Below are 126,622 nucleotides of genomic sequence, written 5' to 3' on the forward strand. Positions count from 1 at the left end.
CCCGCCCCAAATCCCGCAGCTGCTGGAGCCGGGCCCGGCCTTCCTCCCCATCCTCCTCCTCCTCCTCCTCCTCCTCGTCCCCAGCTCGGGGCTCTTTGTCACCAGCCTGGCAGCTCCGTGCCACGCCAGTGCCACCTGCTGCCACCCTGGGGCGCGACACTGCCCCGAGCCACCCCTGGGGTGTGACACTGCCCCCGGGGTGTGACACTGCCCCCGGCCACCCCCGGGGTGTGACACTGTTCCCGGGGTGTGACAGTGTCCCCTGGACTTCGACACTGCCCCTGGGCCACCCCTGGACTGTGACACTGTCCCCAGTCACCCCCGGGGTGTGACACTGCCCCAGGGGTGTGACACTGTCCCCGGCCACCCCCGGGGTGCCACCCGGCTCCGGGCTCTGCCCTTCCCCCGAGCAGCGGGGACAGTCCCGCGCCCCCGGCGCTGTCCCCTCCCCGGGGGTGGCGCTGTCCCCTCCCCGGGGGTGGCGCTGTCCCCTCCGCCCGGCAGGTGGCCCCCGTGCCCCGCCAGTGCCCTCCCGTGTCCCCGCGGCCGCTCCGGCCCCACTGTCCCCTCCGTGCCACCCGCTGTCCCCCCCGGCCGCGGCTGCGGTTGGGGGTCACGTTGGGGTGACACAGGGGACAGGGACACGGAGCTGGTGGCGGGTGCTGCTGCCGCTCCCGGCGGTGCCACCCTGCCCTGGGGACACTCGGCGGTGCCACCCTGCCCTGGGGACACTCGGCGGTGCCACCCTGCCCTGGGGACACTCGGCGGTGCCACCCTGCCCTGGGGACACTCGGCGGTGCCACCCTGCCCTGGGGACACTCGGCGGTGCCACCCTGCCCTGGGGACACTCGGCGGTGCCACCCTGCCCTGGGGACACCCGGAGGTGCCACCCTGCCCTGGGGACACCAACAGGTGCCACCCTGCCCTGGGGGCACCAGGAGGTGTCACCTGCCCGGTCTGTGACGGGTCAAAGGACAAAGCCCCGAGCCTGGGGCTCCGGGGATGCGGTGGCACCTCAGGGGCGCTGGGAGCCACCACTGTGGGGTGACATTGCCATGGGACTGCAGGTGACATTGCCATGGGGCTCCAGGTGACATTCCCATGGGGATCCAGGTGACATTCCCATGGGACTCGGGTGACATTCCCATGGGACTCGGGTGACATTCCCATGGGGATCCAGGTGACATTCCCATGACAATCCAGGTGACATTCCCATGGGGATCCAGGTGACATTCCCATGACAATCCAGGTGACATTCCCATGGGCTCTGGGTGACATTCCCATGGGGCTCCAGGTGACATTCCCATGGGACTCGGGTGACATTCCCATGACAATCCAGGTGACATTCCCATGGGACTCTGTCTTTCACCACCGCAGGGCTTTGGGTGCTGTCCCCAAGGAGCTTTGGGTGCCGTTCCCGTGGGACTTTTGGTGTCACTCCCATGGGGCTCTGGGGACACTGCCACTGGGTGCCATCCCCAGGGGTTTGGGTGCCATCCCCAGAGGGTTTGGGTGCCATCCCCAGGGGTTTGGGTGCCATCCCCAGGGGTTTGGGTGCCATCCCCAGAGGGTTTGGGTGCCATCCCCAAGGGGTTTGGGTGCCATCCCCAGGGGTTTGGGTGCCATCCCCAGAGGGTTTGGGTGCCATCCCCAAGGGGTTTGGGTGCCATCCCCAGGGGTTTGGGTGCCATCCCCAGGGGGTTTGGGTGCCATCCCAAGGGGTTTGGGTGCCATCTGGCTCTGCCTGGTGCCATCCCTGTGGGGACCTGGGTGCCACCCCCATGAAGATCTGGGTGCCATCACCGTCAGCCTTTGGTTGTGACGTCCCCAGGGGTCTGTGGGTGCCATCCCCAGGGGTCTGTGGGTGCCACCCCCAGGTCCCCACAGCCCGTGTGACAGACAGGGACACCCAGTGCTGGCAGCTGCTGGGGGCTCTGCTCCCGGTGGCAGTGGGACATTCCCAGCCCTCCAGGCTTTGTCCCTGTCCCTGCCCAGGACCTTCCACCCTGGGAGCCGCTCCCATCCCCCCGGGGACCCAGAGGCGCCCTTGGATCCTGCCCTGCCCGGCAGGTGCTGTGTGTCCATCCCTGTGTCCATCCGTGTGTCCATCCATGAGTCCATCTGCGTGTTCATCTGCGTGTGACCACCCGTGTGTCCACCTGCATGTCCATCCCCGTGTCCATCCCTGTGTCCATCCATCCATCCATCCATCCATCCATCCATCCATCCATCCATCATCCATCATCCATCCATCCATCCATCCCCGTGTCCATCCCCGTGTCCATCCCCGTGTCCGTCCATCCATCCATCCATCCATCCATCCATCCATCCATCCCCGTGTCCATCCCCGTGCCCATCCCTGTGTCCATCTGTCCACCCGCGTGTTCACCCATGTGTCCATCCCCGTGTCCATCCCCGTGTCCGTCCGTGTGTCCATCCATCCATCCCTGTGTCCGTCCATGTGTCCATCCCCGTGTCCATCCCCGTGTCCGTCCGTGTGTCCATCCATCCATCCCCGTGTCCATCCCCGTGTCCATCCCCGTGTCCGTCCGTCCCTCCCCGTGTCCGTCCGTGTGTCCGTCCATCTCCAGGCGAGGCGGGCCGGTGTGACCCCGCGGTCCCCGGGGGACACCCGATCCTCGCCGCGGGCTCCGGTTTCGGCCCCGTTGTTCCTCGCGGCTGGAAGAAATGCCGTCAGCGCCGCGATCGCTGCCCATTACTAATGCATGGCACCCCGGGCCGCGGGCCGGTGCCACCCCCGCCCCGGGGAGGGGCAGGGCGGCGGGGGAGGGCTGGGCTCCCTCTCCCCCAGCCAGACCCCGAGCAGGGTCAGGATGTGCCGGTGCCAGGCTGGTCCCGGCCGGGATGGTGGGCTGGAGGCGGAACGGAGCTGCCCCGAGGGGTCCCTGTCACAGCCCCGCGGAGAACGCCCCCAGCGCAGGGGACATTTGGGGACAAATGTCTCAGTTTCCCCATAACCGGCGATTCTGAGCCTTTTGGGGCCGGGGTTTCTCCCTCCCTGCTTTGCTCATTCCCGACTTTCAGCTCTTTTCCCCCAGCTCCTCCCTTCATCCCGTTTTCCTCTCCCACCTGAGCGTGGCTTTTTAGCTCTTTTCCCCCAGCTCCTCCCTTCACCCCGTTTTCCTCTCCCCACCTGAGCGTGGCGATGCTGAACCCAACAGCTCCGGAGCAAAAGCCCCCATCCCACCGGGAGGGGACCCTCACCCCTGCTCACCCAGCTCGGGGTGACGCCCCCCAGGGTGACCCAGCTCCCCCCTCCCTGTCCCTGAGCTTCCACCCCATCCTCAAACCGGGATCTCACGGAACGGGGAGGATTTTACCACGGGAGGGCTCGGCTGCCCCCTCACCCCTCCATCGATATTCCATTATCCCCCCACCCCGGCCAGCCCGGCCCGGCTGGGCCCCCTCCCCTTTCCCGAGCCCCCTCCAGGTCCCTCCACCCAACACCGGGCACGGAACCCGAGAAGGAGCTGGGGATTTTTAAACAGGGCCAGTATTTGGTGGGACCCAAATACTGATGAGGAGGGGAGGGATGGGCTGAGGGCCCCGTCCCCTGCTCGGGCTGGCACCGTGGGATGTGCCAGCTTTGGGATCATCCCCTGGCATGGGCAGCGCCCCAGAGCCTCCCTGCTTGGGGACCGGGGCCACCCTGGGGCTCAGGGACCACCCCGGGCTCTTGGGGATCACTCCAGGTTCTTTCTGGCTTGGAGAGCATCCAAGGACCTTGGGGAGGGATCATCCTGGTTTTTGGGGTTTATCTGGGATGCTTTCCATGCTGGGGACACTTCTGGAGGGTCAGGAACCATCCTGGGGCTCAGAGACCACCCTGGGCTCTTGGGGATGGTTCCAGGTTCTTTCTGGCTTGGAGAGCATCCAAGGACCTTGGGGAGGGATCATCCTGGTTTCTGGGATCATCTGGGATCCTTTCCATGCTGGGGACACTTCTGGAGGGTCAGGAACCATCCTGGGGCTCAGAGACCACCCTGGGCTCTTGGGGATGGTTCCAGGTTCTTTCTGGCTTGGAGAGCATCCAAGGACCTTGGGGAGGGATCGCCCTGGTTTCTGGGGATCATCTGGGATGCTTTCCATGCTGGGGACACTTCTGGAGTGTCAGGAACTGTCCTGGGGTCTCAGGGACTGTCCCAAGTTCTTGGGGATCACTCCAGGTTCTTTCTGGCTTGGAGAACACCCATGGACCTTGCTTGGGGATCATTCTGGTTTCTGGGGGTTTTCTGGGATCCTTTCCATGCTGGGGACACTTCTGGAGTGTCAGGAACTGTCCTGGGGTCTCAGGGACTGTCCCAAGTTCTTGGGGATCACTCCAGGTTCTTTCTGGCTTGGAGAGCATCCAAGGACCTTGGGGAGGGATCATCCTGGTTTCTGGGATCATCTGGGATCCTTTCCATGCTGGGGACACTTCTGGAGTGTCAGGAACTGTCCTGGGGTCTCAGGGACTATCCCAAGTTCTTGGGGATAGTTCCAGGTTCTTTCTGGCTTGGAGAACACCCATGGACCTTGCTTGGGGATCATTCTGGTTTCTGGGGGTTATCTGGGATGCTTTCCACGCTGGAGACACTTCTGGAGGGTCAGGGACCACCCTGGGGTCTCAGGGACCACCCCGGGCTCTTGGCACCATCCTGGGCTGTTGAGGCTCATCCTGACTTCTGGGGAGCTCTGGGGTTCTTCTTTCCTTGGGGACAACCCTGGAGGCTCCAGAAGTGACTCGAGGTCCCCAGGACCCTCCTGGGGACCATCCTGGCACCTGAGGACCACCCCAGCTGCCTCCCTGCCTGAGGACCCTCCCGGAATCCTGGGAAGCATCTGAGGGGTGCAGGGGCCACCCCAGGTGCTCCCCACCCTTGGGGACCACCCTTGGCTCGTGGGGATCCCCAGAGGTGCCCCCAGGCTCCAGGACGGGCTTTGGGGACCCTGCCAGGACCCACAGAGCAGCATCCCGAGCTCATCCCAATCCCAGATCAGCCCTCACCCCTCCCAGCCCCTCCCCTCGCCCCCCATCTCTCCTGGGGGCTGCCCCCACCCCCTGCTGCACGCCCGGGGGGTTTAACCCCCCAAAACCCCCGGGAAGCACCGATGGCTTCCCCAGCCTCCGTCCCCGCGGCAACCCGAGCCCGCTGCCGGTCCCAGCGGGCAGCCCGGCCCCAAACTGGTCGGGCTGGTTTGGAGCCCGGCGCTGCTCGCGGCCCTGGGGCGGGGGGGCGGCGCTGACCCCCCCGGGAGGGTTAATTCTCATTGATTTCTATTTTTATTTATATTTTTATATGTTTATAGATATATTTATATATTTATATTTTTATAGATATATTTGTATATTTATATTTATATATAGGGCTGAGCCCCCCGTGCCGCACCCCCCCTCCCCAGCCCCCCATCCTGCCCGGGCCCCCCCAAACCTCTGCCGTCGGGGCGGGGTCGCAGCGGTCGCATCCCGGCGAGTGACAACGGGGTCGCGGTCCCCCGGCCCTGGGGGGCTCTTTGGGGGTCGGGGGGTGCCTCCCCCAGCCCCGGTGGCGGCTCCGCTGTCGCTCACAGCGGTAACCCGGCTGCGGGACCCCGCACACGGGGGCAGCTTTGGGGGGCTGCCCAAGCCCCCCAAGCGCCGGGGTGCGCCCCCCCTGCCCCGCCCGGTGCTGCGGAGCGGGAGGGCACCCCGGGGGGCTCAGGCGTGTCCCCAGCGCTGTCCGGGGACAGCAGACCTCAGTCGGGGTGGCGGGGGGGGGTCCTGCCCCGGGTGCTGGGGTGAGGGGGGGCATGGCCGGTGTCTCGGGCACTGCGGCACAAATCTACCCGGTTTAGCCCCAAAATGGGCTCCCGGCTGCTCCATCCCTGCCCCTGTCCTTGTCCCCATCTCAATCCACATCCCCGTCCTCGGCTCTGTCCCTGACCAAATTTCTGTCTCTCGCTCATGCCCGTCTTTATCTGTCCCCACCTCTGTCCCTGTCCCCATCCCCGTGCTCATCCCTGTCTCCTTCCCACCTCTCCTTGTCCTCTCTCCTTGTCCCACGCCTCATCCCCACCCCATCACCTCCATCCCATCCCCATCCCTGCCGCTGTCCCCATCCCCGTCTTGTCCTTGTCCCCATCCCCGTCTTGTCCTTGTCCTTGTCCCCATCCCCATCTTGTCCTTGTCCTTGTCCCCATCCCGTCCCCACCTGGGATTCCCATGGATTCCCACACGTGCCAGGCGTCGAGGCCGGCTGGGGCGCGCGCCCCCCGTGCCCCCCATGCCAGGGGAGCCAGCGGCCGTGTCCCCATCCCGGAGCCACCACGTCCCTGAGCCACCCGAGCCACCCGAGCACCATCTTGGTGCCGCCAGCGTCGCCGGCGACTGCGGCACCCTCTTGGCTTTGGGGATGGCGTTTGGCCCCCAGAACGCGGCCAGGGCACCCCGCTGTCCCCGTGCTGAGGGTCTCGGGGCAGAACCCCCGGAGCCTCGGCGGGGGCTGCGGGAGCGGGGCCGGGGGGGCCCCGGGGGGGCAACATCCGCAATGCGGCAGCTCCCAACGTCACGAGCGGGCGCGGCGGCTCCGCAGAGGGGCTGGCTCAGCCGGGCCTGGCTCAGCCGGGCCGGGCTCAGCCCTGGGCGAGGCCGGGCACGGGGACAGGGACAAAGGGGGCACCCCAAGGCCGTGCTGGGGCGGCCGGGCCGTGCCTGGCGCCTTGGGGCCAGCGGTGCCGGGGCCACGCGGATCCGGGCGGAGGCGTCGCCCTCAAAGTCACGCCAAGGATGGCCACGGGCTCGGCCTCGCCCGCGTCCCCCGGGACCGCTGTCCCCGAGCGCTGCAGTGCCAGGGCGGTGTCCCCCAGGTGAGGACGGAGCCGTGCTCACGGGGGCTTCTCTCCCTTTGGGCTCGCTTGGCCGAGCGCCGCGGGGTCTGGGGGCTTCTCCAGGAGTTCTGGGTGTTTCCTGGGGGGCGTTGGTGTTGGAGCCCCAGAGGTGGGCGCGGGTTGGGGACGGTTTTGTCCCTGCTGGCACTGACCCCTCCGCGTGTGACGCTCCCAAGCCGAGCCTGGCGAGCGCTGCCGCTCATCTCTGTCCCCAGATTTGAGGGGTGTGAGGGGTGGGGGGCTGCCTCCTCAGGGGGGTCAGCTCCCAGCAGCGGATCCGGGGACCCCGAGCTCATCCCCGGCCCTCTGGGCTCGCTGGGGCCTCGGCGTTGCCCACACAAAGGACACTTTGTGCTTCCTCCTCCTCCTCCTCCTCCGCCGCGGCCGCCGGGACGGTGTCTCTGCCAGCCGGGGGTCTGCAGCCATCGGGGGGGCTTTGCCACCCTCCGAGGGGGCTGCAGGTTTTTGGGGGGGTCTGTGGCCACCCAGGGGGTCTCAGCCGCTCGAGGGGATCTGCATCCTCTTGGGCGGGCTCTTGCTTTTGGAGGATCTTCAGCAACAAAGGGGGTTTGCAAGTTTTGGGGGGTTTGAAGCCATCTGGGGGGGTGGTTCAGCATTTTGGGGGGCTTGCAGCCATTTGGGGATTTGCAGCCATCCAGGAGGTCTGCATCTCTGTTGGGGTGTTGCAGTTTTGGAGGGTCCAAAGCCGTCAAGAGTCTTCTCAGATGTTTTTGGGGGTTCTGCCCCCGTTCAGGGGGTTTGTAACCTTTCAGGGGGGTTGCAGTAGGATTTTTGGAGGGGAATTCGGGTTATCTGCATGCTTCAAAACCATCCAGGGGAGGTTACAACCTTTTGGGGGTGTCTGTGACCATCCAGGGGGGGTTTAACCTTCTGGGGGCTTGCAGACATCCAGGGGAGCTGCAAATCTTGGGGGGCTTTCATTCATCCAGGGGGACTGAAACCTTTTGGGGGGGTGGAAGCATTTTAGGGGGGCTGCAGCCGCCTGGACAGTTTGGGATTAACTGCAGGGATTGCGGCGTTCTGGGGGGAGTGGAACCATCCAGAAGCTTTGCAACACTTTGAGATCTGGGACACTTTTGGGGCGCTTGCAGCCATCGGGGGAGCTTGCCACATTTAGGGGGTCTGGGACCATTTTGGGGGGTTTGCATCCCTCCCGGGGGGGTGGCAAACCTGGGGCTGGGATTCCTGGATAACCCTGGAAAGGCAGTGGCTGGGAAATGGCTTCCAGCATCCCCATCCCAAAAATTCCACCGGCTGAGCCAGGGACCGGACCCTCCCCACCCCTCCCGGAGAGGCGGCACCGGGGTGAGCATCCCCCTGCCTGGGCCATTCCCAAATCGTTTTCCCAATCAATAACAATCATCAATTCCCATTTTTCCTGTCGCCGCTCCGTGGCTGGACCGGGGGTGTGGGGCTCCTGCAGGGCGAGGATTTGGGTGGAAATCAGGGAGAAGGAGGCAGGAGCGAGCTCGCTACTCCTGTTCTGTGTATGGCACTGGTAGAATTCACTGTGCAACCCCGCGGTCAGTGAATTACCATAGGGCCATAAACAGAGCAGAGAAAGACCCGCGAGCCCCGCGGGGCCGTCGCCGACGCCGCCTGGCCCGTTTTGGCACTAGCACATTTTTGCTTTGATTTGTAGCTTTTGAGCAATTATGTGTAGTGCCAATATGGGAGAGGGCGGGGAGAGCAGCGCCGGGCCGGGCACGGAGCAGCAGCGTCGGGGTTTTGGTGGGGGATGCTGGCATGGGGTGCTGGAAACGCCTCTGGGATTGCTGGGGTCAGGGGGCATGTCCATCACAGCCACGCCGTGCTGGCATTGAGGGGGTGTCCACCCCAGCGGGGTGTCCCAGCCCACGGGGACACCTCGGCCAGGCCGTGTCCTCGTGGTGGCCACCAGGAGCAGGATGGACCCCACACCTCTTGTCCCCTGCACTGGTGACCCCCTGGGGTTGAGCCGAGCGTGCCCACGGGCGATCTGGAGCCACGTCTGGGTGAAATCATTCATTTTTGCAGTTTTTTGCAGCTTTGCAGGCGTGGCACCGTGGCTGGGTGTCCCTCGGTGTCCCCAGGCCGGGCCTGGCTGCCCCCGGGGCTGCCTTTGGCAATGGTAGAACTCACACTGGTGCGGTAGCAGGATCCGGTGGTTCTAGACTTGCCAACTACGGCCCTGGGGCACCGCCGCGGGCACGAGCGTCCCCCCGGTGTCCCTCGGTGTCCCCTGGTGTCCCCTGGCAACCCCCGGCCCCCAGGGCTCTGCTGCCGGGCTGGGAGGGCCCCGCGGGGTCCGGGCAGGGCCCCGCTCCACCCGCGTGGATTTGGGGGATGCTGTGGGTGCCCTGCACACGGGGTACGGGGGGATGGGGACACTGAGCTGCCCCCCAGCCCGAGAGGGGGGTCTGGCATCCCAGCCCGCCTCCATGGCAGGGGGAGAACGGGATCTGCGGGGTACCGGGCACGGGAGCAGCGTGGCCACGTGTCCCCGTGTGACTCCGGGTGTCACGGGCAGGGCCCTGCGGGGGTGGGAGTGGGAAACCTGCCCCTGCCCCTGCCCCATCCCCGGATCCAGCCTCAGATCCAGCCCCAGCCCCGGATCCAGCCCCAGCCCTGGATCCAGCCCCAGATCCAGCCCCAGCCCTAGACCCGGCCCCTGCTCCTGGATCCGGCCCCTGCTCCTGGATCCGGCCCCTGCTCCTGGATCCGGCCCCACTCCAGCCCCGTGCAGGGAGGAAACTGAGGCATGGATGAAGCCGCTGGCGGTGGCGGCTGCCCCATGTCCCCCCTGCCTGTCCCCGGTGTGGGAGCAGGGATGGTGCCAGCTTTTAGGGACAGGGAATGTGAGGGAGGGGCAGCTGCGGGCTGTGCGGGGGTGGGGGCCGTGCACGCCCCTTCCCCCACGGCCCGGCTGGGCTGGGATGTGCTGGGTATGTAGGGCAGCCCGGGGTGATTACGGAGCTTTGGCATAAGCCCGCGGAGATTGGATCACGCGGGATTAGGCTGCAGGCTCCAATCATCCTCCCTGTGCTGGGGGCAGGGAGGGACGGACAGACGGACGGATGGGGGTCCCCGTCGCCCTGCTGGGGCAGGTGGGGGCTGTGGGGGCACAGGTGTCCGTGTGTCTGTCTGGCTGTTCATCTGTCTGCTCGTCCAGGTAACAAACACCCAATATTCCCGCAGCCACGTCCATTGGCTGTACAGACAGCCATCCCTGTCTGTCTGTCTGTCCAGGTGTGGAATCATCCATCCATCCTCCTGCCTTCCCGAGCCTTTCCATCTGTCTGTCCACCCACCTGTCCGTCCGTCCATCCCCTGACCCATCTCCCAGTCTGTCCGTCTGTCCATCCCTCCCTCCCCCAGTGCTGGATTTAACCCCACCCCCACTCTGCTGGGGGGGATTTGGGGGGGTCAGGGGTGGAGCATCCCTGGCCACACCCCCAGGAGCCCCGCCCCTCCCGAGGCTCCACCCCAAAGTGGGCGGTGCCCCCAGGATCAGCATTCCCCAGGATCAGCGTTCCCAGGGATGAGCGTTCCCCAGGCTCAGCTCCCTGGGGGGAGCCCCCCAGGACCCCCCCTCTCTCCTGGCCCTTCCCAGCTGCCCACCCTGAGCACCCCCCTGCATTTTTGGGGTCAAATCCTGCATTTTGGGGCCTCCTTGTGCAGTTCAGGGCCCTCCCTGGGCACGGCAGTGCCGGGATGGGGGTGGAGGCAGAAAATCCACACAAAGACCCCCCCAGTGCCGGGGGGACCCCCTGTGACACCCGGGCTGGGGGAGGGAATGGTGCAGCCCCACCAGTCTGTCCCAGTATGGAATGGAGTTACTGGTGCAGGGTGCAGCCCCACCAGTCCCTCCCAGTGTGGGATGGAGGTTACTGGTGCAGCCCCACCAGTCCCTCCCAGTACAGGGTGCAGGTTACTGGTTCAGGCTCCATCCCACCAGTCCCTCCCAGTATGGGATGGAGGTTACTGGGGTGCAGGTTACTGATTCAGGCTCCAGCCCCACCAGTCCCTCCCAGTATGGGATGCAGGTTCCCAGTCTGTCCCAGTATGGGATGCAGGTACCAGTCCCTCCCAGTATGGGATGGAGGTTACTGGTGCAGCCCAAACAGTCTGTCCCAGTATGGGGTGCAGGTTACTGATTCAGGCTCCAGCCCCACCAGTCCCTCCCAGTATGGGATGCAGGTTCCCAGTCTGTCCCAGTATGGGATGCAGGTTACTGGTTCAGGCTCCAGCCCCACCAGTCTGTCCCAGTATGGGATGCAGGTTACTGGTTCAGGCTCCAGCCCCACCAGTCTCTCCCAGTATGGGATGCAGGTTCCCAGTCTGTCCCAGTATGGGATGCAGGTTACTGCTGCAGCCCCACCAGTCTGTCCCAGTATGGGATGGAGGTTACTGCTGCAGCCCCACCAGTCTGTCCCAGTATGGGATGGAGGTTACTGGTGCAGCCCCACCAGTCCCTCCCAGTATGGGTTCAGCCCCACCAGTCTGTCCCAGTATGGGATGCAGGTTACTGGTTCAGGCTCCAGCCCCACCAGTCTGTCCCAGTATGGGATGCAGGTTCCCAGTCTGTCCCAGTATGGGATGCAGGTTCCCAGTCTGTCCCAGTATGGGATGCAGGTCACCAGTCTGTCCCAGTAGGGTGCGGGCTGTGGGTGCTGGGCTGCAGGAGCTGCCCCAGCTGAGGCCCCTCTCTGCTCATTAAAGGCCGATTAACGAAGATTAAAACCCCCAGCAGCGTCTGCCGGGCCCAGCCCCCTCCCCCGGCCCTGCTGCCACACCCGGGGCCCCTTTGGGCCCCCCCAGCCTGGCCTGGGCTGTCCTGGGGTCCCCAGAGGTCCCCGGAGCCCAGGTGACCCCCGCAGTGCCCCAGCCGGTGGGAACACCTGGGAGCATCCCCGGGAAGCGGCCCCATGGCTCCCGTCCTCCCTCTCCGGCTCCTTCCAGCTTTTCCTGCTCCTCCTGTGCCCCAGGAGCCCCGCAGGACCCCCTGGATGCAGCCACCACCCTTCAATAAAGCTGCTGGAACCCAGCCCTGCGTTTCCTGCCTCCTCCTTTTTGGGTTTGCACTCCCCAAAAAAACCATCGGGGTGAGAAGGGGCTGGAAATGGAGGAATTCACCCCAAAAGGCAGCTCAGCCCCTGGGGGGGAGCGTGGGGGGATGCTCTGGCACCCCGGGGTTGGTGCTGGAAGGTGAAAATGAGATAAATTTCATCAAAAAAAGGATTAAACCCCAAAACCATCCTGGTGATGCTCAGCTTCTCCTCCCCAGCCCCAGCACGGGAGCGGGGAGGGACCAAAGCCCAAAACAGCCACAGGAAGGGATTGATGGCAAATATTCCCAAAAGTGCCCCCAAATGCCCCAAAACAGGAGAGCTGGACAGCCGGGTAGACACATTTGTAACAATTTATTGAATGAGGCAATAATAGACACCGGGAAAACAAGGGGGGGTCCATGCTCTGCTATTTGCCTGGTTTTTGTCTTTTTTTTTTGGGGGGGGGGGATTAAAAGAACCTCATTTCATCGCCAAAGAAACACTGACTTGGAAAGCCACCGACATCTTCACAACGACGATAAAAAAATAATCATTAGAAAACAAAAACAAACCCAAAAAACTTCGGAAATTGGAGAACCAGGACAGTTTCTATGGAAAGATCTCCCTCCCCTCGGAAAAAGGACCCAAGAACTGTATACAAAGAACGTTTGATAGGTTTGTTTTTGTGGGTTTTTCTTTTTTTTCCCCCATATAAAACAAGTAAATACAAGAATCTGAAAACTTCCTCGAAGGCAGAACTTGAACGGCCACCTGGAAATCATAATAAAAAACCCCCAAAATAACCCCAAAAATGAAATCCCACGGGAAGTGCTTGCGGGAAGGGTGGGTTTGGTTGGGCACGAGGGGATGCTGAATAAAATCTGCCCCCCCAAAAGCACCCCACCCCACCCCAAAGGCTTTTGGAACCCTCCTGGGAAGGATTTTGGGGTTAAAACCGTGCTGGGCAGGAGCAGGACGGGCAGGGGGGACGGGGCCCCCAAAGGGAAGGGTCTCGCTCGCATCCCCCCTGCAGGCAAAGCTTTTCCTGGAGGAGCTGCAGGAGGAGAGGTCGGGGTGGCAGCAGGAACGGGGGGAGCCCGAGCTGGCTCCTTTCAGGGGGAAATCCCAGGAATGTGCTGGGGAAAGGGGGACACACAGCCAGAGCCCCTTTAGAGGCAATTCCGCTCCGGTCTAGAGCCACGAAATAATAATAATAACAACAACAACAACAACAATAATAATAATAATAAAGGAAAAAAAACCTCAAACCAACCCCAAGGATCTAAAATGGCAGGTACGAGGGCAGAGGAGGAGGAACAGGTCTCCAGTGTGCACCAAGGGGAGCCGAGCGGGATCCTCCGGCAGCTCCTGGCAGGGCGGCGTCCCTCGGGAGCTCTGCACCCCCTGCAGTCACACATGCACTTTATTTTCTTTTTTTTCTTCCCAGGAGAGGAGTCTTTTTTTTTTTTTCCTTTTTTTTTTTTTTTTTTTGTGTTTTTGTTTTTCCAGGGCGGGTTTTTTTTTTTGGAATATAAAAGTCCATATTAAAATCTTTGATACCTAATTTGCTGTCGAGGTCGGTGCTGGCTGAGGGTGTCCGTGCTGCCCCCCAGCCTCCTCCTGCTCGATCCCACGTGGGGGAAAACGGGGCGTAAAGGGTTGCTTTATTTTCATTTTCGTTTTCTTTCCAACCTCCTCAGAATCAAAGTCCCGTCACAATTTGGCTTCTCGTTCCTCCGAGAGCAGAGTGGCGCTAGAAAAATGCACTTTACACACATCCTCTGCCAGGATCTGGTTGTTTTTCTGTTTGTGTTTTTTTTTTTTTCTATTTTTCTCGATTTAAAAAAAAAAAAAAAAAAGAAAAAAGGTCAAAAAAAACCTTTTTCATTTCCAAAGCCGGGAGACTCAAATGCCAACCTGATTGCATCTCTGGAGAGGCGTAGAACAAAAAAGAGTGGAGGAGAGCAGGCGAGGGGGCCGGGGTCACTGGTCCAGGGTCACCACCTCCACGGCCTGGCCGTCCATGGTGACGGCCGTGTCGGCGATGCGCGTGGTCACCGGCGCCATGGCCACCTGCACGGGGCCGTTGCCCTGCGCCAGGCTGGTCACCACCGTCTGGTACATGCTGACCGGGATCTGCACCAGCCCTGCGGGACACAAGGGACACCGGGGGTCACAGGCAGCGGGGACGGGGGCTGCTGTGGCACGGGGGGATTTGGGGTTACCCTCCTGGAGGAGGGTGGGAGCTGTGGTACAGGGGGATTTGGGGTTATCCCTCCTGGAGCAGGGTGGGATGCTGTGGTACAGGGGGGATTTGGGGTTCTCCCTCCTGGAGCAGGGGGGGATGCTGTGGGACAGGGGGGATTTGGGGTTCCCCTCCTGGAGGAGGGGGGGAGCTGTGGCGCGGGGGGGATTTGGGGTTCCCCTCCTGGAGGAGGGGGGGAGCTGTGGCGCGGGGGGGATTTGGGGTTCTCCCTCCTGGAGGAGGGTGGGAGCTGTGAGGAGCTGGAAAGGCTGGGGGGACCCAGAGGAGGCCCCGGAGCTGCTCCAGGGCTGAGCCGCTCTGCTCTGGATCCACTCTCCTGGATCCTTCCTGGAGAAGGGGAGGATGCAGGGAGAGCTTCCAGCACATTCCAGGCCTGCAGGGGCTCCAGGAGAGCTGCAGAGGGACTGGGGACAAGGGACAGGAGCCAGGGAATGGCTGCCAGTGCCAGAGGGCAGCCATGGATGGGATCTTGGCCATGAGCAATTCCTGCATCCCTGCAGTGCCCAAGGCTGGATGTGGTTTGGAGGAACCTGGGCTAACGTGAGGTGTCCTGCCCGTGGTTTGGGTTGGAACTGGATGATCTTTAAAGCTCCTTCCCAGCCAAACCATTCCAGGAGTGTGTCCATGAAAAGCAGGAGTCAGGGAGGGCAGGGCCCAGGCTGGGTGGGTGATCTGTCCTTGGTGCCCTCCCTGAGCTGGACCTGCCCTCCTGGAGCCAGCAGGATGGGATGGGGCTCAGAGGGGTGGCAGCACCTTGGGGCCCACACCCCGGGGCTGTGCGGCTGCAGGGAGGGAATGAGGATGAGGAGGAAAGAAATAACATCATTTTTGGGGGAGGAACCCAGCCCAGCCACGCTTTGGGGGGTACAGCAGGGAGCTGCTCAGCCAAACCCAGCAGGCCGAGTTTTCCTGGAGGCAGGGACTGCTCCCACCCACCCCACAGCCCACCAGGGATCCCCCACAGCCCACCAGGGATCCCCCACAGATGAGGAACACGCTCCCCACATGCATTTTCCACTTGATATGCCCAGAACTGGGACCTGTGGGGCTGAGGAGGGGATCAACTTGGCTTCTCCCATGCCCTGTAACTCTGCAGCTCACCCCAACACCTCCCCACTGGTGGCACGTGAGGGGATCCCACTGCTGTGCATCCATGAGCCCCTCAGAACCCCTCTCCACCACAACTCCCTTCGTCCTGCTCCCTCTCCGTCCCAGCCAGGTCCTTCTGCCCAACAAGCCCTGGCCAGGCCAGACCTGCTCCTGGCTCCTGGGTGAGCCCCCAGGCTCTCCACGGTGGATGTGACACACAGAACACAGAAAGGAAAGCAATCCCCCTTCCTCAGCCCTTCCCCAGTCGTGGATGGGGCCAGCTAAGCAGGAGCAGCTTTTCCCAAGGCTCAGGAATGGATCTGAGGATGCAGGCTGAGGATGGAGCTGGCAAAGGCTCAGGCTGCAGTGCCAAAGGGAGCCTGGTGAGCCAGGAAACACCAACCAAGGTGACACCAAAACAAGCAGGCCCCTCAGGGTCACTGTGGTGGGAAAGGTGGAAAGAGGTGGAAAAATAGCAAGGAGCACTCAACAGAGCTGGGCAGGGGAGGGGAATGGCAAATCCTGCAGGCTGGAGGAGGAACTCCATCGTTGTACTCCAGGGTTGTCCCTGCGCCCACCTCCACCTTTGCTTGGCCAAGAGAGATCATTTAGACATTTCAGAAACTACCCACACCTCTGCTGGGGGAAAAAACAGCTTTTTGAGGTCAACAAATCCTTCCAGCAGCAGCACAGGACGGATGGCCAGCCCTGCCAGGACACCAGGCTTTCCCAAAAAAGCAGCACAATCCCTGTGGGCTGAGGAGCAGCGAGCAGAGCTCTGCCCCAAGGACACGGGTTTGGTAACAGGGGCGGCTCTGTGTCCTGGGATAACTCTGTGTGCAGACAGGAAAGCTTAGGAGTTAATCGTGCTGGCAGGTGGGTGACCCCAGCATCCTCCCCCGGGGTCCCAGCGCGCTCCGTGGCTGGGAAGTGTCCTGGTCCCCCAGCCCGAGGGGTCGTGGCCACATTCCCCAGGCCCAAACAAGGAACTGGTTCCCTGCTTGGCTGCCATGAAAGGCACAGAGTCAGGAGTTCCTGGGCATTCAGGGAATTTCAAACAGAAGAAATAAGAGAGCAGAGCTCAGGCTCAGCCCTGCTGGAGAAAATCTCGCAGGGGGAGCACAGCACATCCCAGCTCAGGCAGGAGCCGGAGCTCTGGCCTGGCGTGCACCTCAAATCCCCGCTCCAGACCAAGAAGCCACCTAAGCCCTTTGGCTTTCTGGGGTTGTTAGCCCAGAGCAGATGAAGCATGGACAGCCCAGGCAGCAGAGCCACCACGCCGTGGGCACAGCCCACACGTCCCCCAGCCCGAGGGGTCGTGGCCACATTCCCCAGGCCCCTCAAGGAACTGGTTCCCTGCTTGGGTGTTCAGCAGTGGCTGCCACGAAAGGCACAGAGTCAGGAGGAGGCTCCCAGCTCCTGGGGCATTCGGGGAATTTCAGGCAACAGAAGAAACGAGAGAGCAGAGCTCAGGCTCAGCCCTGCTGGAGAAAATCTCCCAGGGGGAGCACAGCACATCCCAGCTCAGGCAGGAGCCGGAGCTCTGGCCTGGCGTGCACCTCAAATCCCCACTCCAGACCAAGAAGCCACCTAAGCCCTTTGGCTTTCTGGGGTTGTTAGCCCAGAGCAGATGAAGCATGGACAGCCCAGGCAGCAGAGCCACCACCAGCCCGCGCGGCGCCCGAGCCACCATCCCTCCGTGCTGCCCAAACTGCCCAAACCGGGGCTGGGGAGCCCTGGCAGCCAAGGGGGTGCTGGGGAAGGGGGAGTTGGTTCAGGCAGGGCTCGGCCATCTCTGGGAGAGCAGGGAGGTGTCCCTGAGAGGAGGATCCCGTTCTGCCTGCGATTAGCGCAAATCGCCTCAGCGGCTGACGTGGCGGCCCTTGCTGCCAGGGGTGGGAACAAACCACAGCAGCAGAGGCTCCGAGCCTGCTGGGCATTAGAGCAGGGCTGATCGCCCTTGGGAGAGAGACGATTAAAGCACTGAGATGCTGTAATCAGGTCTGGGATTGGCCCCGCGCTGCATCTGCTCAGGCCTGCGCCCTGATTAGCCCTAATCTAGCTGGCATATGTTAATCTAAAGCATGGATTTCAGACCCTTTCAATTGTATTAAAAACAGGAAATCCATTAGACAAAAAAAACCCCTCCAAACATCCAAACCAACTTCTCGAGTCTTTGGGAAATACGTTCCTGCAAAGAAAGTGGAGCAGAACAGGATCCCGCAGGAAGCCGTGGCTGCTCAGACCAGCTCCTGCCCGGCAGGGACAGCAGCAGAGGTGATGGACCACACACAGAGCAGCACAAACCGTGCCCACGGGCTCCCAGGAAGATGCAGCCAGGCTGTGCCTTTGCTTCCCCATTGTGAAGGCACCCACAATTCCCCTCCTCTCCTGGAGCCAGCTCCAGGCAGCTGGGAGATGGTGGGAAAACCTTCTCAGCACCCTCGTGCTTGAGGGAAGAACCCAAGAGTGGAGCTGTTCCCTGAGGGGACTTTATGGGTTGTGATGCCACAAGAAACACTGCTGGGCATGGAGGAGGAGGAGGGACACGAGTCAGGTCATGGAGCAGCACAGAACTATTGCTTTTGGGAGTTCTTTTATGGGACAAAATGGAAGATGCACAAGGACTTGAGCCATCACCTTGGAGCCCCTCAGAGAGCACAGGACATGGTCTGGTTTGGAGCAAGGCAGCATCACCTGGTGAACACCCAAACTTTGGCTGGTGCTGCTACTGGGGATCCAGTGGCTCCCGAGGCCAAGGCTGACTCCTTGCTCTGGTTTTTGGACACCAAAGGCCTGAGTGCTGCCAGCTGTGAGCACTGCAGAGTCATCCCAGTGATCCCACCAGCCCCTCAGCCCTGTTTCAGCACCAAAGGGAAAAGGCTGAAAAAAGTGGAATTTTCCACTGGAATTCCTTGGCTGTTGACGTCCAACTCCTTCAGAGGAGTTTGTTTCCATCAGCACTGGGGGGACACCAGCGCAAACTGTGCTGGACCATCCTGCTGAAGCCTTTCGTGGCAGACGCTCCTGCACCTTCTCCTTCCCCTCCCCTGGAGGCAGGCCTGAGGAATCCAGCAGCAATTCCTGTGCTCAGGAATGCTCCACAGGGCCCCAGCACACAGGGCAGCAGATGCCACCTCATCACCACGCTCCTCGCAGAGCCAAGGGTGACTTTGGAAGATGTGATGGAAGAGTTCTTGTCAATCATTCAGAACGAGTAGGTTTCAATACACACAAAAAAGAAAAAAGAAAAAAAATCAAGCCAGAAGACCTCCAGAAAATGAAATGTTTGCCCTTGGTGGGCAGCACAACACAGGGGCACTGGGCATGCTTTGGTCTGCATTCCCAGGTGTGAAAACATCAAGGCTGATGCAGGTGAGTAGAGAATAATCATCTTTTCTGACTGTCTTTCCCCCTGTAAGACAGGAATTGAAGTGCAGCATGGAAACCTGCACTTAGGGAGTGGAAAAAATCCCAGACAACAGCTGAACACAAGGCTGGTGAAGCTCTGGAGCAAAGTCTCTGTCACTGGAGGTGCTTTAGAGGAAGTAAGACCGAGGCTGGCTCAGGAAAGGGGCTGGTCCTACAGAATCCTGGAGCAAAACCATTTCTGTCCTCCCCAAATGCACTTTTGGACACCACCTGGAGTGTTACTGCCAACGCTGCTCAGCACAAACGTTAAAATGTCCCACAACTGATTTTTATCAGATGTTTCCTTTGACTGGGAATTGTGAAGATTTAAAAAAAATATCCTCTTGACCAGCTCCCTTCTGGAGAGCTGACTGGAGAGGCCCTCAAGAGGTGGAGGAGGGGGACAGTCAGCGGGCACCAGGGTGCATTTTCAGGGAGATAAACCAGTTTCTAACAAGGTGCAGCCACAGCAGCTGAAACGAGAGCTCTCAGAGTGAGCTGCTACCCTGACAAACCCTGAGGTGCCAAGGAAACGTGTCCCTCAAGGCATGACATGACACCACGGAAGGGATTTCACCCAGAGGCAGCCTCAGAAACAAAGCACTTCAGGAGTCCCACCACACTCAGCAGGGGCAGAGCAGCACAGGACATCTCTCAACGTGGGCACTTGGTTTAAGATAAGATGAACTGAAAGCTCAGCTCTCCATCTTTTACCACCTCAGCTGCAAGAGCATCAATGATTAACTGACATCTCTCAGGATGATAATTGGAAGGATTTTTCCCATCTGAAATGGCTCAGGAAGTGTCCAAGGCCAGCTGGGACGGGGCTTGGGGCAGCCTGGGACAGTGGGAGGTGTGGCTGGGACAGGATGATCTTTGGTCCCTCCCAACCCAAGCTGCTCTGGATTCTGTGACACTGACAAATCTCAAAACCCCCATGCAGTGATGTAAGCTCTGAGAACTTTCCAGGCTCACAAGTCCCAGCTCTTCCCTATAGAACCTCTGTGCCAGCCAGGGCAAAACATGGAGGCTTCTCCACCAAATTATCTGCAAAAAGCTGCGGTCCTCGTTCAAGATCCTCCTCCATCTGTCTTTTCAGGAGCTCAAAACCCCATTAAAGAACAATTTAATGAGGCACCTCAGGCTTTGATATCAAAGTCGAATCAATTAAGTTACCTCATAGCCCTGACTTTTCCTTAAAATGGAAGATAAATGCAGCAGATGAGACCCAACATTCCCATCCACAGCTGCACAGGATGCAGCCCTGCAGTCTCTGCCTCCTTCCCTGCATCCACCACAGCTCCAGGGTCACAGCTCACCTCAGGCTGTCCCTGGGGGTCACCACTGTCAGTGACTCGTTCTTTCCTGAGCTTTCCAAGGAATGCTGGATGTGGCACTCAGGGCTCTGGGCTGACAGAGCAGGATCAGGCACAGCTGGGACTCGGTGGCCTTGGAGATCTTCTCCAACCTGACTGCTCCAGTGTGGGATTCTGGTTCCTCTGGATGTGGCACTCAGGGCTCTGGGCTGACAGAGCAGGATCAGGCACAGTGACCTTGGAGATCTTCTCCAACCTGACTGCTCCAGTGGGGGATTCTGGTTCCTCTGGATTGCTGCAGGGAGTTTTCCTTCTCTGCCCACTCGGGGCAGCAGGAGTTGCTGTCTCAGTGACCCCTAAAGCCATGGTTGATCCAGGACATCCCACCCATCAGAACAGGGCAGGTCAGGGAGGCAACACCACATTGACACAGCTCAACCTTCCTCCCACCCACTCAGCTTCAGCAGAATGTTGGGATTTTGCAACAAGGTATTGTTTTAAATAAAATCCAAACATCCAAATGTGAGGTTTACCTCCAAATCTCAGTCAGGGACCAGCCTTCCTTCCCCAGCTGGGAGCACCAGCATCTTTGGGACATCCCTGTTTTCTTCATCCCTATGAGGAGGGAAGGGCCATGGCCTAGCCAAGACCTGAAACATCTTTGGCCTAATCTCCCTTATTTCTTCCTGATCTTTTATGGGGGCTTTGAGTTTTTGGGGTTTGTTTTGGATGCTTAGGGAGTTTTTGGACTTCTTTTAAGGTTGTGGCACTTTGAGACAAAAACCCCAGGGCTGGAACTCCTGATTTACAGGAATGATCTCCTCTGGAGCCTCGGCACTTCCATGGAAAGAGGGAGATGCCAGTGAGCCAGCCTGATGCCCAGACTCCTCCCTGGCACAGCAAAGCCCCTCAGTCTGCAGCAGTGGTGACAAACGTGTCCCTCACTGGTGCCACCAGTGCCATGGACCTCTGTCTTTGCAGCAAGGACAGTCCCAGGAGGAAAAAAACTTGCAATGATGTTTAACATGGGAAACAATCTGAAATCACAGGTTTTCCATTTTTTTCTGATGGAAAAACTGCCAAGAAAAGGGTGCTTGGGAAAAGCAGAACAGCAGTTTGGTGTCCTGGGGGTGGATTAGCTCCACACTTTTTGTCTTACCTGAGGCCATCTGTCCCCTCCTGTCCCCTTCAAGGGGTGAATTTAGAGCTGGAGAACAGGCCCTGGGCATCACCTGAGGCAGAATTAAACTGTCCCTGCTTAAGCTCAGTCCTCACCCAGACCTGCCCCTCCAGTGCTGGGTCTCCAGGGTGTGGCACCTTAAATTTGTCACTAAGGAGAGGTGACAAACCCAGGGAATGTGTCTGCCCGTGGGAAGGAAGGTTTTTCCTGGGCTCCAGGGCTGGAAGCTTAGAGAATAACCTGTCTAAGCCTCTGTGATGAGCTGGCTTTGGCGTGGACACACCTGAGAAGATTACAAGTCTATCGTGGTCAATCATCTCCACACGAAACCCAGATAAAAATAGAGAAAGTCCAAGCCCCAAGTCCAGCTGGGCTCTGCTTCCCCCACGATCTGCTGGTACAAAACATGGGGCAGACAGGGGTTATCTGTGCCAAGCTCCTCAGGAAGGGAGAGGAAACCCCTCAGGATAAATCAGCCTGTTCCTCCTCCCAGGAATCAGGTGTCAAACCCATGAAGGAGATTCTGAACATTCACCTCAAAGGGATCCCCGGTAGATTCTTCCATAAATACTTTGCTGACTGCCCTGTTATGCTTTTAACATCCCCAGGGGCTCTCCCAGAGGAAGAGATGGATTCTTATCCTGCTTTTTTAAACAGCTTTTAGTGTCCTGTATTTTCCACAGGTTTTTATTAATGGCTACTGTGTGAAGCATGGCAGGGCAGCACCTAAAATTACAAAACCATTTTATTACCTGAGTGCTATCACCACATCCCAAAGGCATCTCAACCCCAAATGGTGCCCAGGAACAAAAACCAGACAGACAGAGCCCCTTTAACCCCAAGAAACACCAAGAGGGACCTAAAGGTGCAAAACCAGCTAAATCCCAAGATTCCAACCTACCACCACAAAAATCCACTCACCTGATGAACCCTCTGCCATGTTCCACTGGCAGCATGAATAGTCTGCTGCTAGGATGCCTGACAATGAAATGCAAGTGTAAAAGGGGAGAGGCTACAGCTGAGAGGGGGATTTATGTACTTAGAGAAAATGCATCCTGTGGTTTACTGGGGGGTGCAAAAATTCAGTGCCCCCACATTAGGCAGAGCAACTGAAATATTTCTAATTCCATACAGAACATTAAGCGTGTTAGTGGGAGGTAAGAATAAGTAGGAAATGCATCCTGTGGTTTACTGGGGGAGTGCAAAAACTCAGTGCCCCCACAGGAGCAGCACCCCAATATTGGGCAGAGCAACTGAAATATTTCTAATTCCATACAGAACATTAAGCGTGTTAGTGGGAGGTAAGAATAAGGCACTGCCAGATATTTCACCAACATTTAGATGTTTAACTGGCCCAGAGAGGCCCACTGAGGAAAGCCTACACTGAAATCCATCACGGAGAAGCTCAGGCCACCTCCAACAAAGCTCTCCACAATTCCCACCACGAGAGACAAACGAGGAGCAGAAACGGCTGCCAAGGTACAATTCCCACACATCCCAGGAGCACGAGGCTGGGGAGTTCATGAAAGCAGGCACTCCTTGGGGCCTGGGAGGAGCCCCAGGTGATTTTAGGGCTCGGAGGGTTTCAGCAGGGCTGATGATCCCATGCGAGCACGGGCGCGGGCACATCCTACAGAGCGCTGAGCACATGGGGACATAAAGCAGCCATTGTGCTGGCAGAAAGGCAATCTGTAACCAGATAGGCCCTGGCTCCATCTAAAAGCCATTTTCCCAGCATTTTTTGCTGATTTGCTCCTCAGGAGCCCTCCCTGCCACAACAGGGTGCACATTCATGGCCAAGCGGCGGGCCCAGCGCCTCGGGTTCTCCCCCCGTGCCCCATCAGTGCCTCTGTGCCAGGGGATTCTGTGCTCTTAACCCTACAGAGGTGGCACGAGCCCCCCAGCAGAGCCTCTGGAGGAGGATAATTCCTTGGGAAGGCATTTAAAGCTTGACATGGAAAGCTGCAGCTGTGGTGATCTGCTGGAGCCTCACCTCGCTCTAGGTCCTGCCCAGCTACCAGGAGGTAAGTTTGGCTTTTTTCCTCAGGGGAGAAGGGCTGGAAATGCACCTGAAGGCTCCTTTCCCCCTTTTCCTGAAAGCACAGCCTCCAAATCCAGCTAGAAAAGCATCCCTGCTCCAAAGCAGCACCTCCCCTCCTGCAGCAGTGCCCTGGGTTTGGTGTCCACAGCCTGTCCTTTATAGGACAAGGGACACATTTGGCACAGCTTCCCCCAGGCAGGACCTGGCCCATCCTCAACGAGGTAAGCAATAAATCACAGCAAAAACACAGCTCAGATGTGGAACTTTTCATGTGAAGAGCAAGTTTTTACAGTCCACATTCCTCTTTTTTGTACACCACAGTCTCCCGCTGCCCGGCAGGTGAGATGGGTTCCCACCTCGCTCTCCTCAGAGTATTTATCCTTGGAATGCTGCTGCCTCTGGCAGATTCCTGCCTTTTAAACTCTGCACATCTGGTGCTAAAAACACAAAGTTTGGGCTCTGGCCTGGAGACTGAAGGCACAGAACTTTTGTGCTCCAGCCATCCAGGCCTGGGGATTGGAAGAGCCCCTTGCACACCAAGAGAAAGCAACGATGGGTGCAGGGAGAGGGATGAGTTTGTTTTCCCAAAAAGGAGATTTCCAGCTGTTTTGTCCCTGTGGGTCTCACCCTGGATGTGCAAAGTGGAGATTTGTGGCACATGGAGCCGCACAGACAAAATCTGTGAGGAGAATCAAGCAGGGCAAGAGCCTGTCCTGTCCCCTGTCCCTTCCCAGGCAGACAGAACAGGCTGGAAAATGAGAGAGCTGTGGTGGTGGTGGCTGGAGAATTCTGGTTTTTATTTGCTGGGATGATTCAGGCCCAAATTCCCACAGCTCTGGCTCAGATGGGAGGCCCTCAGGTGAGGCAGCACAACGCCAACAGCAGCAAACACACAGAGACCTAAAACCTGACCGAGTCCAAGTCTTCATTTTCTGCTGGACTTCAAACCTCTTAACATCAAATTCCTATTTGGAAACACAACTCTAATTTTTTTTGAGAGAACGCACCAGGAACCCCTGAGAAGGACATCCTAACTCATCCAAGGGTCAGAGCAATGGGAAATAACAGGGCCCAGACTCACTGCTGGCTCTGATGGAACAGAAACCCCCCTGGCTGCTGATCCCTGCGACTTCAAAGGAGCTGAACACCCCCCATCGATGGCAGCAATAAATCCCACTTCCATTAGCTCCATGTCCACCACTTACACGCAGCAGTCCCAACTGACACACCCATTAGAGCTCCCCTAATGCCTGGCAGTACAAAGCTTTGGGGTTTTTGGTTTTTTCCCCCTGATGGGAAGAGGTGGAAGGGAAGAGATCAGGCGGCCCTGGGGAATAGCAGAGAGCCTTTCACTGCCAGGGCTGGTGCTCAAATCTGCCCCAGGCCACAGGAACAGATGGTGCTTCCTGAGGGCTGGGCTGTGGCTTACATGGAATAAGGGATTGTCTCAGGCCACTGCTGGACAATTTACTGCAGCCACAAACACCCTGCTGGTGCTTTCTGCTCCAGAAACCCAGGGATTCCACGGCTACGAAGCAACTGCTGCCTGCCTGGTGCCAGGCCCCTCATTCCTGCAGGGAACTGGGGGGAACTGCTGCCTGTGAGGTGCAGGAACCTGGGTCCCAGGCTGAAACCACCTGCTTTAGCTGTCAGCAGCCCCTCGGACTTGTCAGCACCAGCACACACTCGCTGAACTTCCCCTGGGAGGTTTGCAAGGTTAAAATCGTGGGGAAAAGGGAGATGGGGAAGTTCAGGGATCTGTGGCAAACCCACAGGGAAAGGAAGGTTGCTACAGTCTGTGAGCTGGGGATGGGAATAATAAACCCATGATTAATTTCAAACTAATTCCAAGCTAGTGCTCCCTCAGAACTGAACTTCCCATGGGCAGGTGGCAAAAAGTCCATCGGGTGTCCCAGGAGCAGAAGAGGGTCCACATGAGCCACCAGAAAGTGTCACCCACAGAGAGGAATTTCTGTAACTGTGAGGGAATAAATGATGCCAAAAGATATGGAGGGTGGGAGGCAGAAGTCAAAATCAGGCTTAAAAATGCCACTCGTGGTTTTGGAAAATATTCAGAGGAAACCACCTGAGGAGAAATGGCTTTTGTAAAATTCTTGGAACCTGTTCTGCAGCTCCACGAGGGCTCCCAGGAGGAATCCTGGGAGTGAGGGCTCCTGACCTGGCTTTTCAGGGATGGCCCCAGAGCCATCCAGTGGGGCTGGGCTTGTGCAGCCTCTCCCAGGCTGGCCCTGTGTGGGGAGCAGGGAAAATAGGGCGATTCCCTGGAATCTTCCTGCACAGCTGTTTCCCTGCTGAGGATTACTGCTGTCACATGAGCTGCTTTACAGCAAAGCCAAGCTGTCTCCGTGAGCTGAGAAGGTCACTGGGAGCCAGGGCCCTGCAGGGACAGACACACCGCCCTCCTCTGCCTTCCCACAGGGACACCAGGCTGTGGGAAAAGCATTCCCCGTGGTCACAGAGCAAGGCGAGGGGTTTTACCTCCTCCCCTCTGCTCAGCTGGACTCCACATCACAGGAGGGATGTCCCAGTGCTGAGGCACTGCTGAGCAGTGGCCAGGCTCCAAGCAAAGGGCTGGAAGAGTCCTTATGGTGACACATCTGCCTTCTCTTCCTTGGGTGCCCACCAGTGCGGGGACAAAGCCACCCAAAGGTCACCAGCCAAGGGACACCTTGGTCACCACATCTCCATCTCCTCAACCTGCTGATGCCTCAAATAACACCCCAGTCAATCCCAGAGCAGGAAATGTCCTCCTCAATCCCAAATTTAATAGCTGAACATCAAGGAAGAGGAAAGAGTTTCACTGGGGAAAACAGAAATCTCGAAGTTCAGTGCAGCCACTGGAGAAAATTCATTGAAACTTCTAATTTTCCTCACTCTGCCAGGGCAGGGCTGGTGCACAAGGAAAACCAGGGCTCTTTACTATGCCCCAGAGGCACAGGACAGATGGGGCTGTGCTTTTAGGCTTTAAAATCAGACCCTGCTCCAGAGATCCAATGAGGAGGATAAATCCAGGCACCGAGAGAGCCTCTGGATGTGCTTGGGAGGAACTTGGGAGGTCACAGCCTGCTAAGGAAGCAGCTGAGGCTCTCAGAAAAGAGGGGCTGAGCACTTTTCAAGGCAAAGAAAGCCAACAGCCACCTGGAGCTTGGAGAAGTCCATCCAGGAAGTGGGGAGAGCACATTCCAGAGAGGAACACGGAGAGAGGGAGAACAGAAACCGCAAGTGGCCCGCAGGGAGGAAACTTTGGTATAAAACAAAAGCCCACGAGCTGGGTAAATGAAGAGCCAGCAAACCTCAGTGCAGGGAGCAGCCCCAGGGTGCAGGCAGGGCATTTCTCCTTCCCCGGGGCTGCCTGGAGGGGGGGGAGCTCCCAGAGCCCATCTCATTTCCTAAGATGCCTCCTGCAGCCACGACAGCTTGCTGGGATTTCAGCCAGCTTCCCATTTGGATCAGATTGCACCCTGCACCCCCTGACAGCCATTAAGGGCCCAAAGTGGCCTCGGGTCAGGGCAGCCTCCATCCATCCCCAGCAGTGACGTTTTCAGCTCTGCACTGCAGAGGGTGCAGAGCAGGGCACCTGGCAGGGCTGGCAGGAGCTGTGCCCTGCTGTCCTCCACCAGCAGAACACAGCAGCTCCTGCCAGGGGGACCCTGGCAGCTTCATGACCCCTCTGCATCTGCCCAGGTGATGAATTCCTGGTGCTGCAAGGGGCAGGAGTGGCACAGCACAGCTGGGCACAGCAGTGACATCCCAGCCTTGCCCCTGGTGCAGCACTGTCCCTTCCCACCACAGATGGGGACGAGGCAGGAGGCCTTGAAAGCCAAAATCTGCACTGGGAGATGCTCCAGCTGCTCCAGCTGTGGGGAGCACTGCCCATCCTCAGCCCTGGGGTCAGCTGAGGAGCTGCCCTGAACTCCAGGCACACATTTAGCTTCTCTCTGGGCAGCAGCTCACAAGGGGGGAGAGCTGGGGCCTCTCTTTGGGGTTCCTGGAGGAGCAGGATGAGCAGAGATGGTGCCAGCAGCACGAAACTGCCCTGGCATCTCTGCAAGATCTGCCAGAGATGGGCTCAGAAAGCTGAGGTGGGGCTGCCACACGCTCCAGATAGTTTGGAATGAGTTGTTACTACAGGGAGAATGCACCACACGGGAATTTTATCCTGGAGAAAGGAGCAGCAAAGCAGAGCTGGTCTCAGTTTTGGTTTCATCTTCATCCACCCAGCTCCACACTGGTGGCTTTGAATGTCCAGCTCCACACCCAGCACAGACATGTCCAGCAGAAATGGCACAAAGCTCCTTTCCCCAGGCTGGTGGTGCCTTCAGGAGCACCACAACCCTGTCTGGAGCCCCTGAAGAAGCTCTGCTGGTCAAGCTCTGCCAAGCCTCTGACCCAGGTGAGGTTAAGCATGGAGGAGGAGGAGGAAAAGAGCTGGAAAAAGGACTCAGCAGCATCTCTGATGGATCAGGAGAGATGCAGGGCTGGGCACAGCTGGATTTCTGCCCTTCTCCCTAAGCCAAGGGCTGTAAATGAAACAGCCCCAGGCTGGAGAGGTGCAGCCTGCCAGGAGAGCAATTCCCTCTCCTGGAGCCACAACACGGATCCCAGAGGGGGGCACTGCTGAGATCTGCTTGCAGGCACCCTCCAAGAACACCTCCAGCCTTTCCACCCCATCCCTGCACTGGAAGCAGTGGCAGACAAGGAAATGCTGCCTCATGCTTTCAGATGGGTTTAGAAGATGCCAACTCTACTGGCTGCCATTCCTGTCCTGCCTGGGTTCACCCACATCTCTTTTAGACAGGAGCTTGTCCAAGGATTAAAATTCCCATCCACTGCAGACACCCCAAAAATCTGCTGTGACCACAGAGCCCTGACAGCCCCAGCCACCCAGAGGGGACCAGAGAAGCTCAGAGTGTGGCTCTCAAAGCCAAGTGTTGGGGATTTCATCAGCATCAGCTGAAAAACCCCTGGAATTTATCTGAAGGTTGGTGGTGGTAAAGTCAAATGAAAAGTCACAAAGAAATCACAGAGCCATGGAGTGGTTTTGGGTGGGAAGGGACCTTTCAAGGGCACCCAGTGCCACTCCTGCCATGGCAGGGACACCTCCCACTGTCCCAAAATGTCCAGCCTGGCCTTGGGCACTGCAGGGATCAGGGGCAGCCCCAGCTGCTCTGGCAATTCCAGCCCAGCCAGCAATTCCTCATTCCCAAAATCCCACCCCAATCTCCCTTGCCAGGGAATTCCCTCCATTCCCAGCTCTCCCAGCCTGGGATTGGATCCATCCCCACCCCAATTCCACTCCAGAAAGGAATTTTGGGATCCAGGGGTTTCACTGGGAACCTCAGGAAACCAGGAAGGGTCTCCCTTCCCTCTTCCATCCCCAACTTCCATAAAAATCCCTGGGGATGGATTCTGAGTGTCCCAAATCCCAGAATCCCAGAGCAGTTTGGGTGGGAAGGGACCTTCAATCCCATCCCATCCCAACCCCACCATCCCAGGCTGCTCCAGCCCCAGTGTCCAGCCTGGCCCTGGGCACTGCAGGGATCAGGGGCAGCCCCAGCTGCTCTGGCAATTCCAGCCCAGCCAGCAATTCCCAATTCCCAAGATCCCATCCATGGCTGCCCTCTGGCACTGGCAGCCATTCCCTGGCTCCTGTCCCTTGTCCCCAGTCCCTCTGCAGCTCTCCTGGAGCCCCTCCTGGACATTGTCCCCCCATCCAGGTGTCACAGTCACCTGGTGGAACCCCAGAGGGTGTGAGGTCCAAAGGGACCTTCGGAGGTCACCTGGGATCCCCTAAAGCAGCTCCTGGGCCCTCACTGCTTCCAGTTCTCCTGGAGGGCTCCTCCAGAGGGGCCTGTGGCTCCTGCCTGGTGTGGGAGGTGATTTGAGCGTTGTGGGGCCGTGTCCCCGGGGTTTATGGAGCCCTTCCTGCTGCAGCCAGGGCTGGGCAGTGCCAGCTGCAGGCCCTGGCCGTGTCCTGCTGCCAGGAGCGCCGGGGCCGGCGGCGCTTTCCTGCGCCGGGCTCTCGGAAGCAGGCGGGGTTTTTTTGATTTAATTACTTCCTCTTCTGCCTTAATGTTTCCAAAGATAAACACAGCTCTCCCTCGGAACGGGGTCAGGGAACAGGCGGGCTCTGCTCAGGCTGTGCCGAGCCCGCTCCCAGGCACAGCTCTGGGCGGAGGTGGTGGGGATCTCCCAGGATCTGAGCCTGCCGGGACAGAGGGATTCCATGCGGGCTGCTCCCTCTTCCCCGACCACTCCTGCATCCTGGCATCCTCCCTGGGCACGTGCTGAGTGCCATCCCAAAAGTGCTGGGTGTGGGCAGGCTCCAAGTGGCTCTTCCTGCAGGATCTGGGGTGGTGGGAGAGCCCCACATTCCACAGGCTCCTGGGATTTTCCAGCCTCTTTCTGTGCCAGGGGTTTGCCAGCGTTCCTGATCCCTGGGAGTCTGCACCCCCAGGTCCTGGCAGGGCACCTGGCACTGCCCCTGGCCTGTGTCCAGGGGAGATGGCTCTCTCCAACACTCCTGAATCTGAGGGGGATTTGGGAGAGGTAGAGCGGGATTAGGAGGTGGTTTGAGGAATAATGACATCCTGCATCGCACAGGGCTGGTGCGAGCCAGGGTGGGGGGATCAGCACCGGCCCCTCCTTCACCTGCCTCATTTCAGCTTCCCACAAACACCCTCCCCCAGAGCTGCCAGAGCCATGGCTCCCTGGATTCCACAGGGAGTGGGAGCTGTGCTCCATGGAAGTGTCCCCAGTCCAGCACCCCGGGCTGGCCGGGCGGTGACAGCCCCTGCTGCTGCTCCAGGATGTTGTCACTGGGAGTGAGTGACCCCGGGCTGGAGGGCTTTGCCTCCCGTGGGAAGTGTTCCGTGGCTGCATGGAGTTTTTCCAGCCTGGACTTGCATGCAGACAGTTTGCTTCCTCACCCAGCTCCGTGTCCAGGCTGTGAGTGATCCTTATCTTCCCGGGGTGATCCTTATCTTCCCTGTGTGCAGGGGTCAGGCACATCCTCAGACATCACCGAGGTGACCGTTAAACAGGGAGTGAGGACCTTATTCCTGATTTTTTCCCTTTTTTTAGCTGTACTCTAGACAGGAATTCCTGTTCCCGGTGTGGCTTTTGGGAGACTTTTGCCCTAAATCCCCTCCAAATCCCTCTGGCTGAGCCACAGGTGTCCCTGTCACCCTGCTCCTGCAGGGTTCCTGCTGTCTGGGAGGGGTTTTGTCCTTCCCAAGCTCCTTGTCCCATGGGATTGCACTAAAACATGGAGAGAACCACGAGTGGGAAATCATTCCTTGGGGTTTTGCATGTCCCAGCCCCAGTGTCCAGCCTGGCCCTGGGCACTGCAGGGATCAGGGGCAGCCCCAGCTGCTCTGGCAATTCCAGCCCAGCCAGCAATTCCTCCTTCCCAAAATCCCACCCCAATCTCCCTTGCCAGGGAATTCCCTCCATTCCCAGCTCTCCCAGCCTGGGATTGGATCCATCCCCACCCCAATTCCACTCCAGAAAGGAATTTTGGGATCCAGGGGTTTCACTGGGAACCTCAGGAAACCAGGAAGGGTCTCCCTTCCCTCTTCCATCCCCAACTTCCATAAAAATCCCTGGGGATGGATTCTGAGTGTCCCAAATCCCAGAATCCCAGAGCAGTTTGGGTGGGAAGGGACCTTCAATCCCATCCCATCCCAACCCCACCATCCCAGGCTGCTCCAGCCCCAGTGTCCAGCCTGGCCTTGGGCACTGCAGGGATCAGGGGCAGCCCCAGCTGCTCTGGCAATTCCAGCCCAGCCAGCAATTCCTCATGGCCAAGATCCCATCCATGGCTGCCCTCTGGCACTGGCAGCCATTCCCTGGCTCCTGTCCCTTGTCCCCAGTCCCTCTGCAGCTCTCCTGGAGCCCCTGCAGGCCTGGAATGTGCTGGAAGCTCTCCCTGGAGCTTTGGTTTCTTGAACACAGAGAAAAGCAGGATCCAGGGAACACAAACACATCCCTTCACCTGCCCAAAGGCCTCTTTGCAGCACCCCTCCTGCACTGAGCAGCTCCTTCTGAAGCCACCTGAATTCCTGAGGGGCTGTGAAGGTGCAGAAGCCTGGAAAAACATCATAGAAATCCAGCAAACAAACAGGCTTCAAACCCAACCCAAACCCACAAGGAATCCCAGTCAGGCCTCACAGTCAGAGTGTTCCCAGCCAGACTGAGTAATTCCTGGTTTTGGGATGAAGAGTCACCAGGCAAATTGTGGGATTTAACAAAAAACAACTGGGATCCATCAAATATGAAACTTCCCAACTCAGAAGACAGTGTCAGATCATCTGAATTTTCCAAGGGAAATTCAGGATCAGCCAAAAAGAACTTCAGCTTCCTGTTAGCACAGCAAAGATGGGAACTGCTTTAGGTAGTCAGACCTGCTTTAAATTCTTGCACCAGCCAACAGGCAGCTCCTCTTTCAAAATTTATGGCTAAAGAAGAAATCCTGCCCAGCCTGGAGTCGCTAGCAGTGCTGCTCCCTTCCCTCCTGCAGCCAGAACAAAAGGGAACATATTGCAACTGTGCTGAGAGAGAGGAGGGCTGCTGTCTACTGCTTTAAATGTACTGTTAATGCCCTGTAATCAGCTTTAATTTTTAAACAGACCCAGCCCTCCTGTCCATTTCCCCTAATTCAGGACACGTGGAAGGTAAATGGCCTGTGCTCAAAGCAGGCCAGCCTGGGCTGTGACAGCTGGGCAGCCTGGGAGGCTCAACTGCCTGGTCACAGCCATGCCTGGCAAAACTCACCAGGGGAGGGGACAGGGGAGCTGCTGGACATGCTGTGAGGTCAGGGAGAAGCCAGGAGACAAGGCCAGCCAGGGCACGGCTCATTCAGGGGCTGGCAGCTCCCTGAGACCAGCAGAAATGATGGAAGGGATGGAGCTGCCCAAGGAAAGGCCTCGGAGGTGGCTCCCTGCCCCAGGGAAGGGGTTCCCTTGGGGATATTGGGAACTCTGGCATGGACACGCTGAGCAGGAATGGCTGCTGGCTTTTAGGGACATCATCAGGAGCTGAGTCACTCCTAGAGCCTGATTCCTCCCTCTGTGCTCTCACAGAGCAGCCTGGAGGCTTCACGTGAGATTTGGATACAGAACAGGGGCACAAAAACACCCAGGAGGCTCCTGGTGCTCCTCAGGCACCTTGTGAAGAGGAGAGAGGCCTTGGAACAGCCCAAGTGCTTGTCACACCAAAATATCCCCAGGAATCATGGAATGGTTTGGGTGGGAAGGAATCTTAAAGATCCAGCTCCAACCCCCTGCCATGGCAGGGACATTCCCACCATCCCAGGCTGCTCCAGCCCCAGTGTCCAGCCTGGCCCTGGGCACTGCAGGGATCAGGGGCAGCCCCAGCTGCTCTGGCAATTCCAGCCCAGCCAGCAATTCCTCATGGCCAAGATCCCATCCATGGCTGCCCTCTGGCACTGGCAGCCATTCCCTGTGTCCTGTCCCTTGTCCCCAGTCCCTCTGCAGCTCTCCTGGAGCCCCTGCAGGCCCTGGCAGGGGCTCTGAGCTCTCCCTGGAGCCTTCTCCTGTCCAGGTGAGCACCTCCCCCTGCTCCCAGCTGGAATTCCTTCCCAAAATCCCATCTGACCCTGCTCTCTGACAGTGGGAAGCCCTTCCTCACTCCTGTAAATCCCCATTCCACACTGGAAAGCTGCTGCAAGGTCTCCCTGGACCCTTCTCTTCTCCAGGCTAAATAAAGACAATAAAATGAGGTTTTTCCACCCCCAAAAGGCCAAACTGTCTCCAGAAATGACCATCCTGTGCTCCCACCAGGGAAACCCAGAGGGATCCTCCTGCAGCCCCTGCTGGGCCGTGCGGGGCTGGTCCCACCCCACACCTGGAACGGGACCCGGGGAAGCTCCGGATGTGGGACAGGAGGGGCTATTTTTAACCCGGCTGGTGGGCAGACAAATCCTCCTCAGCAGGGCCAGGATGTCAGAGCCAAGGCTGGCAGTGACAGCCCGGGGCCAGCGGGATTAGCGGGGCAGGCAGGGCTGGCCTCAGTGGGAAGCCCTTCCCCACTCCTCTAAATCCCCATTCCACACTGGAAAGCTGCTGCAAGGTCTCCCTGGACCCTTCTCTTCTCCAGGCTAAATAAAGACAATAAAATGAGGTTTTTCCACCCCCAAAAGGCCAAACTGTCTCCAGAAATGACCATCCTGTGCTCCCACCAGGGAAACCCAGAGGGATCCTCCTGCAGCCCCTGCTGGGCCGTGCGGGGCTGGTCCCACCCCACACCTGGAACGGGACCCGGGGAAGCTCCGGATGTGGGACAGGATGGGGCTATTTTTAACCCGGCTGGTGGGCAGACAAATCCTCCTCAGCAGGGCCAGGATGTCAGAGCCAAGGCTGGCAGTGACAGCCCGGGGCCAGCGGGATTAGCGGGGCAGGCAGGGCTGGCCTCAGAGGGCAGGGCAGGGGTGCCAGGGCGGGCACCCTGAGCGGGGGGATGCTCTGCCTCTGCTCCTGGAGCTGGCCTTGCCCAGCCGAAATGCCAGCAGGCAATTTCTGCTCACACCCAGCAGAGCCAGAGGCTGAAGGAGTGTTGGTTTTCCCAGATTTCACAGAGATGGGGCAGCTGTTTGAAAAGGTTTTATTCTATTATCAGTTTTGATGAATGGTGAGGCACAAGAGATGTAAAACTCAGTGCTGTTCCATCAGAAGCTCACCCAGTTTTTGGTTACAATACTTTATAAATATTTTTCAGCCTATTAGCTTTTGGCACCCAATGCTGCTGTTACTTCTAACAAGAATCACTTAGTATTACCCCATCTCTATAAAACCTAAAAAACCAACACCAGGGAGTGGGGGTGGCACAGGATGCAGTCAGGAACCCCCTCTCTACAGGGCACATAAAGGAGAGTGAGGGTCCCTGCAATCACGGAATCATCAAGATTGGAAAACACTTCCCAGATTGAGTCCTTTAAGTTCCCCAGCACTGCCATGGTCACCACTGACCCTGTCCCCAAGTGCCACATCCACAGGGCTTTGAAATCCCAACAGGGATGGGGATTCCACCCCTGTGCCAGGGCTGGACAACCTTTCCAGGAAGGAATTTTCCCTAAAATCCCCCCTGAGCTGCCCTGGCCCAGCCTGAGGCCATTCCCTCTCTCCTGTCCCTGTTCCCTGGAGCACAGCCCGAGCCCACGTCCCCAAGTGCCACATCCACATGGATTTTAAATCCCAACAGGGATGGGGACTCCAAACCTCCCTGAGCAGCGGTGCCAGGGCTGGACAGCCCTTTCCAGGAAGGAATTTTCCCTAAAACCCCCCCTGAGCTGCCCTGGCCCAGCCTGAGGCCGTTCCCTCTCTCCTGTCCCTGTTCCCTGGAGCACAGCCCGAGCCCACGTCCCCAAGTGCCACATCCACATGGCTCTGAACTCCCCCCAGGGATGGGGACTCCAGCCCTGCCCTGTTCCAGTGCCTGACAAGACAGGAATTTCAGTGCCTTTCAGTGAGGAATTTTTTTCCTAATATCCTAACCCTCCCTGATGCATTTTGAGGCCCTTTCCTCTGGTCCTGTCGCTCGTTCCCTGGGAGGAGAGACCCCGACCCAACACAGATGAAGCTCCTTTTAACTGAGGTTTGTGCCACTCAGAGCCCAACAGCTCTGTGTCTGGTAATTGTTCATTCAAACACAGCAATTTGTCCTCTAGGAAACACCTCTGCCTGTCCCTGGAGCTGCTCAGCAAACCCAGGAATTCACCCTTCTGCTCTCCCTGCTGGCTGCCACTGGCTTCTCTTCTACCCTTTCTCATCTGAAACACACCTGCAAAAATTGTTTTCCTCACCTTTCCTTCAGACTGGGATTAAATCCTACCTGTTTCAGGGAAAACCTTCATAAAAAAATTCTGTTCCCACCAGGGAGGCCCTACAAAAAGCTTGACTCTTTCCTTCCTGTCCTCCTGGATGCAAACATGCTGATCTGCACTTTGCCAAGCTGCTAGCGACTCATTTGGCTCCATCTTCCCTAAAAAGGAGATCCAACAGGAAAAACATAAAGCACTCCTTTTTAACAAGTGACATTTGCAGCCCCTAAACCTCCCCCCCATGACGTTTATGAATGTTTTTCTCATGTGAAAAAGCCACCAAGCTCCCAGTGGCTCCGTGCTGCACTTCCCCATCCCGAGGAATCCCAAAACAAGCACAGGGATCCCAAACTCTGCTGGGTTTTCCCACCTGGGAAGACACACAGAGCACAGGGAGCAGGATCCCAGCCCTGCCTTTCCCTCCTGGGTGTGTTTTCACCTGCAAGCAGCCTGGAGGAGCATTCCCATTTCCCATCTGCACGGCCCAGGCTGGGACAGCTCCCACCTGTTGACTTTGTGTGGGAAGCTCAGCAGCCTCGCCCAGAACTGAAGCTGTTCCAGCATTTAAACCTCTTCCCACATGGAAATCACCACCTGGAGCAGCAGTTCCGTGTGGCACTGTCACCCCAAAGGCTGCTGGGGCTCTTTTATCCTGCACATTTGGAGTCCTGCATGCTGAGAATTTGAAACTTTCTGTGCTGAAGGGCACAGAGCCACAAGAAAATACTAAATTTGACCTGAGGCCATGGAGAAAGCTTCCAAAATTGAGACATAGCACTGGGATTACAGGTGTGGAGTTTGATTAGAAGTCTGTAATATCACAGAGTGGAAAACTTAGAGTTTAAGGCTTTAGAATATAACTATACATGGGGCTAGACAGAAGTTCTTGGGCAATGGCTAGTTGTTCTTCTTCACCACCTGCTTCATAAGTTTAAGTAGCATTTTGTAATTAGACATTATGGACTTCGAGTGATTAGTTATTAAGCTAAAAGTAAAAATAATTTAGGTGTCATTTATTAATTAGATAGTTTAGCCTTAAAGGACCTTGTTAAAAAGATAGTTGGCCATTTTGTAGAATGCTGCAGAACTCCCCACTTGTAATATAAATAAGAACCAATAAACACCTAAATCTGAACACAAAATACCATCTCAGGAGCTTCAATCCCAGCCTTGAGAGAAGCAGAAAAAAGAAGCCAAAACCCAGCAGCACTGACACCTCCTTCCTGGACCTGTGAGAGCTGGGAGCTCTCTAATCCCCCAGCCCACGTCAGAGCCTAATGCTCCTCACAGATCCTGGCTCAGCCCTGGACACAGCCCCCTCTGCCTGTGTGGAGAGCAGGGTTGGGTTTTTGGGATGGAGAAGGGCAGGACTGGGGGTGGGCTCTCACAGTGGCCCCTTTTGTGCTCTCAGGAGCATCTCCAGCAGCACAGGGAGGAGAGCCAGCAGGAAAATCAGCTCTGGGGACAGAAAAGAGGAGCCAAGGGGGACAAGCAGGATCCACTGGATCTCTGGCTGGGCCAAGCTCCTGTCTGTGGAATCAATTCCCTGGTTATGGCTTGATCCCACATCCTCCACAGCTTCTTCTTCCTTCCCAACTCTTCCCATGCTCCTCATTCATGCCCTGGTTTGAATCCCAGCTGGAGCTGGAGCGTTCCACTCCTCTCACCTTGTCAAGAACCTTGGACTGGTGCTGTTAAACCCTGCCTGGGCAGGGAGCTGCCGTGCCCCTCCCAGGCAGCCCTGCAGGCTCAGCCCTGCCAGCAGCCTCATCAATATTTCAGGATGCAGCCGGGAAGCCCTGGCAGCCCTCAGGGCCCCACGGATCAATGGCAAACAAAAGGCTGCAGGAGGAGGAGGAGGAGGAGGAGGAGGAGGAGGAGGATGCTCCAGCCCCAGCTCCTTCCAACGCTCACCGAGCTCCTCTCACTCCAAAAGCAGCTCCAGGGCACAGAGTTTTTCTTAGCAGAGCATTTCCCAGCATTTTCAGGGACTGGTGCTGCCACACTCCCCCCTGCACTTGCTCTCCACATTCCTCTGTTCAATACCAAGCACTTAGGAACAAAAACATCTGAGGCTCCAAGCCTGGGGTCACCAGTTCCTGCAGCCCCACTCAGACAGATGCTCCTGAGGAGCAGGAAAACCATAATGCACTCAGCTGGTTTGACACTGCATGGCAGCAGGAGATCCTGTTTCCTTCAGCTGGGAATGGAACAGATCACAAGATTACCCACAGCCCTTCTGCAGGGCAGCCACGTTCCTGGGCTCCCTGCAAGATATCCAGCCCTAGATTCCATGAAAATTCAGAGGTCTCCTCTTTTTAGCCATCTTGGTTGTCTTGTGTTGTTGTTATTATTCAGATAATTCCAGAGAAGGGATGGGAAAAATGCCATAGTGAGAGAGAAATGAACAAACAAATTTTAAACAAAGAGAGTAATTACACTAAATGGCTAAAATCAGGAATGAAACACCTTGCCTGACCTCCAGACATTTTCACAGAAATCATGGAATGCTTTGGGTTGGAAGTGAGTTAGAGATCATCTCATTCCTGCCATGGGGACACCTTCCACTACATCCCAGGTCGTTCCAAACCTGTCCAACCTGGCCTTGGACACTCCCAGGGATGGGGAGGTGTCAAACTATCTCCTTTACCTTATCAATAAGATGGAGATAAATTTCTATCCTAGCCTTCCAGATAGGTTTTTAGGTATCAAACTATCTCCTTCACCTTATCAATAAGATGGAGATAAATTTCTATCCTAGCCTTCCAGATAGGTTTTTCCCTCAGAAGAGTCCTGCAGAAGGGTCAGAGCATTCCCAGAGAGAAGTGTTTATTGGGAATATTCAGCAAATTAAGACCTTGCAAGTAAAAAGGAAAAGGGGGAATTTGCTGGTCAGGACCATTCTGGCTCTGGCAGTTTTCCCCAAATCACTCCCAATTCCACCTCCTCTGGACAGAAGGGCAGGGAGTGGATTTCTCCTGCTGCATCCATCAAATGGTGTCCAGGAGGATGCTCCCACTCCCAGCCCGGCCACGGAGATAAATCCTGCCGGCAGCAAATCCATCTGCTCTGCTCCCCAGACACAGACAGCAGCAATGGATACCAGCATCTCCTCCATCCCTCAGGGAGATATCTTAGCTGGTTACGTAAGGAAGCAACAGCATGGAGCTTCCAAGGACTCCAAAGCCCTTCCCCTTAATACCGGCGGAGATTAGAGCAAATCGAAGCAGAGTGGAAACCAGGCTGTGGGCGAGGTTGTGCTCACAGGAAAATGCTGCAGTCTCTCCTCTTAATGCACTCTAAATCCCATCTGATTTCCAACTCGGCTGCTAGGAGAAAAAAAAAGGAGAAAAAAAAAAGCCCAGCCTGTATTGAAATGATGTCAGTGCTGGGAGAGTGAGGTGGAGTGACTCAGGGAGGGTGTGGACAAGGGCAGTTTTAGGGGAAGCATCCAGAGGAATCCAGACTGTGAAAGCATTTTGGAGGCAGAGCAGAAGGAGCCAGGGGTGCGGATCTGCTTTTCCAAATCTGATTAGTTGCTGGTTTTGAGCATCCAGGGTCAGATCGTGCCTCTGATAAACACACAGCACTTATCGCCCTCACAATAAACACAATCCTGCTCTTCCCTCGGTGCCAGATGCATGCCCAGCTCCGGGGACAGGGATTTCCCTTCGTTTCTGCTCCCTCTTCAGGCTGGCTGACTCCACAGCAAGGGAACCAAACCAGCTCAGAGCCAAATTGCTCTTCCCTCCTCTGCTGCAAACTGATCATGGATGTTTCACACGGAGCACACTCCTGGCTGGGTGAGGATTCTGATGGAAGGCAGCCCTCACCTGAGCAGGGTTCTGTTCTCATGCAAAGTGACAGTTCTGGCACCCAGCCACACGTGCTTGGCCCCTCTTTGACAATTCCTGTCCAAACAGTCCCACCCTCAAGGCTTCTTTAGAACTTCACCCTTTGCGCCCTTTTCCGGCTGATTTTGACACACCTCCTTCCACCTAACCCAAACAACCAGTGGGTTCCTTGGGTAATTCCATAACAACCAGTCTGAGCTTGGGAGTTATCCCAGAGTCAGGCTGGAAAAGACCTCTGGGATCACTGAACCCAACCTACGACCCAACACCAAAGCATCCAGGTGTTCCTTAAACACCTCCAGGCTCAGGCAGAAGCACAGAGCGATTGGAGGCAATGGATGAGCCCCAACGAAGCACATTTTCACATTCCATTCATCTCTTGAACTGGATTTTATAGATTTACAGTTTTCTTTCTAGTTTCAAGAGCTGCAAAAGTCACCAGACTTGGCAGAAGGCATAGAACAGGTGAGAAATGCTACAGAGAACCCCTGGAATCAAGAGGTCGACTGTGGTGGCAAGATGGAAAATGAAGCAGGAGGAAAACGACCTGAGGCTGACTCAGGAACAGCCACCAAGCACAGAAAAAAAGCCTTGAGAAGGGCAGGAAATAAGTGATAAAATGGTGGTTTAAGAGTTCTGGAGATGAGTTTATGATGATCAAGGCTGGTCCTTCCTGTGCTGGGCACAGACACACATCACAGAGCAGTTTTCCCAAAAAAACTAAGGATGTAGAGCAGGGGAGGGAAAGATCAGAGCCACCAACACCATGGAAGCCAACAATGAGTTCAAACTCCCATTCCACCCTGAGATTAAAACTCACAAGTGGTCAGTGCCCCCCTGAGTGAGGGGGGAGTATTTTACCCCCAAACCGTGCCATTTCAATAAAAAGAGAGGAAAAGACCATTTTAAAGAGCCTAAATAAAAACCAAAGCAAACCAAACCTTGGCAGAGGCCTTACCATTGGCATCCTGGACTCCTGTGAGTGCCCCCACTGCTGCTGCAGTTTCCCCAGACAGGACAATCTGTCCCCCTCCTTGAAGGGTGGCCTCGGCCAGCGTGGCTACGGCGTGGGCAGCGGCTTCACTGCAGAGGGGAGACAAGGGTTAGGGCAGCAGAGAAACAAATCATTCCATTTTAAGCAGCAAACACACGCCAGGAGAGCAGCCCAGAGCAGAGGGATTCCCACCTGGCCTGGGTGAAGTGATGCACAGCAGGAAATCAGCACTGCAGGAGGAATGGATGGACAGAAGCTCTTCTGGTGGATTTTTTTCGGGTGTCTTAGAAAAGCCCTGTGTTCTCCCTTTCACCTGGGACTTGATAAAACTTTGGGACAATTCCACGTGGCCCCTTCCTGCCTCTGCATTCAGGTATCAGGCTTTTGGCACTGGCTCATCCTGGGGCTCTGCAGATTTCAGAGCTCTCCCTTCTGCCCCTTAGCTCACCCTGCTGCCAGGACCAGCATCACCAGCTCTGGCTTCAGCTCCTGCCCAGCCAAGTGCCTTAATGATTCTTCTTAATGAGCATCATTTTCTAGCAGAGTGCTGTTAAATTTCTTCACACAAATGAGGCCAGGCCCAAAAGCCCTGCAAAGGTGCCCAAGGAGTTCCAGAACAGGGATGGGGTAAGGAAAGAAGGGAAAGAAGCTGGGACTGTCTCCAGCAAGGCTGAGCTGCTGAGATTCCACAGCTAAAAGGGTGGAAAAGGACCTTAAACCCATCCAGAGCCAGGGCAGGGACACCTTTCCTAACCCAGGTGAGCCCCACTCAGCCCTGTTTGTGCCTTTGAAAGATTTCCTGCAGCTCTCAGGGGATAAAACTGGCTCTTGAAAACACCAAAGCAGCTGCAAAGTGCTTCAAGGTTGTTGGATTAAGCCTTTTGTTGACCCAGAGATGGGGTGGTTTTGTGGCAAGGCAATACAGATGTTATAATTACATATATCTATTATACATAATTATATATATATAGATATACATTATACATAATATATAATATTATACATTATATATAATTATATATATTCTATATCTATGGTGTGGTTTTTTGGGTGAGAAAATACAGATGTTATAATTACATATATCTATTATACATAATTATATATATACACAATATATAATATTATACATAATATATAATTATATATTATTATATATATATTCTATATCTATGGGGTGCTTTTGTGGGTGAGAAAATACAGATGTTATAATTCACACTATTACAATCAGAAACTATTTCTTAATTGTAATAGCTTATAAGTGTTTCTTAGCCCATCAGCTTTTACTACACCATGCTGTAAATGCTTTAAAGCTAATCATCTAAAATGACTTCTCACTACAATGCACTTTTCATAGTTATATTTTTCTAAAATACCCGGTCTTATTTACAAAACCATCTTTTAAAACTTATTTTTAATTCCATTTCTCTCCTAACAGTGTTTATCCTATTCCACAGCATTTCCAAGTCAGCATTTCTCATCTCAGGGTTTACAAACAAACACACACTATGTGAGTACTTCTGTCAAACTTTAAGAATTCTCTACAAGTTCATTTCCCACTGAGGTCACCCCAGGCTGTTTCAGTCAGGTCTGAGGTGGGAACAGGGTTTGTGGCCAGCAAAGCTGTTCTGTGACCACAGCAGTGGCAGATATTTAGGAGGGATGTGCCCAATCCTTCCCCTCCCACACCCTCCCAGCTTCCCAGGGATTGCATCTGGGCCACCAGCTCTGACCTGTCTCTAATCCCCTCTGAAACCCATCTACACTTTTTGCTTCCCCAGCATCCTGCAGCAAAGAGTTCCACATTTAATTAGAAGGAAAAATTGCATTATGGTGCTTCAAAATCTCCTGGCTGAGCAGCCCTTTAGTCTGATATTGTGAGAAACAGAAAAGAAAACTTTTCTTCTTTTGTTTTCCTCATGGTTTCACACATTTCCAGTGATCTCCTTCCCACATTCCCACTGTGGATCATTCCTGGCTTTGATCACTCTTTTCCATTTGAGTGGTGAGCACTTCCCACACTGTCCAAGATGTGAATGCACCATCAGTTACTCCTTATGCCTTTCCTGACAATTCCTAATATTCAACGTATTTTTACAATATCAGCAGTGGTAAAACATTCCTGAAGTCAAATTTCCTACCAATTCCTACCTGAATTAAGCAAAAACCAGTAGGGATTTCCTTTAGCTTCCCTATGAATGCTCTCCCTCTGCTCATTCTCTGCTCGACCAATTGACTCAAATATTTTCCAACTATTTTCCCATATTTTTCTTCTCTTCCCTCATTTCCTGCTTAGATGCCAAACACTTTCCTGCTGCATCCACTCAGGGTGCATTTTCAGCTCTCAGCAGCCCCTCTGTGTCTCAGAGCAGCTCTTTAAACACTTGTAGAGATCCAGAACCTTTCCTTGCCTGGCTTCCCTCCTCCCCCTGGCACATCCTTCTCCTGAGCCTGGAGCTCTGGGAAGGCATTTTCCCTGCAGGAAGGCCCAGGGCAGCTCAGCAAAGCTGGCATCAGGTGTCATCCCATGTCCAGACTTTCCACTTCTTAAAAAAATCCATGTAGGGAAATCTGGAATCCTGGAAATGTGCAGGATAAAATCCTGCAAGTTGGATTTGGGGAGATGGGGCTTGCTCCTGTAACTCCAGTGTCCTGAAAGGATCATCTGGTTTTAAAAGGGAATTTTACAGGGAAATTATTAGTAAAAAAAAGCCTATTTGAGCAACCTCATGTAGCAGACAAGAAAAATCTGAAGGACCCAAATCTGCATCATAAAGAGCAGAAACAGTTCTGGGTGTGTTTGGGATTCAGTTCCAACAGAGATTTGGGAGCAAACTGGGACCAAAGTGATTCCTTCAGCAATTTCTGGGTGGAACAAGGTCTTGGAGCTTTATTCCAGCTACCAGCAGTGGGGTCTGGTGCCCTGTTCCACCCTCTGGCTGCCCAGCCAACAGCCTCTAACCAGGATCCTGGTTTGGATGAGGCAAATTCTTGTCCACACCTCAGCAGTGGGAAACCTCCTTCACTGCTGTGCTGTGATTTCCTATCCCTCAGGGAGTGCCACAGCCACTTCCAGGATTTAGGAACAGCAGGATGAGTTTAAGAGCAAAGATATTTCATCCTGCTGGATGGACCTGTGGAGCCACACCTCAGATCTTGCTAACCTGAGTGCAGCCAAAACCCCTAATAACCACTGCAGCTCCTTCAGCTTCTACTTCAGAAAGCTTTGGGGGGGGAAAACCCCAAAACCAGTGACCTGTGGAGGAAATTCTGATTCTGACCAGAGCAGGAATCAGGAGCTGTCCTGCACACACCACCTGCTGCAAGAATCCATGAGTGAAACCCTCTCTCAGGACTGAACAGGGTGAACTCTGGGTGAAGTCTCAGGGTGAACTCTGCCCCAAGAGAAGGAAAGCCAGGCGGGAGATGCCAGGCTGAGCTGTGCCCTCTCCAGGTACCTGTTGAGTGCCATGGTGACAGTGGCTCCCTGCTGCATCTCCTGCGACGCCGCCACCGCCGCCTCGGCCAAGGAAGCCACCGCCTGCGTGGCCTCCGAGGCCTGCGTCGTCTGGATGGTCATCTCCCCGCCCTGTAGCGTCGCCCAGTTCTGCTCCACCTGCCAGGGAACACAGGCTGTAGGATCAGCAGCACCCTCCAGGGGTGCCTGCTTCCCACAAGAGACAAATGGGTTGGTTTTCATAGAGTTCTGCAGTGTCCGCTCGGAGAGAGGGGAAAGGGGAGGGAGGGAGGCTGGCATGCACTGAGGGGTGGCTGGACACTGCAGCCCCTCCATCAGCCATGAGGCTCACAGTGCATAAGGATCCAGAAAGGTCCTCAAAAACCCTGAAATCACAGTGACTGGGTTGGGAGAGACCTTCTCCTCTCAGGGTTGTGTCCCAGCCCTTCCAAATCCCTCTTGTCCTGCCAAATCCTCAACCAAACAGGGCAGTGTAGCTGTTGTTGTACCTGGATCGCTGTTTGTTAATTAGCTGTGATTAATGGCCATCAATCAAAACACAAGTTCTTCACCATGAGGAAGAACTTCCTTCCATGGAGAGAGGCAGAGCTCTGGAACAGCTGCCCAGAGAAGCTGTGGAGTCTCTCTGTCTGGAGACATCCCAAAGCCACCTGGATGTGTCCCTGTGTCACCTGCTCTGGGTGGCCCTGCCCTGGACTGGATGATTCCCAAAGGTCCCTTCCAAGCCCAGCTGGTCTGGAATTCTGTGTTTCTGCAGTGCTGGAGCCCCAGCACAGATCCCATCCCTCAGGGAAATGGGCTGTGTTTTCCTCCCTGTTTCTATTTGCACTTTTTGGGGACTGGTCCATGTTCCCACCCAGGATTTATCTGGACAGCACCTGTGACCTTGGATGGGATTGAGCCATATTGCTTAATAAAAGATGATGGTGGTGGAAATGTTCATTCATCCCAGGCATTTAAAATTCCCTAACTCCACACCTTCTCACAGATAATTTTCATACTGCCTAAAGTTCACCCAGCTGCACATTTTCCCCCATATTTTCATGTGTAGATTCACAGCTGGTGAGATAATTATTATATGGCCAAAATCCACCAGGATGAGAACTCAAAACACACTTTGGACCAAACAAGCAGAGGATCTGCTGACAAATCCTACAGGCTGCTTGGCAAGGTGGAGATCTCCCTCCACCTCCCATCCCCATAAACATTTTAGGACAGTCCCCAACTTCTGAGACACAAAAATGCTGTTAGGGGGTGATGAAAAAACCACCTCAATTTGTTGGGATGGAGATGGTTAAAAAACCCACAAAAACAGAGGTGATCTGAGGCTCCAGGTAAAATTTTGCATGAGGAAACTTTGCTGCCTTTGGGAAAAGGTCAATCCCAACACAGGATGGAGAGGGAGTTGTGGGAAGGGAGATCCCAGTGATGCCCTACAAAGGTGCCCAAGGAGTTCCAGAACAGGGATGGGGTAAGGAAAGAAGGAAAAGAAGCTGGGACTGTCTCCACCAAGGCTGAGCTGCTGAGATTCCACAGCTAAAAGGGTGGAAAAGGAACTTAAACCCACCCAAATCCAGGGCAGGGACACCTTTCCTAACCCAGGTGAGCCCCACTCAGCCCTGTTTGTGCCTTTGAAAGATTTCCTGCAGCTCTCGGGGACAAAAGTGGCTCTGGACAACCCCAGAGCAGCTGCAAAGGGCTGGAAGGTCACTGCAGGCTGCCCCAGTCAGCTCCGAGAGGGAACAGGGAGTGAGGCCGGCAAAGCTGCTCCGTGCTGCCACCTCCTGCCCTGACACCCGCTGGGCACAGCACGGGGACAGACTGGGACAGACAGAGGGACAGGGACAGACCAACAGGGATGGACAGGGACGGACAGGGACAGACAGACTGGGACAGACTGGGACACACAGGGACGGACAGGGACGGACAGGGATGGACAGGGACAGACTGGGAGAGACTGGGACAGACTGGGACAGACTGGGACAGACTGGGACACATAGGGACACACAGACAGGGACAGACAGGGACCCACAGGGACCCACAGGGATGGACAGAGACGGACTGGGATGGACAGGGACACACAGGGACACACAGGGACACACAGGGACGGACAGGGATGGACAGGGACCCACAGGGACGGACTGGGATGGACAGGGACACACAGGGACGGACAGGGACACACAGGGACAGACAGGGACAGACAGGGACGGACAGGGACGGACAGGGACCCACAGGGACGGACAGAGACGGACAGGGATGGACAGGGACACACAGGGACAGACTGGGACCCACAGGGACCCACAGGGACCCACAGGGACAGACAGGGACAGACAGGGATGGACAGGGACACACAGGGATGGACAGGGACACACAGGGACAGACAGGGACAGACAGGGACAGACAGGGACAGACTGGGACACACAGGGACGGACAGGGACAGACCGGGATGGACAGGGACAGACAGGGACGGACAGGGACGGACCGGGATGGACAGGGACAGACTGGGACAGAAAGGGACACACAGGGACAGACTGGGACAGACAGAGGGACACACAGGGACACACAGGGACAGACAGAGGGACACACAGGGACACACAGCCTCATTTAAAGGTGGGGCTTGAAGTCAAAAGGTCAAAAAAAAATCTCCATTATTTTAAGGGAATGTTTCTTAAACCCAGAGAAAGAAATATATTTTTTAACGTACTATTTGATTTTTAAAAAAAGGGAAAAATAAATGTTTGCAATTTTGAGCGTTCAGATTTAGGCGTGGAAATGCCAAAAAAACCCCTAAATAAATAATCTATAGGAGGTATATATAAAAAAGACCCCAAATTCAGACCTAAGGCTTCTACGATAATTGTGGAAGTATATATATTTTTATATATATATACTATATAATTTATATTTGTAACTTATAATGTAATTTATATTTTTATATAGAAAGTGCTGAATTGTTATATCAGCTCAGGACTCTGCAAACACAGGGACAGACAGGGATGGACAGGGATGGACAGGGACAGACAGGGACAGACAGGGACACACAGGGACGGACCAGGACGGACAGGGACAGACTGGGACAGAAAGGGACACACAGGGACCCACAGCCTCATTCAAAGGCGGGGCTTGAAGTCAAAAGGTCAAAAAAAAATCTCCATTATTTTAAGGGAATGTTTCTTAAACCCAGAGAAAGAAATATATTTTTTAACATATGATTTGATTTTTAAAAAAAGGGAAAAATAAATGTTTGCAATTTTGAGCGTTCAGATTTAGGCGTGGAAATGCCAAAAAAACCCCTAAATAAATAATCTATAGGAGGTATATATAAAAAAGACCCCAAATTCAGACCTAAGGCTTCTACGATAATTGTGGAAGTATATATATTTTTATATATATATACTATATAATTTATATTTGTAAGAGCATGGGTTGGACTCGATGATTTTAAAGGTCCCTTCCAACCTAGAGATTCTGTGATTATATGTTAGCTATTGCATATTATAGGTTACATATTATGTAATGGACAATATAATATCTATTATTAATTATTGTAGTTTATCACTTATTCGATAATATAATATATAATATATAATACATAATATAATATATACTATATAATATATACTATATACTATATACTATATACTATATACTATATACTATATACTATAATATACTATATAATTTATATTTGTAACTTATAATGTAATTTATATTTTTATATAGAAAGTGCTGAATTGTTATATCAGCTCAGGACTCTGCAAACACAATTATATATATATAATATTATATTTATATTATATTTTATACATATAACGTAGACAATTGTATATATATAACTATATATAGTTTTATATATGTTACATATTATATACTGTATTTTATATATTTATATATAACATGATTCTGTGACTAATTGGAATTGCAGAGCCCACAGAAAACATGGAGCTGTCCCCAGTGGGGAGGAAATCCCCACATTAATCCATGGCAGCGAACAGCTGGCGAAGCACAAAGGCAGGGAGATGGGCAGCTTTGTGTCTGAGGAGCATTAAATATAAATGTAGGATGTCAGTGGGATCTCAGGTGTCCAGCACCTGAAAGGACACCAGTCAGAGGGAGATTGTATGGACAGGTGAGCAAAGAGAACCAGCCTGGCAGGTCTGCTGGGCCTTGGTGGGAACACAAAACTCTGACAGCCACTGAAAAGCTTCATTGGGGAAAAAACCCTACTCAAACACCCAGGTTTTATCTGCATTATGTCTGAGACTTCATAAAAATGTGATGCTCAAGGGGGACAAAGCGCTGGGCCTGGTTAGGAACCACCACCAGTGGTGGTTTGGAGGCACAGGGGAAACTGAGATTCAATTCTCACCCCCACAAGCAGTTTGTGGGAAGTTTCAAGAGAAAATCTAATTTTTTTTTGACATCCTGAGCTGCCAGAATCTGCCTTCCCTCACAGGGAACACAGGGAAAAGAGCAGCAGCACTGAGCTAACAACAGTGTGAGAGGAATCCTTATCCCATGAGGACAAATATTATATATTGTAATAAATTATATATATATATGTATTTGGTGTTTGTAATAAGTATAATACGTTTCAGGTGTCAGATAAAGACCTGGAGCACAGAAATACCCGATATATATATATATTTAATATAAATATAAAATATATATTTTATGTTCATACATATATATATATGTATTTGGTATTTGTAATAATTATGATACATTTCAGGTGTCAGATAAAGACCTGGGGCACAGAAATACCTCCTCTATCTATCTATGTATCTATCTATTTATAATATATATAATGTATTATATATATTGTATAATATATAATACATATTTTCATGTAATATGTATATGATATATATATAACATGTATTAGATAGATAGATAGATAGATAATTGATATATAGAATACCTGAAATGTAGCAATTAAACTCCATTTCCCACCATTACAGGAAGGCAGTTCCACCACCTCTCCTCCCATTGCCACCACAGGTGTGCTGTGGCAGCACCAGGGACTGGATTTGTTCCAAGCAGGCTCACCAAACTTGGGTCAAACCCCTGAACTTTTCTGACCACATCACAGAAATCCTTGCACTGGACAAGGGTTGGGAGTTGGGAAGAGAGAGGGTGAGGATGGATCTTTGTTGTGGGGTAAGACACGACAAGGACGAAATTCCTGAAGGACACATTTAGCTCCTGAGTTTCCTTCAACCACCTCCTGGTGGTTTAAACGGTGCTGGAAATGCAGGAGCCAGGGGGCTGCTCTCACCTGGATGAGGGACACGGTGCCGTCGGGGTTGCTGAAGGTCTGTACCACGGTCTGGGAGGGCACCAGGTGGGCGATGCTGTGCGTGGTCGTGGTCTGCGGCGTCTGCTGGTCCTCGAAGGCGTACAGCAGGTCCTCGCGCCCGTGCTGCTTGTAGCAGTTCTTCACGATGGTCCTCAGGGCCTGGGTCCAGGACACCTGCCAGCACGAGGGAGCAGGGGACACTCAGCCCAGGGAAGTGTTCTGAACCAGCTCAGTGCTGGGATTTGCAGGTTTGCCTTCACTGGGCTTCGTTGGGTGGTTTGCAATGAACAATCCCAATATTGAATCTCCCTCTGCTCATTCCCCCAAGGAATCACCCTGGAAAGCCTCCTGACCCAGTGAAGATGTCCCTGCTCAGTGCAGGGGTTGGATAAGACCTTTAAAAGGGTCCTTGCAATCCAAACCAGTCTGTGACTCCAAGCAGAAAGCCGCGGTGATTTGGGAAAGCACCAAAATGCTGCCACAGCACCATTTCCACCTCCCCACCCAGCCAGCCCTGAACCAGCCTGCACGGGGCCTGCTGCCTCCCCACCACGGTGCCTTCCTTTGATTATCTCTGTGACAGGTTGGTGGAAATTTTACTTTTTCACCCAGTTCTCTCATCTTCCCTGGCTCCACTGCACATCCACGGCTCCTTCCTTCAAGCACAAAGCTCCCTGCTGCTCTGAACAGGACAGCACCCCTTCCCTCCTTCAGGAGGCCACGACACAGACCCTTCCTTCTGTCCCTCAGGGCAAAAAGCACTGCCAAAACCCAGCCTGCAGCCCCTGTGCTCCATCTGGAGGCAGACAGGGAGACACCCACCCGCTGCTTCTGCTCCTCCGTGCGGACGTCGCTGCGGACGTTGGCCCACGGAATGTCCTCGGGCCACCAGATGGGCTTGCAGCTCTCCTTGCCCCAGCCTGGCTTCCCACGACCCGTGGAGTACTTCAGCATCTCGGGGATGAAGGCTCTCAGCTGTGCCTGGAACACACAAAAGGTGTTTAGGAGTTGACATCTCGGGTAGTTGTACAGAACTGTTGTGTTCAGCTTCCATCCTGTTGGAGCCATCAACTGGAAGGGGCCTGAAAGCCCAAGGAAGGTGGACAACACTTTGCCATCTTCTCCCAGGACTCAGCTTGGCAGCAGGTGGAAGAGAAGAAACAAAATTCAATCAGCCAAAACAAGATTACAACACCAAGGCACAGCCGTTGTATTGACACTTTGCAATTCAAACACTACCAGGAAGAGAAGGAGCCAACCTGAAATGGAAAAACAAAAACTAAATCACAACAACCTATTAAAAACCCCACACCCAGTGTCTCTACAGGGCAGGAGCTCAGGCATGAGCTGACGTATCATTTACAGAGATGCTGTGAGGGGATGGAGCTTCAGTGACTGCTGAAATGTGGAAACCACAATCTCACACTTCTCCAGCCCTGTCCTGCCAAAATAAACAAAGAATTCACACAGGGTTTTGTGACAAGATTGGTTTCGTACCAGGGACTCCTTGGAGCACCAGGAAAAGGCTGGCTCAGGTGCAGAGCAGAGCAGGAAGGGGAGAGCTCTCCTTATATCAGAGGAAATCGCATTCAGAACTTAAAACTGCAATTAGGAGCAGCTCCCTGCATCACTTCAGAGCTTTCAGAGTAAATGATTTCATAGAGCCATGGAGTCATTTGGATGGAAAAGACCTTTAGGTTCCCCAGAACTGCCAAGGCCCCCAAGTGCCACATCCACATGGATTTTAAATCCCTCCAGGGATGAGGACTCCAAAGCTCCCTGGGCAGCTGTGCCAGGGCTCGACAGCCTTTCCATGGAGAAATTATCCCAAAATCCCCCCTGAGCTGCCCAGGCCCAGCCTGAGGCCGTTCCCTCTCTCTCCCCGTGCTCCAGCTGCACTCCCCTCTCTGGGCAGAGCCTGGATGTTGCACCCACTGGCTCCAAGCTGTCCAAGCTGTCCAAGATCTCATCTCAAGCTGCCCTTTCCACGTTCCACATGGAACATCCCCTAGAGCACCTTTCCCCAGCCTGTCCACGATCCACCCTCCACTGCAGGGCCCACACCCACCCGACGTGCTCCAGGCTCCCTGCTGAAGGGAGAAGAAATAATTCCTCCAGAGAGCAGTTCCTTTAAAAATACACTGTTCATAGAGCCCGAGAGAGAAAAGGATTGCTCCAACAGCGCAAGAAACTGAGGGAGCAGGGCTGGGGGAGGAGGGAAACCAGAAGGGAGCTGGAAAAGGGAGTTCAATCCCAAGGATTATCATTTAGCAGTAACTCTGCCCAATAATTAATTCAAATAAACCTGGGAGCGGAGCAGCAGGGGGTTTTGCAGTTACTGTTGATTTTTGGGGGTTTTTTTGTGTGGGGTTTTTTGTTGTGTTTTTTTTTTGTGGGTGTTTTTTTTGTTTTTGTTTTTGGATTTTTTTTTGTTTGTTTTGTTTTGTTTTTTGGGGTTTTTTTAAATTTTTTTTAATTTTTTTGTTTTGTTCTGTTTTTGTTAAGATTGGAGATGGTATTTTGTGTTTAGGTTTAGATGTTTGTTATCTTTATTTATATCATAAATAGAGCGGAGCAGCAGGGCTTTCTGCAGTTGCTGTTGATTTTTGGGGGTTTTTTTGTGTGGTGTTTTTTTTTTGGTTTTTGGATTTTTTTGTTTTGTTTTGTTTTTTGGGGGTTTTTTTAAATTTTTTTTAAATTTTTTTTGTTTTGTTCTGTTTTTGTTAAGATTGGAGATGGTATTTTGTGTTTAGGTTTAGATGTTTGTTATCTTTATTTATATTATAAATATATATATAAAATATATTTATTTATAATAGATATTATTTATAGTATTTATTTTATATATTTAATATATTTATAGTATTCTATTAATAAGTTACAAAATGGTTAACTATTTTTTGTATAAGATTTTTTAAGGTTCAACTATTTAATTAAGAAATTATACTTAAATTATTTTAATTTTTAACTGAATAATTAATTACTTGAACTTTGTAATGTGGATTTTTTGTTTACTTATAAAATACTATTTAAGCTTATGAAGAAGAAGGTAAAGAAGGATTAATCTTTGTTTTAAAACTTCTATTTTGTTTTTTATATTATTATACATTATATATTATATATAATATTATATATTATATATCTCCCTCATTATATAATCATATATAATAATTATATATCATACTTATATAATTATATAATATAATATATTATATATAATATAAATATATAATATATAATATATAATATATAATATATAACATATAACATATAATATATAATATATAATAAGTAATATAATCGTTATTATTATTTATTATAATATATATAATATATATTATACATATTGTATTTTGAATAATATATGTTAGATTATAATATATATTATAACATTAATATATATTAATATATTATATTTTAAATAATATATATTTTTTAAAATTCTAGGTTTTTTACTTTGTGATATCACACACTTTTAATTAACTACAAACTTGTAATTTTAGTGTTATTAACAATTCTGGTTTATGGCTTTAGATTAAATGCAGGATTCTTTTGGGGATTTTTAATTTTTAATTTTAATTTTTAAAATTTTCAGCATTTAGGGCTGGTGCAAACCCAGCTCAAGCTCTTCCCTGGCACCAGCAGTGCTCCATGGCTGCTCAAGCTACTCAAGGTACTTGTTAAGGAGGGTTTGTGTTTAATCCACAGGGAGACAATCAGCAGCTCTGTCAGAGAGAGGACTTGGCTAATTAGTGCCCTAACGAGGCTGGGCTCTGCCACAGGTGATGCCCCCACAGCCCTGGGGGGACTCACCTGCAGAGCCACGTTCTGCTGACACCTTGCAGGAAACGCCCAAAAATCAAATATCTGCTGAAAAAACCCAGGGGCACCTTCCAGTTTGTGCTCAGGGAACCCCCAGGATGGAGGATTTGGAGAAACAAAACTGGATTTTGAGAAATGTTTCTTTGCCACCCTTTCATTCAGTGTTTTCACTTTTAGCCTCAAATTCAAGAATTGATGGCACTGAGCTATCCCAATCCCAAATGCAACAGCCCAAAGCACAGCCAGCTGTACTCCAGCTGCTCTCCACAGCTGGAAACACCAAGGGAAGTGGTTCCTAGAACAGAGCAAAACCTGGGGTGGGGATTTTCCACACATCCCCAGAGCTCAGCCTTGGCATCCCTGGGAAAAGCAGAGTCCAGGCAGGACCTCAGCTGCACCTGGGAGTGGGAGAGGGAAAAACAGCAACTGCTCCAGAGCTGGAAGGGAACTCACCCCTGAATCCATCCCTGCTGCACTCCCAGAGCTGGGAAACCACAAAACCAGGCAGGCTATCCAGCATGGGAGCTGAGTGCAGCCAGGATCCTGCCCCGGGCCAGGGACCAGCTGGGAGAGCAGCAGTGCAGCCCTCAGGGGGGAACGGGCACCACGATGATCTTTGAAAAACTTCATCAAGTTTTTTCTGGCTTGTAGGAGCCAGAAAAGCTTTTACTGCCTCCTACAAGCAGGTTATAAATCACAGGGGCTTAAAAAAATCAGCTTTTGTGCCCTTGGAAAGGGCTCAGGGAACCCTCAGGATGGAGGATTTGGGAGAAACTGTGAGAAATGTTTCTTTGCCACCCTTTCCTTCAGTGTTTTCACTTTTAACAGGGGCTTAAAAAAATCAGCTTAAGGGACAAATCACTCCTTCATAAAGCAGTGAGCACTGAGCTCAGCTTGGTTAAGCTCAGATTACCCAATTTTACTCCTCAGTCACACCAATGAGCAGCTGAGAACAAGGTGAGGGGCAAACTCAGCTGTCACCAAAGTCCAGAAAGCACCAAGCTCCCCCTCTGTGCAGGCAGAAAATCCCACTGCAACACAGGTTTTCCTGCCCAGCCCAGCTGGGTGATACTCTCCTTTCCCAAGGTTAGAGAAACATCTCTGCCCAGGCAAATAAAGGCTTCATTTCCCTCCAGACCACTGGGGAAGCAGAGCAATTAGAAGGAGAATTATCTTCACCTCCTCACTGATGACACCTCTACACCTGCCTGCTGTCACCTGCTGAAAGCAGAGGCCTCCTTTTTCCAGTCCCTGCCATCCTAATTATATTTATATTTATTTTTGTTCATTTTCCATGGGGTTTTGTGCAACTTAGCTGAAAAAAGAAAAAAAAAAGATTATTTTTAACTAGAAAACACAAATAATTCTAGTGGAAGATCTGGGGAATCAAGATTCCCACAATAAATGATGGCACCTCTGTGCCCAGCTCAGGAGAAACCTTTCCACAAAGCTCTTCTGAGCTACCTCACTGTGCTGGAACAATGAGGGCCATTCCTAAAAAGATCCTTGTTTTTCTACCATGGAGCAGCAGGAGAGGATTGGAAAGAAGAGGTTCTACATCTGCACTTTGGGCTGGCTGAGCAAAGGCCCTGCAGGACCAGGGGGAGAAAAACATTTCCATGGGGAACTGCTCCTGGTGCACAACAAAAGCTGCCAGGAGCAGCTCCTGCAGGTGCCACCTTTCACAGGAGTTTAAAAATCCAAGAAATAGTTTTTGTCTTATTTGTCAGGGATTGGGAAAATTATCAATTTATTGAGCACAGTAAGCTCAATAAAATTTTGTTATGAGTATGAGCTTGTCTGATCCCACTAAGAAATGGAAATGGTGCTTTGAGCAGGGTGTGACCTCTGCAGAGCACAGAAACATCTGCACATCTTTGCTCTGACCTCTTTGTGTGCTGCCCTTTCCATCTTGCTACTCCCTTGGAAAAAAAAATTGCTTTTCAGCATTTAAAACTTGTCGTGGTGCCTCAGACTGGGGGTACCCAGAGCCTCCTGCAGGACACACCTGCCTGAATTCAGGTCCTGGGAAGGAGATTTCCCTCCAGGTGAGGCTTCCCTGGGGAGCCCCCTCCACTTTCTCCAGCAGTGAGGTCAGCAAGGGGCTGGACCTGGAGAGAAAGGGAATCTCCCACATGCCCAGGGCAGATAATTCCCTGTCTCCAACAAAAATATCCCACTTAGGGTCTGATCTGGGGTTAAACTCCCCTCTGCTCCAAGCCACAGCAGAAAAAGAGGAGGGACTGAACTACAGAAAACTGTCCATGAGTGACCTTCCCAACCTTGGTGCTTAAAGATTGTGGCAAAGCATGGAACATTTTCCCTGTTTCCACCTTCTGAGGTGCCAAAACCAGCTCCAAAGGGAGTGTTCCCAGCAGCCTGAGCTCTCCCAACCACTTTTGCTCATGGAGAAAATCAGCACCACTAACAAAGCTCCAACAAGAAGATCTCACTCAAGGTCTGATCTGGGGTTAAACTCTCCTCTGCTCCAATCCACAGCAAGAAACAGAGGAGGGAATGAACTGCAGGACACAGAAAGGTGGCCACGAGTGACTTTCCCAACCTTGGTGCTTAAAGATTGTGGCAAAGCACAAACAGGGAACATGGAACAAACACAGAACAAGGAAATTTCCTCTGTTTCCACTTTCTGGGAGGTGCCAAAATCAGCTCCAAAGGCAGAGCTCCCAGCAGCCTGAGCTCTCCCCACCTTTTTTGTTCATGGAGAAAATCAGCACCACTAACAAAGCTCCAAGAAAAATATCTCACTCAGGGTCTGATCTGGTTTGTAGGAGATCAGATCTGGGGTTGAACCTTTGGCAAACTCCCCTCTGCTCCAATCCACAGCAAGAAACAGAGGAGGGAATGAACTGCAGGACACAGAAAGGTGGCCACGAGTGACCTTCACAACTTTGCCACCTGAGATTGTGGCAAAGCATGGAACAGGGAACAGGGAACTTTCCCGTTTCCACTTTCTGGGAGGTGCCAAAATCAGCTCCAAAGGCAGAGCTCCCAGCAGCCTGAGCTCTCCCCACCTTTTTTGTTCATGGAGAAAATCAGCACCACTAAAAAAGCTCCAACAAAAATATCTCACTCAGGGTCTGATCTGGGGTTAAACTCCCCTCTGCTCCAATCCACAGCAAGAAACAGAGGAGGGAATGAACTGCAGGACACAGAAAGGTGGCCACGAGTGACTCTTCACAACTTTGCCACCTGAGATTGTGGCAAAGCATGGAACAGGGAACAGGGAACTTTCCCGTTTCCACTTTCTGGGAGGTGCCAAAACCAGCTCCAAAGGGAGTGCTCCCAGCAGCCTGAGCTCTCCCCACCTTTTTTGTTCATGGAGAAAATCAGCACCACTAACAAAGCTCCACATCCAAGCACGGCCTGAGCTGTGAGAGCCCCGGGGGACAGAGATCAGAGCAGCCCCTGGAGAGGCAGCCACACAAAACAACAGGATGAGACTGCAAGATGCCAAACACCCCTGTGCCCCCCTGCCTCTGCCACGGGTGGCTGCTCACCTGGGTCACCTGTCCACTCACCTGGGTCATCTTGTCCACGGAGACGGGGATGCCGTCGATGGTGAGGGGGGGCAGCTCTGAGTTGACCTCCTGGGGGGCCGGGGCGTGCTCGGCCAGCGCCGACTCCAGGTCTTCCAGGATGGTGCTCTTGTACTTGCGGACCTGTGGGGAGTTGCCAGGCTCGGGTAACCAAGGGAGCAGCACCAGGAGAGGAGCAGGGTGCGGGCCCAGCCGGCCTCCCCAGGGTGCTGCAGAGCAGGAGGAGCAAACAGGGGCACAGCTGGCAGGAAACAGCCAGCAGCCCCCCGAGACTCGGCTGCTGATGAAACTCAAAGCAACACTGGCAAGGGAGGAGTTTGTGGGATGAAAGGAAAAGTTCTGAGGGTAGAGCTTGTCCTGGGCAGGGTCTGCAATAAGGCAAAGAGAGCAGAGCTCAGTTTAAACATGTCATTTTTTAGGATTTAGTCTGGAGCAAAGGAGGCTCAGGGGCCCTGGTGGCTCTGCACAAGTCCCTGGCAGGAGGGCACAGCCGGGGGGGTCGGGCTGTGCTCCAGGGAACAGGGACAGGAGAGAGGGAACGGCCTCAGGCTGGGCCAGGGCAGCTCAGGGTGGGCACAGCAGGAATTTCCCCATGGAAAGGGGGTCAGGCCTTGGCAGGGGCTGCCCAGGGTGGTTTGGAGTGCCCATCCCTGTGGAATCAGCAGGAATTTCCCCATGGAGAGGGGGTCAGGCCTTGGCAGGGGCTGCCCAGGGAGCTTTGGAGTGCCCATCCCTGGAGGTGTCCAAGGAATTCCTGGATGTGGCACTCAGAGCTCTGGGCTGGGGACAAGAAAGGGATTGGTCACACTTTGGATTCAATGATCCTGGCTGGAGGTCTTTTCCAGCCTCAGGGGTTCTGGGATTCTGTGATCATGGCCTGTTCCCTATGATTTTTAATCCAGGATATTCCCCCCTGGTGAGATGTGCCATTCTTGCAGAGAAGAGAGGACCTCAGTGCTGCCCTCATGTCAGGGAGTCACAGGAACATTAGGGCTGGAAAAGATCTCTGAAATCACTGACTCAACCAGGTCCAGCACTGCATTCCATAAAACCTAAACTCTGTTTTCCTAAAGGGTTTTTTAAATTACCCTTCAGATCCCTACCATGCTTCCAAGGCTGCCCTGAGCAGAACAAAACCTGCAGGGAAGGTGAGGACTTTCTTTCCTCACTTTCCCAGGGACACCTACCACATTCTCCAGGGGTGCAGCACCGAACACTTTGAAGACAGGGTTGGGTTTGGAGGGTGAGATGCACAGGACGATGGCCTGCTGCCCCACTCTGGTGGTGTACTCATCCAGCGTGGCCCGCAGCTTCCTGAAACAGGGCAAACCCAGGGAATGGGCATCAGCTGAAAGCCCACAGGAACACAACCCCTCTGGCTGCCAGCTCCCTCTCACAAGGCAGGTGAGAAACGCAGCCCCAGCAGCTCAGCTTGGCCACACGTTGAGTTTATTCCTGTTCCACAGGCCTGCTGTACTCCCTGCAGGCACCCAGCAGCTCAAATGTCAATTATTCTCCCCTCTCTCCTCTTCTCACTGATGTAAAAGGAGAAACCACCAGAGCAGCAAAGCTGGGGCAGCGAGAGTCTGCACTTCCACTCTGTCTTAGCAACACAAAACTCGTGTTTTGTTGAAGCACCTGAATGATTCATCAAAAGAGGCCTGCAGACAGAGGTTGTTTTACACCCAGATCATAGCAGTGCAATTCTCCAGCACCAAAGTCCTGCTCAAACCAGATCTGTAGGAATTCGAGCTACAGGACAGGCAAGAACTGGAAATATTGCAACAGCTCAGCACAGGGAACCCAGGTGTCCCAACACCTGCCCCATCAGCAACTCCCTTTGGAATTACAACGTTCCACTGGATATTTTCTAACTCTTATTCCCTTTTAAGCAGTGCAAGAGTCAGAAATGGTGGCAGAAACTCCAAAAGCAAGAGAAAAGTAGTCTTTTCCCCAGAAAACTTGAGCAGTCTGTGAGGTGACAGCTCAGTCCCTGTCCTGGTCATCTGAGAACCTGAGGTTGCCAAAAAGCACCACCAGCTCCACACAGATCCCACAGCCAGGGGGTTGAAATTCATTCCCAGTGGGGTGAAAATCAAGCACAAACATGTGTTCAGTTGGTCAGAGTGGAAAAAAAATGATGTTTTGTCATTATCTCAATGTAGTAAAATGAAGTCGTTGTGTGAAAGGAGAATAAATAATTCCTTCACTGAGCAGTTTCTTTAAAAATATATTGGTCATATTTCAAGGGAGAAAAAGATGTGTTCTTCAGAAACACTGCAATAAACACAGAAACACTGCAAAAAACAGGGCAGAGTTGGGGGAAGGAGGGAAAACCAGAATGGAGCTGTAAAAGGCAGGGAGTTCACCCCCAGGGATTATCACTTAGCAGTAACTCTGCCCAATAATTTAACATTAACTGCCCAGTGAGATCCCAAACAGCAGAAAAAGCAAGAATTGCTTTGTTGCAAGAGCCAGGGAAGGGTAGCAGCCAGTGTTCACAGATGTTTCCAGAGCAGGGAACCCCAGGTGGCTCTCCAGGGCTGTGCAGTGCCACGGCTCTGGTGTGGCTCGGGGGCCATCAGGTGGGCAAACAGCCTCAGAGCACCTGGAATGCAACACCTGGAGGGCTGTGGAGCTCTGCTGTCTCCACAGGCAGCTTCTGAAGCCAATAAAAAGTGTTTCAACTCAGGCAGGAATCTCCCTCTGGATTATTCTTCCTAAAACTGTGCTCTAAACCCCACAGACTGTGGGGTTTGTCCAGTGGCAAAGGGAATTTGGATATACACACACTGAATTTACCCCCAGAATTGCTTTGCAGAGCTGGGATATGGAAGGAGCTTCAATTTCTGCTAAAGCCACTGTGGATATCCTGCAATGCCACTGTGACAGAGAGCTGGTGACCAGTTGGGGTTAAAACAGAACAATGGATCCACCACAGTGTCCATTCTGGTGATCATAAAATCAGAGATGAGCAGAGCTGCAATTTAACCCTTTAATGCAAACTAAACCACAGCTCTTGGCTTCCAGAAAGACACTCCCCAAAACCCCCGAGCTGGGTGACTTCTGGGCAGCACTTGCTGTGAGCACAGGCCACCAGAGCCGGCTGGAGGACACCGAGGTGGCAGGGACAGGTGAGTGCTCACCTGAGCAAACGAGTCTGCTGCCTCTTCCGGATGGAGGGGTTGGACTCAAACACGTGAGGCCGCTTCCTTTTCTTCCCTGTTGCCACAGCAGCAGCTGCTGCCATCCCCACAGGGCCTGCAAATCAAAGCACAGAGGGTCAGGCAGCTCAGGAGGGACACTGTCACCATGCCCCCAGGCAGGAATGGGTGCCCAGGGTGACACAAATCCCTCCCTGAGCTCTGCAGTGAAAGCTCCGTCCCCCAGGCTGGCAAATCCCTGCTCAGTCCTGGGTGGAAGTCACATATTGCAGCCTAAAGTTGTCCTTACACTCACAGAATTCTGTGTTTCATCTTCCAAACACACTGAAAAACTCCCAAGATTTAAATAACCGAGGGGATGCTGGTGGCTGGGAAGAGGGAACCAGGTACAGCTCCACAAATCCTGCTTGGACACCTCAACTACAGCATCAGGAGTCTGAGGCTTTCCTGGGGGATTAAGGACCTGTTCTAATGGGGAAGAAATGTAAAATCCAGAGTTCCCAGCAGTGCCCTACAAGAGTTCTAATGGGAAAGAAATGTAAAATCCACAGTTCCCAGCAGTGTCCCACCAGGGAAAGAAATGTAAAATCCAGAGTTCCCAGCAGTGCCCTACAAGGGAAAGAAATGTAAAATCCAGAGTTCCCAGCAGTGTCCTACCAGGGAAAGAAATGTAAAATCCAGAGTTCCCAGCAGTGCCCTAGTATATATGTATAGTATGGTAGATATGTATATAGTGTATATATGTGTATATATTGTATAGTATATATGTATATAGTGTATATATGTATATATATAGTATAGTATAGTAGATATGTATATAGTGTATATATATATAGTATAGTATATATGTATAGTGTATATATATTTGTGTATATATAGTATAATATATATGTATATAGTATATATATGCTTATATATATAGTATAGTATAGTATAGTATAGTATAGTATAGTATGGTATAGTATGGTATAGTATGGTATAGTATGGTATAGTATGGTATGGTATAGTATGGTATAGTATCTCTTTAATATAGTATAGTACAATCTAATCTAATATAGTTCAATAAAACAATTGTTCAGCATTCTAAATCAATAGAGTCAGATGCCAATCACCCCCAGATATTGGGGACACCCTAATTTAACTAGGCAAGCAACACCAGCAGGTGATGACGATGATGATGGTGGTGAGGATGATGATGGTGGTGATGATGGTGGTGGTGGTGACAATGATGATGGTGATGATGATGATGATGATGGTGGTGATGGTGGTGATGGTGACGATGATGATGATGGTGGTGATGATGATGATGGTGGTGATAGTGACGATGATGATGATGGTGACGATGATGATGGTGGTGGTGATGATGATGGTGGTGACCATGATGATGGTGGTGGTGATGATGATAATGGTGGTGACGATGATGATGGTGATGACGACGGTGACGGAGCAGCCCCCAGGCTTTACCTGCAGCCGCCCCCAGGCTTTACCTGCAGCCGCCCCCAGGCTTTACCTGCAGCCGCCAGGTGAGCGGTGACCTCGTCGGCCGCCGTGGAGTTGAGGATGTCGGAGTCGTCGTAGGAGGTGTCCTCGGGCGAGGAGGGCGAGTCCTCGTCGGCGCTCAGCATGCTGTGCTCCGTGTAGGTGGCCACGTGCACCTGCTGCACCTGCTGGGCCACGGCGTGCGCCTCGATGGTAGCCATGTGCTCTGCCTGCGTCACTCCGTGTTCTTCCATCAAGAGTCGCTGGTAGAGGGACAAAAACGGGACAAAAGGCTGGGACAAAAAGCTTTGACAAAAGCCGTGAGCACAAGGGACAGAGGTCGCCTCCCCCAGGGACAATGGATGTCTACAAGAGGGAAATAACTCTGCCAGGAGCCAGGGGAGAACTTTAGGTTAAAGAGTTTGGAAAAACCCACACTTCCAAACCATCATCTCTGCTGGAGGCAAGGTCCCCAAGGACCCTGCAGCACTGAGATTGTCCCTCACACACACACTGAAGGGTCAAAGCTGGGATTTGGTTTTGCCACATCAAGTTCTACCTTTTCAGAGGCCTGAGGGTGACACAAAGTCTCCTCTGACCTCAATGGCTCAGGACACAAACGAGGATGCCAGCACAGAATCCCAGGAGCACTGAGGATGGAAAAGAGCTCTGGGATCATCGAGTCCAACCTATGTCCCCTCCCCAGACCAGAGCACCGAGTGCCACATCCAGGAACTCCTCGGACACCCCCAGGGACAGTGAGTCCACCATCTCCTTGGGCAGCTGTGCCAGGGCCTGATCCCCATTTCCACGGGGAAATTCCTGCTGATGTCCAACATCACCTCCCCTGGCCCAGCCTGAGGCCGTTCCCTCTCTCCTGTCCCTGTTCCCTGGAGCACAGCCCGACCCCCCCGGCTGTCCCCTCCTGCCAGGGACTTGTGCAGAGCCACCAGGGCCCCTGAGCCTCCTCTGCTCCAGGCTCAGCCCCTGCCCAGCTCCCTCAGCCCCTCCTGCTTCTCCAGCCCCTTCCCAGCTCCCTCAGCTTTTCCTGCTTCTCCAGACCCTTCCCAGCTCCCTCAGCCCCTCCAGCTTCTCCAGCCCCTTCCCAGCTCCCTCAGCCCCTCCTGCTTCTCCAGACCCTTCCCAGCTCCCTCAGCCCCTCCTGCTTCTCCAGACCCTTCCCAGCTCCATTCCCTGGACTCTCTCCAGCCCCTCCAGATCTTTCTGGTCAGGAGGGGCTCAGACCTGGACTCAGAGCCCAGGAAGAGGCAAAGCCATCACAGCCCAAGCACAAACCCCACAGAAAGCTGATTTATTACGGCGTCCAGTGGTAAAGCACTGAGCAAAGCAGCAGCTTACAGAGTCAGCAGGGCCCTGGACCACACACTGCGAGCACAGATCTGTGCACAAGGACCACGATGGGAGCTGCAGGGACATTTGCAGTCTGTGCCTGCTGTACGTTTGTGGAAAAGAAAAGGCACATCCCTAAGATGTTTTCAAACAGGAGAATCAGAACCTCAACCCTCAAAAGCAGATTCCCCAAAGGGAGTCTGTTCTTGCTCAGGGCAAAGAGCAGAAAGAGGTGACCAGCTGCAGGGAATAAGAAAATAAACAAAAAAAAGGTTCTCACCCTCTAAGTACAGTCATGGAATTCCAGCTCCTGACTGGCACAGAGCACAGAATGCCATGGGGTCAGTGAGACACAGGAACCCAAACCTTTCTGTCAAGAGGATATTTTGACCAAACAAAAAGAAGGTTGCAGCCAGGTGGGGTTGGTCTCTTCTCCCAAGCCACAGGACAAGAGGAAATGGGTTCAAGTTGTGCTGGGGAGGTTTAGATGGGATTGTAGGGAACATTTCTTCTCCAAAAGGGCTGTCAGTGGAACAGGGAAGTGCTGGAGCCCCCATCCCTGACGGGATTGAACAGACCCTGGGGACATGGTTAGTGCTGGGACTGGCAGTGCTGGGGAAGGGTTGGAATATTCCAGCCTGAGGGACAGCAGAATTGTTGTTGTGAGACTGTCACAAACCTCCTGAGGCTACAGCTAAAGCCAAACCAGCTTCAGACTCCCAGTCCTCCCTAAAAAGCTGCTGGAGTCTGATGTTGCTGTTGTCCAACCCTGTTTACAACTTGGGTTGTAATATTAGAACCATCCAAAAATAGCAGGAGTTCAAACAGTGCCACTGAGGAAGGGACTGAGACGTTGAGCTACATTGAGACAAACTGAAAACTTCTGGTGGAGAAACAATCAGCCCTAACCTCCTTCCACAAAATTCACACTGCCATCACCACAGAAAAAATATTTCAAGTAAATCCTTTTGGACCAGCTTAACAGATTTCCCAAGACACCGAGCTCTTCCTGAAAGGGGACACTGCTGCTTTTCTTACTATTAAAATTTAAAAAAAACCATGGAAAAATGTGATCAGAATATGATCTTTGACTTTAAAGTCAGGAGACAATGGATGAAACCACTGGAACCAACCTTGCACTCAAAGGCAACCTAAACCTAACACCACCAACACTGAAACCTTGGGAAGCCATTCCCACATTCAAATTATTCCCAAAGGATTCCTGACACGAGCCAGGCTCTGTGGGAGCACCTTGACTGGCAGGGGAAGGTGTCACCAAGCTGGCCCAGCCAACACCCCTGTGACACACCCACAGGGTGGGGCTGGGATTTGAGCAGGGATCCAGCACAGGGATGAAAGGAAAGCTGTTCCCTTCGTCCTTTAGAGATGAGCATTCCCCACTCCAGACAAGGAACGTCGATTCCTGGTTTTCTCCCAAAGCCAGAGTGGTTTCAGGAGGAGGGAAAGCCTAATGACAGTGCTGACTGCAGGGACATTTCCTGGTGGCCATGGCTTGGTCCAGAAGGTTTGGATGACAGCCAGGAGTAGTTTTAAAGTCATTTAATGTGCTTATAAAAAAATATGAGGATAAAGTCCCTCTCATCACACAGTGCAGTTGCTTCATGAGTGTGTCAGGGGTTCCTCTGATGTCCTGTCAGCCCTGAGCAGTGGCTGCTGACACCATCCCTGAGGAACACAGGAGCAAACAGCAGAGCTGCACCACTCAAACCACCAGAAAACAACAGGACCTGGTTGCAAACCCCATAAATTCAACACTAAATTTAAACCCCTGTAGACTGAAATGGAGGTCTCTGTGGTGTGACTGTAACGAAAGTCACAACTCAACCCATAAAACCCCCCCCGCACCATCCTCTACCATCACCCTCCAGCTCAATGGGTGCTTAAAACTGAGTCCAAAATAAAAATTCCACGCCAGAAAAAATCATGAGGAGCAGCAGCACGCTGGAAAAACCCCCTCACACAGGCAGGGCCTGGAATGATTTTAAACCTTTATCCCACTGAGGAGGCTTTGCTTCAGATGCTGCAGGAGACACGACTGAGACACTGAACCCGGAGATGAGCATTTATCCTCTGCAATGTTAAATCGTGGTGCCATTTTTACCAACTCAGCCCACACCTCATTAATCTGAAACCCTAGAGGCTTTGCTTCAGGTGCTGCAGGAGACACTGAACCCGGAGATGAGCAGTTATCCTCTGCAATGTTAAATCGTGGTGCCATTTTTACCAACTCAGCCCACACCTCATTAATCTGAAACCCTGCTCAGATCAGCAATAAATAAAAAGAATCGCTGGGTCTCGCTTCTTTGGTGGTTTAAATAACTCTGAAAGGAAGCAAAACAGGAATTCTGTGGAGATTCTGAGACCTGCTTGCCCTGTCCTCTCATGAGAGGATCCCTCCTAGGATCCAGCCATGAAAGGGACCTGGGGAAAGCAGGGGCAAAGTTTTCAGTGAAATTGGGTAGATTTAGATCAGGCATAGGGAAGAAATTCTTCCCTGTTGCCCAGAGCAGCTGTGGCTGTCCCTGGGTCCCTGGAATGTCCAAGGCCAGGCTGGACAGGGCTTGGAGCACCTGGGACAGTGGGAGTGTCCCAAAGCAGGGGACAGCACTGGATGGGCTGAAAGGTCCCTTCTAACCCATCCCATGGTCCCAGCATTCTGAAATAGGGTGGGAGCAACCAATGGCATCCAAACCAGCAAATATAAGGATCTTGTGTTCAAATGGATCAATCAATTTCATGTTCTTACAAAACTTGCTTCTTTGCTAATTATTCTGATAGTCAGAACTCAGCCTTCATATTTCCATATCGAGAGTGAGTCATTCTGGGTGGAAAACCAAATGGGAGAAGTTCCCCTGCACTCTGTACCAGCATCAACATGAAAACGAACACCACACTTCATAACTAAAACTAAAATTTTATAACTAAAATGCAGGAATTAGCAAATCCCCACGGCAAACAGAGAGATCAGCTCTCACACAGCCCACTGAGGGTGCACAACTTTTCCCAGCCAAAGGCTTTGGGAAGAAGGAAATCCCATCCCAGCAATGAACATTACTGGCTGGATGTCCCAGCTCAAGCAGCAGCTCTGCCTCCTCTGAGAGCAGCTGGAAGTTACAGGGGAGGATAAAGACAGGACTAGGGAAAACACGCTCTGAAATCTCAGAATCCTCTTTACAAGTGATCTACATCCCCAATTAGTTTAACAGACACATTAACGAGGTCAGGGGACTGTCCCTGGTCCCATTTCAGGCTGGTCAGGTCCTGGACCTTCTCCTCTTCCCAAGGATGACACTCAGTGGAAAATCTGCCACCCTCCAAAGGCTTTGAACCACGAAAAGATGGAATCATGGAACAGTTCAGCTTGGAAAAGCCCTCTAGGACCATCAAGTCCAACTGTTGTCCCCCTGCACTGCCAAGGCCACCACTAAACCCATCATCCCCTGGTGATGGACCCCCCCAAACACACAGAGCAGGACACAGGTCCTGCAACACTCTTAAGGCTTTTCACAGAATTTTCCCCAAAATCATGCCTTGTACTCAGCAAAAGCATGGAGAAAGGAAGAGACAACTTGATGTTGCTCAGTCAGCTCAGGGGATATCAGGTGCTCCTGGGGTTTTTAATTTATTTTGGTTTCATTTGCTTTGTTTTTTAAAATTAATTAATTTAAAGGTTTTATTTGAGAGGGTCAACCCTACACTCTCAGGAATAATCAGGTTTGTTTCCTCGTTTCTTTCAAAGGAATGGAAACACTCCTGGTTTTCCTTTCCCAAACCATTTTCTGTTTGATCTCTGCACCACAGCCAGCACCAATTCCTTACTGACAGCCCTGCTCCACACAGGAACCCAGCACGGAGCACTTTGGCTGGCACTACACAGGAATCTCGAAAAAGAAAGGGAAAGTCTGGTTCATTATTCAAGCTGTGCTCTCCTGTGCTTCCACTTCAGGAAATCCTACTCCAGGTGTTTTCCAGAACACCTGCAACACCTCCTGCCTTTCTTCTGCTCTTCTGTGGAGCTGGCAAGCTTCTGGAGTTCAGTGGATTCTGCCATAAATAAATCATTTTCTCTGCATTAAACAACATCACAGCGGCACTTTTGTTCTGGGAGGGGCTGCAGAGCCCCCGTGGTCCCTCTCCATGGTGTTCACCCTTCCCATGCACCTCTGTAGGAAATCATCCTCCAAATCAGGTTCTGGCCACTGTTTGCTGTTCCCGTTTTTGGGAGGGAGATTCCTCACTGCTTCATCTCCATGAGCCACCGAGCAAGGCTGGGGCAGTTTCCAGCTTCCCAAGTGCTGCTGCTGGCACCCCGGGCTCCCCCTGCTCCTGCTGAGCTGCTGCCTCACTCCAGGAGGGTAAGGAAGACCCACTTCCATTTATTTTAATATCTACCAACAGTGTGTGGCTGCCATTCCTCCTCCCTGCCACAGCACCACTGGAAGTCTGAGACAGGGAGGGATCAAAAGTACCTTTGATGACCTGGGCTGACGTGATGTGAAGGAGATTTTTCCACTGGGTCCCACCTGGTGGATTCAATCAGACTGAAAAGCACTTGCTCTGCACCTAGTGCTCAGGATGTGTTATTTCAAAAGCTGTTCCAAACTTCTGGCTGTGTGTCTCCATAAACTCCGATTTCCCTGCAGAGGCAGCCTGGGATAATTCCTAAGTGAAAACTGATCTTAGCAAGGAATCAATCACTGGCCATTTACTAATAAAATCAAATCCTGTTTGAGTGGAATTAGCCCTTTGAAATTGTCCAGTCCTGCTTTTCCTGCTCTGGCACAAGGCCCTCTGTGCAGTTTTTCAGGAGAGCAGGTGCATCCTGGTTTATCACCTGCAGATTTCTGATACATCACATTTTGATGGTCACAGCCACAGAGAGCCAAGCTCCTCTGGGAACAAACACAAATCCAGGGATGCACTCCAGGAATTTCACCAGGAGCTGTGACTGAAATCAGTGGTGTCCACCAAACCTCGTTAGTTTTGAGGGATTTGTGTCTTCCCTCCGATGAGAATGGCCAGAAATGAGCTGGTTTTGGGGCTTCCCGGGATGGTCTGGGTTGGGGGAGCTGCTCAGGCTGAGGGGAGGATTAGAGGGCAACCTTTAAAAAGAAGGAATGGCCACCCCTGGTGTTGTCCTGGCTCTGTTTCTCCTCCATCTGGGCCAGCCTGGCATCTCCTCCACCTCCCTCACGGCATTTCCTGACAGCCCCTCCAGCAGAAATCAGAGCTGCCAGGAGCTCTGTGCCAGCCATTCCAGCAGCCCCAGCTCCTGGCAGAGCCCAGGGAGCAGCTCCCACTTCTCCCTTCAGCAGGGCCACCACCCAGCCAGCCCCAGACCTGTCCTGCTCTTTTCTCCACGGGGACAGGAGGATGAGGACGTGCAGGTGTCCCCAGCAGGAGACTCCACACTTCCATGATTCCCACTTGCACTGGCATCTCTCACTGGGTAAATATCGTTCATTAATTCCTGTCTGGGGTGAATCTGACACCACTGGATTTGGCACCACTCGTGTATAAAACTGTGCCTAGAGGGAATCACCCCTGCGGGTCTGACAAGCAAACACCACCATTCACCAGGATAATCCTGATTAATATCTCACTTATTACCACAACTCATTGAAAATGCACATTTAAATACCAAAATCCCATTTTCCATGGAAAATTTCCTCCCTTGTTCATGAGGAGAATTTTGAAGCCAACACCAGAACCTGATAAAAAACAGCTTTTTAAAAATATTTTTTCTTTTTTTTTTTTTCCAGTGGAGCACCTGCCCCTCCAGAAGCTGCTCAAGGTTTTGGATGGGAAAAAGACTTTCCAGGACTGGAGACACTGACTCCTGTCAGCAGCACAGCTGATAGCAGGCACAAAGCAAGATAAGACACTCCAGCTTATTCCCTTCCTATCAAGATGGAAGTGAACATCTTATTTACGGGGCTGGCACAGATACAGTGACCTGAGCAACAACAGGAACCAGCTCTCGTTCCACAGCGTCCTCCTGTGGCATAACATTAGGAAAATGATCCTTTTAATTAGCATGGGGAACAACAACAACAAAAAAAAATAAAAAAAATCCCAGTCTCAGCATGAAAAGCCCTGAAATCAAATGGATTCTAGCAAACAAAACCTAAATTCCTTCTATTAATGCGCTCTCTTTGTCGCAATCTCACATCAAAGAGCAAAGAAATCTCCCTGCAGGAAAAACCTCCACGGTGGCAGGTCTGGAAAAGCAGCAAACAGGATTTCACAGGTATTTCTTGGGACAACACGTCCTACTTGCTGCCATTGGGTGACGTGATAGGACACATCAGGGACAAAGTGACTTAAAATGGGTCCCTTTTGCAGCTAAATTTTATATATTTAGCACCAAACAGCGGCAGGAAGCCACGGGGTAAACACGAGGGTGAGGTGGATCCCTCTTGAAGACTCTCCTCAAGCTCTGGCACCAATAAATAATATCCCAGTGGAGTCAGCCCTTCCCAGGAAAACCCCAAGAAATAAAAGGGCACATTTCCCATTTGGAGACCCACGGGAAGGGCACCACACATCCCAGCCGAGTGTAACCCAACCCTGGCAGTGAAACTGCACCCAGAGCTGAAACCACGGGATGGAATTCTCATTTAGCATTCCCGTGGCTCTGCAGGTTTCACAGGGGGGACTCCTCACCAGCAGCACCTTTTCCCCTAAAATCTTGTTGCAGGATGTGAGGTCTGCCCCAAGTTTAGGAACCAGGACGTGATCAATGCCGTTCTCTGAGGTAATACTTTGTCATTCCTGCATTTTCTTCAAAGAGCCTCACAGAAATCCCAATTTTAACCTATTTTCCTCAGACCTGCAGAAGCCAGGAGTCGTTCTAACAGCGTGAAGCCAGTTACTCATCTTTAGTCAATTCAGCTTTTTTAATTAACAGTCTTTTAGAGAATTCCTAACCCAAGGAGCACAGGCTGCTGTTTGGGGCTGGCTGAGGCATTCCTGGCTCGGCACAGAGGGGCACCCTTGGGATTTCTGCTGGAAAAGATGGAGCAGGGCCCTGGCTGGCTGCTGTGAGGTGCAAATGTTCCCAGTTTTAATCCTCTTTTATGGAGAGAGAGGATTAGTGGTTATGCTGGACTACCACAGGAAAAGAGAATGGCAGGGGGTGACACAGGAGGGTTTGAGCAGGAGGGTGGGGACAGAGATGCCACAGCCGTGTCCCAACAAGGCTCCAAGGTGGGAAGCATCACCACGTGTCCAGCCTTGGCTCCATCTGGGAATATCCTCAGTTGGAAAGGATCCACAGGATCACCAATCCAAGCCCAGGCCCTGCACAGACACCCCAGCAATGCCACTCTGTCCCTGGCAGCGCTGTCCAAGCAGCCCCAGGGCCGTGCCCCTTCCCTGGGGAGCCTGGGCAGTGCCAGCACCCCTGGGAAAGAACCTTTCCCTGATATCCAACCTGATACCAGCCTGATACCAGCCTGATACCCAGCCTGACCTTCCCTTGGCACAGCTGAACACCATTTCCCAGATCCTGCCCCTGGTCACACAGAGCAGAGCTGCCCCTCCTGAGGAAGCTGCAGCCCCAGGGAGTCTCCCTCAGCCTCCTCTCCTCCAGGCTGGACAAACCCAGCCCCTTCCTCATCCCTGTGTTCCTCCTGTGGACACTCTCCAACACCTTTGTACCTTTTCTTGTGGTGGTGCCCAAAATGACAATGGACCACCCTAAGGATTCAGTCCTCACATGGCATTAACTCAAGATCAGCACGTGGTAAGGACAGACAGTACAGCCCTAATCACGTTTAATTATCAAACTTCCACCCAAAATGGCAGCCTGGCCACTGCTTCTTGAAGTTCGAGTGGTTCAAGAACACGTCTGCTTGGCTGCCCTGCAAAATATGCACTTGAGGAGGAAAACTCCCCAGAAAATCCTCTGGGACTAATGAACATAAGGACCTGGAGCTGCTGGAGGAAATCCAGAGGAGCCCCTCAGTTCCCAGGGATCCGGGCTGGGAGAGCTGGGAATGTTCACCTGGAGAGAAAGATCCAGGGAGAGCTTCCAGCACATTCCAGGGGCTCCAGGAGAGCTGCAGAGGGACTGGGGACAAGGGACAGGAGCCAGGGAATGGCTGCCAGTGCCAGAGGGCAGCCATGGATGGGATGTTGGCCATGAGGAATTGCTGGCTGGGCTGGAATTGCCAGAGCAGCTGGGGCTGCCCCTGATCCCTGCAGTGCCCAGGGCCAGGCTGGACACTGGGGCTGGACACTGGGACAGTGGCAGGTGTCCCTGCCATGGCACGAGATGAGCTTTAAGGTCCTTCCAGCCCAAACCATTCCACAATTCCATGATGACTCCATGACCCCAAAAAGGGAAACTGACCCTGTGCAAACCCAGCAGGTAGGTGAGAAAACCCCATGAGAAAATCCCACGTCACACTCGCAGCCTCACATCAAAATTTGTGTTTTCTGGAGGGGAAAAAATTGCATTTCCAGCCCAACTACACCAGAGAGATTTGCCTGCCAGTCTTTCAGGTCTAAAGCTGGGTTTAAACTGATCCCACACTGACAGAGCCTGCTGAGCAGGCCAGGTGCTCTCCGTGTCCCTCGGGACCCGGCTGCCTCCCACAGGGGACTCTGCACACCCAGAGAGAGCAGCCAGAACTGAGCATCCTGGAATTCCAGCCCTGACCCACCCTCACGCTGTGCTTTCCCTGCTTTGAGCATGGTGTGCAAATCCTGAGGGAATTCCAGCCTTCCACAGCCCCTCTCACAACCCCACCCCATAAGCTGAAAATGGACCATGGATTTTTATTTGCTGCCACATTCTGTTCTTCAGGTGTCTTTCACGTCTCTCCACCACCACCTCCATCTGCATACACTTCTGATTATCAGGGCTGAAGTATTCCAACCATTCCCAGGGAAATTCACAGTTTCCTTCCGGAGCAAGGGACCAAAATCACAATCTACCCCTAAATCCACGGGAATGCTCATGATGCAGAATTGATAAGCCTGAAAATAACCCAACTTTCAACCCAAAGCGACCACAAGAAGAGCTCTGAATCCACAGCTCCTTCCAGGGAGGGAAGGGAGCAGCACTATGAAGTCCCTTCTCCTTCCAAAGGGAAATCAGGAGTGAAAGGATTTTCCTGGTGCCCGAGGAAGCGACTGCAGAAGCAGCAGGAGACTCTAAAGGCTGACACCAAGAATAAACTTCTTCATTTACACAGCACTCCCCAGCATCAATAAAACATGGGCACTCGGGGCTGTGGTTTTGCAAGTATTTTTGACCCAGAGTATGAAGTTTTCCAAGTCATCCCTGTTTGATTCCTTTAATTAGATGCTTATGTAATGAACAGTGGGAGGGACTCGGTTACTCCTGGATTGGATCACAAGCAAGCGTGGTCTGTGAGTGAAAATACACTTTCATGGCTTTTCCCTTCTGTGTTTGAGGTCAGCTGAATTTTGTAGGTCTGAACAAGTTGAGTTTCCCTCCGAGTCGCTGCAGGATCTGAGCAACCCATTTATTATTTATAGGCAGCACACAAACAATTCACACATCTGCCAAACAAAAACAACAACAAAAATAATGCTCTGAACCAAGGAGGCTCCTGCTGCCATCCTCCAGCACAAAACCAGGCTCCACACCCCGGCAAAAGGGTGAGAAAGGGTGCAAAACAAGAAGGGAAGGAGGTGCTGGAATTCCCAATCCTACTGAGATGGAATCCACCTGCCATCCACAGCATCCACAGGGTTTTTGTACAGCTACATCTTTTTTTTCTTCCAGGAGGGAAAAAAGATGGAATTTCATTGACATCAAAATGTCAGCGTGGATCAGGACACGCTGAGAGCTCCACCAAACACAGCCCACAGCTCCCTGGGTTCCATCTGGCACTGCAAGGGATTCCCTCTTGGAATTCTTCTTGGATTCTGGAGTCTGGCAAGCAGCTCATCCACAACAAACCCAGAGCAGCCTCAGAGTCCTGCCCAAAAACCTGGGGAAAACCTCTCACACTCGGGTGGAACACAGGGACAGCTCCTGGCTGTAGCTGTGCTGATCCCAAAGGATAAGTAAGGGGCTCTGAGGTTTCCCAGGAATTGGACAAACCCCAACCAGCCCTCCCCCTGGCAACTGCATCAGCCCCCAGTTTTGGGGGAAAAAAACCCCAGAAGGACCAGAATTGGGGAATACACGAATATTGAACCCCACTGCAATTGCTGCAGTGGGCACAGAACAAATCTGAATTTCCCCAAGGCTGGGAGGTCCTGGATGCTCCAGGTGAGAGGTTCCTCCTCCCTGGCACAAAGCCTTGCACAATTCTGGGCCTTAAAACTTTTCTCACACTCCACTGCAACCTTTAGGTCAGGAAGTGGAGAGGGCTTCTGGTGGGAGTTCTAGTTTGAGAGATAAAAGTCACCAGTGATGTTCCCAGTTCTATAATTTGCCATGTTTGGAAACCACGGGGGTTTTGCCAGGATTTATTTACCTGGTTTGGATTCACAGGCAAAACGAGCTGATGAAGAGATCCATGAGAGCAGACACACAAATCCAATCACTAAAATAAGAGAGAAATGGATCAGGGCAGGGGTGTGGACCTGCACCCCACAGTGGGAAAGCACTAAAATGACCTAACAAAAGCTGAATTCCAAACCCTAAGAGGATGGATTCCCTTTAAACACACCCAGGGACAGGGTTCCACTTCACCCAAGGGAATGGCTGCAGCTCTGTCAGGGGGTTTAGGCCAGATTTTGGAAAAGGTTCTTTCCCCAGAGGGTATGGGGCACTCAACAGTACCAGTAAAATCCTCACTGTGCAGCAGAAGTTATTTTAAACCCCCCAAAAAAGTGGTTTAAAATTATTTTATTAAATACCTTGGGCACTGGGTAACACAAAATATCTGAACTGTGTGGTTTTTTCCCACAGATCAACTTCAGAAGCAGCCTAAGGAAGATAAAAGTCCAAGGCTGAATTCCACAGAACTCCCTGCACCAAAAATCATCAACACAACCCCACCACTCCTACTGACAGCACAAAATGCTCTGATGTAGAAAAGAGTGGATTAAATTTCCTTGGTAAAAGGGATTCAGGAGCACAGCAGAGTTCACTGTGCCCTGCTGCCTTCCTGGAAGACAATTTCCCAGATGAGAGGAAGGTAATGCATAAAAAATAATAATTCCCAAACTCTTCAAGAGAGAGGAACTGCATGGAGACCTCCCTCCTTTGGAAAAACAATGGAAATATTCCCAGAGCTTGTGCATGCACATGGCAGAAGTTGGACATGACCAGCACGGACACCAAGAGTGGTCCCAGTGCTCCCAGTCTGGGCTCCTCCACTCTCCAGGGATTCCTTGGTGTCTCCTAAAGCCTGAAATATTCCAGGCCTGAGCTTGCCAGAGGTTAAACTGCCTGGTTTAAGGCTGAAAAAAGGTGATCCAGGTTCCTGAGAGACAGAAAAGTGATGAATTCCCAGCATGTGAAGAATTCCTCACGCCATGACACGCGTGGGCTGCAGGTGGACACCAGAGCAGCTGAGCAGGCTCAGGGAATCTGAACAGGGAATTCCAGACAATTAAAGGCAGGAAAAACCCCACGGTGGCCAAGCTCCCTTGGAGCAAAGAGCTCTTTGCTCATGGAATCGTGGAGTTGGGGAAGCCCTCTGAGAGCAGAGAGTCCAACATCAACTCAGCCCCACCGTGCTCACCGCCAAACCACAGCCTCAGGTGCCAGACTGGACAGCTCCAGGGGTGGGGATTCCACCACTTCCCTGAGCTCAATCCCCCAAATTTGCCATTTTCCTGGGGGAGCAGCACGGAGGCGCAACCTCCCACCCACACCAAGGATCCTCACTGCCAGGGCTGGGTTTTCCAGGATGGTTTCATGGAACTTCTGCAATGTTTGTTGTCCTGGCCAAGTCACCTCTGTCACGCCACACATCTCCTAAACCCTAAAGTATTCCAAGAGCTGCACAAAACCCGCAGGGGATGAGGCTGAGGGCTCCCAGCTCGCCATGTTTATGGCCTGTGCACAAGAGGTCACCACAAAACCTCACAAAAATGACGTGAGGCTCACGGAAAACAACCAGGATGCAACAGAACTCCACAGAAACCAACTGAGACAGTCTGCAAAACACCAAACACACCCAGAAACCACAGAGGAAGATGAGAGGATTGAAATGAACCCCGGGCTGTGGCACTCGCTGGAATCATGGAGTGGGTTGGGTTGGAAGGGATCATAAATCCCATCCCATCTTCCCACCATCCCAGGCTGCTCCAAGCCCCATCCAGCCTGGCCTTGGACATTTCCAGGGATGGATGGGCAAGGTTAAAACCTGGGAAAATTCAGTGGTTACAATCCTCAGCTTTCCACAAGCACCATCATCATCATCATCATGCACTTCCTTTCTCCCTCAACAGGAAAAAAAAATAAAAATCATTGCTCCCAGTTTTACCACCAGCACGAAAATTTCAATGAAGATGAACAAGTGTCTCACCTATTTCCTCAATATTTGGGAATTGAAACTTCACTGTGAGAGGATTTGGAAGTTGTGATGTGGGTGAAGGAGAAGAAAGGATGAAGTTCACATGGGGAATGCTCTCAGGATCTGGGAAGAGGATCTAAAACCATGCTCAGAGACCAGCAAGGCTTAGAAACAAAACCTCAACAGCCAGGCCCTGCCTGAGGGATTAAAAATCCCAAATCCTGGAAATAACAGTCCAGTGAAGGAGAAAAAAAAATAACACAAACACAAAGCAGAGTTCCCAAACTTGGACAGAGAAAACATCTCCCCATGCAACAAAAATCACCTGCAGCTGCAAGAAAGCTTAACTTGGTCACCTCAAATGGAGGAAGAGTCCTGAGCTGAATTATTTCTGTCCCTTAATTATTATTTACACGAAAAAGGGCCTGAGCACCTCAGTCACAGGCAGGTCTGTCCTGAGCCAGATGTTTTAGAGCACTTTTTTTGGGTATTTTAACACATAGCCAGTCACACCCCTTTTTTATAGGCAATTCACAGCCAATTTTTGGGTATTTTAAATGGAGGGGAGGTGAGTGATTAACAGGTTTCAACTCGCTCCCAACCTCCTGGACAGAGGGAGGAAAATTATACATGTGCAGAATGTAAAGAAAAATAAAAGGGAGGGGGAAAAGGGGGTAAAAGGGGAAAAAAGAGGGGTGACAGAGAAATAAAGGGGGGGAAAGGGAGAATGAAGGGGAACTTCATCAATGAGCTCAGAGGTCTTTTCCAGCCTAACTGGTTCTGTGATTCGGGAAAGAAATAGGAGGTGAAGGGGGAAAAAAACAAAGAGAAAGGGGAGAAAAATGGGGCATGAAGAGGAGCTTCATCAAGGCTGGAGTCTTTTATCTCTGAGGCATTTTACAGCTTAATTGATTATGGGAGGGAAAGGGGAGATGAAGGGAAAAAAATGGGGTGAAGAAAAAAAGGGGGTGAAAAGGAAAAAAAAAGGGGGTCAAAGGAAAAAAAAAAGGGGAGATTAAAAGAAAAAAAAAAGGGGTAAAGAGTAAAAAAATGAGGGTGAAGGCAAAAAAGTGGGGGTGAAGAAAAAAAGGGGGAGGGTTAAGGGAAAAAAAAAGGGAGTGTAAAGGAAAAAAAAGAGGGGGTGAAAGGAAAAAAAGGGGAGGTTAAAAAAAGGGGGGTGAAGAGTAAAAAAATGGGAGTGAAAGCGAAGAAAAAAAAGGAGGGATTAAGAAAAAAAGGGGGGAGGGTTAAGGGGGAAAAAAGGGAGTGTAAAGGGAAAAAAAGAGGGGGTGAAAGGAAAAAGGGGAGATTAAAAAAAGGGGGGTGAAGAGTAAAAAAATGGGGGTGAAAGCAAAAAAGTGGGGGTGAAGGCGAAAAAAATGGGTGAAGGCAAAAAAAAATAGAGGTGAAGAAAAACAGGGGGGATGAAGAAAAAAAAGGGGGAAGGGTTAAGGGGAAAATAAAGGAGGGATAATGGAGGAGGAGAAAAAAAAAAAAAGAAAAAGGTGGCTCGGGCCAAAAGCAGGAAAGCAGGGGCTCCGAGAACGGCAGGAAAAAGGGCGAAGCAAAAGCCCCGCCAATGTCTGCGGCCGCGGCCCAACTTCCCCGCCCGGCCCGGCCGGGCCCGGCTCGGCCCGGCCCTGGCTCCGAGGCCGCCCCGCACCCGCCGCCCCCGCGGCGGAGGAGGCCGGGGACAGCGAGAGGGGGGGAGCGGGACGTATGGCGTCATAGCGCCGCGCCGCCGCCATCTTGGGGAGGGCGAGGGCGGCGGGGGCGGCCATAGGCGGGAGGTCGGCGCCATCTTGGGGAGGGCGGGGAGGCCATAGGAGGGAGGTCGGCGCCATCTTGGGGAGGGCGTGAGGGGGGCCGGCGCCATCTTGGGGAGGTCGCGGCCGTTGCCGCCTCAGGGGCGCGGGGCCTGGGCAGGGCGGGAGCGCTGCTGAAAAAGGGCACGGAAATTGAGGGGAAAAGCGCTTGAAATAAATTTATTTTGGAGATATTTGTGGTGGGGGAATCCAGTTTAAAATGGAAGTTGCGGAAAAATAAATTTTAAATAGATTTTTTTTTCTTTGTCATATTTTTGGTGGGAAAAATCAGTTTAAAGTTGTTTTTTCCTCACATATTTTTGGTAGGAAAAATCAGTTTAAAATTGATTTTTTTTTCCTCCCGTATTTTTGGTGGGAATAATCAGTTTAAAATTGATTTTTTTTTTCCCTCGCGTATTTTTGGTGGAAAAATCCACTTTGAAATAGAAGTTGCAGAAGAATCCGTTTTAAATAGATTTTTGTCATATTTTTCATGGGGAAAACCAGCTTAAAATAAAAAGTTTTTTGGCGTCTTTTTGGTGGACAAATCCAGTTTAAAATGGGAGTTGCGGGGAAAACAGTTTAAAATAAAAATTTTTTTTGCATGTTTTTGGTGGAAAAACCCAGTTTGAAATAGAAGTTGCGAAAACATCAGTTTTAAATAGAATTTTTTTGTTTCATGTTTTTGGTGGGGAAAGCGCATTTAAAATAGAAGTTGTGGAAAAATCAGTTTAAAATACGTTTTTTTTTCCCTTGGCCTTATTTTTGGTGGAAAAGCCAGTTTAAAATGGAAGTTATGGAAAAAACATTTTAAAATTAAAAAAATTTTTGGCATGTTTTTGGTAAACAAATCCAGTTCAAAATGGGAGTTGTGCAAAAATCAGTTTAAAAGAGAAAGGTTTTTTTCATATTTTTGGTGGGAAAATACAGAGTAAAATGGATGTTGCAGAAAAATCAGTTTAAAATAGATTTTTTTCCCCCATATTTTTGGTGGAATAATCCAGTGTAAAATGGAAGTTGTGAAAAATTCAGTTTAAAATGTATTTCTTTTCCCCCCCCCATATTTTTGGTGAGAAAATCCAGTTTAAAATGTAAATTCCTGGAAAATGCCTTTCAAAATAGGCATTTTGAAAAAAAAAAATCTCTAAAATAATTTGGTGATGGTTTGGTGGGGGGTTTTTTGCGGGTTTATTTTTGGGGGGGTGGGGGTTGGTTTTTTTTTTTTTTTTTTTTTGGGGAAAAAAAATCCTTTTTAAAATGGATTTTTCTTGCATTGTTTTGGTGGAAAAATCCATTTTAAAGTGGAAACTGGGGAAAAAGCCAATTCAAAATTGAAATGTTTCCCTTACTCTTTTGGTGGAAAAAAGTACAGTTCAAAACTTTTAAATTATATTTTTATTTAAGATACAGTACAAAAGGGAAAATTCCCCCTTTCTTTTGTGGGAGAACCAGGTTTAAAGTTTACTTCTTTTCCCCATTTTGGTGGGAAAATCCATTTTAAAATTTCATTTCCCCCATTTTCTGTGGAAAAACCCAGTTAAAAATACAAATTGTTTCTGTTTTCTGTGGAACTCACAATTCACCTGGACTTTCAGTGGGACTTAATAATATTAAAGACCAATGTAAACAATTCCACGCTTTAGGGAGCTGGAAAATAAATAAGGATTTAAAACACAGAGGGGAAAGGAGCTGAGGGAAGCGATAAAAATGGGTGTAAATCCGTGGGGGTTTTGACTTTTGAGGTGGAGTTTGATACCTGATTCTCTGAAGCTGACAGGTTGTTTTTTTCCTTAGGAATGACATGGAAAACACAACGGGGACAGGCACGAGAAGAGTTCCCAGAAGTTGTTTAAGAGCAGCCTGGAAAGCGAAATATTTTCAGGGATGTCTCTTCATATAGAGACAATTTGTGTTTCTTCCATGCTCAGTGCTCGAGGTCTGGGGGGTCAAAAATTCCTTGGGATTTGAATTAATTACCATATATATGTGTGTGTATATATATATACACATACACACACACACGTGTATATACATGTGTGTGTGTATATATATATGTATAATATATATTATATAATTAATATAATATATATTAATATGTATCTTCCTTTTATATATGTACATATCTGTGTAATATATATTATATATATAATATATTAATACATTTCTACTTATATTTTTATATATATTTCTACTTATGTATTTATATCTCTATATCTATAGGTGGATAGATATATGTGTGTATAGATATGTATATGTATAATATATATATAATATATATAAATATATATTACTATATATATACTTATATATGTGTATATATGTATAATATATATTATATATAGTCTAATATAATTAATATAAGATATATTAATATATATCTACTTTTTATATATGTGAATATCTGTATAATATATATTATATATATAATATAGTAATACATTTCTACTTATATTTTTATATATATACTTATATATTTATATCTCTATAGGTAGAGATTCTATGGGATGTGGGATCCCTGCAGGAGGAAGATCCTGGAGAAAGGCAGATTCATGTGAGGCAGCAGGAAAACCCCACAGGGGTGGGATGTGACAGGTGACCCGGGTTTGGGGTTTGGGAGCAGTTTGGACAGAGCAGGGCTCAGGAATGCTGCAGGGGCAGCTGCTCCTGCCTGGGGCAGCAGGCTGGGTGGGGATGTCCCATCCAGTGCACATTTCCAAGGGCTGATCCAGACATGGGATTGGGAAAGTGCCCAAAATCCCCCAGTCTGTGCTGCGGAGTGCTGGCACGTGTGGTCTCTTTTTTGTGGAAAAAAACCCCAACAAACATATTTACCATGGATTTTTCTTTCCTTATTTTGGCAGAAAAATCCATTTTAAAGTGGAAGTTGTGGGGGAAAGCCAGTTCAAAATGGAAATGTTTCCCTTATTTTTTTGGTGGGAAAAAATACAGTTTAAACCAGAATTTAAAAAAAAAAATTTTTTTCTAAGATGCAGTACAAAAAGGAAATTTCCTCCTTTTTTTTCCTACCTCTGTGACAAGCAAAGGAACAGCATAGATGATCCAGAGAAGCATAATTTCCCTTTCCCTTTGGAAATCTGAGCTCCAGCACACGCCTCCCTGGGTTCTCCTGTAAATCCAGGCTGTGCTGGGCCATAATCCCACGTGAAAAATTTGGGAAAAGACTTAACTGGGAATGCAAACGTGGCAGCAGAAGGAAGAGAGCCATGGGAGTGCTGGAGGCTGGTCAGGAAATGCCAAATTCAGGGAAAGCCTGGGGAGGAACAACCACGGGGAAAGGTTTAGATGTGCCCATTCCTGGGTCTGGGAAGGGACAAGCACAGGAAAATCATGGAATTTTGTGGAAGGGGCTTGGAAGGGAATTTAAGGATCATCCAGCTCCACCCCTGCCATGGGCAGAGAGACTTTCCATTATCCCAGAGTCCTGGGATGATGGGAAGGGTTTAAATGTGCTCATTCCTGGGTCTGGGAAGGGACAAGCACAGGAAAATTGCTGAATCCTGGAAGGGGCTTGGAAGGGAATTTAAGGATCACCCAGCTCCACCCCTGCCATGGGCAGAGAGACTTCCCATTATCCCAGATTCCTCCAGCCTGGCCTTGGACACTGCCAGGGATGTGGAGTCCACAACCTCTCAGACAACCTGAAAAAAAATGAAGAAACCACTGACTCTGAGAGACACAAACAGCATTTTTCAAACATTCACGATACAGATGGGAGGGTAGAGAGCACAGCTGCAGCTCCTTGGCCTTTTTCTTCTCTCCCTCTTTTCCAGAGTGAAAAGAAAATGGCATCCACTGCTTTCCTTAAAGTGCTGGACAATTCCTTTTCCTTGACCCAGAGGTGGGGCATCTGAGAGGTGTTTTAAAAGCCACAAAGCCATTCCCCACATAAAGTGTGTCCCAAACATTACACAGAGGCAGCACACGGAGCTCCCCAAAATGCACTGCTGCCGTGACAGAGCTGTAAACCCTCTCACCGTGGGATCCAGCCTCACTCCAGAGCACTCTCCCTGGGGAGAGAACTCCCTGAGCACCCCGAGAGGGTGTCCAGGAGGTGCTTTTGTCCCATTTTGCTGGGTTTTGTGGTGTCCCCGTGGCTGGGATCCAGCCTCACTCCAGACCTCTCTCCTTGGGGACAGAACTCCCTGAGCACCCCGAGCAGGGTGTCCAGGATGTGCTTTTGTCCTGTTTTGCTGGGTTTTGTGGTGTCCCACTCACCGTGGGATCCAGCCTCACTCCAGAGCTCTCTCCTTGGGGACAGAACTCCCTCAGCACCCTGAATGAGGTGTCCAGGCTGTGCTTTTGCCCCATTTTGCGGTGTCCCCGTGGCTGGCGGATCCAGCCTCATTCCAGAGCACTCTCCTTGGAGACAGAATTCCCTGAGCACCCTGAGTGGGGTGTCCAGGCTGTGCTTTTGTCCTGTTTTGCATTGTCCCCTTCACCATGGGATCCAGCCTTGCTCCAGAGCACTCTCCTTGCGGAGACAACTCCCTCAGCACCCCGAGAGGGTGTCCAGGCTGTGCTTTTGTCCCATTTTGCTGGGTTTTGTGGTGTCCCCCTCACTGTGGGATCCAGCCTCACTCCAGAGCTCTCTCCTTGGGGAGAGAATTCCCTCAGCACCCTGAATGAGGTGTCCAGGATGTGCTTTTGTCCTGTTTTGCTGGGTTTTGTGGTGTCCCCGTGGCTGGGATCCAGCCTCACTCCAGAGCGTTTTCCTTGGGAGAGAATTCCCCAAATGGGGTGTCCAGGATCTGCTTTTGTCCTGTTCTGTTGGGTTTTGTGGTGTCCCCGTGGCTGGCGGGTCCAACCTCACTCCAGAGCGTTCTCCTTGCGGAGACAATTCCCTGAGCACCCCAAGCAGGGTGTCCAGGCTGTGCTTTTGTCCTGTTCTGTTGGGTTTTGTGGTGTGCAGAGAGTCTATGGGATGTGGGATCCCTGCAGGAGGAAGATCCTGGAGAAAGGCAGATTCATGTGAGGCAGCAGGAAAACCCCACAGGGGTGGGATGTGACAGGTGACCCGGGTTTGGGGTTTGGGAGCAGTTTGGACAGAGCAGGGCTCAGGAATGCTGCAGGGGCAGCTGCTCCTGCCTGGGGCAGCAGGCTGGGTGGGGATGTCCCATCCACTGCACATTTCCAAGGGCTGATCCAGACATGGGATTGGGAAAGTGCCCAAAATCCCCCAGTCTGTGCTGCGGAGTGCTGGCACGTGTGGTCTCTTTTTTGTGGAAAAAAACCCCAACAAACATATTTACCATGGATTTTTCTTTCCTTATTTTGGCAGAAAAATCCATTTTAAAGTGGAAGTTGTGGGGGAAAGCCAGTTCAAAATGGAAATGTTTCCCTTATTTTTTTGGTGGGAAAAAATACAGTTTAAACCAGAATTTAAAAAAAAAAATTTTTTTCTAAGATGCAGTACAAAAAGGAAATTTCCTCCTTTTTTTTCCTACCTCTGTGACAAGCAAAGGAACAGCATAGATGATCCAGAGAAGCATAATTTCCCTTTCCCTTTGGAAATCTGAGCACCAGCACACGCCTCCCTGGGTTCTCCTGTAAATCCAGGCTGTGCTGGGCCATAATCCCACGTGAAAAATTTGGGAAAAGACTTAACTGGGAATGCAAACGTGGCAGCAGAAGGAAGGGAGCCATGGGAGTGCTGGAGGCTGGTCAGGAAATGCCGAATTCAGGGAAAGCCTGGGGAGGAACAACCACGGGGAAAGGTTTAGATGTGCCCATTCCTGGGTCTGGGAAGGGACAAGCACAGGAAAATCATGGAATTTTGTGGAAGGGGCTTGGAAGGGAATTTAAGGATCATCCAGCTCCACCCCTGCCATGGGCAGAGAGACTTTCCATTATCCCAGAGTCCTGGGATGATGGGAAGGGTTTAAATGTGCTCATTCCTGGGTCTGGGAAGGGACAAGCACAGGAAAATTGCTGAATCCTGGAAGGGGCTTGGAAGGGAATTTAAGGATCACCCAGCCCCACCCCTGCCATGGGCAGAGAGACTTCCCATTATCCCAGATTCCTCCAGCCTGGCCTTGGACACTGCCAGGGATGTGGAGTCCACAACCTCTCAGACAACCTGAAAAAAAATGAAGAAACCACTGACTCTGAGAGACACAAACAGCATTTTTCAAACATTCACGATACAGATGGGAGGGTAGAGAACACAGCTGCAGCTCCTTGGCCTTTTTCTTCTCTCCCTCTTTTCCAGAGTGAAAAGAAAATGGCATCCACTGCTTTCCTTATAGTGCTGGACAATTCCTTTTCCTTGACCCAGAGGTGGGGCATCTGAGAGGTGTTTTAAAAGCCACAAAGCCATTCCCCACATAAAGTGTGTCCCAAACATTACACAGAGGCAGCACACGGAGCTCCCCAAAATGCACTGCTGCCGTGACAGAGCTGTAAACCCCCTCACTGTGGGATCCAGCCTCACTCCAGAGCACTCTCCCTGGGGAGAGAACTCCCTGAGCACCCCGAGAGGGTGTCCAGGAGGTGCTTTTGTCCCATTTTGCTGGGTTTTGTGGTGTCCCCGTGGCTGGGATCCAGCCTCACTCCAGACCTCTCTCCTTGGGGACAGAACTCCCTGAGCACCCCGAGCAGGGTGTCCAGGATGTGCTTTTGTCCTGTTTTGCTGGGTTTTGTGGTGTCCCACTCACCGTGGGATCCAGCCTCACTCCAGAGCTCTCTCCTTGGGGACAGAACTCCCTCAGCACCCCGAGCAGGGTGTCCAGGAGGTGCTTTTGTCCCATTTTGCTGGGTTTTGTGGTGTCCCCGTGGCTGGCGGATCCAGCCTCATTCCAGAGCACTCTCCTTGGAGACAGAATTCCCTGAGCACCCTGAGTGGGGTGTCCAGGCTGTGCTTTTGTCCTGTTTTGCATTGTCCCCTTCACCATGAAGTCCATCCTCACTCCAAAGCACTCTCCCTGGGGACAGAATTCCCTGAGCACCCTGAGCAGGGTGTCCAGGCTGTGCTTTTTTCCTGTTTTGCTGGGTTTTGTGGTGTCCCTGTGGCTGGGATCCAGCCTCACTCCAGAGCGTTTTCCTTGGGAGAGAATTCCCCAAATGGGGTGTCCAGGATCTGCTTTTGTCCTGTTCTGTTGGGTTTTGTGGTGTCCCCGTGGCTGGCGGGTCCAACCTCACTCCAGAGCGTTCTCCTTGCGGAGACAATTCCCTGAGCACCCCAAGCAGGGTGTCCAGGCTGTGCTTTTGTCCTGTTCTGTTGGGTTTTGTGGTGTCCCCGTGGCTGGCAGGTCCTCGCCCAGCCCTGCCCTGGTTTTTGTCAGTGGCAGCAGCGGGGTGAGCTCCCCTGGGCAGGAGAGATAAACTCTGAGAATCGCCCAGCTCTGCTCCTCTGAGGTGCCCCAAAGGCACAGGCTGGCTGGTTTCCCTTCAGACCCTGAACATCCCACACAGTTTTACCTCTGTCACAGAGTTCTTCCAGTTCTCTCACACCCCTTTCTGTGGCCTTTAGCCCAAATTCCTGAGGGCTGAGCCGTGGCCGTGCTGATTTCCCCTGTGAGGAACTCACATTTCTGCAGCCATGCTGAATTTTAGTTTGCTTTCTCAGCAAAATCTTATAAATGGGGGGTTTATACCTAAATTTGTACCTAAACAAGACCCCCAAGGCTGCTCTAAGCCCCTGCACACATTTAATCAGAGGAATCCCATCCTGAGCTGCCTTAATCAAGGTAACCAGTCCCAGCATCCATGCAGACATTAAGGTTTGGGGAAGATCAGTCCCAGGAGTCCCGGTTTAGCAGCGTGTGGAAGAAAAACTGTGGGCTGGAGGTGTTAATTGTCACCTTGGGCTGATGCAAGGGCAGCAGTGTGGGGAAGGGAGGAAAGCAACAAGAATTACAGGTTTGAAATGTGTTACAATATTAAAGGGTGGAAGCAGGGCGCTTTGTCACCCTAAAGAGATGAAAGGAGGGGTGTTAAAAGGGATTTAACAACGCTCACTTCATGGAAGATCAGCGGGTTCAGGAGAGCTCAGGGTTAGCAGAGCTCTGCCTCATGAATTCCAAGGGAATTGGAGCAGTCCTGGAGCCACCTGAGAGCTGGAGCAGCCTGGGACACACCAAGGGACAGCGGGGACATCACCAGAGGCACTCCCAGGGCGTCACCAGTGTGAAGCCCACTGACACCTCCTTCCCTCTCCTCTCCTGAAGAAGCTTCTAGAAGAGAACCTTTAGGACCTGCTGAAGCAGTCTGAGAGACCCCAGCTGTGGTTCTAGGGGAGAAAAGCAAAATATCAGCTGCCAGTGTCAGAGCTGGAAGTGTTTCCTGCTCTGCTGTCTGCTTTTCAGGTGATGGGAACAGGAACTGCAAAGCACGTGAGGAAAACAATGGAAAAGGATGAGGAGTTGGTAAAAGTGTGCAGATTTCTAAGAAAACTGTCATATATATACAGAAACTGTCAAAATATACAGAAAGTTTGCAAAACAGCCTTCTAGAAAAACTGAAAACTGTCTCCTGGGACAGTTCCCAAAGGGCAAGCTATAATTATGAGGTACTCCCTCAAATACTGTATTATATTTTCCATATTGTACCTAATTTCAGGAAGTTCTTTCTGATAAACTATCTCAGGAGCCAAAACAACAGGTGACAGAAGCTTTCAAGGACCCATCTCAGATCAGGTTTTTTGGGAGGAGTTGGACCCCGTGCCAAACTCAGTGGTTACAACTGGAGCAAGACCAAGGGCTGGGAAAGCTCCAGTACAACCCAGCAGAAGATTGGGGTGTTCCCTGCCTTAGTGGCTTGAGAAAATCAGCTGACAACCCAATCAAACCCCACAGACAGGAAATCATCATCCTCAGCCCGCCCCTGCCCTTCTCTGCTGAAAATAATTCCATTTTATACAAGCAAAATGCTCCCAGTTGCTCCTCCCCAAGCATCCCTGTGAGGGATACCTCAAAGCCAGGATGGGAAACTCACAGAGCAGGAATTCCCTTCTGAGAGAAATGTTCCAGATACCTCAAACCCAGGATGAAAAAGTCACAGAGCCACCACAAGGAAACTCACAGAGCAGGAATTCCCTTCTGAGAGAAATGTTACTGATACCTCAAACCCAGTTTGGGAAACTCACAGAGCCACCACAAACAAACATCACAGAGCAGGAATTCCCTCCAGACAGAAATGTTCCAGATACCTCAAACCCAGTTTGGGAAACTCACAGAGCAGGAATTCCCTCCAGAGAGAAATGTTACAATACCTCAAACCCAGGATGAAAAACTCACAGCACTACAAACAAATGTCACAGAGCAGGAATTCCCTCCAGAGAGAAAAGTTACTGATACCTCAAACCCAGGATGAAAAAGTCACAGAGCCACCACAAAGGTCACAGAGCAGGAATTCCCTCCAGAGGGAAAAGTTACAGCTCCAGCAATGTTGGTCTGGCTCTGCGATGTTTCAAACTGCCCTAAGAAACCCGTAGGAAGTGTCCCAGAGCAGGATTTGGGTAAATACCAAAGGAGCCAGGTCATTCCTCTGTCCCCTGGGTGATCCAAGCCGTTGTCACTGCTGTCACCACGCCTTCAGCACAGAGTGCATGTTGTGCCCTGTGGGAGCAATCCAGGTGAGCACATGGGGGCAAATTTATTCTACAAACCTTTTTTGTCAGACTGAAAGAAATCCATCAAAAAAAAATCTTAAAAAGCAATTTTTTTTTTTTTCAGGAACAACTTAATTTAAGGAATGAGCATTTTGCCACAAAAGTGACAAAAAAAGGTCAGAATTTTTTGGAAGTGGCCATGACTCAGCTGCCTGTTTCCCTTCTCCTTTTTATCCCCAGGGAGATCCCAGCTCAGCAGCCACAGCTGTGCCACACAAGTGCAAAGCAGGGTGAGATAATCCACATTTAAAGCCCCTTTCAGGTGTGTTGGCCATGTCAGCTCTGAGGAAACTGCAGGAAACCCCAGCTGCAATAATTATTGTGATTTAATTGTTTCACTAATACAATTTTAACTCCAACATCGGTGGTGTAACTTCTGATTGAACATCTCAGTCTGCACAGGAAACTCCTATTCCAGGCTGATTATCTCCACATAGAACAGGAATTTCCTATTAAATGGTGTGGGAAAAGTGCCCCCAGGATTTGCATGACCTACTTGAATCATCCTGAGACAGAGAGAAAAAAATAAATTTTCAAGTTCAATGTAACTTTTGGCTTGTGCTAAACAGCTTTAAGCATTTTTGTTTGTTCAGTTTTCTGTGTGTGCTGTCTCCCTGCTGACATTTCCTGTAGGATCGTAGGAGCACTTGGCCTGTCCTTGCATTTTCAGCTATTAAAAAATATCCCAGCATTCAGCAGTAAATGCAGGTGAACTTTTGGACATTTACATCAAGAATTTCCACCAAAGAGAAAATTGTTCCTTTCGTGGCCCAGGATTGTGCTGCAGCCATGGGTTCCATTAAATATTCCCCTCATTTTTCTTACACATTTCTCTCTTTTAGTGCCAGTTACAGCTCGAGACAAATGCTAACACTTTTTTTTGCATAAAGAACATTTCACACTTGGTTTACTTCAGCTTAGTTGTGAATGTATCAGACTTTAAATTAAAAAATTCCTTTTGATTGTTTCTCCTGAAATCATGTGGCAATAACCTAAAAGGAACACAGCCATTTTCAAGGCCTCTATTTTATTTTAAAGTAATTAAATATTTTTAAACAAAATTATGTGGAGCCTAAACAAACAAACCAAAAAAGAGAGGAAAAAAAAAAAAAAAAGGAACAAGGTGTTTTCTTTCCAGGATCCTTTTATGGTCTTGAGGTGGGAAGGCCCTAAAAGGTTCCTCTGAGGGGCAGCAGGAGCAGCAGGAGTCCTGAATTCCCTGAACACCCAGAAAAGCACTGGGTGGTTGCAGAGTGAGCAGCACGCTGGGATGTAACAAATCCATCCCAAAGTTCCACTTTGGTACCTGCAGGTGTCCTGGGACCTGCTAACAACCATCCCCGTGAGCTCGAAAAGTCCATTCCTTTTGCTCCCTTGTTTGACAGTTACAAAAGCAAAACAGAAAAAAAAAAACCAAAAAAAACCCAGATTATGTAATGGAAAAAAAAATACACAGAGAGTTTGCAAAACAGAGCCGTATAAAAAGACTGTAAAAATAAATGCTTTGTCCTTGAAATGGCACCAGGTGAGGACAGTGAAAGATTAATGAAGGAGAGGAGTTAACCCACTGAAAAGTTCATTTTATTTCCCTCTGCTGACGCTGTTTAGTGCCAACATTTCAAAAAAAACCAGATTATGTAATGAAAAAAAAAATACACAGAATTTGCAAAACAGAGCCGCATAAAAAGACTGTAAAAATAAATGTTTTGTCCTTGAAATGGCACCAGGTGAGGACAGTGGAAGATTAATGAAGGAGAGGAGTTAACCCACTGAAAAGTTTCTTTTATTTCCCTCTGCTGACGCTGTTTAGTGCCAACATTTATAAAGCCTCTTGCGAGGAAGTTTTTCTTTAAAAATCCTCCCCGGGAGCCTCTTTGTCATGGAGACACCTTTTGTGAGGAGCGTCCTCAGCTCTCCATCCTCCCTGGAGCTGGGGAGAAGCAGCCAGGGCAGCTCTGCACAGAGAACGGGGACAGAAGGCTTGAGAAGGGGCAGGGGTCCTTTCTCACACATCCAAAACCCACCGTGCTTTTCCTCAGGTGAGAGAATGGGGAAGGAGGAACCTGGCAATCCAGAAATGCTGCAGGGAAGGGAAAGGACAGGGAGCTGCTCACGCGCAGCCTGAAACACCAAATGTGGTGAATAATATATTGTGTTAAACTATATTCATAGGTATAGCTTATAGTTGTAATTTATTTCTGGTTTGTTGTAGTTATAATTAGTATTTATATTTAATTTATATTTAATTTATATTTATATTTATATTTATATTTATATTTATATTTATATTATATTTTATATTTATATTTATATTATATCTATATTTATATTTATTTGTGTTTTGTTGTAGTTATTATTAAACTTGATGCTTTGGGACTTAATTCCTGATAGGTTAATATATATATTTATATTTATATTTAATGTATATTTAATTTATATTTATATTTATAATTTATTTCTGTTTTGTTGTAGTTATTATTTATATTTATATTTATATTTATATTTATATTTATATTTATATTTATGTTAATGTTTATGTTTAAATTGATATCTATATTTATATTTATATTTATAATTTATTTCTGTTTCGTTGTAGTTATAATTCATATTTATATTTATATCTATATTTATATTTAATGTATATTTAATTTATATTTATATTTATAATTTATTTCTGTTTTGTTGTAGTTATAATTAATATTTATATTTATATTTCATTTATATTGATATTGATATTGATATTGATATTGATATTTATGTTTAAATTGATATTGATATTTATATTTATATGTATGTTTAAATTGATCTTTATGTTTAAATTGATATTTATATTTCTTTATGTCTACCACTGCCATCCCAGAACAGCCCTGTGGCTCTCCCCACCCAGCCCAGCATCTGCTGTGTTTTTAGCAGCAGGGCTCTGGTACAAAACTTCCTGCAGGAAGCAGTGGCAGCAGAGCACAGGAAACCCCAGCTCTGCAAGAGCCTGGCACACAGAACACCACAACTTCCCCTGCCATCAAAAGAGCATCTCCAGCTTGCAGAATCCCCTCACAAACCTCTTTGGGGATTTGGGCATGATTTACTCATCCTAAGCCTAAATCCTGCACCCCAGAAAAAAAAAAACAAAACCAAAAAAACCCAAAAAACTGGGAGCCAAACTCTCACAGGCTGGGATGAGGCAGGAATAGCTGCAGCTGTCACCCTGTCCAAACATCTCCAGGCTTTTCTTTGGAGATGTCTTTTGGTCTTTATTAACCACCAGGGAGATGGAATTACATGCAAAATTCAACTGAGAGGCAAAAGGAAAAAGGAGGGGAAAAAATGAAAAGTGTTTCATTACTCAGTTTGGGATTTTTGGGATTTTTGGAGTTACATGCAAAATTCAACTGAGAGGCAAAAGGAAAAAGGAGGGGAAAAATTAAAAGTGTTTCATTACTCAGTTTGGGATTTTTGGGAGGGTTTTTTCATCTGCTGTCAAAGAAGTGAGTGGCAACTCTTCAGATGCACTGGCAAGCAGAGCCTTTGTCCTTTGCACTTCACTGCTCTCCATCTGGTGTGTCCAGTGGCATCATGCTGAAAGCAGAATTTTTGTTAAAGAGAGAACAACGTTGTTATTTAATAAATATATAGTGAATTTTGGATACTGGAACTTGGAGTTTTGAGACCACTGTAGCTCCAGTTTGCCACAGATGTAAAAATGGCCTTGCTCACTTTTAACCATCCTTAACCACCTTAAGCAGTTCCTACTTCAGTGCTCAGAAACAACTGTCCCTAAAAGCCTTCTGTGGTAAATTTGTCATTAAAAAATCTGATATTTTTGGGTTTTAATTAATTTCTTAGCTGGAGATGCTGAATACAGAGGTTGCAAGAGATCTCTGGCTTGAGCAGGCTGATGGCTGGAGGAAAGATCTGTGACCCTGTGTGGTTAAAAATCTAATATTTTTGGGTTTTAATTAATTTCTTAGCTGGAGATGCTGAATACAGAGGTTGAAAAGGTCTCTGGCTTGAGCAGGCTGCTGGCTGGAGGAAGGAGCTGCGAGCTGCTGTGACCGTGTGGTAAATATATCATACCAAAATCTGATATTTTTGGGTTTTAATTAATTTTTTAGCTGGAGATGCTGAATACAGAGGTTGCAAGAGATCTCTGGCTTGAGCAGGCTGAATGTTGGAGGAAGGAGCTGCGAGCTGCTGTGACCGTGTGGTAAATATATCATACCAAAATCTGATATTTTTGGGTTTTAATTAATTTTTTAGCTGGAGATGCTGAATACAGAGGTTGCAAGAGCTCTCTTGCTTGATCAGCCTTCTGGCTTGAGGGAAGACCTGTGACCCTGTGTGGTTAAAAATCTAATATTTTTGGTTTTAATTAATTTCTTAGCTGGAGATGCTGAAAACAGGTTGCAAGAGATCTCTGGCTTGAGCAGGCTGAATGTTGGAGGAAGGAGCTGCGAGCTGCTGTGACCCTGTGTGGTTAAAAATCTAATATTTTTGGTTTTAATTAATTTCTTAGTGGAAATGCTGAATACAGAGGTTGCAAGAGATCTGTGGCTTGAGCAGGCTGCTGGCTGCAGGAAGGATGTGGTAAATATATCATACAAAAATCTAATATTTTTGGTTTTAATTAATTTCTTAGTGGAAATGCTGAATACAGAGGTTGCAAGAGATCTGTGGCTTGAGCAGGCTGCTGGCTGGAGGGAAGATCTGTGACCCTGTGTGGTTAAAAATCTAATATTTTTGGTTTTAATTAATTTCTTAGTGGAAATGCTGAATAGAGAGGTTGCAAGAGATCTGTGGCTTGAGCAGGCTGCTGGCTGCAGGAAGGAGCTGCGAGCTGCTGTGACCAGAGACTTCCTGCTGGGTGCTGGGGAGCAGCCGTGGGCGCAGAGCTCAGGGCAGAGTGGTGCTGCAAACCACATCCCTGCCTCACCAGAGCAGCAGCTGCAGGGCAGGGGAGCAGGAAATGCAGCAGCCCGGGTGCCCTCCTGGGCACACGGCGTGCTGGGTGCACGTGGTGATCTTCTCCAGCTCGGCTTTTCATCCTGTGGTTGATTTTCTTGCCACGTGGTGAGACACTGATGAGTTTTGTGGCTTAGACATTGCTAAAATCATCAATCAGTCTGTAGGAGTGTAGGAGCATGCCCCCAGTGAGAGAGGGGCAAACTAGCCTTTGTCCCCCAAAAAAGGAAGGAAGCCCAGAAGTTTCTCCCAACGATCAGGTGAAAAGCCACCTCATAGGACCCCAGAGACTTCACTAAAACCTTGGGGTCACCTCATTGGACAGGAGCCAAAGGGTCCCCCTGGGCCATAAGGTAGAAAAGAAGAGAACAAAAGAACCACGAGGCTTTTGTGAACGTGTTTATACCAAGGAACAGACCTCTGTACCTGGCTCGGATTTTCTGTTTATTGTTTTTCCTTTTATTAAACCCTTTTGTTTCTAACACTGCAGCAGAAGCCATCCTGCTCATTATTTGCCTCCAAAGGTAATAGCCAAGCTGTCCTTGGGTGTATGAGGTTCCCTTTTAAGGGCTCATAAAACCCTGGCCCGACAAAACAGAACCTAATATCAGTCAATCAGTCATCAATCATTTCGGCCACTGTAGCAAACTGCAGTGGAGCTGCTGTCCATCTGTGACCACCAGAGCCACCCCTCCCCAACACCCCTGCCAGCTGGAACGTTGGGGTTTGGACCTGGGGTCTGACAAAGGTGGTACTTTTGTCCAGTTTGCCAGGTAAACACCTCAATATTTGCCTTCTTCTGGGCAGAAGGATGGATCCACAAGGGTGTTTATTGGGAGAGAGGCTGCGGTGCTGCCAGCTCACACATTCAGGGGGCAAGACACCATGTGCAAAGGAGCACAGCCCAGCCCAGGCTGCAAACTGATAAGGGACCTTTTATCAGCTCTGAACAGGGCACTGCCTTTTTGTCCCTGCTCAGGGGACTCGTGGGGTAACTCCCCAGCCCTGGAATCTGGGGACATTCCCAGGTAGCCCCAGGGTGTTCATAACCTGGCTCGGATTTTCTGTTTATTGTTTTGCCTTTTATTAAACCCTTTTGTTTCAAACACTGCAGCAGAAGCCATCCTGCTCATTATTTGCCTCCAAAGGTAATAGCCCAGCTATCCTTGGGTGTATGAGGTTCCCTTTTAAGGGCTCATAAAACCCTGGCCCGACAAAACAGAACCTAATATCAGTCAATCAATCATCAATCATTTTGGCCACTGTAGCAAACTGCAGTGGAGCTGCTGTCCATCTGTGACCACCAGAGCCACCCCTCCCCAACACCCCTGCCAGCTGGAACGTTGGGGTTTGGACCTGGGGTCTGACAAAGGTGGTACTTTTGTCCAGTTTGCCAGGTAAACACCTCAATATTTGCCTTCTTCTGGGCAGAAGGATGGATCCACAAGGGTGTTTATTGGGAGAGAGGCTGCGGTGCTGCCAGCTCACACATTCAGGGGGCAAGACACCATGTGCAAAGGAGCACAGCCCAGCTCAGGCTGCAAACTGATAAGGGACCTTTTATCAGCTCTGAACAGGGCACTGCCTTTTTGTCCCTGCTCAGGGGACTCGTGGGGTAACTCCCCAGCCCTGGAATCTGGGGACATTCCCAGGTAGCCCCAGGGTGTTCATAATGGGCCACAAGGGGCTCAACTGTGCTGGTACCAAAGGCAGCACCATCACCTTTGAAGGTGTCAGAGTCCCCAAATGTCCCATGACCCACAGCATTCCATCCTCCAGGGTGAAACTCCCCACTCCAGGAGAAGCACCTGGGACTTCCCACTGAGCCTGAGCGAACGTAAACCCAGATTTTGTGTTCTGTGCACTTCTCCCACCACTTCTTTTGAGATCTTCCCTCATCCCGTGGTGGATCACTCTGTGATCACCAGCTGGACCAACAGAAACTGAGACTGCAACAACCAAGTCTCATCATGAGACCTGTGGGTGGTGAGATCTTTCTCCTTTTATCCTTTCCCTCTTTTTTTCCTTAGATCACATTTTCTTAAGTGTTACTTTTATGCTTTCATATTGTCATATTACTATAGATAGCAACAGCTAAAATGGCTGCATGGCTGTTTTCCTCTGCAACCAAACTGCTCTAAATTAAACCCTTCATTTATTACCTACATACATAATTATTAAACCCTATATGTATATATACACACATATATATATACACACACACACACATATATATATAGGGTTTTTCCCTATAATATCATTTTTTTTATGTTATAGGAAAAACCCTATAACATCAATTTTCCCCCAAACACCAATTTTACCCTTGGCTTTCTAGGGTGGGTTATACCACATATAGGTGAAACAAACCCAGTGGAGTTTGCAGCAAGCTGCACATGACAGCAGCAATGCCACCAGTTATGATTTTCCCTGGTCAAATCCTCCTCAGAGAGGGAATGTTTCAGGCTGGAGAAGCAGCACCAGGATTTCCAGGCCTTTATTGGCTTGGGTTGATGATAATTGGCATTACCTGGAAGTCAGAGGGGTGGAAGGTCTGGGAGAGATGCACAGCTCCTCTCAGTGTGGCTTCCTGGTTTCCCAGGGCTGTGTTGAACACCCGTGGAGGAAATTCAGCAAAGGGGCTCTGAATGTGACACAGAGCGTGTGGTGTCCAGCCAGGATGTTTGGGCTGGGGATGGTCACAGGGAGCGACAGCCTGGGGCTGGGGGGCCATCACCGCCCCTGCTGGGTGCAACAGGATCCCTGACAAGGCCTAAGTCATCCAGACCCTTCCCAGCTCCCTCAGCCCCTCCTGCTTCTCCAGACCCTTCCCAGCTCTGTCTTTGTGCAGAAACAGCAGCGACCCAGAAAAGTGGCAGGGGACACTTTCACTTGAGCCGAGACTCAGGGCGGGTTCAATCACAGCACACACCAGGCAGTTTGGTTCTCACTTCTTTTTGGTTCTCACTTCTTTTTCTTCCCCTTCTTTTTGAGAGAGCCAGGCCAGGGGTGGCCCCGGAATTCCAGGAAGGCGGCGGCGTTGTGGCAGATGTAGTAGGCGTTGAGCATGGCAGCTGGGCTGAAGACATCCACTTGGATCACAGGCTTCTTTACGCCCTTTTTGGAACTTTTGCTTTTGCCACCCTTGGGTTTTTTGGCTTTGCGTGCCTGCAGAGAGAAAATGACCACAAACCCACTCAGTTCTGGGTCTTTGCTGTCTCATTTTTGGGTAGAGGATGCCAGGCTGAGAGACTGAGAGAGCTGGGAATGTTCTCCTGGAGAGGAGAAGGATGCAGGGAGAGCTTCCAGCACATTCCAGGCCTGCAGGGGCTCCAGGAGAGCTGCAGAGGGACTGGGGACAAGGGACAGGAGCCAGGGAATGGCTGCCAGTGCCAGAGGGCAGCCATGGATGGGATGTTGGCCATGAGGAATTGCTGGCTGGGCTGGAATTGCCAGAGCAGCTGGGGCTGCCCCTGATCCCTGCAGTGCCCAGGGCCAGGCTGGACACTGGGGCTGGAGCAGCCTGGGATGGTGGGGTTGGGATGGGATGGGATTGAAGGCCCCTTCCCAGCCAAACTGCTCTGGGATTTGGGACACTCAGAATCCATCCCGAGGCATTTTTATGGAAGTTGGGGATGGAAAAGGGAAGGGAGACCCTTCCTGGAGTCCTGAGATTCCCAGTGAAACCCCTGGATCCCAAAATTCCATTCTAGAGTGGAATTGGGATGGGGATGGATCCAATCCCAGGCTGGGAGAGGTGCTGATCCATTCCTGTGTGCCAGCTGGGACCTTAACCCAGGGAAGCAGGGCTCCCTCTCCAGCTTCCACGGGTCTGGGATGGAGCTGCTCTCCCACCACTGCTGCTTTCAAAGCCCAACCCACGCAGGTAACGCGTTTTCCACGTTATAATTTCTAAAAAAGTCCCTTCACAGCTCAGCACTTCTCAGTGCAAAAGAGACAAACATTTGTGCTCTGAGGTAAAGGGCACAATCCTCACAATCAGCTGGAACCAAGATGTGAAATAATATGAATAGGTAAAGAAAAATTTTTAAAAATAACCAAATTTTCTATCTAAAACGCACAGGCCCTCTATTGCAGAAGCAAAAAAGAGATAAAATAAGAATGTAAACTGCAGCTGCTGGCAGATAATTTGCAGAATGAAACTGCTTGAGCTCAGACATATGTTTGAGATGGCACAAGCCTCTTTCACAGACCTTATCTGGACAGAACTTGTGGAATATTCACATGCTGGAACGTGCCCCCTTCACAGGGACATGCTTGTGCCAGATTTTGCAGCCAGCCAGGGGCCTGAGTCCCATTCCTTGTTTGCCCAGGGTCTCTGGTGGATTTTGTGAGCACTTATAGGCTCCTGGTGGGAATTCAGCCTGTAGCTGATATTTCCAGATATAAAAGATGCTCACAGGCTTTAGTTGCTGTGTACAAAATTTTACAGCCTGCAGCCAAGAACAAAAAAATAGCTAAAAATCAGAATTAGGTTTATACTTGCACCCAAAGTGAATTTGGGCAGTTCTGTCCTGCAGCTGGGAAGGAACCTTTTGGATATTAACCCTTTTCCTTAAAAAGGCGTTATCAGCATTTCTGAAGGACATAAGGTGTTTTACCATGGCTGAGTCTTTTTATGGAGCAACCAGAAACTCACATCAAGCCCTCTAGATGGACCCTGAAAAACAAAATGATGTGGTTAGTTACACAGTCTGTGTCGATCCTCATGAAATTTGAAGAGAAAAAGGGAAAAACCGGCACCTTGCAAAACCAGGGTCACCCCTGAAAGCTGATACTCACCTGTGAAATCAGCTGCTAATTGTTAAATTTACAACCACAGAGTCCTGGACGAGAGCTCCGAGAGCAAGGCCAGCCGTGCCCCAGCACCGCCAGGGCCACCACTGACCCCAGGTGTCCCCAGGTGTCCCCAGGTGTCCCCAGGTGCCACATCCACGGGGCTTTGCAGCCCCTCCAGGGATGGGGACTGCCTCCAGCCCTGCAGCTCTGCGAGGGCTGGGCAACTCTTCTAGGGAAGGAATTTTCAGGATATCCAGCCTAAAGCCCTGGCACAGCTTGAGGCTGTTTCCTCTTGTTCTGTCCCTGTTCCCGGCCCCCTCTAGGCTGCGCCCTCCTCTCAGGGGGTTGTAGCGAGGAGCAGCTCCCTCCTGAACCTCCTTTTCTCCCCCAGGGCCAGCTCCCTCCGTGTGGAAAAGGCGGAATCTCACCTTCCTGTCCCCGCATCCCGGCGGCTCTGAAGAGACCCCGGCCCCTTTACCCACCCACGGCCGCCATGGCCGCCCCGCCCTCCCCTCAGCGTCGCGTTGTCATAGCGACCGGGGGCGGGCTCTGGTGCTGATTGACAGCGCGGCGTCCAATCCGCTGCTGAGGCACCCGCCCATCGCCCAATCAGCTGCCGGGCGGCTCTTCCCGCCGCTGCGGTGGTGACGGGGAAAAGGGCGGGAAAATCTGTGAGGGGAGCGGCCGCCGCCATCTCACCCGGCCTGTGCCACCCACAGCCAAACCCCCAGAAATGGCACCAGGAGGCCGGAAAACCCCCAGCACCACAACACTGACCTGACAGGAGGAGGGGAGCAAGCCGTGCTTTCCAAAAGTCTTGGAAAGATTGGCGTTTGGTGGACTGGTAGTGGAGTATTCACATTATTGTTGTGTGACATGGGGGAGTCTGTTTAAAAACCTGACTCAGCCTCCTTCACCATAAAAATATTTTAAAAATAAACTCTGCTTTGCCTCCTTGCAGAGCCACAGCTCCAGACAGCAGTCTCTGAAAATGATGTGTAATCAAGGCTGGATCTTTGTAATATTTAAAAAATAAACTCTGCTTTGCCTCCTTGCAGAGCCACAGCTCCAGACAGCAGTCTCTGAAAATGATGTGTAATCAAGGCTGGATCTTTGTAATAAATCCCCATAACCGAGGCCTGAAACACAAGGATTCAATAGAGGTGAAGGGGGCTGAGGGAGGGATAGGGACACAAAGGGTTCATTTTGTTCTCTGCACCTTTTTTAGACACAAAAATTTTATCCAAGGGTAGGAATGCTACTAAAGGTGGGGTGGTTTTTAAATTTGGGAAAAAATATGAGAGGAGTCTGTCCTGCATACCTCGGCACCAGATTTTCACTTGCAAAACACTAAAAAAATAGGCACAAGTGAAAAATATCAGTAAGAGCTGAATTCCCTCATAGAAAAAAAAAAAAAAGCTTATAATTGCAGTATTGCCAAACTCCAAGAAACACATCAGCAAGTCTGCCTAGATCATGGGTTTATTTTTACCTTTAACACTGACCTCTCTAAATGTGCTCTCTGGTACATAAGTAAATTTCCTTCCTTCTTGCCCAATAAAAAGACTTGGTAGTGTAACTCAGGGAAAAAGTCTGCAGATTTGGGAGTAAAATTCACTTGAATGAGCCTTAGATAATGAAAGCAAAAATGAAAAAAAATACTGCTTTCCACTCTGTTCATGGAAATTCTGTGTCATCTGTATTAATAAACCACACAGCATAAAAGAAACAATCATAATTACACTAATTATCTCATTTCAGCACAGACAACTGTCAGGAGGCCACATTATAATTATTGAGGAAAAAGGAAGGCACAGAGCACTGAAATGTTCAATCAAGGAGACAAAAATCAGTCAAATGTTGTGTTTTGTGGCAGAGCTTGGACCTGGCTGCAGAACAAGCTGCTGTTTACACATGCAAGGCTTTGATAAATAATTAAGGGAAGCTTCTCAAGCTCCAGAGTATAATAAGCCTGACCTCATACAGTCACTTCTGTGGTTACAAGTGGATAAATACAGAGTCAGCCAGGACATCTCAGTGCTGTTATTTTTAGGGAGATATTCACAGGAGAAAAAGGAGGGATTTTTTTTTAACATTGCCAAACTCAATGGATAAAGGCTAATAGGCTAATTCCCCCTTTTATATTTTTTATCACTCTCTCCTTTTCTCTTGTATCTTTGTAGCCTTTTATGCTTCACTGAAATTTGCATTAAATTCACCAAACTGCTCCAAAGTTGCTTAGAGAAATTAATAACTCAATTCTGTGTGCTTTATATCCCCAGGAAACAGCAAGAATCTACAAAAAAGCACAAGAATCTGTGCTGAGGTGCTGAAGAAAAGGCCTTACCCACAGCAGAACTTTCAGCAGCCGCCTGTAGGGTGAAAACAAAACAACAAAAATGTTCTTTATTGCAATTACAACTGGAGCTGGGATCACTGGAGGGTTCCTGGAACCAACAGTCCTGCTGGGGTGAGATAACAGATGTTCCTCCAGCTGTGCAGAAACCACCCAAAATTTCATTCTGAAACTGCCTTGTTGAACAAATTAAATGATTATTCCTTAATTGCTGGCCCCCAGCTCTTCTGAGAATTTTTAATCAGGGGGAAATCCTCATTGTGGAGCAAAAAAAAAAAAAAATTGAAACTGCTGCTTGCTTGCCAGGATGGGACATAAATATTTCAGATAAAGGTGTAGCCTCTCTCTAAGTCACTTTTTTATGCAGAGGTTTAGGTTTTCTGTGGAGATCTCTCTCTGGGAAACAGAAAATTTGGTGGTGATGGTGTGAATACATTGTAATCCAGGCTAAGTTTGTACCATCCTCCACCACAGATATTCAGGTGAGAATTTGTGCTTCTGATGTCTCTCAGTAAAAATAACAGGCACTGAAAAGCACAATTTAAATATAAAGCACAGAAAAATGCACATTGGGTATGCACTGGTTTTGTGGTTTTTTCAATATATTGTGGGGGAAAAAACACTTTGGGGGGGAAAAAAAGGTTTGAGCCAAATACCAAGAGCTTTTCTAAGTTTTTTAGTAATTCATTCAATTTCCCCTTGAGTGGAGATGGGCCAGGGTGAGGGCTGAGTGTGGGGGATGTTTTTATCCTTAAAAAATAATAAAAAAGAAGCATTTAAATTAAGACACGGGAAGAAAAAGTTTAAATAAAGATGTGCCCTTTAAAATTTGGTTTATTTCGAACAAAAGCATATTTTAAAAGGCTTTAAAAGTCTTAATGCCATTTCCATGAACAAGGCCTTGGACAAACCCCATGAAGGTAACATTCCCAGGCTAATTAATTATTTAAGCAATTAGCACAAATCCTGCCATAACAAACACTTGTTTATTCAGGGCTTCCCTGCCCTATATGAGCACACAAATGCCACCCTCATGCAATGCAGCTTTACCCAAGTGTAGTGTTCATTATTTAATTTAAGTATTAAGTTATTAAATGGACAGAAAGTTTACAGCTCCATATCCCATTCATTCTGAAAGTTATGGACCACAGAATCCACTCTTTTCCTCATAAATTGTTCACCAAAGCACCTTCCCTCCCCGCCCTAAGACCTGGCACAGACAATCCCCCAAAATCTGTGTAAAATTTGGGTTTTTAAGTGGTGTTTGCCATCCCCTCAGGGCTGGAAGGGCTGAAGAGGATGTGGAATGAGGGAGGAGAGAAAAGGGATCTGCAGGCTGCTGGAAACTGCACAGTTCAGTAAAGGTGACTGAAGGTGGGGGAAAGCAGAGGTGCCAGGGTGGCACGGGGGGTGTCCAGGGGACAGGCAGGACCTGTCCCTGCTGGCACCAGGACTCTGAGCCAGCCTGTGCCACCCCAGCAGCAGCAGCAGACAGGGACAACACGCTGTCTCCATCCCAAGCCAGCCCGAACCCAACCGAGGGAGGGATGGAATTCCCAGCTGGGAATCCTTCCCCCCAGCCCACACTGGGCTCTGAGCTCACTCTGCCACCCGGTCTCCAAGAAGTCACAGCAGGACCTCCAAAAAGAGGTGTCTGCTGGGCACAGAGAGACCTGGTCTCTCTGGAAAGTTTAATTTTGTTTTCCCAGCTGTGCTCAAACCCCCCCGACCCAGCCCATCCCTCGGGGCCGCAGTCACTGGCAGTGCAGCAGCTCTTCCCAGCGAATGGGCTGCGAAAACACCTCCCGCTCCAGCCACAGCTCGTAGGAGTAGTGGAAGTCCTCGGGCAGCTCCAGGCGCTGGCCCAGCACGCTCTGCAGGCAGTTGTCCACCGGGGCGAACTCCGAGTCCTGCGGCTTGTCGTACCTGCGGCTGTTGAAGGCTTCGATGTTGGCCCTCAGCGTGCATTCCTCAGCCTGGAAATCCCACGGCCTGGCGTCGATGTCTGCAGGGGAGGAGGAGCAACACCCAGATAGTGTGGGAAGCGCCGCTCTGACCAGGTTTGAGCAAAAGAAAGGCTGGAGGTTTCATGTGAATTAACCAGAGCCACTCCTAATTATTATAATTCCTAACCAAATCCCATTAGGTGTGTGTTTCCGTTTAAGACATCCCATAAAAATGTCATTACTCCTGCATTAAGGATTATTTAAGATATCCCATAAAAATGTAATTATTCCTGCGTTAAGGACTCTCTATAATTACCCAGCCATGCTTTTTTCACAAAAATCCCATCACTTTTACTGAAAATCTCTGCTGACCACTGGAGCCGGGATCGAGATTTAAAACATTTAAAACCTGATGAGCTCATTATGAGCTCCTAACCACAAATATTTTAAAATTTGGGCAAAGATAACTATGAATGATAATAACCGATAATAATCTGCAATAACCGTGACATTACATCATATTATATAAACTGATAATATTAAAAGTATCCCAGTATTTTCACGAGCTCTAAATCTGATGGGGCAGAACGGCGCTGTGGAACTTCTGGGAGAAATCCCCAGGAGTGACAGCAGTTTTAGAGCACTGAGGCCAGGTGAAGCAGCCTGCAGAGCCAGGTGAGGCAGCCTGCAGAGCCAGGTGAGGCAGCCTGCACAGCCAGGTGAGGCAGCCTGCAGAGCCAGGTGAGGCACCTTGCAAAGGCAGGCGAGGCACCTTGCACAGCCAGGTGAGGCAGCCTGCAAAGAGCCTGCAGAGCCAGGCGAGGCAGCCTGCAAAGGCAGGCGAGGCAGCCTGCACAGCCAGGTGAGGCAGCCTGCACAGCCAGGTGAGGCACCTTGCAAAGGCAGGTGCCTGCAGGGCAGGACTCACCGTTGCCGTAGGCCCAGTCGTCGTTCATGCGGTGCCGCACCTTCTGGTAGATGGCAGACATGGTCTTCATGTTGCTCTTCCTCCACTGGCGGCCCAGGTACTTGGTCTGGATCTTCAGCAGCTTGAGCACGTAGAGCTGCATCATGGCCTGCTTCACCTTCAGAGCCCGCTTCAGGATGGGGGCGGATTTAAACACCACCAGCATCTGCCAGGAAATCCACACCCGTCAGTGCAGAGTGCTTGGGGAGCCACACAAACACTGCCTGGGCTGGGGTGGGCACCAACACCCGGGCCTCGTACACCACAAACCCCCAGGAGGGAGAGCAGGAGCCTTCAGCACAACCAACACTCTCTGCACGGGCCTTGGGGGTCACAGAAATAATGTTGTTTGCAGGAAAAAAACTATTTCTGCATTTAAGGCTCAATGTGTGAAAGGAAAAAGGGAAGATGATGAGGAGCAGAAGCTCCAGCGCTTCCACAAGGAATGCTGAGCACCAGGCTGGGCTGAACCCACCATGTGGAGCCAGGGAGATGCTCCAGGTGAAACGCTGGAGGGTCCCAGGGGGAGGGGGCACCCCCTTACCATTGTCCTCGAGTGTTTCCACTTGGTCAGCTTGTTGAGGATCCTCAGCAAGTTAATGCAGGAGAACAAATTCCTCCAGCAGAACTGGTTGTTGTCTCCAGCTTCCTGCACGGGGAGAAGTGCAATCCTGACCACAGCATTCATCAGAGATGTCCTTAGGCAGAAATCTTTATTTTTATTGTCTGCACAAGCCTTATTTCTGAGGGAACACAAGCAGCAGAGCTTCCTCCTCACTTGGGTTATCATCAGCAGATTCTGGGGAAAACCATTCTGAAACACTCCAATCTTTAATCTGCTTTTAATTTAGAGTAAGAACTAATAATGGGATAAATCCCATTATTCCATCATGGGAAATATATTTTGTGGTAGGTTTGTATTCTTTGTTTTCAGCCAGGGAGAAAATTTCAGCCTGGTGATCACCACTGCTTTTGGTAACTGTATCAATTAATTCATGCTTAGAGCAGGCATTTCCAGTAAAAGGAAATCACAAATCAACTCAGGATGACAAATAGCAACATTTGTATCGAGAGGATGAGACCTCTCTGTAACAAAAATCCCCTCCAGCTGAAGTGCTGCTGAGACATTGTTTTAAATATTAGTAACTGTAAACACCCCCAGCTCCAGCTTGTGGAAATGCTGCCAGTGGCACTTTGAGGTTTAATTCCCCCACTGCAGTAACTTGCTCCGTGTTTGAACAACTCCAGGCACAGGAGAAATGTCCCACAAAAATCCTGTTTGGGGATTAGTGCAAAACAAGGGCTGCTGAATTTATAAACCACTCACAGCCAGCTACAGCCTTCTTAACTCGGGGCAAAAACTCAACCCATTCCAGGATTTGGGCACCGTTGGGAGGGGTTGGAAAGCAGATTACCCAAGAAAATCCCACCAGCACAACCCCTTGGCTTTTAAAGGCACGTGCCAGACAGAATCAGGAATCTCTGAGGTTGGAAAAGACCTCCAAGGCCATGAGTCCAAGCTGTGCCTGATTCCCCCCTTGTCCCCACCCCTGAGTGCCACATCCAGGGACACTCCAGGGATGGGCACTCCAAAGCTCCCTGGGCAGCCCCCGCCAATGCCCGAGAGGCAGCCAGCACTGGGATGCCACCACAATGTCACCAGGATGCCACTGGGCTGCTTGTGGATGCTGTCTGTGCTTTGGGGGTCCCAAACTGCGCTGTCCCTGCAGTGTCACATCGTGCCCAGGTCTAGCCTGGGCCCTCTGCACCACGTAAAATTCCCAAAGATGCCAGTGGAATAAGCCATATCCATTTCTTAGGCTGGTGGATTTGTTTGTCACCACTCTGATGACGTCGCTACAGATTCAAGGAGGGGAGGGTCTTTCCATCAGATTTATGGAAGGAGGGAACAGGCCACACAGGCTTTAATACCCCCTCTAAGGGGTGGGTTAAGCCCTTTGCAGACCCCTCTGGAGTGGCAGGAGAGGGGAGATGGGGACTGGCCAGGATTTGAATCCCCCAGCCACTCCTGATTTACACTGGGGGGAGACAGCAGTTACCCCACAGACCCCCTGGGAGACAGCAGAACTCATCCTGGTTCCCTTGGGAGAACCAAACGCACGTCACTGTGCTCACCCCACTGACAGCAGAATCATCTGTGACATCCTCTAAGAAATGTGCAATGCTGGAATGTTGAAATCACTCATCAGAGTGGTAAAAAAACCCCTAAAACAACGCATGAAGTGCTGGCTGAGAGAAATATAAATATGTGCACAAACTCATGCCTCGAGTACCAGGGTGTGTCTAATTCCTATTAAATCCTTACTTCACGTGTTCCCTCCCAAAGATGAACCCTCGTGGTAAAATTCAAGTTGATTTCTGCATGTTTTCTAATTAAATTGCTCTCCCTTGAGGATAACATCCACGTCTGCTGGAGGAAAGTGAAAAGTGCTGTCCTTGAATGCGACAGCTCTCAAATTGTCCAGACCCTACTGGAATATTTTCCCTAAAAAGGTTCAGTTCTCTCCTGCAGCCTCAAGGCAGATTGTGAGGATTGCACGAGCCATGCAACCCTCAGTGAAGCTCACTAGATGTCCCCATTGATCCAGGATACAAAGCAGTCTGGCAGGGCTGGATGGGGACACCCAGCAGCACCTTCAGCATCCTGTGGACCTGGGGAAAATCTTTCTCTCTGTTGATTTTGACCTTTATACACCTGAGAAAAACAGCACAGGCCTCAGGTTGCAGCAGCACCATGAGATCATCCCTGCCTGGACTGGATTTGCTCGGGATCCTTCTCAATGATTTAGGGTCTCCATTCCCTGTCCATTATTCCCTGTTAACTCCAAAGCCTTGCCCTGTCCAACCCCCTCTGCACGTGAATTACTGTATTTATGAACCTGCCAGCGTTATTTTCCCATCTGCAGTCTGTGTCTTTGCCCAGCCCATCCTCTGGCCACTCTCTGGAATACTTAGAGCTCCTCTCTGTGGGGAATTTGGTTCATTCCTGAAACTGGTATCTCACAGAAAGAGTGCTCAGAGCAACTGAAACCTGGGAGGCAACAGCCTCTGGGTAAATTTTCTTTCAAAGCACAACAGTCTTGTCTGGAAACAGCCTCAGACTGTGCCAGGGGAGGCTCAGGTTGGACATCAGGAAGAATTCCCTAGGGAAAATGGGGTCAGGCCTCGTCAGGGGCTGCCTAGGGAATTTTGGAGTCCCCATCCCTGGAGGAGTCCAAGGAATTCCTGGATGTGGCACTCAGGGCTCTGGGCTGGGGACAAGGTGGTGTTTGAGCAAAGATTGGACCTGATGATCCTGGAGGTCTTTTCCAACCACAACAATCTTGGAATCCTGTGATTCTATTCTGTCAAAGGGAAAACCCTAAACCCAGCTATTTCTATGGGGTGCCCAACAGCAGCAGTGCCTCTTCCCCACTTCCCCACAGCTGACAGTGACTCAGAATAGTGATGGGAGGGATTTTCAAGCCTGGAGGGGAAAAAAGTCTAATTTTGGAAAGGCTGGGGGCTACAGAAAAAGAAGACAGAGAACAGAAAACCCAAATCCTTCCTCATGCTGTCACAAAGAGCAATCCTGGCCACAAAAACCCTTCCTGTGCTGCTTACCAGACTTTCTGCTGTGAGCTCAGGCAAGTCACAGACCGTGCAGTGCGGATAATCCAGGACGGAGATGCTGCAGCAAACAGGAGAGAAGGGGCTCGTTAGCAGCCAATTAACGTGAGAGTAATTTCTAAGGTGATCTGTATGATCATGCCCAGGAACCTGTAACATTCTTCCTGCTCTGTGCCTGGAAATGCAAGAAGTGATCAGGGTGGGGAAAATCCCCTCTCCAGCAGGGGAAGCAGCCGCGCACAGACAGCTCCAAACGGGATCCCAGCCTCAGCTTAATGGAGCACATCGATGCCTCCTGGCTCCAGAGCTCCAGCCTGAGTGCATTAACAAGCACTCGAAGGATTTGGATCCATTAAGACAGGACAGATGAGTTATTCATGTGCATATTTAAAAAGGGGGGGAAAAGTAAACAAAATAGATCTGAGGTTCACAGGGAGGCATTTGTTTGGCAGCAAGAAAATTCATGGTGAGCGAATATTCAGAATATCAGTTTTGTCAAAGGCCTCCAGGCCTATGGAATTTATAAAAGCAGTCAATCAAATCCACCCAGAACTGGAATTTACACCTCCCTGGCTCAGAGTGCCCAGCTGCACATCCCACCCGACTCACAGGTGAATATCCTACCTGTGAAACCTCCACCTCAGAGCAGAGGAGGGAGCTGAGTGCTCCTGGCATACATTTCCTCCTCGCTTAAAGCACAGAACCAAAAATATTTACAGCAGGAGGATCAACATATTACTTCCTGTTTTTCTGTGTGCCTCCTCACACAGACACAACCATGCCGTGCAGGAGACAGACCAGCCTACGCACACAGCTGAAGAGCAACAAAAAGAGCATCAAAAGGGAAGAAAAAGGATCTTTTTATCATTCCAACATCCCTGGGGAGCTCCTCTCCAAGCAGAGAAACCCTGCCCTGGTGAGCTGTGAGAGATCTGTGCTGTCTCAGGTCTCTGATCCATGCTGGTCCAGCCAGTGCCATGCTCAAAACGGGGCAGGTGCCTCTCTCAGATCAGCAGTAAAAGGCAGTGACAGCTATGGAAAACCTGAAGGAGTCAGGAAAGCTGAATTACAGCTGTAAAAAGTGGGAAAGACCTGGAAGATCCTACCCCATGTGGCCTTGATGAAGCTGTGGCCCAGAGATGCTTGGTGGCACTGGATGGCTCCCCAGGAGCCCACGTGAAGATGAAAATTACTTTATTTTAAAGATTAAGCCTATTTTATTTTAGTACTATTTCAGCAGCCCAATCAGAGATTGGAAACCCAGCATCCACTCATCCTCATCATGCCAAAGGGATTTGCTCCCCCCACATATTTCTGTAGTGGACAGGACACCCCAAAGCCGTGTGAGGTCACCAGGGTCCCCCCAGGACACCAGGGCTCCCCAGCATGAAGGCTTCCTGCCCCACCACCTCTCTGTCCCCCAGCAGGGGCTGTACCTGTTTTTGGCAGTGATGTAAGACATGATGTTCTGGTTGAAGAATTTCAGGATCAGTGGGATGCAGTTGGCAAACACCAGGTGCTGGGACACGTACTCAAACTGGGGGAGAGAAGGGAAACGGGTCAGCGTTGGCTGGGACAGCTGGGAGTGGAAACCTCTTCCCAGCCAAAAGCAAAACACTTTGCCCCAGACACCTCAGACCATTCTGTCCCCGAGGTTTGCTGTGTAAGGTCTGTGTCGTGCACAGCAGCTGGAAAATTCCATTTTCCATAGAGAGGACACGCACACTTCACGGCAGTGCTTTGGGAACAGCTTTCATGGCTTTTCAAAATGAAATCTATGGCAAAACATTGTGTGAGGAAGAGGGAAGGAGTTATAGCTATTGCATGAGAAAATACAAGAAATCCTATTGCTCTCACACGCTAATCCCCGTTCTCTTAGAAATTTTGACTGGAACAATATTCCTATTTTCCTGCTTGCTTTTAATTCCTCTCTCCCTCAAAGCATTAAATGGTTTTCAAGGTCCCTTCCAACCCAGACCACTCTACAGCTCAACAACACAACAAATCTCTCCCATCCTCTAAAGACACAAACTGCAGCAAAACCCAGTCCTATCCCTCCTGCCCTTCCCATGCCTCTCCATCCAGATCTCCAGTTTGAGAGGGAAGGAACAGTTTGTTCTCATCCCAGCCTGGTGCCAGCTGTCGGCGTTGGCACACCACAGATGACACAACGCCACAGATGACACAGCAGTGGGATGTGCTGGTGAGTAACCGACCCTTCCAGCCCAAACCATCCTGTGCTTCAGTGATTCCTTCATTTCGGACCTGCTGGAGCTCTCACGGTGCTCCCCGAGACCACCTTGGTCACAGAAAGAACAAAACCACCCAGATCAGACACAAAGAAAAGCAGAATCAGGGGGTTCAGGAGACCCTGCAGCTTTCTCCAGGCTCAGCAGCAGGCTGCAATGGCCCTCCTGCCTGGGGGGAAGAAAGGAGAGGAGCTGCTTTGAAGTGAGAAAAATTAATGAAGGGATGTGGGGGGGGAGCAGAACAAATGTAGGATTGTAAAAATGTGGGAGTTGGTTTCATTTTACCCAATCCAGTACGTGGATTTATATTTATCCTCAGTTAAATATCAGTGGGTTTTGTAATGCAGAGGGATTTGTAGCGTGCTGAAAGCTTTAATAGAAAAAAACCAGAAAACATTAATTGTTTGACTTGCAGAATGAGTGGAAAATTGGGCCACAGCTCATATTAGTCCTTGGGTTTTTTTAACCAAGGAAAGCCCTGGAGTGGGTGCAGTTTGATTGGTGCCATGCAGATGGAACAAAAATCACATTGGGAACAAAAATCACATTGCAACCACGACCCAGATCTCCTGCCTGTGTTGAAACTGGAGCCCCAAGAACCCGATCCTGCCCAAACCAGATTAGGTGACCTCGTGAGGTCCTTCCCAGCACTATTTCTGGGCACTGGAGATGACAGAGCAAAAGAGAGTCTTGCCTAATCGCCTTCCTCTTCCCCCTTCTGCCAGGGAGGCTCGTGCTTTCTCCTAAATTTAACCTGAATGGATATTCCCAGAAGTGTAAAAGCTCCTGCCATGTGAGTAGAAAAGGTGTTGTCAAAGCTCAGCGGGGTGATCCCTGTACAAATCCTGGAGCTATGGAAATGTCATTACACTCCTCATGGAAACTCTTCCCAAAATTCTTCCAGGAGAGGGTTTATCAGGACCTTCAAGCCCAGCTGGGCAACAGCCATCCCTTCCTCTGGGCTCACCTGGTAGATGTGGTTGAGCTTGAAGTGCTTGAGGAGCAGCAGCAGCAGCGCCGAGATGCTCTTGACGATGATCTCCTTGTGCCTGTTCACGTCCATGCCCAGCTTCATGCTCTGCAGGACGGTGATGCTGGGAGGAGGAGAGCAGCACCGTGGCTGGGCCAGCAGGGAGCCCAAGGGGCTGTGCAGCTCTCCTTGTGGGTGAGCTCTACCAAACCAAGCACCTTCTCTCCCCCCAGCACCCCCATTTCCACCCATCCCACCTGGTGATGCCAAAATGTGTTCAAAAAAGAGGAAAAAAAGGTGGATTGCCCTCCACCAGGAATCCTGGTGGAGCAGTAGGGAGGACACCTCCTATGTGCTGCCAAGTCTTTATGATTTGGGTCAATTAGCAGGATTTTATCATTTGTGCCACTTAGCTTGGAGCGGCTGCACTCAGATCACTGCAGCATCACTTCCTTGGCTTTCACAGCTCTGCCCTGGTGCCAACTGCAATTTACACCTACCCAAACAGATACCCCAAATCTGGAGCCCCCCAAGCCTATTGGCTCTCCTGCCTGGCCCAAGACTTGGTGGCCAGGCCGGGATGGCTGGTGGCCCCCTGGTGAGGGACTTACGGCATCTCTTCAGGCAACACATCTGCCAGGATGTTGATGGAGTCAGTCTTGGCCTTGGAGGTGGGTGCAGCAGCCAGGAGGATCTTCAGCAAAGCGATCTGCAGGAGAGGGCAGGTGTGAGGGGATGGTCCAGGAAAGGGAATTCCTTCCTTCTCTTTCACTTGCTGGAAGTGGACAACTCCAAGACAACTCTAGAGGGTTTCATCACACCACACTCAACCTCTGGCAGACAGGACAAGAGTGGGGAGTCAGCAGCTCTGTTTGATCCTTAACCTAAGGCAGAGCCTGAGCTCTGGCAGGGAGGGTAAAACAGCACAAGGAACACACGGAGTTTCAATGCACTTAAATCTCTGTCTGTCCCTACAGAGCCCACATGACCCCATCAGAATCCTCTGAATCCCTCCTTTTGGACTTTCCTCGCAGCTCTGCTCAGGATTCCCACCAAAATCCCACCAGCCGGGTCCTGAACACCCTCCTGTGCTGAGCTCCCAGCCTGGCACCATTCCCTGCTCCAGAGCTCTTCCCTCCTTTTTAGGAACGGGGGCTTACCATGTACTGGGGGAGATTGTACAACATTGCTCGGTACAGCACCTCACAAGGGGTTTCTTGCACTTCCTCTTCCCCCTGGGGCAGAGAGGCATTAAAAACAAGGGGAAATGAAGCAAAAATAAGCATGGATTTACGCTGACACCTTGGAAGCCTCCCACCTTCTCTCTGGTGAAGCAACTTCCTTCTTACCAGAGACATGGGGCACTTCTCCAGCTCCTCCTCGTTCTTGATCTGGACATCCGAGATGGAAACGTACTTGTGCTGCCAAAACACACAGACAGAGGCAGAGCAGTGTCACAGCTGAGGGAGGAAAGGGCCAGCAGTGGGCACAGCAACGTCCCAGTGAGCTGGGCAGGTCACAGCAGAGCCACGGCCACTCGTCCCTGTGTGGGACATCCCTCTGTCCCCTCACACCTCCTGCCTTTGGGTACTTGCACCTGCTCCTTCTAGGAGCTCTCCGTAAGGAATTAGAGGGACAACCACCTCCAAAGGACAACCCAGACCTTGGATGGGGTCAGGTGGCCTCTGGAGGGGTCTCATTCCCTGTGGAGCACTGCAGGAGGTGAGGCTCGCCGTGCTTCCCCCTGGGAACAGCACATTTGGGAATGGATGTCCAAACCCAGCTCTGAAAGTCTGTCTCCTTCAAAACAGGAAACAGGAATGCTACACCTTGGATAAAGGGAAAGTAAAAATCCTGGAGAGGCTTCTTGAGGACTCAGTTTTTAATTTTTTGCCTCAATTCCTGCAAGAAGCTCCAAAAGCTTTTCCTGTGGCTCCCAACTTTTTACTCCCTGCAGTTACTGTGTTTCAGGGAGGGTGGCCAGGAGGATCCACGTGGTGGACATCCCATGTCATGCATGGAGCCACCATCTCACCTGCTTCAGGGTCTTCACACTTTCATGGATGGGCCGTGGGAGCCCTATCAGGGTTTCGGTGTCCCTGGGGGAGAGGAAAGAAGGTCAGTACTGGGAAGGAGATCCATGCTCAAACATTTCCATGTCATAACAGGTAAAAGAGGGAGCCTGGAGTCTGCTGAACGCATCCCAGATGGGTCAGGAACTGGGAGAGGTGTTGGCCTGAGCTGCTGCCCTCCCACCTGCTCCCCATCATGAGACAGGAGACAGCCTGCACAAGACAGGAGAGACATCGGGGTGAAGAACTGGGGTGAAATCAGATTGATTCAGAATTTGGATGAAATCAGATTGATTCAGAATTTGGGCGAAATCAGATGACATCAGAAATAGGGTAGAGCCCAGCACTGCACCTAAAAATGAGAGTACCCTGCTGGGGCTGTCCCAGGATGACTCTGCACCCGCAGCTTGATTTATTCACAAACTGGGTAATTCGCTGTGGATACCAAACTGGCTCAGCTGCCTTTCACATCCAACCAGTTCCTGGCTCGGGCCAGCGGTCACTTATTCTGGGCTAGGTCTGATTTTTAATAGAAAGAGGTCCCTGGGGAGCAGAGTGTCTCCAGGAACATGTTTTTCTAGCACTGCTTTCATTGCTGCAGCTCTGGCAAAGCCAGCCCTGCCTCATCCTGAGCATGTCTTGAGCTGGGAAAACCTGAGCTTTGTGCACACCTCCCACCACTTAACCCCCAGAGCTGGAGGCTACAGGGCAGATTTTGTGGGTGAAACACTCACTGTCCCAGCGTGAATCCGATGAATTTGTTCCTGCTTGCTTCCAGGAAATGGTCGATGTCTTTCTGTCTGATGGAGCAGCGGGGAGACAAAAACAAGGAGAAGGTTGGAAAGCAGCCACAACCACAACCTCAGACTCAATTTCTAGAGACCTCAAGAGCAGCAGGCAAAAGCCACCTTTGCCCTCACTGGCTGGGGAAAACCTAAACCATTTGTATTTGCTTGTAACTCCACGGGAACATGTGAGTAGATGGGGAGGACTTTTCTACAGCCAGCAGCTTTGTATCCACCTCCTGTGCTCCTCACACTCATCTCCAAGGAGCATCTGCTGGTTCTGAGAGAACAAATGTTGTCTCCACGGTCTGTCAGAGCACACGCTGCTCCAACAACAGGCTGACATCTTGTCCACCTTGGGCATCTTTCGTGGGAGCTGCTCGGCAGCTCTGCACTACAAGCAGGACACGAGCTGTGAGCCAAGGCTCTCCTGGACAGAAAGGAATCCAGCTGGATCTCCAGCCAGCAGCCAAGGAAAGCAGCAGCCATTGGATTTCAAAGCTGAGAGTGTTCAGTGACGTGGAGCACCACAGCACCACCATGGAGATCCATGTGGGAAACCAGTTCCTGCTGTGTTTCTGCTAGGAATGCTCTGGACAGACTGACTTAACCCTGCTCCTATCTCAAAAATATCCATTTGCTCCTGTGTTTTAAAGATACTGGATTAAATCCAGGCTTGGGATAAACAGAAAAAAAAAAAAAGCAACAAAACCTCACATGGATCAGAGGGAACGGGGCAGAGGTTTTCACCCTCTTTTCCTACTATTCCCTCATTTCATGTGTGGATAGCTGCCTTAGGAAGGAAAGGCCCCAACTCCTTTATCCTTAGGTGTTTTTCTCTGCCACTAAAAAAGGCTTCACCTGCCAACACAGGGGTCCCACTCACCCAACAAGGTGTCCTTGACCAGCTCCCAAGATGATTAGTCAAGGACTTTGTGCTACCAAGATCCACTCGGACCTGGCTGGGAAAGCTGACCCTGCTCCCACAGCGCCCCAGCACAGCCTCCTTCCCTTTGGGATACCCAAAACTGCATCTCCACTTATTGGCCAATCAGTTGGTTTGCCCATTCATTGGCTTGGGCTGGGTTTAGCTGAGCTCTTCCCCAGAATTTACACACCAAACGTGACAAGTGGCCAATCTGACAAAAAGAGAAGCGGCGCCACTTCAGTTCAACCTCCCAGGGGCCAAAACACTTCCCGAAAAACTGCCACGAACTCCAGGACAGGCCTGGGGAGGGGAACGGTGACACCAGGTGGCTTCACCTGACTTTGGGGGCCCAGGGGAGCCCCTTGGGGAAGGACACCCTCTCGAGGGGCGGGCGCTGGGCCGGCGCGGCGGCGAGGATCGCGTCCCGCTCCAGCAGGTCCAGCTCCCCCTCGAGCCCGCCGTCCACCTCGTCGCTCTCCTCCTCATCAACCCCTCCTTCGTCATTCTTGAAGGGGTCTCTCTCGTTGTAGATATCCAGACTGTCTTGCTTCATCAGGGGCTGCAGCACAAGGGGAAGGAAATGTTCAAGTCACTCCAAGGGTTTTATTTCCCTCTCAGGTGCTGGCAGCAGATCTCTCCATGCTGAAAGGATCACGCTCTCAGATGTTCCTCAGGTAAGGATTTCCCTCCTAGCTGCTGCCACCAAAGCCTGCACAAGAATAACTCCTTCTGTACCTCTAACCTTGCTGCTCTAGGAGGTGTGACCCCGTTTTCCACCTTAACTTTTGGGGCTTCCATCTGACATCTCTTCCTCAGCAAAAGGCATTTCCATCCTCAGAGCACAACACAGCAACTCAAGAGCAGAGCTAAAAAAAGAACTTGCTGTGAGCAGTTTGCTCCCTGGTGCTTATCAGCCCTTTGCCATAAGGTCAGGATGTCCTCTGGCCTCCTCTGGATCAAACACCCCGTGGGGCTGATCTGTTGCAGTTGAAATTGGTGGATGAAAAACTGAACATGCTCCAACCCATGTGCACTGAGAGCCCCAAATCCCCCCAGCATGGGCAGCAGGGCAGGGGGATCCTGCCCCTCTGGAGCTGTGAGAAACCCGATCTAATGGAAGGTGTCATTTGGAACTGGATAATCCTCAAGGTCCCTTCCAACCCAAACAATTCCCTGAGCCTAGAGCTGGAAAACACCGGAGCACTCGGAGGGGAAGGGGAACCACCACCACGAGCACTCCTGGCTCCTCCTGCGGGTGCTGCTGCAAACCCCTGGGCCCCGCAGGGACGGTCCCGCTCTCACCCTGCGGCTGCGGTGGCTCCGCTTCGGCGGCGGCTGCTGCTGCTGCTGCTGCTGCTCCAGCAGCTCGATGGCGTAGGTGGGCGGGGAGGCCGCACGCATCCCCCGCACCACCTGGATGCTGTCCTCGGGCAGGGCCGGCAGCCCCAGCTCCTCCCGCCGCCGCACCTTCATGGCCTGCAGCGCCTCGAACCCGCCCAGCGTGAACTGGGGACACACAGGGCACAGCACGGAGAGCGTGGAGCACACACGGAGCACACACGGAGCACACGGGGAGCACACGGGGAGCACACGGGGAGCACCCAGCCCTCCCGGCAGCTCCCAGCTGGGCCCATCAGCCAGGAGAGCCGAGGTGAGGGCACCACGGCACTGGTTCGTTCTCCACACTCCTCCCCACCCCACGTCCTCAGCCCTCTCATCCCAGAAGGAACTTGTGTCCAGGTTTCCTGTGTCAGCTCCCGGTGCCATCGTGGCACACACGGAGCACCCAGCCTTCCCGGCAGCTCCCAGCTGGAGCCATCAGCCAGGAGAGCCGAGGTGAGGGCACCACGGCACTGGTTCGTTCTCCACACTCCTCCCCACCCCACGTCCTCAGCCCTCTCATCCCAGAAGGAACTTGTGTCCAGGTTTCCTGTGTCAGCTCCCGGTGCCATCGTGGATAACCCCATCGTGGCTGGGCTGAATGGTGGGGACCTCCAGGCTGTTCCAGACTCAAAGTTTGTGCAGCAAGGAAGGGTTTGCACTCACCAGGAGCACCTTCCAGAGCAGGAGCAGGACCTTCTTCATGGGGAAGTGTGGAGCGTGGCCGCTGCAGAACTTGGTGACCATGGTGAAGAGCAGCAGAGCAAAGGGCTCCTCAGAGTGCACGGGGAAACCTGAGGAGAGGGACCAGGGCTGGGCTCAGAGCTGTCCCCCATCCCCGAGCTCTCCCCGCTGGTCCAGCACGACAAAGGGACCTCCACGGGGCACAGTGAACTTTGGGGCTCACTCAGCTCCATCCTGAAGGTCTCCCGGCAGGTTTTCCACTCGGGGGGATCCGTCTCCTGCTCCACACGGATGTTCTCCACCAGCAGGTACATGACACTGAGCAGCACCCTGCCAGCACAGCACAGGGGGCAGGCGTGGGGCCACCGTGTCCCCAGAGGGTGTCCCACCCCCCCAGCACCGGGGGTACCTGAGCTCCGTGCTGTCGGCCAGGGAGATGGCCGGCTTCCTCAGGGCGCTGCTGCAGGCCTGGCTGTTCCTGCAGGAGAGGCAGCAGCTCAGAGCAGCCCCTCCTGCCCAGGCAGACACGGCTGTGGGAACGGCACACGGGGTGTGGGACACGGGACACGGCTGTGGGAACGGCACACGGGGTGTGGGGCACGGGACACGGCTGTGGGAACGGCACACGGGGCACGGCTGTGGGAACGGCACACGGGGCACGGGACATGGCTGTGGGAATGGCACACGGGGGGTGGGACACGGGACACGGCTGTGGGAATGGCACACGGGGGGTGGGACACGGGACACGGCTGTGGCACCTCCCAGGGAGGAGGAGGAGGGATGGGAGAGAGAGCATGAAGAGGAGGGAGAAGAGGGTTGAAGAAGAGTGCCAGGAGGATGGGGTGAAAGAAGATGAAGAGGAGGAGGAGGAGGAAAAAGGGTGAGGACTATAGGGAGAAGGAAGATGAAAAGGAGGAAGGTGAGAAGGATGAGGAGAAAGATGAAGAGGAGGAGCAGGAGGATGAGCAGAAAAAAGATGATGAGAAAAAGGGTGAGGAGGATGAGGAGAAAGAAGATGAAGAGGAAAAGGGTGGGGAGGATGAGGAGAAAAGATGAAAAGGAGGAAGGTGAGAAGATGAGGAGAAAGTGGAGGTAGAAGAGGAAGAGGAGGATGGAAGAAGAAGGTGAGGAAAGTGAGGAGGAAGAAGATGAAGAGGAGGAGAACAAACTGAATGGAAGAAAAGGAGGAGAAAGCAGAGAATCACAGAATTATTTTGGTTGGGAAAGACCTCCAAGGCCATTGAGTCCAGGAAGTGAGGGGTGAGAAGAAAGAATGCAGGGAAGGGGAGGACAGGGAGGGAGAGGTGGGCGAGGGGCAGTCCTCTCACTCAATCTCCATGTTGAGAAGCTCCAGGAAGGCAGAGAAGGTTCCCAGCTGGTACAGGAGGAAGCTGTTGTGCCGAGCCCAGTGCAGGACATCACCTTCATTGTCACAGTCCCCAAAGACACCTGCAGAGGCCCCAGAGAGAAACACAGCTGAGGGAGGGTCTGCCTTTGGACCCTGGAGTCCACAGGACCACCCTAGGCAGGAGCTTCACTGCACCAGCCCCGAGAAAGGCTTCTCCCAAACCCCCACAGCAGCAGATCCGAGGCCACATCTGAGCAGGGGACGTGTCCTTACCCTGTGCCAGGTACAGGATGGCCCGTGCTGCTCGGAGCCTCTTGTCCCTGCTGACCACCTCCAGCCCATCCAGCAGGCGCATGACGTAGGCCTTCTGCTGCGCCCTGTCCAGCTCCAGCCACCTCCTGCCGGGCACTGGGAAGGGACACGAGGCCCCGAGTGACTCCCTGGGGTCCTGCTCGTGTCCCCAGGCAGGGCTGCTCAGCCCAGAGCTGGTACCTTGGGTGTGAAAATCCTCCTCGAAGCATCTCCTGTTGAGGCTCAGCTCCGGCTCCTCGGTGTAGCTGTACAGCTCTGATGGAGACAGGGGCCAGCGGGGACATGGAGGAGCTGCACCCTCCTCCTCGTTCCCAAATCCCTTGGGACAGAGACCCCAACTGCTCCCTGAGCCCTCCTGCAGCTCCAAGGGCACCTTGTGGCCACCAAGGCCACCAAACTCATCCCCTTCATCCCCTGGCTGGGCTGCTCCCAGCTCCTGCTGCAGCTGCAATTTCACTGGGGTTTTTGAGGGGGAATTGGAGTCTCCAGCAGTTTGGGAATGAAGGGAATGCAGGAACACCCAGGCAGGACCTGCCCTGATCCCCCCGCCAGCAGCTCGGACATTTGGGGTCCTGCAAATGGGGGCTGGACCTGGAGGGACACGGTGCTGCACCTGCTCTTTGTCATTGCTGCCTGTTCCACAGAATTCCTGCCTGCTCCTGTAGGATCCCTGCCTGCTCCTGTAGGATCCCTGCCTGCTCCTGTAGGATCCCTGCCTGCTCCTGTAGGATCCCTGCCTGTCCCCACAGAATCCCTACCTGTTCCCACAGAATTCCTGCCTGTTCCCACAGAATTCCTGTAGGCTCCCACAGAATCCCTACCTGTTCCTATAGGATTCCTGCCTGTCCCCACAGAATACCTGCCTGCTCCCACAGAATTCCTGCCTGTTCCCACAGAATTCCTGCCTGCCTGTTCCCACAGGATTCCTGCCTGCCTGTTCCCACAGATTTCCTGTAGGATTCCTGCCTGCTCCTGTAGGATTCCTGCCTGTTCCCACAGAATTCCTGCCTGCCTCTTCCCACATATTTCCTGTAGGATTCCTGCCTGCTCCTGTAGGATTCCTGCCTGCTCCCACAGAATCCCACAGCCCCGAGGGGCTGAGCAGCACGCAGGACTGGAGCGATCCTGCAGGGGAGGAGTGTGGATCCCTCGCAGAGGAAATGTGTTTTTGCCAGGCCAGCTGAGATACACGGAGCTAAAAATAACCCCATTTTCCCCGGACAGCGGGCCGAGGGAGCAGAGGCAGCTGGAGCCGCCACACAGCGGGGACACCGGCGACAAGGACACCCCGACAAAGGGTGCCACCTCCCGCCTGGCTCTGGCACCGGCCTCTCCGCCCCTGCCACCCCCGCGCTGTGCCCGCGTCCCCAGCGAGCGGGTGGCACACACCCCGCTGCTGTCACTGCAGGGACGGCTCCTCTCCGCGTCCATCCCCCATCCCGGCGGGTTTCATCTCCCTGCCTGCCGGGCACCTGCAGATAACCACGCACACCCAAAACCCGCTTCACCTGCCAGCTCGGCGCCGTGGCCGTCCGCATCCCCGTACTCGAACTCCAGGTTGGGACAATCCACGGAGCCCTGCGAGAGCGGGATGGGGTCAGCAGGGGGCTGGCACACCCCCGGGGATATTTTGGGATGCGGGATGGCTGCCAGCGCTCGCAGCCTTTGCGCCAGAGCTGCTCCAGGGATGGGGCTCCGGGCTGGAGCGGGGACTCCGCGCTGAAAGCGCGGCGGAGATGTGGAAGCCGCGGGTAAAAACAGCATTGCTCAAACCCCAGCGAAAGCGAAGGCACGACGCAAAATGCCGGTGAATGTCTGGTGCATTTCAGAGTCCTAAAAACAAGCCCCGGGGCTGGATCCCAGCACAAGCCGGCGGGAGGATGCGGCGGATCCCCGAGCTCGGCAGCGCAGATCTGACAGCTCCCGGGCCGGGCTTCGCCTTCCCCATCTCCCCCTCCTCCCCTGCGGAGGAGGAACTGGAGCATGAAACTTGGCCGGAGGATTCCGGCGGGGCAGCGAGCAGGCAGACGAGCCAAGGCCGGCACCGCGCCGCCCTGCCCCGGTGAGGGAGCACGTGAGCGGGCAATCAACGCAATTAACACCATTCCCCGCGCCGAGTCCCGGCGGCCCCCCTCGGCAGCCGGGCTGGAGCCGATGTGCATCGGGCGATGGATGTGGATGAGGCAGGAGGACGCGCGGCTCCGGGACGCCCAGGAGCGCTCGTTCCTCGCCTCATTCCTGCAGCCCGGCCCGGGCTCCTAAAGCCGGGCAGGAATTCGGCCAAGCGCGTGCAGCCCTAATCCAGGGGGAAAAGCAAATCCCAAACTCACGAGCTGGGGGCACGGCTTGGACGCCGTTCCCAGGGACCCCTCTGGGGTTTGGGAGCCCCAGGGGTGGCTGGACGGTGGCCGGGGACATCGGATCCCGGTCCTGCTTCCCCAGCATGGCGCTCACGAAGCCGCAGCTGGGGCAGGGCAGCCCAGCGGGGCTTGGTGGTTCCCCCGTGCCCCGGGGTTATCGGGGCAGGAGGGGACAGCAGCACCGGCCCTTGATGAGGGGCAAAGGGGAGCCTGCAGAGTGTGGGGGAGCCCAGGGCCCAGGTGGGACCCCAAAACTCTGCAGCGGGCTCTGGGCGTGGGGCTGGGAGCTGGCAGTGCCGGGGCTGAGCCAGCCCCCCAAAACTCTGCAGCTGGGTGTGTGCGCGGAGCGGGGAGCTGGCAGTGCCGGGGCTGAGCCAGCCCCCCAAAACTCTGCAGCTGGGTGTGTGCGCGGAGCGGGGAGCTGGCAGTGCCGGGGCTGAGCCAGCCCCCCAAAACTCTGCAGCTGGGTGTGTGCGCGGAGCGGGGAGCTGGCACCGGGGACTCCCGCTCCGGGCTGGGCATCGCAGGACGCTGAAGCCACCCCAGCCAAGAGCCCAGTTTGGGGCAGGGAGCACCCCCCAGACCCGGAGCTCCCCCAGTCCTGGATAAAGCTCCTTCCGCAGGAGCCCGAGCCCCGGGGCAGGGACCCCTGCCCCACAGCCGGTCCCGGGGGGTGCCGGCACCGAGCTCCGCGCTCTTACCTCGGACTCCTTGCGCTGGCTCCTGAAGAGCTCCCGGCCCTTGGGCTGTGCCTGTGGCTGTGTTTGTGGCTGTGGCTGTGTCTGGGGCTGTCCCGGGCGGGCCCGGGCCGGGCCCGGGGCTCCGCCGCCTCCCGCCGCCTCCATCCCGCGGCCGCCGCCAGCACGTGGGGGCCGCGCCCGGCCCCGCCCCGCCCCGCCCATTGGTCCGCCGGGACCGGGGGCGTGGCCTCGGGACACACCCCCGCATCGCCATTGGTCCGGAGCGGGATGGGGCGGGGCCGGGTAACGGCGGAGGGAGCCGGGGAACCCGGGGGTCCCTGGGATGGGGGGCTGGGGACACGGGGGGTGTCCTTGGGATTCTGGGGACACAGGGGGGGTCCTTGGGATTCTGGGGACACAGGGGGTGTCCTTGGGATTCTGGGGACACGGGGGGTGTCCTTGGGATTCTGGGGACACAGGGGGGGTCCTTGGGATTCTGGGGACACAGGGGGGTCCCTGGGGGCTGGGGACACAGGGGGTGTCCTTGGGATTCTGGGGACACAGGGGGGTCCCTGGGGCGGTGGGAACAGGGAATGCTGGGGAAGAGGTTTACAGGATGTCCCCGGGGTGCTGGGACCAGGGAGTGCCGCGGAGTTATGGGGTGTCCCTGGGGTGCTAGAGAAGGGGGTGCTGGGGAAAGGAGGATTTTAGGGTGTCCCTGGGGTGCTGGAGAAGGGGTTTACAGGATGTCCCCGGGGTGCTGGGAGCAGGGGGTGCTGGGGAAGGAGGATTTTAGGGTGTCCCTGGGGTGCTGGGAGTACCGGACGCTGCCGCGGGGCTGTGGGGTGTCCCCGCAGCCCTGACCGGGGCAGCGGCGCAGCAGCCGGGGGTGTCACAGGGGTAACGGGGGGTGGCCATGGAGGGGCCGGGGGCACCTGTGGGGCCCAGTTTGGGGCAGGCAGCTCCCGGGGCCCCGGAGCAGGGTTTCCATTCCCGCATCCATTAAAGGGGGGGGCGGTTGTTTTTGGGGTGACTCTGCAGGTCTGGGGAGGTACCGGGTGCCCCTCACAGCCTCTGCAGGGCTGGGGACCCCAAGGGTTGGGGCGGAATGTCCCTGGGCTGCCGCGCGGGGCTCTGCCCGGCAGGGCGGGAGCGGAGCCGGTGACGGCACCGGGATCGCTCCGGAGCCGGTAACGGCACCGGGATCGCTCCCGAGGCGGTAACGGCACCGGGATCGCTCCCGAGGCGGTGACGGCACCGGGATCGCTCCGGAGCCGGTAACGGGATCGCTCCGGAGCCGGTAACGGCGCCGGGATCGCTCCCCCACCGCCCCAAGGACACCCAGCCCAAACCCCCCCGCTGCCCCAAGGCCCCGGAGCCGCTCCCCAGCTGGAACCCTCTGGAAGCAGCAGCAGCTCAGGGCACAGCCCCCACCCCACCCCAGCCCCCATCCCTGCTTGTCCCCCGCCCCAAAATCCCGGCTGACCCCAAGGAGGCTCGGGAGAGGCTGAGCTTTCCAATGTTTTATTTGTGGTTTGAGATTACAGAGTCTTTATTGCTGATCTAATACAATCACTCAGACATTAATATTTAAAACATCCTTCTGAAATGTTACGCTTGCGACGTTTTCGTTTCCTCGCTGCTGATGACGAGTTTTGTCTTATTATTATCTCTAAAGTTCAGAACAAAATTAATTTCCTTTATGCGATTTTGCTGGTGTTACCTAAAATCTCCTTTTTCCTAAGTCTTGAAAAATGTGTTACATTAAAAAAAAAAAAAAGAAAGAAACCAAACCCCATTACACGTTTAATTTAGAGATGATCATAGATATGATTCCAGGTTGATTAGGAAAAAAGCCAAGCGAGCCAAAAAGCTTTTACAGGAGAAGCAGAACATGGAGAAGAGCTTTAAAAATCGAGGTGGGAAAAGCCAGTTAGGGTTTCAGTAGTAATATATATATTTTTTTTTTTATTTTTCCCTTCCTATCTACCTGGAAGATAAAAGGGGGATAAAACTGGGCACGAAGGGATCGGGGTTTCAGTAGTAATATATATATATTTCTTTTATTTTTCCCTTCCTATCTACCTGGAAGATAAAAGGGGGATAAAACTGGGTACGAAGGGATCTGGGGCTGTGCAGAGCAGGCACAGGGTGGGACACGGCTCTGGAGATGAGGGGGGTGGGGATGAAGGGGCTTTTCCAGGGGGAAGTGGCTGTGCTTGGGTTGGGATGGGATTCCTGCTCTCCCAGAGCTGCCCCAGGGACCCGGGCCAGGAGCAGCTCCAGGGAACAGCAGGGCTCACACAGAGCAGGCTCTAGCTCGGGCACAAAGACCTGGCTGTGATGTTCCAAAGAGCTCAGGGGATTCTTCCCAAAAATTCTCAGGACCTGGGTAAAATGAAGGAGCAGAGATCATTTCAAGTCTGTGGTCAGAGATCAGTCTGCTGGGAGCTTCTCAGAGCCTGAAGGTCTCCTCAAGGCCTTCTGAAAGCTCTGACGCCTTCCCAAGGACTCGTCAAGGTTTCCTCCAGCTCTTCTCAAGGTTTTCCTTCCTGATTTTGAGAGAAATTTGGAATAAGCTGGCACATGGGAACGTTTGCTCTGGAGATGAGCGACCTGTGGCCAACCTGCCTCCAAATCTCCAGAGAGCCGTGGGAAGGACTTGAGGCCACAATTCCTATTTTCCTTTCCTTGTGCGTGAACGAGCTGCCACAAAAAAAGTTCTCCAAGATGGCAAAGAAGCCCCGGAGGACAAAACACAGATCTGCAGCCGGTGAGAGACTCGGGAAGCAGCAGGGAGGAGAGAGGCTCCTGTGCAGGGGCTGGGCAGTTTTATTTCTGAAGGATCACGTTGTCCACGTCAGGGACAGAAGTGGCTGCTCAGCCACTTGGGAAGTCACCTTGCTAAGGGTCACGCTGGCCTGTGCTCAGGTGGGACATCCTGGGATAAAACAAGGAACTCTGGCAAATTTATTCTCCACCAGCTCTGACACGTCGAGGTGACCACAGGGCTTTGGCGACTCTGAGCTCTCCCCTGGCACAGAACCCGTGGGGGTCGCTCCGGCGCACGTCTCACACATCCCGAAGGGGAATTCCAGATTCATACAGGCATGACCAGAAAACAAAACCGAACGTTTCCAATGAGGACTGAAATTCAGCTGGAGAAGGAGCCGGGTCCCCCCAGCCGGGCGCCCGGCGTGGCAGCGCCGCCGGGCGCGGCAGCAGCAGCGGTGCCGAGGCGGGGCTGCCCCGGCCCCGCCACGAACACGACTTTGGTTGATCCAGAGAGGTTGGCACTGGCAAGGACAGCAGCAGGAAAGCGCCGCGGGGCCGGGCCGGGCAGCGCCGGCTCCTCTGCGCTCGGGGCTCTCCCTGGGCACGGCTCCGGGCAGGGCTAAGGCGAGGTTCCCCGGCTGGGCACGGCCCCGGGCTCTTCCAGGGCACACGGAGAGGCTTCTCCAGCCAGATTCCCGAGCCAAGGAGGATCTTGGCTCCGGTGTCAAACCGCGGCAGATTCCCCGGCTGCGGCACCGGGCTGGGGCGTGGAGGAACCCAAAGGTGCCCCCAGGCCGGGCCCCGCCGTGTGCAGGGTGAGCAGGGATGAGGGACTATTCCACTATTCCACAATTCCAGCAGCTTCCTCCTCGCCTTCCCCGTCCTCCCAGCCCCGGAAAAGAACGAACCCAAAGAGAAAAATGAAAGGAACGGAAAGAAAATCCAGCGTCTCCCAGTCCCGCGGCAGGACGAACACCAGTGGCAGAGGCCACGTGAACAGTATCCTAATTTAATAAATAAATAACCTAAAACACACTGTCGACTATGGCAGCAAGCCCGGCTCTAGCGGGGGAAGCTTGCGCGGTTTCATCCTGTACAGTAGTTGAGAAGGACTCGGGTGTCGGGGCGGTTCCTCCAGGAACTCAGTATCTGGGAAAAGATGGAAAAACGGGGATTTGGTGAGCGGGGAAGGGATGAGAAACTGCCCCAGAATCACCAGGGTGGATTTTGGGAGGGGGAGACGCCAAGGGCAGAAATGGCTGAGGAAGGGACTCGGTCCTCGCTGCCTCCAGGGTGTCCAGGGAGGTTGGAGGGGTCGTGGCTGCCCCTCAGGGCAGGGAATTCCCCGAGACCCTCAAAGGATCCCGACATCCCCAGGACAAACCTCGCTCCCACAAGGCTGGGCCATGCCAGGCACCAAACCGGGCACAGAGAACTGAACCAGAGGGAATTCCTCCACAGCCACAGGGAAGCACCAGAGTTTTGCAAGGAAAACAGCTCAGGATCTGGGAAAACCCAGTGATCCCCAAACTGGGAGCGTTCTGGTGCTCTCTGCCTGCCAAGAAAATCCCTCTTCCTGCAGGAAAAGGATCTGGGCTTCCCCCTGCCAAGCAGATCCACTTTTGTGCAAAGCCATTCCATTTTCACAGTGGAAATCCATGGCAGTGCTGGCTAAAAATGTGGAAAGGGAAGCGATCCAGGGCTCCTAGTGAAAATTATTATAATTTTGGGGATCTGCCCAGCCCGTGCTTCGGAAGGAGCCGTGGAGCTGAGCCTCTGGGAGCCGGGCCCAAGGCTGCTCTGTGCCACCTCATCCTCTGTCAAACTTTAAAAATAAAGCTGCCACTGAGCCGGTGGCACCGCGCTGGCATCTGCCACGTCTGGGTGACAGCTGCTGCCACGCACAAAGGGCCCCTGTCCTGCCAAGAGCTCCTGACACGGCTCCAAGAGCGCCTTCCCCTCCTGCTGCCTGCACGGGACCCAGCAGAGCCCCTGGAGACCCGCGGGGCTAAACCCTGTCCCCTCTGCCCCCAGGGGTGTCCCCAGCCGGGGCAGGAGCACAGGGCTGGGGGGGACCGGGGAGAGGAGAGAGCAGGGAGGGACAGGGAGGGGACAGGGCTGGGGGGGCACCAGGAGGGGACAGGGCTGCAGGGACAGGGAGGGGACAGGGCTGGGAGGGACAGGGAGGGGACAGGGCTGGGGGGGACAGGGAGGAGACAGGGCTGGGGGGGACAGGGAGGGGACAGGGCTGGGAGGGACAGGGAGGGGACAGGGCTGGGAGGACACTGGGAAGGGGCAGGGATGGGAGAGGACAGAGCTGGAGGGCACTGGGAAGAGGAGAAGGCGGGGAGGGACAGGGAGGGGACACGACTGGGAGGGGCAGAGGGCTGGGAGGACATCAGGAGGGGGAGAAGGCTGGGAGAGGACCAGGAGGGGACACGACTGGGAGGACATCGGGAGGAGGAGAAGGCTGGGAGGGACAGGGAAGGGACAGGGCTGGGAGAGGACCAGGAAGGGACAGAGCTGGGAGAGCACTGGGAGCAGCAGAGGGCTGGGAGGGCTCTGGGAGGGGACCGGGAGGAGGAGAAGGCTGGGAGGGACAGGGAGGAGAGAGGGCTGGGAAGGCACCAGGAGGGCACCATGAGCAGCAGAGGGCAGGGAGGGCACCGGGACGGGACAGGACTGGAAGGGCACCCAGAGGAGAAGGCTGGGAGGGACAGGGAGGGGACAGGGCTGCAGGGACAGGGAGGGGACAGGGCTGCAGGGACAGGGCTGGAGGGCACCAGGAGGGGACAGGGTTGCAGGGACAGGGAGGGGACAGGGCTGCAGGGCACCTGTAGTAGTTGGGTTTGAAGGGTCCATTCTTGTTGAGCCCCAGGTACTTGGCCTGCTCGTCCGTCAGCTCTGTCAGGTGCGCGTCGAAGGTGGGCAGGTGCAGGCTGGCCACGTACTCGTCTGGGACAGGGGACACGAGGCCAGCCCTCGTCACAGCAGGGAAGGGAGGCCACCACCGAGCCCCGGGATGAGGCACAACCCACCTGGCAGCTCTGGGAGGTGACACCTCACCCCAGGATCAGGACAGGCCAGCCCCGCCTCAAAATCCCCAATTCCCACCAAAACCCCCAAAGTGTGCCCAGGGTGGCCCGGTGGCACCTCCCAGCTGTGACAGTGACCCAGCCTGGCCCAGGGCCACTCCCCAGCTGTGACAGTGACCCAGCCTGGCCCGGTGGCACCCCCCAGCCGTGCCAGCCCACGAGCAGAAGGCAGGGGACTGCTGTTACCCATTTTTTTAGGCAGCAAGTACACGTCCTGCTTGTAGCGGCCCTCGGGGGCGTTGTAGAGCTCTATCAGAGCCAGGGCCTGCGGAGAGGACACGGGGTCAGGGGCTGCTGCCCCTCAGGGCAGGGCCTGCCCCCAGCAGCCCAAGCCCCTCACCTGGGTGGTGGCCGTGATGGACAGGACAAAGGTGGGCACGGTGGAGCAGCTCAGGTTCAGCAGGCGGCCCTGGGAAGCAGAACCTGGATGTTAACAGGCACCAAACCCAGGCTGGCACCCCACAGGAGGGACAGGAGCAATGTGTCCCTGCTGTGTCACCTGCACCCAGCCCCGAGGTGTGGCTGCCCTCAGGAAGTGGAAATCTCCCTGTGGGAGATCCCTGGAGTGGGATGAATTAAAACAGGGGAGTTTTCCTTCATGCCAGGAACTCAGGGGGAGGCTGTGCTCCAGGGAACAGGGACAGGGGAGAGGGAACGGCCTCAGGCTGGGCCTGGGCAGCTCGGGGGGGATTTTGGGGAAAATTTCTCCACGGAAAGGTTGTCAGGCATTGGAATGAGCATTGGAATCCCATCCCTGGAGGGGTTTAACAGCCCTGTGGCTGTGACACTTGGGGACGTGGTGGCTTTGGCAGGGCTGGGAATGGTTGGACTTGATGGACCCAGAGGTGTTTTCCAGCCTAAATCACTGTGATTCCACCATTCCCCGAGGCCAATCCCACATGCAGACCCCTCAGTGCAGCTGCCCCCTCACCTCTGCCAGCAGCACGATCCTCTTCCCGTCGGGCCAGATGACGTGATCCACCTGGGACCTGACGCGCTCCCAGGTCAGCTCGGGCGTGCGCAGGCTGGCCTGGGACAGGGAATGTCACAGCAGGGCTGGGCTGAGCCCCGGAGCGGGCAGCACCCCTGGCAGTGCCCTGGCACCGTCCCCTCGGAGCCCAGCCCAGCCCGGGGGCACCGCTGTGGCTGCAGGCTGAACTGTGCCTGGGGGCTCACGCATCAGAGCTCCAGCAGGAGCTGCTGAGGGGGTCCAGCATCACCCCAGAGAGTACTCAGAGCACAGCCACCCCAAAGCACCATCACCCCAAAGCACCATCACCCCAAAGAGTCCTCAGAGCACAGCCACCCCAAAACACCATCACCCCAAAGAGTCAAAGCACAGCCATCCACCCCAAAGAGCACTGCCCCAAAGCACCATCACCCCAAAACACCATCACCCCAAAGCACCATCACCCCAAAGCACTGTCAGCCCAAAATTCCATCACCCCAAACAGTCAAAAAGCACAGCCACCCCAAACAGCACTGCCCCAAAGCACAGCCACCCCAAACAGTCAAAGCACAGCGACCCCAAACAGCACTGCCCCAAAGCACCATCATCCCAAAACACCATCACCCTAAAGCACTGTCAGCCCAGAACACCATTACCCCAAAGCACCTGACCCTAAAAGAGTTGCCCCAAAGAACCATGACCCTAAAACACTGTAACCCCAAACACCATCACCCCAAGTCACCCCAAACACCATTCAGCCCAAAACATCATTGTCCTAAAATATCAGTACCCTGAACACTGTCACCCCAAAGCATCACCACCCCAAAACATGTAACCCCAAAGCACCACCATCCCAAACACAGTCACCCCAAAACATCATCATCCCAAACAACACTGCCAAAAGCACCATCACCTCAAAACATGTAACCCCAAAGCACCACCACCCCAAAACATGTAACCCCAAAACATCATCATCCCAAACACCACTCCCCAAAAGCACCATCACCCCAAACCACCATTACCCCAAAACATCACCACCCCAAACACAGTCACCCCAAACCACTGTAACCCCAAAGCATCACCACCCCAAAACATGTAACCCCAAAGCACCACCACCCCAAACAGTCACCCCAAAACATCATCATCCCAAACACCACTGCCCAAAAGCACCAGCACCCCAAACACAATCACCCCAAAGCACCACCACCCCAAAACATGTAACCCCAAAGCACCACCACCCCAAAGCACCAGCACCCCAAAACATGTAACCCCAAAGAACCAGCACCCCAAAACACTGTAACCCCAAATCACCACCACTCTAAAACACAGTCACCTCAAAGCACCATCACTGCAAACCCCATCCCTCCAACCCCATCCCCCAAACCCCATCCCCCCAAAC

At 52.3% G+C, this 126,622-nt stretch overlaps 3 protein-coding genes and 1 long non-coding RNA gene across 7 annotated transcripts in view; all 4 read right to left on the reverse strand.

Moving 5' to 3' along the window:
• Positions 1-13,373: 13,373 nt before the first annotated feature.
• Positions 13,374-61,533, reverse strand: NRF1 (nuclear respiratory factor 1). The gene is made up of 10 exons (XM_039711189.1): positions 61,285-61,533; positions 60,757-60,988; positions 59,229-59,343; positions 57,270-57,396; positions 56,065-56,205; positions 49,526-49,684; positions 48,629-48,877; positions 43,385-43,644; positions 39,894-40,018; positions 13,374-14,065 (listed from the first exon to the last, which is right to left on the reverse strand). The coding sequence occupies exons 1-10, from the start codon at positions 61,402-61,404 to the stop codon at positions 13,902-13,904; spliced, it is 1,692 nt and encodes a 563-aa protein (XP_039567123.1). The 5' UTR covers positions 61,405-61,533; the 3' UTR covers positions 13,374-13,901.
• An 8,849-nt stretch (positions 61,534-70,382) lies between these two features.
• LOC120503053 lies at positions 70,383-75,570 on the reverse strand. Of its 2 annotated transcripts, XR_005627654.1 has the most exons (4): positions 74,561-75,570; positions 72,942-73,011; positions 72,557-72,625; positions 70,383-72,064 (listed from the first exon to the last, which is right to left on the reverse strand). It is a non-coding gene; the product is annotated as an uncharacterized LOC120503053 (long non-coding RNA). The 2 variants fall into 2 exon arrangements; XR_005627655.1 differs by lacking the exon at positions 72,942-73,011.
• Positions 75,571-98,909: 23,339 nt separating this feature from the next.
• On the reverse strand, positions 98,910-118,645 carry STRIP2 (striatin interacting protein 2). The gene is made up of 21 exons (XM_039711190.1): positions 118,426-118,645; positions 116,873-116,942; positions 115,545-115,619; positions 115,326-115,460; positions 115,033-115,153; positions 114,114-114,182; positions 113,928-114,034; positions 113,687-113,814; positions 112,943-113,146; positions 111,976-112,199; positions 110,662-110,727; positions 109,891-109,954; positions 109,205-109,276; positions 109,016-109,090; positions 108,467-108,564; positions 107,853-107,979; positions 106,073-106,173; positions 104,631-104,697; positions 101,551-101,655; positions 100,968-101,172; positions 98,910-100,098 (listed from the first exon to the last, which is right to left on the reverse strand). The coding sequence occupies exons 1-21, from the start codon at positions 118,624-118,626 to the stop codon at positions 99,848-99,850; spliced, it is 2,565 nt and encodes an 854-aa protein (XP_039567124.1). The 5' UTR covers positions 118,627-118,645; the 3' UTR covers positions 98,910-99,847.
• A 3,527-nt stretch (positions 118,646-122,172) lies between these two features.
• Positions 122,173-126,622, reverse strand: part of AHCYL2 (adenosylhomocysteinase like 2) — a 36,593-nt gene continuing 32,143 nt past the window's right edge. For all 3 annotated transcript variants that reach the window (XM_039711192.1, XM_039711191.1, XM_039711193.1), the window contains 5 exons: positions 125,206-125,304; positions 124,615-124,683; positions 124,461-124,539; positions 124,014-124,134; positions 122,173-122,328 (listed from right to left, as the gene is read on the reverse strand). In XM_039711192.1, the coding sequence (XP_039567126.1) occupies positions 122,322-122,328; positions 124,014-124,134; positions 124,461-124,539; positions 124,615-124,683; positions 125,206-125,304 (375 nt within the window). In that variant the 3' untranslated portion in view covers positions 122,173-122,321. The remainder of the gene's footprint in view (positions 122,329-124,013; positions 124,135-124,460; positions 124,540-124,614; positions 124,684-125,205; positions 125,305-126,622) is intronic.

Source organism: Passer montanus, unplaced genomic scaffold (genome assembly GCF_014805655.1).
Source record: "Passer montanus isolate IOZ18808 unplaced genomic scaffold, ASM1480565v1 scaffold240, whole genome shotgun sequence".
Classification (NCBI taxonomy): Eukaryota; Metazoa; Chordata; class Aves; order Passeriformes; family Passeridae; genus Passer; species Passer montanus.

Bases quoted from the DNA above. Each gene is read 5' to 3' on its own strand.
- STRIP2 (XM_039711190.1), bottom strand. From the start codon at position 118,626: ATGGGCGGGGCGGGGCGGGGCCGGGCGCGGCCCCCACGTGCTGGCGGC. The intron at 115,461-115,544 runs GTACCAGCTCTG...GTCCCTTCCCAG, and splicing joins GGAGGATTTTCACACCCAAG to TGCCCGGCAGGAGGTGGCTG. The intron at 108,565-109,015 runs GTAAGCCCCCGT...CCTCTCCTGCAG, and splicing joins ACAATCTCCCCCAGTACATG to ATCGCTTTGCTGAAGATCCT.
- NRF1 (XM_039711189.1), bottom strand. From the start codon at position 61,404: ATGATCCCAGAGCTCTTTTCCATCCTCAGTGCTCCTGGGATTCTGTGC. The intron at 57,397-59,228 runs GTGAGCACTCAC...GCCCTGTTTCAG, and splicing joins CAGCAGACTCGTTTGCTCAG to GAAGCTGCGGGCCACGCTGG. The intron at 14,066-39,893 runs GTAAGGCCTCTG...TGTGTCCCGCAG, and splicing joins AGGAGTCCAGGATGCCAATG to GGCTGGTGCAGATCCCGGTC.